At 48.4% G+C, this 142,588-nt stretch overlaps 5 protein-coding genes, 1 long non-coding RNA gene and 1 pseudogene across 11 annotated transcripts; 4 read left to right on the top strand and 3 right to left on the bottom strand.

Moving 5' to 3' along the window:
* Positions 1 to 7,102: 7,102 nt before the first annotated feature.
* Positions 7,103 to 13,373, bottom strand: LOC120693023 (probable serine/threonine-protein kinase PBL19). The gene is made up of 7 exons (XM_039976428.1): positions 13,249 to 13,373; positions 9,830 to 10,871; positions 9,122 to 9,363; positions 8,907 to 9,042; positions 8,684 to 8,826; positions 8,459 to 8,594; positions 7,103 to 7,666 (listed from the first exon to the last, which is right to left on the bottom strand). The coding sequence occupies exons 2-7, from the start codon at positions 10,848 to 10,850 to the stop codon at positions 7,335 to 7,337; spliced, it is 2,010 nt and encodes a 669-aa protein (XP_039832362.1). The 5' UTR covers positions 10,851 to 10,871; positions 13,249 to 13,373; the 3' UTR covers positions 7,103 to 7,334.
* A 46,154-nt stretch (positions 13,374 to 59,527) lies between these two features.
* On the bottom strand, positions 59,528 to 70,446 carry LOC120693020 (interleukin-1 receptor-associated kinase 4-like). 4 transcript variants are annotated; one of them, XM_039976420.1, is made up of 8 exons: positions 70,161 to 70,361; positions 69,554 to 70,032; positions 62,644 to 63,688; positions 61,606 to 61,943; positions 61,391 to 61,526; positions 61,168 to 61,310; positions 60,892 to 61,078; positions 59,679 to 60,100 (listed from the first exon to the last, which is right to left on the bottom strand). In XM_039976420.1, exons 2-8 carry the CDS (start codon positions 69,716 to 69,718, stop codon positions 59,769 to 59,771), a joined length of 2,346 nt encoding a protein of 781 aa, XP_039832354.1. In that variant the 5' UTR covers positions 69,719 to 70,032; positions 70,161 to 70,361; the 3' UTR covers positions 59,679 to 59,768. The 4 variants fall into 4 exon arrangements, with proteins under 4 accessions (XP_039832357.1, XP_039832355.1, XP_039832356.1 ...); XM_039976423.1 differs by lacking the exon at positions 69,554 to 70,032 and having other exon boundaries at positions 59,528 to 60,100; positions 61,606 to 61,928; positions 70,161 to 70,446; XM_039976421.1 differs by lacking the exon at positions 70,161 to 70,361 and having other exon boundaries at positions 59,528 to 60,100; positions 61,606 to 61,928; positions 69,554 to 69,805.
* Positions 70,447 to 83,908: 13,462 nt separating this feature from the next.
* On the top strand, positions 83,909 to 87,570 carry LOC120693205. Its single transcript, XR_005682923.1, has 2 exons — positions 83,909 to 84,091; positions 87,468 to 87,570. It is a non-coding gene; the product is annotated as an uncharacterized LOC120693205 (long non-coding RNA).
* A 2,511-nt stretch (positions 87,571 to 90,081) lies between these two features.
* On the top strand, positions 90,082 to 94,751 carry LOC120690659 (annotated as a pseudogene).
* Positions 94,752 to 95,046: 295 nt separating this feature from the next.
* LOC120690658 (zinc finger CCCH domain-containing protein 15 homolog) lies at positions 95,047 to 98,175 on the bottom strand. 2 transcript variants are annotated; one of them, XM_039973395.1, is made up of 3 exons: positions 97,976 to 98,175; positions 96,938 to 97,012; positions 95,047 to 95,457 (listed from the first exon to the last, which is right to left on the bottom strand). In XM_039973395.1, the coding sequence occupies exons 1-3, from the start codon at positions 98,090 to 98,092 to the stop codon at positions 95,323 to 95,325; spliced, it is 327 nt and encodes a 108-aa protein (XP_039829329.1). In that variant the 5' UTR covers positions 98,093 to 98,175; the 3' UTR covers positions 95,047 to 95,322. The 2 variants fall into 2 exon arrangements, with proteins under 2 accessions (XP_039829329.1, XP_039829330.1); XM_039973396.1 differs by lacking the exon at positions 96,938 to 97,012 and having other exon boundaries at positions 95,059 to 95,457.
* A 23,580-nt stretch (positions 98,176 to 121,755) lies between these two features.
* LOC120690978 (non-specific lipid transfer protein-like 1) lies at positions 121,756 to 124,653 on the top strand. Its single transcript, XM_039973918.1, has 3 exons — positions 121,756 to 122,391; positions 122,725 to 122,748; positions 124,373 to 124,653. The coding sequence occupies exons 1-3, from the start codon at positions 122,040 to 122,042 to the stop codon at positions 124,489 to 124,491; spliced, it is 495 nt and encodes a 164-aa protein (XP_039829852.1). The 5' UTR covers positions 121,756 to 122,039; the 3' UTR covers positions 124,492 to 124,653.
* Positions 124,654 to 131,260: 6,607 nt separating this feature from the next.
* Positions 131,261 to 137,145, top strand: LOC120690524 (uncharacterized WD repeat-containing protein C2A9.03-like). 2 transcript variants are annotated; one of them, XM_039973205.1, is made up of 8 exons: positions 131,261 to 131,569; positions 133,279 to 133,446; positions 133,548 to 133,634; positions 135,442 to 135,576; positions 135,670 to 135,774; positions 135,875 to 135,966; positions 136,064 to 136,169; positions 136,302 to 137,145. In XM_039973205.1, the coding sequence occupies exons 1-8, from the start codon at positions 131,447 to 131,449 to the stop codon at positions 136,806 to 136,808; spliced, it is 1,323 nt and encodes a 440-aa protein (XP_039829139.1). In that variant the 5' UTR covers positions 131,261 to 131,446; the 3' UTR covers positions 136,809 to 137,145. The 2 variants fall into 2 exon arrangements, with proteins under 2 accessions (XP_039829139.1, XP_039829140.1); XM_039973206.1 differs by lacking the exons at positions 131,261 to 131,569; positions 133,279 to 133,446; positions 133,548 to 133,634 and adding an exon at positions 133,791 to 134,629.
* Positions 137,146 to 142,588: the final 5,443 nt, after the last annotated feature.

The raw sequence follows: 142,588 nt of genomic DNA, 5'->3' as shown, positions 1-142,588 counted from the left end.
CAATGCAAGTACTCTTCTGCCATGTTACTATGGGTTGAATCAGTTTTTCAGAAGCACTACTGATGCCAAGAAAGGAGATGGCACAGCTCTTCGTCACAATGCAGTGAATCTCCTAGCAAGGACTTTGCCGGGTGGCCGCCCCTTCTGCATCATGGATTACATGTGGAATGAGCTTAGGAGGGTGATGATCGATCCAGACAAGCATCTCCCATTTGCACCATATATCATGTATATGATTGAGAGGGTGACCAAGATCTCTTTCCCAAAGGATCACAAGCATGAGGCTCTTCACCTTCGTCCTCGCTCGGGTGATGCACCACCTCCTCCTCCTAGGCATGCTGGAGCCACCAGGGTCTCCAGGCCAGACGCTGGACCTTCTTCTTCTGCTGCACCTAGCTACTCGGGCATTCCTCGCCGTGACCGCACTGATTCATTCATGAAGAGAGTGCTTCGTAGCATCTTCTGCATGTGCAAGACTATTGCCTCTGAAGTGAATGAGAACCGCCGGGACATTCAGACCGTCAAGGCTCACACGGGCCTCCATATGGATGCCCATGATCCACTTCCAGAGTTCGACGATCCCTTCGCCGAGTGGGATGCCGCCGATGCTGCTCCTGAGCCAGCCTTTGTACCTCTTCCTCGCCAGCATCGCCGCCAGGTCAGCCGCACTGCTCATGCTCCTCATCATCCTCCTGCCGGTCAAGAGATATTTGATGAGGACGAGGAGACCGAAGAAGAAGAGCCACAGGGCTACCACGAGCATCGCGACTCCGATGATGACGATGATGACACCTATGACGACGTTCCCGACGCCAATGAGTGATGCTTCATGTGTTTTTCATTCCCTTTTTGGCGCTTGTTGACAAAGGGGGAGTGAAAAGATCATGTATCCATTTATCGCGTATCCATTTAGCGCTTCGCGCTTGTATCGGATTGTAAGACTTTATCTATCGTGTGTGTGGCACTTGGTACTCTATTTGGTTTAGTTGTGAACTTTGAGAACTTTGAGATCGATCTTTATCTATCTATCATGTAAGGACTTTGTGGCTTGAAAATCTTATGCAATGTGTGCTATTCTGTGGATTAGATTGTCTATCTATTATGTTTTAAGGCAAATATGTGATAGTGTGATTCATAGAATTTGAAATGATGAAATGTTGTTTGTGTTTGCAGTGTTTGGTCCGGATAGTCCGGGCCTCAGGGTGCAAACACACCTTTTTGTGTGCATGGCTTGTCATAAGCATTCACGATCGATTCTTTAGTGCACACACACTCACCCCACTGAATTTTTATATAAAGAGTGACTTGTGTTGTATCTTTTTGCCATCATTTGACGTTTGTGAAGTCAAATTTGAAATTCAAATTCAATGGCATACTTCTAGGGGGGCTCTTTATATAATTGAGTTATATTTGTTTTGATTATCAAATGGAGTACATGGTGTTGTCATCAATCACCAAAAAGGGAGAGATTGAAAGGAATCTAGGCCCCTAAGTGGGTTTTGGTGTTTGACGACAAAACCATGTACACTTAATGTGTTGATTGAGCATGTGTGCAGGAGCTACGGTTGGATAAACGCTTGAAAGTGATGAAGTACGCCCCTCAAAAAGGAAATGAAAAGCGGTGTTGGAGATAAACTCTAGAATTAGATTTTTGATTTTTTAATTGAGTTTAGGAACGCCGTACTATTAAGGGGGACGTCGATTCAAAGGTTGTGACCGAGTTCTAGTGCTCAAGGAACCTAAATAAAACCTATGAGAGATCTTTGTCACACAAAAAGAAAAAAATCAAGAAAGAAGCAGCCTTGAGTGAGACACCGTGTTGGGTCCGGATTGTCCAGACTACAGCCCGAATAGTCCGGGTGTCCGGAGTATCCGGACACTTTACCCGGAGTATCCGGGTACCTTTTAGCCAACGGCTAGTTTCCTGAGTGTGGGGTACAAATACCCCTCTTACCCCCTCACTCTCTCTCTCTCTCTTGCTCATTTTCAAACCAGAATTGCTCCTAACCCTAGAACAAGTCCTCTCACTCCCTCCCTTTGATTCTTGAGAGATTTCTTGAGGGATTCAAGTGAGAGACTTGCAAGAGAAGAGATTCAAGCTAGTGAGCATCCATTCCAACCCTTGAGCACTAGTTATTCGTCGAGCCCGTGGATTCAAATCTATTACTCTTGGAGCTTTGAGCTCCTAGACGGCTAGGCGTGCTCGTGAGGGTTCAAGCTGCATTGTGAGCTCCACAGGAAGTTTGTAAGCTTCATTCCTCTCCGAGGAACCCATAGTAAGTGACCTCGGGCTTGAGCGTTGGTCTCGCCCTTGGGTGAGGAGCATAGGTGTTCTTGAGCACCATCTCTTGAACTCTTTCTCAACGGAGACGTAGCACCTTTGGGTGTGAACTTTGGGAAACAAATCTTGTGTCTTTTGTTATCTCTTTACTTGTTTACTTGATATTTGCTTGCAAGTCAACTTTGTTAGGGTTTGAGGTCGATCTACTCGATTACAAGGTTCTTGTCTAGCTCATCTGGTAGAACTATCTTAGAAGCACCTCTTGGTAACCTCTATTTCGTTTGATTCAAGTTACACACTTCATTCAGCTATTTTCGTGCACGTTGCATTGTGACCTGGATAGTCCGGGTTTCACATCCGGATAGTCCGGACTTCTCGGAGTATCCGGACCCCAGTCCCGGACAATCCGGGTCACCTGTTTCTGATCAGATTTTAAGTGTTTAAATTTCAGATTTAGCCTATTCACCCCCCTCTAGGCATCTTCAGATCCTCTCACATGTTCCACACCGCGCAAGGTCGCACAGGGTGTCCAGGAGGGACAGGGCGCAAGGTGGAGCATGGCGGCGATCGACGACTCGATCGGTGGTGTTGAACACTTCGGGCGGGTGGCTCGAACCGTCCAATGAGCTGCAATTAACAGGGATGCATCCAGACGTGGAGATCGGGTTGATAGCAGCTGCAGGCTGCTGTTCGATAGTGGCCGGTCAGACGTGATGGCTAAGTTCGACGGTGCGGCCGAAAGACGTCGTGGACGAAGACGGCGGCTTCGACTCGCGATCAGATTGACAGGTGGTCGATCATGATCGGAATGGTCGTTGCAGACTCAAGGTGGAGCAGCAACGATGGTGGCAATAGCCATGATGGACTTGACGTGTTGACGGAGATGGCTTGTTCATGGGATTCATGATGATCTGAAGTAATATGTGCCGGCGACAGCGAGCAGCAGTGCAGATTACGCGGAGGTTCAACCGGCGGCGTGCGCGGCACCTGGCTCGGCTACGGCACAGGCATTGGCTCGGACGTGCACGCGTGGGCCACAGTGAGCATGTGCACCGTGAGAATCAGGACTCAGGAGGCGTTGGCAGGTAGAGCTAGAAGTGCATACGTATGCATGCATGTGGAATTATTTTTGCTCGGTCAAACTTACCTTGCGTGAGGCTTGTTTATAGTGGTGACGTGCTATTGGGTAGGCTCTTTGGTGCAAGAGTCCGATCAGGTTTTGGACTCCGACTTCATGAAGAAATAGGTCACGGCTGGATCCCATGGTGCATGGCGATTTCACGGGTGCATGACGTTGGGACTCTGACTCCGTGAAGGAATAGGCCACGGGGTGGGCCCACAATGCATGGCAAGCTAATTGGTGGACATGTGCATCACGGGAAAGAAAAAAAAAGGAAGGCCTACATAATATGAATAGGTAACGGACTGCTGCAGGAATCCAATTTTATTTGGATGCGGTGATCAAGTCTCCATAAAACAAACAGAGCAGACGCAAAGATTGCATCAGAAGGCAATAGAAGCTGTTCGTGGAAACCGAAGCTTGCGGCGGTGCACAGGCGAACAACGGGCGGCGTTCGGACTTCGAAGACGGGTCGGCGTTATCGTGTGCGACGGCAAGGAGGTCGACAAGGCTTGCGAGCGGCGTGGCTGTGTAGGAGTACACGGCGGCGACTGCACGAGGAGGTCAGCACAGCACACGTAGGAGGTGGGTGCTGCAGCATCGTGCGGCGTCCGTGGCGGGACGTGAGGAAGGGGATCACACGACGTGGTGTGTACAGTACACCTGTGTTATTGATATTTCGGCGATCTGTGGTAACAGGCAGATGGTGTCGATGGCTTCCAAGTTTGAGGTGGCGAGGTTCGATGGCACCGGAAACTTCGGGCTGTGGCAGACGAGAGTGAAGAACCTATTGGCTCAGCAGGGTATCTCGATGGCCCTCGGCGAGAAGAAGCCGGCGAAGGTAGATGGATGATAAGTGGGAGGAGATGCAGGCGCAAGTATGTGCAACGATGAGGTTGTGTCTCGCTGATCAGATCATGTACCATGTCATGGATGAAAGCTCGCCTAAGAAGATTTGGGACAAGTTGGCCGAGAAGTTTATGTCCAAGACTTTGACCAGAAAGTTGTATCTGAAGCAAAAGCTGTATGGGTTGAAGATGCAAGAGGGGTCAGATCTTGCTGAGCATGTGAATGTCTTAAATCAATTAGTTGCTGATCTAGGGAAGGTCGACGTGAAGATTGAGGATGAAGACATGGCGATTGTTCTTCTGTGTTCATTGCCAGACTCTTATGATCACTTGGTTACTACGCTGACGTATGGCAAGAAGAAGGTGCAAGTGGATGATGTTGTTTCTGCTTTGCTTTCTCATGAGCAGAGGAGGAAGAATAATTCACATGAAGAGTCTTCTGGGAGTACTTATGGTCAGGAGGGATCAGAGTGATGAAGATAAGAAGGGCAACAACAAGAAGAAGGGACCGCAGTGCTATAAGTGCAAGGGATGGGGACATAAAAAGGCTGAGTGTTCGGAACTGAAGACGGGCGGAGGAACCACAAGTGTGGTGATTGCCAAGAAGCTGGATGACTCGGATAGCGATGGTGATGTTCTCACAGTGTCAAGTGAAAAGTCTTGTGAAGAAGCGTGGTTGTTGGATTCAGCTAGTTCGTTCCATGCAACACCAAACAAGGAGTGGTTCTCGTCATACATTGAGAAGGATTGTGGTTTTGCTCACTTGGGAGATGATTCGGGTTATCGTATCATAGGAGTGGGTGATATCAAATTCAAGATGTGTGATGGATATGAGATGCTACTGAAGGGTGTGAAGCATGTACCAGGGCTACGGACGAATCTGATTTCGCTTGGGATCTTGCATGAAGAAGGATGGCTGTATCAGGCGGCGCCTGATAAGAAGACCTTGAGAGTCATGCATGGAGGCAACGGTCATGGTTGGTGAGAAATCATGTGCACACCAATACAAGCTGAAGGGAAGCGTTGTTGAAGGTGGAGTCATGGATGGCAATGCAACTATGGGGTTGTTCTCTCCGACGGCCGGCGAGGTGGCAGCAGCCTTGTCGGTCTGTTCTAAGTGAGCAGCAAAGGGAGACAACTCAAGTTCGGTACACAGAGGTTCGAGCATGGACGGCTTCAAGGTGGCGTGCATATTCGCCAAGGTGGAGTTTGTTGAATATGTGTCGAATATGTGTACAGTTCGGTTACGACTGGAGTTGAGTTATGGTAGGTTAGGGATAGAGTTTGAGTCGTACTTTGTATCTCTTGGGCCCATAAATATGAGGGCACTACCGTGTAACCGTGAGACGACTTAGCGGCTGGTGTGGGCGGCGGCGCTGCTGCGGTGGTGCCCGGATGCCGGTGTAGCTGCTGTTTATGGGGAGGAGCGCCCGTAGTTATGCCCCGAGGATGTAGGCATATCGCCGAACCTCGTTAAAAAATATCGTGCCTCGGTGTCGTTCTCGTTCGTGTAATCTTGTGATTTGGTTTTGTGTTTTTGGGGTTATCGCTTCCGCGCAATTATTCTAACATTGCCCCTTCATATGGTTGTCCATATATTCATTGGCTTACCCTATTATTGCGATTCAAGGGATCTTCATGCTTGGATTTGTTTCTATAATAATGGATGAATCAGCTAACTGAAGGTGTTGGGTGCGCGTGAACTCAAATTCCATGTTTTCTTAAAAACACTGTATGCTTGATAATCATATGCATTTCTAATATTCAACTAGTGAACCGTGGAAAATGGATATCGCCACATGGATTTAGTATAATGTGGTGACCCTTACAGCACTCTGGAATCTGGAGCTGCTATATTTGATTGAACTATCTGTTGTTGCTGTTGCATTCTGTTTATTGGTAGTTATATGTGTTATTTGAAACCAAGACAACCACCGTTTCATGCTTCCTATGTCTCTTTGCAGAGATTGAAGGAGATAAATACGCAGTACCAGGAGAAACTATTAGCACTTCGGGCTCGGCAAGCAAACTATAGAGATGAATTCCTGCGTAAGGAATCTTTGGCACGCCAGCAGCAATACCAGCAGGCCAGCATGAGCCATTATGCCAATAACTCTGTGGCTGGGGAGCGACATGGTTATCACCCAACAGCTTTGCCTGGCGAGCAGCATGGTTATCATCCAGCAGTAGCAGCAACACCTGCCGCTGCAGCTGGAGGTGCTTATGGAGAAGCTCATCGGGGTTATGCTTCTGGCCATGGCCAGTATGAATCTTTCACTGATAGACCAGATTACCCAGAGTTCCATGGTGGCGGCAGAGGTCGGGGTCCTGGTTTTGAACACCGTAGCCAATACCCTGGCGGTCGTGCTTATAGTTCCAGTGGCCGGAGATTTTAGGTGTTATTAGTTGCACAGTCTGTCATGTTGAACTCATCACGGCTTATCTCAATTTGCTGTGATGTACTCGATGCTTTAGAAGCTTTTGTTGCAATCTCCTGGAAACCTAAACGCCTGTAGAACCTGTCCTACAATCCATGTCACAGATATGTTAGTATTGAGCTACTTTTACGGTTTTGCCGGAGTTCCTTCTGGTTGTAATTTGTGGACGAACCAGAGAATACGGTTGTCTTTGTTTCTCTGCTATCCATTCATGTTATATGTTCTCTGAAGCAATAAAAGTACATGTTTATTGAAATTAAAATAATAATACTAGCCTTGCTTATGTTTTTTTAGTTTTTAGTAGCACAGTATTGGTAGATATTGTTTGCTTTGCAGGCAATTTGCAGTGACGATTCTGCAGCAAAGCAGTTCAAGAATCTGAAGAAAATGCAGCTGGACCCAACAAAAAGAACTATTTTTTTAACTTAGATACAACACAAGTGGACTGCTAAAATATACATATGTAGAGAAAAAGTTGCACCAACGAAGCAGGTAGCTATACACAAAGCAAGATATATTAATATTATACACTCTTCAGAAGCTAGTTGCCCCTGAAATCCCTCATCCGTTCACCGTTTTACTCCATTGGAGTCCTACAAGACGACGATCCTTCAAAGAGGCAAGGACAACCGTAACTAGCAATTCTCCTACTTGCCAGATTTCAATGCACTCTTGGTGTCTTGAAGGCCTTCTAACAAGGTCACAACCTGATCCATGCCAGGCCTGCATCGTGGGTCCATCGACAAGCATTGCAGTGCTAGGGCTGCGGTCTTCTGCGCCGCAGGAAGGCAATACTGGGAACCCAACTGCGAGTCCAAGAAACGGAACACCCTCTGCTTGTTGGTGATGTAAGGCCTAGCCCACTCCACCAGCATGTGCTGGCCAGGTGGGCGGTTCTTGTCCAGAGCACGCTGCCCAGACAGCAACTCCAGAAGAACAACACCGTAGCTGTACACATCACACTTCGCGGTCAAATGGCCTGTGCATCATGAGGGTAAACAATAGACGTTGCCATCAATTATACATATGCAAGCCATGTTGACTTAAACCATTAGATCATGTGCGCAAATTTGTAGGTTAAAGAACAATTGCAACTTGCATGCAGTCGAGTAATCACAATTTGTGTGTTGACTTGACTTGTACCGTAACTTCTGATTTCATGGTAGTTCATGCATGGAACCAGCTGGAGAATGTAGTTGCATTTTTTTGGACTAATCAAAGGCACTGCACAGTTCAAAGTGCCTTTCAAGTAGCATAACGTGATGCTTCAATGTTTCCCCCATTTACAGGATGCCATACATCATACACTTAATTCCTTGAGTTTTTAAATCGTAAGCAGCACATGCACAAGACAACAAATGCCAATCAAGGGACTGTACATCAACATGCTGCGTTCTTTGCTGACACAAATTATTTTATGTTCCCCAAATTGCAATTGATAAATGAGTTGCTTTAAACAAAAGGGGCGTCTAAGCACAATGCAGGATCATGCCATATAAAATTGAATAAATGAATCTAACAGAAATTGCATGCACAAAATCAGTATCCTTGTCTTGCAAAATATTTCTTTTCTCAACTACAGAGAAATGGAGAAATAATGAAAAAGAGAATGAGGATTGATGAAATAAAAAAAAACTAAAAAGGAATGAGTTATGATGAAACACCAATGTTTCATTTACCCACTTTCTCAGCATAGTAATTATAAAGTGTCGAAACAACAGCAAACCAATATGACGTATTACTGGCTGGCATATCATGCTGCAAAGATTACCTGTTGCAATATATTCAGGGGCAGCATATCCGTGTATCCCCATGTAGGTCGTCCCCAGAATAGTAGGGATATAACCTGTATAACCACTTGGACCATCTTTTGCCAAACCGAAATCAGACAATTTTGCATTGTACTCCTGTAAAAAGTCAAATAAGAATTAAATATCTTTAGATCAAAGTTCAATTGACCTGCACATATTTTATAGTGAATGATTTGCATACAGACCGAGTCGAGAAGAATATTGGAGGTCTTGAAATCACGGTAGATAACTTTAGCCTGGTCGCCGTGCAGGAAACCAAGGCCTCTGGCCGCCTCAAGTGCAACCTTCATCCGTAAGTTCCATGGGAGCGGTTGGAAGTGCGACCCTCCTGTAATATCATAGCATTCAGTCCTTATTCGCAAGAATCCAAGAATGAAGGACTTCACAAAAGAAAACTTGAGAGCTTACTCCTGAAAAGATGATGCTCCAAGCTCCCTCTTGGCATGTACTCAAACACAAGAAGCCGTTCTTCATCCTCCCAGCAGTACCCAATAAGTTTCACAAGATTAGGGTGGGACAACTGCCCTAGGTAATTTACCACAGCCTACAAAGTTATTGCAGACACAAATTAAAACAACCTTCGAGTCGAACAAATGCAATAGGAGTTGGTGGGGGGCACCAACCACCCATTCTCTGTGCACTCGGAAGCTGTCGAGCTTGAGCCTCTTCACCGCGACAATCATCCCAGTGCCCGGTTTCACAGGTGCAAGCGTGCGCTCATCCATCCATCCCTTGTACACCGAGCCAAAGCCTCCCTCCCCGAGCACGCTGTCCAATCTGAAGTTCCTTGTGGAGCCTTTCAGCTCACTGAAGGTGAACTTTCGGACATTTGATGACTCCAGAATCTCTGCCTCGAGGTGGTTTACTACAGTATAATTTCCGAATTTCTAGGATTTTACACCTCTCTCAATTAAATAATAGAGAAAGTATAGTTAATATTGTCTAAAAATCGTGATATTTTGCTGGGAGATAGCACAAGAGACAAGGAATCTATTTTGGCTAGATGTGCTAAATTAGACATAAAGGAATTCGAATTAAAATTTTTTAATAATGGGTAGAATTCAAAATTCCTTGAATTTTTAGGCCAGCTAAACCTTTGCTAAAAATGCATTAAAAACATGATAATTCATACTTTTTTATTTAGTTTAATAATATTTTTTTATTGGTCCAAGACTGCTCCAAACGCAAACGCTTGATAGCCACTTGGTTCCTGCCCCATAAATCATGCCACGGTACACGTTACTATATTCACCAGCACCAACATGGAGTGACTCATCAAAGTTGTCTGTCGCAGCCTTTATATCTGCAAACAAGAACTGACAGAGACACACCTGACGGCAAAATATTGGCTGGGATGTTCGCTGAAGCTGGAGGTGCTGTCTTGTTCCTCCTAGCCCAAGAGAACAGACCTGAGTGTTGCGATGCCTGATCCTGACGTGAAGCTTTCTGTCGTAGCACCCTAAGACGTTCCACCACGTCAATCATCTCAGGACGTTTCTCCCTTTCCATCGTTAGGCATTCACCTGCTATCTTTGCAACCCCTTCAACAACCTTCATATTATCCTTGCTTGCAATTTCAGCATCAAACATCCATCTCACACCCCCGGACCCCCTTTCAAGAGCACTAGTAAATGCATAAACAATGTTGACGTTGTCAACTACTGTTGTTGCCTTTTTCCTGGCCATCAGCTCAAGGAGAACAACTCCAAAGCTATAAACATCATACTTCACAGTGAGACGCCCATCCAAAGCAAACAGAGGATCCATGTAACCTATGCTTCCTATGACATTCTCGGTGTGCAGTGTCTTATCCGTGTTGGCTAGTCTTGATATTCCAAAGTCTGACAATTTTGCATGGAAGTTGCTATCTAAGAGTATGTTACCAGGCTTGACGTCGCCATGGATAACCTGAGTGTACATGTGAGAATGCATGTACGCCAACGCCTCAGCACACTCAATGGCGATCGTAAGTCTTACATCCAAAGGGATGGGAAGGTTGTCATCGTGAAGAATATCACTTAGATTTCCATTAGCGACATACTCAGTGACCAGCATAAGGGCATTTTCCTCCTCACAGCAACCAATGAGCCTCACTACGTTCTTGTGGTTGATTTCACGATGGACGATCAGCTCTTTAGCGAAGTTTTCTTTCACATTGTGGATAAACCTTTTCACTGCAACCATGCTTCCATCCTCAAGAACCCCTTCGTATACTTCTCCAAAGGCCCCTCTTCCAAGACAAGTTCGATAGTTGTTGGTCATTCTGTCTATGTCCCCTCTAGTGAAGCATGTTATGCTATGATTACTATGCGCCATCCATTTAGATCTATCACCTTCTTGGATAAATTCCATGGTGTTGTTTGTGGAGAACTCCTGTGAAAGCGGTGAAGTTCATATATATTACAATTAACCTTAAGTAAAACACTAGATAACCATAGAAGATGATGGATGCAGCAAAAATCAGAACCTTCATCGTCATGGTTTTTTTCTTTGTTCTAAGGCAGTCTCAGTGCACAGTTTCATTACGCTATTACTGAAACTGCCATGTTAGGATTACAATAAAATGAACCTACATCTCTCTATGCATGGTTTCATGACACTGTTTAATAGACATGCTGCAACATTTAATTCTTACATGGTGTTGTGATCAAATGTGTCATTTCATTATGTTACATGGTGTGCCTTTTATTAGAAACAACTAGTCTATCAACCCGTGCTCCCGCACGGGCTAATTAGAACTAATATAAGAATAAGGACACTAATTAACTCACGTTCTTTACATCTATTAAATATTCTAACACATATTCTAATATATATATATATCATTTATTTATCATTATCTAGTTACAATAGATTTCATTTTACGTCACACCTCTATATGTATTCGATATATGTTTAGTTAAATTATTTATTTGTAAATTGGTATTCTTATCTCTTCCATCATACATGAATATATGGTGACATATATCATGGGTGGTATTTTTATATAAATAATATATTAATAATGATAGAAATAACAATTTAGAATTTTATATTGGTGCACTTTAATATTTTATTATAATTATATAATTATATAATTTAGATTTATATTTATGAGTATTTTAACTTGTAATATAATGATATAATTGGATAATTTATATACAAATTTAGGGAGGTATTTGTATTATTTTTATAATGGCATGGGTGGTTAATTTACACAAAGATTAGGGGGTTACTTTAGATTTTTTATAATGGCAGATGTGGGCAATTTAGATACATGTTTAAGGGGTTAATTTAGTCTATTTTTGTAATGGCAGAGGTGAGTAATTTATTAAAAAAGATAACAGATCCGATGGTTATTATAACTAGTGTTGTTGGATTGATGGCTGGATGTTTTTTATTTTTGTGAGAATTTATAGGATTTCTTTATTTTTTAGAGTGTTCACTTAGGATTCTAGGTGGTTCATATCAATTAGTAATAGTAAGATAATGGCAGCGTGACATTGCTGGCTTAATTTTGATTGGTTCAAGACAAAATTGGACTAATATAGCAATTAATCTGGGTAAATCCTGTGCCTTACGACGGGCTGAAGCTTGACAAACAAGGGAATATATCTGATAGAAACCATAGTTTTCGTGAAAACTCGTGCAAACCACAGTAAAAAAGTCGTCTAAATTCACCAAAAAAATCGCACATATAGATGATATGATGATACACAATCATATAAAATATCTTGTCCAAACTCGACTTCGTTTGTGAGATATAAAAATAATAAAATTTTATATCTCACAAACAAAGTCGAGTTTGGACAAAATATTTTATAAAGTTTTGTATCATCATATCATCTACATGTGTAATTATTTTGGTGGATTTAGATGATTTTTTTAATGGTTTGCACGGGTTTTCATCAACGTGGCGGTTTCCACCAGATACGTCCCCGACAAACAATCAGAGAATCTATCCAGAATTCTAGATGTTGGGGTTAATAGTGGTACCTACTATGTACTCCCTCCGTCCTAAAATAAATACAATTTTAGGACCAAATACGCAAACCAATGGTAGGTGTAAAATTATCAAAATACCCTTTGTCTTTTGTGGTGAGTGAATGAGGTGTTAGTTGTGTTTTGTGAGAATCTTCCGAAAACTGGCTTGTCTTTTGTGGTAGGTGGGACAAAGTTAACATTTTTGTGGGGCAAATTTTGAACTCTAGAATTGCAATTATTTTGGGGCGGAGGGAGTACATGAGAAGATGTTTTAGTTTACAACAAAGAGTAGAATCTTACCTTTCTTAAAGCACGTAACGTTTTCATTAGAAATTTTAGTTTGGTCCAACATCATTACAGATGGGTGGATCCGAACAACAACGCTACTATTATTATAATCTAGATGGACTCTAATACAGTGAGAACATGAAAACGCAGTTAAAGGAAACCCATCATAGAAAAAAAATCAATCATGATCCGCACGGGGGCTTTCGACCATAGTAACATACGAACATATTTGCTAGTATGAATCTAAGGTAGCTTACTATTAATTTATATCTATGCCTAAATAAAGATTTATAAAGCATGCAAGAAGGTAGCAGGGGCAATTTTCTTGTCCGTCCATGTTTCCCCAAAGAGGGGAGGAGGGAAATTTGATAGCTCAGCAGAGTTGCAGCCTTGCTTGTATCCGGAGAATTTTTTTAGCCGGGTAAGAATCTCTAAAAGATTATAAAATTGCAAAGGGATAGATAGCTGCTAGTAATAAGAATGGACGCCCACAACATACCTGTCACGGGTGGATTTGCGGGCTCCAAGCACGAATCCCTCCCCCTCCGGTGTAGAACAAGGAAGCACCAAGCTGCTATGGGTGGATTCAGTATATATTAGTCTATTACAGAGTTGGAGTGGAGCGTATACGCTACGGTGCAGAAAGGGAAGACTATTCCGGGTCAATAAGTCAACCCCTGTGTAGTGCCAACGTGGTGTGGGCCCCCGTGGCGGGAGTCGGAAAGTTCGTTTCTCACGCGTCCGACCCGGAAAGGTCGGACTGACCTCGACGATGTACTGTTCAGGCGTTTCGTCGAACATCTGTAGTGCGCGTGTTCGATGAGGACCTCGTCGTGCCGGAGCCACGCCGCCGCCCGCAGCCACCTTCGCCGCGGCGCATGCCTTCTTTTCCTACTCTTTTTCTACTTTCTTTACCCATTCAATCTTATTGCTTCTTTATCCTTTTCTCTTCTTTTTCTCTATACTTATAGAGGTATAGATCACAATTATATTCGGTGCCTAGTCTTTTTTTCATATACTTATAAAATATTAGACAGGAATAATAATGTTAAGAATTATTTTTGCTATTTGATTCCTCAAACGACTAAGTTTCTGGTTTTTCCCATGCATCTATTTGGATTGAGCTAATAAATAGTCACATTTATTTATAGATTTTGGTGCTTTACTCTTTATCGTAGTGATTATTACTTGTATAGAACTATTTATATGCCCACAAAATGGTGAATCTTCGTTGACCACCATCAGATTAGTTTGTACAACTGAAGTTGTTCAGGAATATGCAACATTTATGCCTGCCTTCCTTTTCTATTCTCCTTTTTATACTTTCCTTACCTGTTCAACCTTGTTGCTTCTTTATCCTTTTCTATTCTCTTTCTTTATACTTCTTTAGAGGTATAGATCACATTTGTGTTCTGTGCTAGTGTTTTTTCATGTACTTATAGAAGATTAGACAGGGATAAAAATATTAAGAATTATTTATGCTATTTGATTCCTCACACGATTAAGTCCCAGATTTTTCCCCATGCATCTATTTAGATTGAGCTAATAGCAGTCAAAATTATTTCTTAGGTTTCGGTGCTTTACTCTTTATCTCAGCGATGATTATTTGTATGGAACTATTTGTATGCCCACAAAATCATGAATCTTCATTGACCACCATCAGAGTAGATTGTATAACTGAAGTTGTTCAGGAATATGCAACATTTACGATGATAATCCTTGTTTGGAGATAGCATTGGTTATTTAGCAGATATTTCTCTCACATTGATTGGTCTGCGTATTCATTGGCCCACGTTGACAATCATAAGGTGTTGATGGTGTTGCAATAGATTGCAATATCTGAAACTTTGCGCATCGTCATTATTTTTTTCATCCCTATCTTGACGTTTGGTTGCTCCATAAGAAATGGATTGATTGAGTTCGGCAATAATTTTGAGTAGAATCCAGTGTGCTTCATGCAACTGCATGTACCGCAGGACCTTCTTGAGACTCAAAAAGTTGTGATTCGGAATCTCAAGCAAAGCTTATACTATGGTCGCGCTGTAGTGCAGGGCGTTCTGAAGATTTTTCAAAGAAATTATCTCTTTCTATAGTATAGATACAATACAACTATGGTCGCGTTGTCACGTTTATGCTACTATCATATTTTTTTGCATCTTTAAGGAAGGTTAATGCGAGACATAGATGATAACATAATTTTTTATGTTAGCGGACTCTGTATTTAACTTTAATTGGATACAAATACTTTTAGGTAGTTTAGAATATTGCATCTTCATTAAATTGGACATGGACTCTTTTGGCCAATTTAGCCTATTAGATCTTTATTAAATTGAATAGTGTAAATCCTATACACAAATATTATTTAGATCTTCATTAAGTTGGAGTATTTATTAACTTTATTTGGCATGGAACTCAAATTTTGGTTTTTATTATTGCATTTGACCTATACTATTTATTTAGCTATTTTCCTTCTTGATATGCTTCTTAATCACTACACACATCAACAATAATTTTTTTATATTCTAGTTCTTGCATTTATATATTTGTTAGTCAACTTTGATGCCAATTTTTTTATACTTTTGATTTTTAATTTAGCTATTTGATTTTTTTTGCCGAGTGCTAATGCTAATTTTTTAAATTTTATAATTCTAAATTTGCCTATTTAGTAATTGTATTCAACATGTACTCTTTGGTTAAGTCCTAATTTTCTTATTTTTTAATTCTGAAGCTATTTACTAGTCGTATTCGGCATGGACTCTTTGTCATGTCCTAATTTTTCTTAATTTTTAAATTCTAAATTATCTATTTATTAATCGTATTTGATATTGACTCTTGAGTTACTTTGAACCGTTAGATCTTCGCAGAATCCAACGGTGCAAATTCTTCTCTTTTTTAGATTAACGTTGGAATTTCTAGACTCTCTCGATGAGCGTGATTGCTTCTTTTAACACTCTCTTAATAATATAATAGATTTTATACTTTTATTTTTAATTTAGTTATTTGGCCGATATTAATTTTTGTCAAGTAATAATGCTAATTTTCTTAATTTATAATTTTGAATTTACCTATTTAGTAATTGTATTCAACATGAACTCTTTGGTTAAGTCCTAATTCCCTTATTTTTAAATTCCAAAATAAGCTATTTACTAATCATATTCGGCATGGACTCTCTATCCTGTCCAAATTTTCTTAAGTTTTAAATTCGAAATTAGCTATTTATTAATCATAATTGATATAAACTCTTGAGTTACTTTGAACCTAGATTTTCATAAAATCCAACGGTGCAAATTCTTCTCTTTTTTAGATTAACGTAGAAATTACTAGACCCTTTCGACGAACGTGGTGGATTTTTAACACTCCCTTAATAATATAATAGAATTTTACACTTTTAATTTTTAATTTAGCTATTTGGCTAATATTAGTTTTTTGTCGAGTGCTAATTTTAATTTTTAAATTTTTATAATTCTAAATTTTCCTATTTAGTAATTTATTCAACGTGGACTCTTTGGTTAAGCCATAATTTTATTATTTTTTAATTTCTAATTAAGCTATTTACTAATTGTATTTGGGCATGGACTCTTTGTCATGTCCTAATTTTTTTAATATAATAAATTCAAAATTAGCTATTTATTAATCGTATCTGATTTAATTAAAGATATATTAATGCAGTCTTTGATTGGACTCTGGTGCAGTCCAATCAAGATAAATCTGAAAAGGTGCAAGAAACAAATGCAAACTCTTCACTGGGGTCACATAGCAAAATAAAATCAGTAGATATATTAATAAGGTTAGTTGATAAAAGCACATCCTACATTCCTACAAGATTTTTTCTCCATAGATGTTAATAACTGCAACTTGTTACTTGGATTTTTTTCCCCTCGCTAGCTTATGTCATTTGAGCAAAGGCTTAGGAGTCGTCAATATTTGGGCCCGTATTGATAAGCAATTTAAGATTTAATTAAGGCTCCCTCAACCTCAAGCAAAAGGGTGCTGGTGAAATCGCTAGTTACCTTTCTCTTGTAAAGTAAAAAGAAAAGGAAGCTAGTGGCTAAGCAATACTGGCAGTAATAAATTAATTATCACAAGAAAAATTTGAGACCGCCAGTACAACAGCACGTTGGAAAACATTAAGCAAGACAGAATACAGAGTACATAGTGGTACAGAAATATAATACACAATCTTGCAAACCTGCGAGAGCATTAACAGCACAAACTCGTGGGAACATGCTAATTGAGGTAATGAGATTATGAAGCCCGCTTCCACGTGGGTTAATTCTAGAAGGTGCGAGAAGGCGCTGCTAGTGCCAAGTCATCGCAACCCATACCAGCCACAACCCCCTAATCCATGGCGTCGTTGGGCATGCTACCACTAGCTAGTCCTCCACTCGCCTCTGCACTCACCTGCAACTGAAGAGCGCACTCCAAGTCCGAAACCACATCAGCCATGGACGGACGGTCCATGCCATGAAGAGCAACACACTTCTCAACAGTTTCGGCGAACTTGTCGAGACTCCACGGGTTAGTTCTTCCCATTAGGTATGGGTCAATGATCTGATCAAGATTGCCAACCTCCTTACATCGGAATGCCCAACATGACAACGCTTTTTGTTCGTCTGGGAGTTCGTAATCAACAGCACGCCGAGCACAGAGGAGCCATGGGCGGAGCTACATTGGCTCTAGGGGTGTCCGGGCACCCACACCGAAATAAAAACACAATATTAATTATTAAATTTTTATCTTATAAATTAGAGAGCTAATAGCAAAATTATGGACAAAACACCTCCTCGATTTAGCTCTAGCTTCGCCCATGCTTCGAACAACACAACCCCAAAAGAATAGACATCAGATTTCTCAGAGATCCGACAGGTCATATAGTACTCAGGATCGATGTAACCTACAGTTCCGCGGAGCCCTGTCGTATCTTCTCTTGATGGCCCAGACATGGAAAGAGAGAGATCTGTAATCTTGGCAACACATTTCTCATTCAGCAGGATGTTCAACGATTTCACGTCACCATGGATGATCTGTAGTTCGTGAAGGTAGTGCAGGCCACGAGCTACAGCGATGCAGATCTCTATACGCTGCTTCCAGGTAAGGGGTGTTGGAACCTAGTCTCCTAGGATCACTCCCTCACGCACACGAACGAACGCGAGGTAGAAGATGTACAGAACAAGCTAAGATGAACAGTGCACACAAGAAGAATGGTGACGAACGCCCCGGCCGCACACACGGCCTGTATGTTGGCTGCTTTACTGAACAAAAGACTCGAACAGAAGGCTCAAACCAAGCGCACGGGTTACATCCAGCTTTTATAGCCATGGCAGCACACAACCCACGCAGCCACGAAGCTGATCGCCATGCGCACGAACACGAAATCCTCGCCGAGCCGTTGCTCTCCACGGGAATCGGTCTCTAGCTTGACTGCGCCCCGTTGTGCATGTTGCATCCCGCCGCGGACACACTCCCGAAAGACTCGATCCTCCCTGCAACTGCATCGCCTGCCAAACGAACAACACGTGCTGCACGCCATGATGCTGGACTTCGACTCCGGACGCAAGACGCGAGCACACACACGGGCCAACTGACTGAACCTACTACGACACCTAGAACACAGCCACACCACCGTTCTAGCCTAACAGGAACTCACTGGCCCCCTACACAAGCATGAACTCGTGCACCAGATGACTTGCTAACCTACAGAACGACTCACTCAAGCTAACAAACTTGACTTAACATGAACCCACGCATGCATGACACGCCAGGCCACACCATGGCGTGGTTTATTCTAACAATCTCCCCCTAAACCACGACACTGCCGTCGTCCCGACCTACAAGAGCGTCGCCTCATCGTCACCGTTGGCGAGCAACACCTCCTCCTTCCTTGGCTTGGGGCACTCCCTCGAGAAGTGGCCACGAACGCCACAGTTGAAGCACTTGCCCTTGCTGGAGCTGTGTCGGCGCCTCTCTGCACCCGAGCTGACGCTGCTCTCCCCGTCGTCGTCATCGCCGTCGCGGCCACCGCTACGGCCAGCACCCTTCTCGCCACCGGCACGTCATGCCCGCTCCTCGTCGTGGCGTTGACGTCGACGCGCCTCCCACTGCGCCTCCGTGAGGAGCAGCTGCCTTGCGTTGCCCCCGTTGGTCACCTCGCGATCCTCGGCGTCGGCGTCCTCCTAAACTTGAATCCGCCCGACGAGCTCCTGATCGACATGTTGTTGAGGTCGCCGAGCATCTCGATCACCACCGCGCACTGCTTCAGCCTCCTGGGGACGACGCGCAGCACCTTCTTCACGACGCGACTGTCCTCAATCTTCTCGCTGAGCTCGCGCAGGCTAGTGATGAGCCCATTGATGCGCATGGCGAAGTCGCCGACGCTCTCGCCATCGCGGAACGCCAAGTTGTCGAACTGCCGCATGAGGTGCCGAATGCTCGCGGCCTTCATACGGTCGTCGCCGGCATGCATCTTCTTCACCGCGTCCCACGCCTCCTTCACGTCCTTCTTCGCTGCGAGGCTGGACTTCATCTCCGGCGGCACCCCCCCGGAGGATGATGCCCAGCTCCCGTTGATCCTTTGCCACGGTCGGCGCAACCCGTCTCCACCGCTTCCCAAATCTCCATGCCCTCTAAGTGGACCTGCATCTCGAGCGCCCACTCTTGGTAATTTACCTTCGACAACTTCGGAACCTCCCCCGTGAAGGCGGTGACACACTCCACCACGACCGCACACGGCGAGATGCTGCCATCACCCTTCGGGGAGTCGCCGATCTTCATCACCTGGCTCTGAATATCAAATGTTAGCCCAAAACCAGGAGAGTTGGCCCAACCGGGCGCACATTCGGAGGAAGTCTTGCTACACCCCAAAAGCTAGCCCAAGAGGTGAGAGACTCCCCCCACTTTTATATTGGTTCAACTCTCCCCCCACAACCAATGTGGGACTAATCCCAACAATCTCCCCCTCACACATTGGTGCCCCTTAGCACTGACTGGACCCACACCACAGTCCACCAGTGACCGGCTCCACACACGAGCACATATGGGCCTCACACCCGCATGTCTACCACTGACCGGACTGACACACGAGCACACACGAGCCTCACACCCACGATCCACTGGGCTTCGGGCCTACACCACCCAAGTGTGCACGGGCATAGGAGATTGCGGACCCAGCTCTGATACCAAATGTTTGAATCTAGTCCTAGGATCACTCACTCACGCACACGAACGCGAGGTAGAAGATGTACAGTACAAGCTAAGATGACCAGTGCACACAAGAAGAAAGGCGACGAACGCCCCGGCCACGCACACGGCCTGTATGTTGGCTGCTTTACTGAACAAAGGACTCGAACAGGCTCAAACCAAGCACAGGGGTTACATCCGGCTTTATAGCCATGGCAGCACACAACCCACGCAGCCACGAAGCTGATCGCCATGCGCACGAACGCGAACTCCTCGCCGAGCCATTGCTCTCCACGGGAATCGGTCTCCAGCTAGACTGCGCCCCGTTGTGCATGCTGCATCCCACCGCGGACGCCACACTCCTGAAAGACTCGGTCCTCCCTGCAACTGCATCTCCTGCCAAACAAACAGCACGTGCTGCACGCCATGATGCTGGACTTCGACTCCAGACGCAAGACGCGAGCACACACACGCGCAAACTGACTGAACCTACTACGACACCTAGAACACGGCCACACCACCGTTCTAGCCTGACATGAACTCAGTGGCCCCCTACACGAGCACGAACTCGTGCACCAGATGACTTGCTAACCTACAGAATGACTCACACAAGCTAACAAACTTGACTTAACCTGAACGCACGCATGCATGACACGCCAGGCCACACCATGGCGTGGTTTATTCTAACAAGTGGTGGCTTCTGGGTACCAAGGTTCTGAAACAAACTTCCGCGGTCCGTATAGTCATAGACCAGTATCATCTCGTCCTTTTCAGTGCAGTAACCGAGCAGTGGCACAAGATGAGGACAGTGGCGGTGCTTTGACATCATCTGTATCTCATTATAAACCTTAGGGACGCTGAGGATGTAGTCATAGACCTGTTTTCATGAGGACATTATGATGCTATCCAAGGAACTATAGGATGCTGAGGATGCTGAAAATTCTAGACACATAGAGGTATGCCAAAATGTACAGTATTTTTTCCCCTTTGGTATGTGACGACTGAAGTAATGCATGATTCTGCCCTATGCCCCCTACCTAGGAAGAGTTGCATTGCAGTATACAGATTTAATTGTTTGATTAGTTTTTCACTGAGTTGTGAATTGTCCTGAATTTTATTTTAGCCTTGATCAACTTGCTTGAATGCTTTGTTGTTGTTTACTCCTGTTTTTTATATTCCTTCTGACCATTGAAATGAGGTCCTTGTCCATTTCTCGAGACCCAAGTAATATCATTATCTAATTCAATTTTGTATCATTATCTAATTCAGTTTTGGTACAATTGGCCTTTCGAGGAAATGTGGATGATGGTAATAAACTGCTACTTTTACACTGTTGGTTTTTCATTTTGCATCTTATAACTTGGTCGGTTTTATGCACATTTTCAACATGCATGCAAATATATCAGCTTGTAATAATTACATAGTCATCTAGCATGACCAAACTGCTTGCAATGAACTAAATAGATTTACCATTAAGGTTTTCGTCCGTATGTCATATATAAGAACATCCCACTCAGAGAAGTATAATAATACATCCTCACCTAGAAAGCTAGCATGATTCACTTACTAAATTGGAATTGTAATATTGCCTGTTGGATATGTGTCGAATATGTGTACATTTCTGTTACGACTGGAGTTGAGTTATAATATGGTAGGTTATGAATAGAGTTTGAGTTGTACTTTGTATCCCTTGGGCCCATAAATATGAAGGCACTACCTTGTAACCATGAGACGACTTAGCGGCTGGTGTGGGCGGTGACGTTGCTGCGGTGGTGCCCGGATGCCGGTGTAGCTACTGTTTATGGGGAGGAGCGCCCATAGTCGTGCCCCGAGGATGCAGGCACATCGCCGAACCTCGTTAAAAAACATCGTGCCTATTGGTATTTCTTAACTCTTACAGAGAAATCCGCAAGCGCACGGAAATACCGTTGTAGCACTTCACCCGGGAGTATTCAGGGTATCGTATTTTCCACGAGGAACGGGTGTGTAACTGTCTTCTAACTAGATTACCTTGAAGAACATAAGAGATAGAGAGACCTTAGGGTAGTGTGGTTCTGATCTAAGGATGGGTTCAAGGCAAGATACACTAATATTTCCACTCGCTCACTTTAGGCACCGGTCTGACCCTAGTCTGCCAGGGACCTCCAGTATCGCTCTATGGCATACCCAGGCGGGGGGGGGAGTGCACTAACCACGCAGACTGTCTCCGTAGCGGACGGACAGGGCTGTCACCACCTGCCGTCTAGACACCACGCCTATGCCTTCGACTACTACTCTAGAGTTGCGCAGGGTTATCCCGTCTTTATCAGGGGCCCTCTTCTAGAGTACTCGGAGAACGGACGATGAACCCACGAACGAATGATAACAAAAGAATAACTTTACTAGAACTCACCAAATAGAAGAACCCGGATATGTACTCCAAGTGTACCGTATCCATAGAGGTATAGGGCCAAAGAGACGCCGACAAGTCCGGCTCTTCTCCGAACTCCTTCCTCACACACTCCCTAGGCTAAGGATACAAAGATGAAGCCCCTCTACTCTACTCCTCCTCAAGTGTGATGGATGGATGAATGGTTGGAATGAATGAATGGGTTGAATGAATGAATGGAGTGAATAAATGAATGTGAGGGGGAGGGGAGAGGCCCTTTATATAGTGGTGGAGGTGCCTTGGGGGAGTGGATATCCTAGGCATATTCCCCCCTTGATCCTCTTCTAATATGGAAACATTATCTTCCCAGGATAAGGATGAGTAAGGGCTACTCCACGTCGAGCTGCACCTAGACATACGCTTGTCTAGGTTCGGCCGAACCTGGGGGTCGGCCGACCCCCAGGTGCAGGTTCTTCGGCTCTGCTTCCTCTGGTAGGCTGACAGGTGGGCCCTGAGCCTTATCCTCAGGTGCATCTTGCGTGGCGCGCCCATTTCCTCTGATTTGTGGGCCCTCCTTGTAAGTGGCATTTCTGGGTAGCAGTATTTTGTGCATTTTATCATGTGTTCTCCTGTGTTTTTCCTGCTTTGCAGATGTGGGTGGCTGCAGATGACAATTCACCAAAACTCATGGAATTAATTAGTTATAAGCCCTATATCTAAGTTTGGTGATTAAATATCCTGAAAAGCTGCAGGAGTTGATGGTTAATTTTAGCACTTAAGGACCGTCAACAACACCCCCACACTTAGCCCTTTGCTCGTCCTCGAGTAAAGTTTGAAGGACTAAGGTGGATGCCACTCCTTGAACATAACCTGCATACAAGTTATTCCAATCTTCTTCCAATTCTTGTGAACTTTTGAGTGTCTACCATGCTTTCTTGGGTAATTGAAGAATAGAACGAAGCAGAATTCAGGTTCCTAGCTCTTTCTGCTCAGAAACTTGGGTTTTATTTTTGAAAACAAAAGCATAGTCTTGCTCCTCAAATTATTCTCTTGAATCTCTCTTTTTGTTTCAGAACCTCACCAAGGCAAAGTTGTTGCCTTCTTTTCTCCTACCGTCTAATTAGGCTTATGTGGAGCTCAGGGTAGGGGCAAAGAGGCACGTTTGCTTTGCTTATGTTGCTAAGTCAAAAACAAGATCCAAGCAGAAACGAGTCATACAACCTGATCAAAAGGTGCAAGTGTGTGAAATATTTTTGGTGGATAGTGGATGAACTCCATTGGATGATCTATCTCTCTCTTTGTATTTTTTTTCTTGGACATGGGCTATATATATTTTTTTTCTTCTCTTTTTTTTGACATGTCTTGTGGACATGTGGCATACCTTCTTTGGGTATGCATCTTTTCTCTCTTTTTTTTCATTGTCATGCCTTCTGGGCATGTGGCATACCTTCTTTGGGTATGCATCTTTTATTTCTTTTTGTATAGCCCATATCCTTGATGATAATCTTGGCGAGAGAGACATGATAGACTTGGAGTTTTATTTTGTGAGTGGATGGAAATGATTGCTATCTTCTAGTGTAGAAGTATAGCATGTGAGTGGACGTGTACGTGATCTTGATCAAGAGAGTATGCCAAGTCTCTAGCAAGGGTCAATGAATTTGACAAAATGCAAAGCAAAGTCAAACTGCATATGAGGGTTTGATCATGAAAATATAACTTTGGCCTTGGTAGGAATTTGTAATTTAAGGAGACAAGCCATTGTGCTTCTTTTTTTTTGAAAAGAAATCCCATGTACTTTGCAAGGAAGAGCATGGTTCCATTCATCCAATCATATCACATTCGTCAATTACTTAGATAGCATGGGTTCCCTATGATAATGATTGTTCACAAGAACTAGAGAGAATGCAAGGAATAAAGAGTATGCATGTTTATTCATGAAAGCGCATGGAGTGCAAGGCCCTTCTTTGCATTGTGATTTGGAGTTGAAAATTTCATATCAAAATTTATTTGAATAGGGAGGTGTGAGTTTAGGATGCAAACTAGCATGATGGATGAAGAAGAGCTGTACAGGCCTCCTTATGAGTTCGGCGGGCCTTGGGGGCCCGGCCGACCCTTTAGTTGGCCTGCTAGGTCCTGTCTTGGGCATGTTGCTTGGAGCTGGTCTGTCGGTGTCGTGCGTGATGTTGGGGGAGAGATCTCAAGTGAGTTTGCTCCTTGTGCTTTTGAGAGGTCTCCCCCACACCTATTCTTGTACCTGCTTTTATTCATCAAAACAAAGGTGGAAACAAGCAAGGACTCTGCTGGTTGTAAACACCGGGGAGTCTAAACTTTTATTGAATTTGAAAAAAAACTAAACTTCTTTTATTTTGTTTTTTTAGTTATTTTATTTTTTATTGATTCTATCATTTTTTTTTCATGGCAAAGCAAGGTGTGACGGGTAACTTAGCAGGGTGAAAGCATGACATGAGGATGCATGAGTTATGGGATTACATACCTGAAAGAACTTACCAAGCATGAACAATAATGCAATAGATAAGCTTTATGAAGCAAAGCTTTGCACTTTGTTCTGCTTAGTTCCTCGTGCACCTGTCCTCCATGGAGGTAGGGAGTGTTGTATGAGTATTTGGTTGCTGCATGCTACTCCTTAGTCGTTTCCTTTTTATTCCATGCAAAAGGTTAGTGGACAACAAATATTAGAGGCATGTTTAAGAAGTTTGAAAGGATTTCATCTTTGCCTTGAGATTAGTTGCTCACATCCATCCTTTAAGGAAAATCAGATTTGGAGGTTCAAAAGCCATGGATCCCAAATTGTTTTGCCATTATTTTATTTCATCATTTTTTCAAGAGAGTGATATTCTTTTTTTTCAAAGTGTATTTATTGCTGCTCACCAATTTTTATTTTTATTTTTTTAGAAAAACTCAAACAAGGCTGGGATAAAACTGCATGGACGTAAAGGGGCATTTTGGCAAAATACTCACAGTGCTCCTTGAAAGCTGATTTGTGCCTCCTTTGTACGTTGTGCAACGTTTTTTTTTCTTTTGAAGTGCATCTCAAGCCTTGATTCACCTCCAGTATGAACTTAGCTTTAGGACTTCCCTATCTATTTGAAGCCTTCCCTGCAGGGGTTAGTCCACAATATATATACATGCAATGCCTATGAAAGTATGAACTCTGATGGATCATTAATCAAATTTGACATGAAGTCTCATTTGATTAAACATCCCAAGCACTAGGCCAAAACCAGAGCATACCAAAAAATAGGCAAAGGTTGCATACATTTGAAAGATCAAGCTATGTTCAAAAGGAGACAAATATGAGTGAAGGATTGATGAACATTGACTTACTTTGGCACATACCTGAGTGTACTTACCAGCAGCGTGTATGGATGGAAGTCTTGGAGTTGCTGCAATGCTGGCATGGTCGCACGTGGTTGTTGATGATTCCTCCATTTGATGTGGGCTTGAAACGGAGGAGAGTACTCAGTCCATCCCAACTCAGGCGAATAACAAGGCTCGGTTGTACACACATCTAGTGTGTAGAAAACCATAGACCTTGGTGGCATGATCCGTTGGCACAATACTTTAGGATTGGAGGTGCAAGGTATGTCTCCTTTCTTTACATAAGAGCATGTGCCAAATGGGGTGGAGTAGCAAAGCCCCGGATCATAATAGGAGCATTCCTCTTGCTTTGCGTATGCGTTGGGGCTGCTAGCGACGCTATGCAAAAGCTGGCAGCGGATGAGAGTTATGGCAAGGCCGTGCAAGCACGCAAGAGGAAGGTTGGGTGGAGCCAGGTGGCGAAATGTTTTTCTACTGAAGTGTAATGCCATAGCTTGAAGGCGCGCACACAAGACAACCTTTGATATGTGTAGAGCTAGCTAGCTCACTCTCATTCCCTTCCTTTCTCACTCCCCTTTTTATATATACCCTCTTTCTTTTTCTCTCTTTCTTATTTGTTTTCTCTCTCTTTCTTTTCTCCTTTTTTTCACTCACTCTTTTTTTTCTTCTTTTTCTACATCTCTCTTTTTTTATTCTTCTTTCAAAGAGTAGGCTAGTACCAACCTTGGTACGGATGGATCTTATCACGGGGTGATTACCAATCTCCCCCACACTTGGAATGTGTCATACGACACTGAATCAAGTGCGTGGTGTTGGTGCCTTCTTCAGAATGTCCTCCATCACGGGTGATGATGACAAGGACAAGAACAAGCAAGATGATGGCAAAACTAAAAATGAAAAACAAGATGAGTCAAGCGGCTCAAAGGGCAACAAAAAGAAAGACAGGAAGGTTGGTGACACCTCGGACTCAAGTGATGATGAGATGTCATATAGAGAGTGGAAAGCTTGGAAGAAGGAGCAAAGATTGAAAAGCAAAAAGAAGAAGAAATCTAGCTCTAAGATCGTGATTGACTCAAGTGATGATTCGGACTCCGACCACAAGAGAAGATCATTTCACCATTCTAGTAAGAGTGAGTCATCAAGAGATAAGAAAAAGGTTGAGTATCACCGTGTGTCTCACGATTACACATTCCAACTTCCTAGTGACCATGATGCATCCATTCACATGGGAAAACCTCTGTTCTTTGATGGAACCGGATACAATCGATGGAAAACCAAGATGTTTGGATACTTGAATGCAATTCACAAGGATTTATGAAAAGCTGTGGAAGTTGGATGTGAAATTCCGGATGAAGATGAGACTCCAACACCTTTGCAATAATATGTGCTACAAAGAAATTTCCAAGCCTTGAACATCCTCCACACATCCGTGAGCCCGGAAGAGTTTGACAAGAAAGAGGATGCTCCAACCGCCAAGGATGCTTGGGACACTCTCCAAGTCAATCATCAAGGCTCAAGAAAGGTCCATGAATCAAGAATCAAGACTTTGGTAGATGAATTGAGTCTTTTCTCCATGAAAAAAGATGAAAGTGTCAAAGAAATGTACAACCGGATGAAGAAGATCACCAATCAAATAAAGTCACTTGGTGGTGACAAATAGGGTGATCGTGAGATTGTGGATAAGCTCTTGACCGTATACATGGCTAGGGATGTCACTCTCCCTAGCTTGATAAGAGTCGAACATGGATTCAAGCACTTCACCACCAAGAATGCTCTTGGAAGAATTGAAGCTCATCATGATCAACTTAGAAGAGTCAAGATAAATCAAGATTTGGCCGAGCTTCAAGAGCAAGCGGCAAAGAATAATGGCATAGCATTGCAAGCAAACTCCAAGGGAAACGAGAAAGCAAATCAATCATCCAAGAATGAAGAATCTAGTCATGAAGAGGATGATGAGCTTGATGATGAGCAAATGACATTGTTTATCAAGAACTTTAGAAGAGTCTTTAGAAAGGGTGTAGCGAAAATGGCCTCTCATGCCATATTTCAATATAATGTTTTGGTGATTGATATAGACAACACAACACTTGGACTAATATGATTGTTAAGATAATCATTCTCAGGCTTTTAGATTCAAGTGATGACAAAGAGAAGATAGCCGTAGCTAGGCCCGAAGAGACAAGAATTGAAGAGACCGTGAAGAAATCAAGTCAAAACGAACAAGACAGAGACAATTTTCTATCACCGGTTAAACCGATGTTAGGCAAATTATACTCATCGGTGCAATGGACCAAGAAAGCTGAGACTAGGGTTTTGCGCCGGATGAACCAACGATGCTTGAAGACAACTCGTCGGTGCAATGACTTGAAGTGAAGACAGACCCAGAGGCACCGGTTAAACCGACGATAAAGAAAAAGTGAGCTTCGGTGCAGTTGGCCAGAGACTCCATTTTTCGGGGGGTTTCTGAGCTTGCACTCACCGGTTAAACCGACGTTAGTTTTGAGAGCGTCAGTCGATTGACCAAATAGCCGTTGGAAGACTGTAACGGCTAGTTGCTGAAAAAAAGCATTCACCGGTTAAACAGCTGATGACAAAACTGGAGCGTCGGTTTAACCGGCGTTAAGGGATTTCGTCAGCCTTTCCCAATGGCTACTTTTGGATGTGTGGCTATATATACCCCAAGGCCGGGTCATTTGAGTTTGCTGGAGACCAAGGAAGTATACAAGAGCCAAAGATCATCTCGAACCACCTTAGAGCTTCATTGTACATCATATAGGCTTAAGCACACTTGTGAGAGTTCTTAGTGCTTGTAATAGGGATTAGTTCTTGCGAGAGCTCCCTTGAGAGAAGTCTTGCTGCGGCAAGCAATCCTTGTGATCCGTCGTGTGACCCTCCGACTTGATATGGAGTGGCAACGACACTTTGTGCGGGGGAAGAGGAGACCCCCTCTGTCGGGTACCACGATTAGGGACGCCCTAATCGGGGTACTAATATCGCTTTAAAACACAAACACATGTTAAGGCAACTGGGCCCACGAAGGCCCACTACCTCCTTCCAATTCGAAAGAAAGGAAAGGACTCAAAGAAGCCCAAACGCATGGCCCACCGACATGGTGCGGCCCATCCACGCTCCCCTCGGACCGAGGGGTGGTTTCCGCCTCGTTCGAGGGCTCCCGTCGAGACCTCTCGACTGCGCCCCACATCTCCGCCTCGCTCGAGGGTAGCGGAACTACCCTCAAGCAAGCAACGCATTTCTGCCTCGCTCGAGGGTAGCGAACCTATCCTCGAGCATGCGACTCATCTCCACCTCGCTCGAGGCCACCCCTCGGCATAAAGAACAAACGGCCCCGCCGCTCAACCGCTCGCCGTACGGGGGAATTAAAAGCCGACCACTCCTCCACGGCGCCCAGGACAGACGGTGTCAGACCGCCATTCCTCATGATGGCTGCGACCGGAGTCCCATCCGCCGACTTCGGTCACTGCTCCGCCATCCCGGACGCTGTGAAGGCACTGTGGAACCTGTGACGCGGGACAAAACGCGCTTAGCACAGTCCCCGTTACTGTTCTACCAACTCCGGTTGACCGGACTCCACCTCATCATACGCATGGCCGCGGACCCGCCTCCTGCTTGGGAAAGGGCCCGGCGATGCCACGTACCCCTCGAACAATGCTCAGCACATGCAGCTGAAGTCCCGGACCTCCCCACTCGAGAGGTCCGGAACCTCCACGCGACCCCCGGACCTCCTTAGGGTGCACACCGGTACTTTGTCCAGAGGGGTCCAGGACCGCCGCGTGCCTCGCCTACAGGGGCTGACAGGACGCCGGCGCGATCTACGCAGGAGAAAGGACGATATCCAGGATGACTGCCACGCCTGACGCCATGCCCCGCAATGAACTTCCTACAGTATTCGGTCACTGTACCCCACGATTCGAGGGGAAACGACAACTTCCATGCCCCCACTCATGTGCGCCGCCCCTCCTTGTGACTATAAAAGGAGGAGCCGGGCTTCCTTTAGGGGGGCTCTCTCTCTCTCTGGCTCTCTGAGGACGCTCAGATGCTTCTGGGCCTCAGCTACTACGGTCACCTACATTCACGATCATCGCCATACCCGACTCCCCATCTAGCAGAGACCTGGGAGCTTCCCTCCCTCTCTCGGGTGCAAGATAATACAGTGCCCTCGCACACCCCCTTTGCTGGATATACGGCCCAGCTGCCGGAACCAGGATAAACCGTGCGTTACTGTGTTGCCTCTTGCATCATCATCTGGGACGAGGAAACACGCAGCATTTACTAGTTGGAATCCAGGCCCCTGGGTCGGGACACCGACAGTTGGCGTGCCAGGTAGGGGAACTGCATGACATTTTCTCTCTTTTTCCCATTTGATCTCCAGGGATGGCGAGCAGATCCAACCCATACCCTTTGGGTGTTTCGGAACCGCTCCCAACGGGATTTGTGATCTGGTTCGGGAGTCTCGAGTTCAGAGCGACCGGCAATGGTTACCTCATGCGGCTTCTCTCGCCCAGACGCAACCCCATCACCCAACTTCATCAACCCGGCACAACAGGCGCTCGGGTCAGCGTTCGCGACAAGCACGCGCGGAGCGGGGTCGCGCGGCACACCACAGCTCCCCCACGTGGGTCGAGGCTGGCATGTCGCAACTCAACATCATGGCCAACGGAGCCACCGTTTTGTCATCACGTGCCTCGGCGTCATCTGCGCCGGCACCGTCACCTGCTATGGCACCAGTGTCTCCCAGGGGGGGCTCGACCTCGCCTTCGCCCTTCCCCTTTGGGATGCGTAACACTGCTGCCCGCACCTATGCCTCTTCAATCAGCACTAACTTCACCGAGTATGAGGATCTGCCGGGCCATCATCTTCTGTCGGTCTGCAACCTCATCGCATCGTCTCCCGACGAATCCTACCCCGAGACGGCGAGCTCGATCGCCGACGACGTCAACTTCTTCATGAACAACTTTGCGGCCGAGGAGGCCGAGAACTATTCCGAGATCCGCGACCCCGACGCATTCCACTCGTTCCAACTCGCGACGGCCTATTGCCTCACCTGCTCTGAGGACTCCAACGAGGGGGATTATGATCCCGCCCGGGAGTGTTTCATGGCTGACCTCGCGGACGAGCAAAACGACAACGCCCCGAGCAACGACGGGGAGGGCGGGGCGGATGCGCAGGCAAACCAACTGGTGGTGCCGCCTGCAGCCCCGTCTTCTTTGTCAAGCTCGGCGGCTAGGCAAGCACAGCTAGCGCAGCTCAAGGAGCTTCAAGCCAAGCTTGACGAGCAACATCGGCAGAACCAGGAGCTGCGCACCGCACTCGAGCAGCAACGTACCACGCGTGGTACACATGCCCAGGCGGCGGGACGTGTTGCCCGAGAGCGCATCCTGGCCGACGACAATGTCGACAAACCTCCAGAACTGAAGACGGCCGGCGAAAAGCTCGTTGCTGCGGCCTATCTACTCCAAGACATGCCCGAGCCATCGACGCCTTCGGGTCGCAACCTGCACCGCGAGGCACAGGAGCTCATCGAGCAAGCTGCCGTGCAGCAGGGCGAGAGTTCTGCATCTCGTATGCGCTCGAAAGCCCCAGAGTAGCCTGATGGGACTGCGCACCAGGACCATGAGGTTTCTGTGCACACACCACCAGCAGGGAAGGGCAAGGCAGCCATAGCGCCCGGTGCGAAGGCACCCTCGGTGCACGAGCGCATCGGGAGAGTTCCCGTAAGGGAGCGAATTCGTGACACGCGCGGGCATGCCGGCGACGGCGACGCCCGCTACATCATCAACGGCAGGAGATACACCCCTCGACGGGGTGGACGCTTCGACCCCGATCACGACAGGGGTGAGTCACCGGAGCCTCCGGGCACCCGGGTGTTTAGCCGGGAGATTCGGACCGCTTCTTTTCCCCCGCGCTTTCGACAACCCAACACCCTCGTCAAGTACTCGGGCGAGACTAATCCCGCAGTCTGGCTCAACGACTACCGCCTAGCGTGCCAGCTAGGCGGTGCGGTGGAGGACGCGGTCATCATCCGCAACCTTCCTCTTCACCTTGCTGAAGCCACACGAACGTGGCTCGAGCACTTGCCCGCGGACCAGATCCACAATTGGGCCGACTTGGTCCAGATCTTCGTGGGCAATTTCCAGGGCACATACGTGCGCCCTAGGAACTCCTGGGACCTCAATGGGTGTCGTCAGAAGCCCAACGAGTCCCTGCACGACTACGTGCGGTGCTTCTCCAAGCGATGCATCGAGCTCCCCAGCGTCACCCACATCGAGGTCATCAACGCCTTCCTCGAGGGTACGACGTGCAGGAACCTGGTGCACGAGCTTGCGAGAAGCCGACCCACCAACACCAATGAGCTGTTCGACGCCGCAACCAACTACGCTGCCAGTGAGGAGGCTGTTGGTGCCATCTTCGATGACAAGTCGAGCAAGCGCAAGGACAATGCGTCCGCGGAGGGCAGCAACCCCAAGTTCAACACCCCCACCAAGAAACAGAAGCGGGGGAGGAAGGGAAAGAGGCCGGTCCCACCGAACCAGCGCGGGTCGGGGCGGGCAGAGGACTCCGAGGAGGCCTTCACTGCCGCCCCAGACCGCAAAGGACCTCGAGGCCCCCCTCGAGGCGGTGGTGGCCAGTTCGACGACATGCTTAAGAATTCGTGCCCTTACCACAAGGGCCCGGTCAATCATACCCTCGAGCAGTGCGAAATGCTCAAGAAATACTACAACCGCGTCGTGCATCATGACGAAGACAAGAAGAAGGATGCTGACGACAAAGGTGGAGATGACGAGTTCCCCCAGTGGAGAACGCCTTCTTCATCTTTGAAGGAGCAATGACGAACATGACTTCTCGGCAGCGCAAGCGTGAGCGCCGGGAAGTCTTCTCCGTCACCAAAGCCACGCCATCCTACCTCGATCGGTCGAAGGATACCATCACCTTTGGCCGCGAGGACCACCCCGACTACGTCCCGCATCCGGGACGGTATCCGCTCGTTGTCGACCCCATCATCGGCAACACCCGCTTCTCCAAGGTGCTCATGGACGGAGGCAGCAACCTCAACATCATGTACGCCCACACCTTGGAGCTCATGGGGATCGGACTGGACAAGCTTGGCCCAGCAAGTCGCCATTCCATGGCATTGCGCCGGGGAAGTGAGTCCAACCCCTCGGCCAGATCGATCTGCCTATCTGCTTTCGCACGGCAGCTAACTTCCGCAAGGAAGTACTCACCTTTGAGGTGGTAGGGTTCCGGCGATCCTATCATGTCAAACTTGGCCGTGCTTGCTATGCCAAGTTCATGGCCGTCCCCAACTACACCTACCTCAAGCTGAAGATGCCGGGTCCAAAGGGCGTCATCACCATCGGCTCTTCGTTCGAGCACGCCTACGAGTGCGACGTTGAGTGCATTGAGCGCTCGGAGGACGAGGCCCTCGCAGCCACCCTCGACAAAATGGCAAGCGAGGCCTTGGACTCCACGCACTGACACGCCGGGAGCTTCGAACCCACTGAGGGTATCAAGAAGGCGCCCCTTGACCCGAACCACCCCGACGACAAGGCGTTACAGATCGGCGCCACCCTCGACGGCAAATAGGAAGTGGTGCTCGTCGATTTCCTATGCGCCAATGTAGACATCTTTGCGTGGAGCCCCTTGGACATGCCTGGCATACCGAGGGAGGTCGCCGAGAACTCCCTTGATATCCGACCCAACTCCAAGCCGGTGAAGCAGCGCCTGCGCCGCTTCGACGAGCTCAAGCGCCGGGCGATCGGCGAGGAGTTGCAGAAACTTCTGGCGGCCGACTTCATCAAGGAGGTATTCCATCCCGAGTGGCTAGCTAATCCTGTATTAGTGAAGAAAAAGAATGGTAACTGGAGGATGTGTGTAGACTACACTAGTTTAAATAAAACATGTCCGAAGGTTCCTTTTCCTTTGCCACAAATTGATCAGATCGTAGATTCTACTGCGGGGTGTGAACTCTTATCCTTTCTTGATGCTTACTCCGGTTACCACCAAATCAAGATGAAAGAGTCCGACCAGCTCGCGACTTCTTTCATCACACATTTCGGCATGTACTGCTACGTTACAATGCCCTTTGGCCTCAGAAACGCCGGAGCGACATATCAGCGGTGTATGCTCCACGTCTTCGGGGATCATCTTGGCCGCAACGTAGAAGCATATGTCGATGACATCGTTGTCAAATCCTGGAAGGCGGACGACCTGGTTGCCGATCTCAGGATCGCATTTGATTGCCTACGGGCCAAAGCGGTAAAACTGAACCCCGAGAAGTGCGTGTTCGGGGTGCCTCGAGGCATGCTCTTGGGTATCATTATCTCCCAGCGGGGCATCGAGCCCAACCCTGAAAATGTCTCGGCCATCACTCGGATGGGACCGATCCGAGACCTAAAGGGGGTACAGAGAGTCATGGGATGCCTAGCGTCCCTCAGCCGATTCATCTCGCGCCTCGGCGAGAAAGGCTTACCCCTGTATCGACTCTTGAGGAAAAACGAGCGCTTCACGTGGACCCCCGAAGCCCAAGAAGCCTTCGAAAGGCTGAAGGCGTCGCTCACTCGCGCCCCCATTCTCACACCACCTATGGACGGCGAGCCCCTCTACCTGTACGTAGCTGCGACGACCCAAGTAGTCAGCGCGGTGATCGTGGTCGAAAGACAAGAGGAGGGCCATGCTCTGCCCATCCAACGGCCGGTGTACTACATCAGCGAGGTGTTGTCTGAAACTAAGACATGCTATTCGCAGATTCAGAAGCTGCTCTACACAGTGGTTTTGGCTCGGCGCAAGCTGCGCCACTACTTCGAGGCCCATCCTGTCACCGTAGTCTCGTCTTTCCCCTTGGGAGAGATAGCCCACAACCGGGAAGCCGAGGGTAGAATTGCCAAATGGTCTGTGGAGCTGATGGGAGAGACTCTCACCTACGCCCCCCGCAAAGCAATCAAGTCACAAATCTTGGCCGATTTCGTGGCTGAATGGACGGATATTCAGCTACCCCCACCGCAAATCCAGGGAGAATGCTGGACTGTGTACTTCGACGGATCGGTGATGAAAACCGGCGCCAGTGCCGGCCTCCTCTTCATCTCACCCCTCGGAGAACACATGCGGTACATGATACGCTTGCATTTCCCCGCTTCTAACAATATGGTAGAGTACGAGGCCCTCCTCAGTGGCCTCCGCATCGCCGTCGAGCTCGGCGTCAAGCGCCTCGACGTGCGCGGTGACCGTCAATTCGTCGTCGACCAAGTGATGAAGGAGTCCAGCTACCATGACCCGAAGATGGAGGCATACTGCAAAGCAGTGCACCGCCTCGAAGACAAGTTCGATGGCCTAGAACTCAACCATGTCCCGCACAAGTACAATGAGGATGCAGACGAACTGGCCAAAATCGCTTCGGGGCGGACCACCGTCCCCCCGAATATCTTCGCTCGCGACATCGCCAAACCCTCCGTCGAATTCATGGATCCGGCGGAGCCAGGCCCCTCGTCCGCCGGGACCACCGGCGGGAACCCCTCGGCGGATGAGGCCGAACCCATGGACATTGACTTCGGGACCACCTCCGCGGACGAGGCCGAAGCAATGGAAGTCGACGAGGCCCCCACTTCGCAAGATTGGCGCGTCTAGTACCTTGACTGGATGATTCGAGTGGTCCTACCCTCGAACCGTGCTCAGGCGCGGCGCCTCGCCAGGCGGGCCAAGTCCTTCACCCTAATCGACAACGTGCTGTACAAGCGCAGTCCCTCGGGCGTTATGCAGCGATGCATCGCCGTCCCCGAGGGCAAGGAGCTGATCCGCTACATCCATGCCGGCATCTGCGGCCATCACACCGCACCGCGCACCCTCGTGGGTAACGCGTTTCGGCAAGGTTTCTATTGGCCCACTGCGGTCGCCAATGCCACCGATGTCGTGCGGACCTGCGAGGGTTGCCAGTTCTACGCTCGAAAGATACACCTCCGGGCCCATGCTCTGTAGACCATCCCCATCACATGGCCGTTTGCCGTGTGGGGACTGGACCTCGTCGGTCCACTGCAAAAGACGCCCGGGGGCTTCACCCACTTGCTGGTAGTGGTTGACAAATTCTCCAAGTGGATTGAGGCTCGACCCATCGGCAAGATCAAGTCCGAGCAAGCAGTTCTATTTTTCACCGACATTGTCTTCAAGTTCGGGGTCCCGAACTCGATCATCACCGACAACGGCACCCAGTTCACAGGCAAGAAGTTCTTGGCATTCTGCGACAGTTTCCACATACGTGTGGACTGGTCGGCTGTGGCGCACCCATAGACGAACGGGCAAGTGGAGCGTGCCAACGGCATGATCCTCCAAGGACTGAAGCCAAGAATCTTCAACAAGCTGAACAAATTTGGCCGAAGATGGCTCACGGAGCTACCCTCGGTCATTTGGAGCCTGAGGACGACCCCAAGCAGAGCCACGGGCTTCACCCCGTTATTTCTCGTCTATGACGCCAAGCCCATACTCCCCACGGACCTGGAATACGGCTCGCCGAGGCTCATGGCATACCAAGAGCAGCAGAGCCAGTGAGCTCGCGAAGACTTGCTGGATTAAGTGGACGAGGCTAGAGACGTGGCACTCCTACACTCTGCGCGCTACCAGCAGTCCCTACGAAGGTATCAAGCGCAGAGGGTCCGGCGCCGAGACCTCAGCAAAGGGGACTTGGTGCTCAGGCTTCGACAGGACAACAGGGGCCGCCACAAGTTCTCACCGCCATGGGAAGGACCGCACATAATCGCCGAGGTGCTCAAACCCGGCACGTACAAGCTGGCAAACGACAAAGGTGAAGTCCTCACCAACGCTTGGAACATACAACAGCTACGTCGCTTCTATCCTTAGCATTCCAAGCTATTTGTACATCATTTGTACTCGCATTTTCAATTTCCCGAAATAATAAAGAAGTACGCTTTACTTGTTTATTTTTTGGGAACCTTCCGGACCCTCGAGGGCTCGGATGCGCACTAACACTGAGGTACGCTCGGCTTTACCCTCGGCAAAGTCGAGCCTCCCTCGGGGGCTACTAGGGGGGAACCCCCGAACGTCCCCAAAAAATCGCCAATGTTTTTCGAAATATTTCCGTCTCGCCTCTAAGCTTCTCGTATCCTTGGAAAAAACGGACGCAAGGCGTAAGCAACTACGGTATGGGGCCGGCCGAGTCGTGGGGCCACCTACGCCTCCGGGATACGGAACCCCCCTCACCACCCTACGCCTACGTTGCTTATGAATGCAAAATTCCTTGCAGACGTTTATCTAAGTCGCATACAAGAACACGGAAATAAAGTAAAGAAACATAGGCTCGAATGCACAAGGCCTCGATGGGCCACACAGTCGATTTAACAAAAACGAATTTCTTATATCCATAAGATACGATTTACAAAGTGTGACTATGATAAACACTAATCTATTACATGGGCTTCGAAGCCCAGTTTCCCTACAGGCTACCATCCCCCCCTTGCGGGTCTTCAGTGGCGTCGAATTCAGCAATGGGAGGGATGTCGGCTTCGAGCTTCTCGGCGAGGACTGTGGCGAACTCCTCCGCGGCTGCGTCAGCTTCGTCCATGATGGCCGACGAGGCGTCCGCATCAGCATCATCGGGAATGACGTACCCCGACGACACCCTCTGGAGATCCATGAGGTAGTGTGTCGAGGCCACGGCGAGGCCCGCAGGACCCCGAGGCGGAAGGTGCTCTTGGCATGTTCGGCAATCCAACCGCCTAGAGCGCGCAGGCGGCTGATCACCGAACTGCCCGAGACGCCACCCTCTCCCTCGAGCCCTTGACACACGCTCACGGCGGTTTGCTCCAGCTCAGCAAATTCCGCCTGTGCCGCCGTGAGCGCGGTGTGGACTGCTTCCTTCGCCGCGGACTCATCCGCCACCTTCTGCTTCAGCTCTGAGCAAAGGAAATCAGCGTAAGCTACAAAAAGAAACAAATCAGCAAAAACTCGAAGGTACTTACCCATGATGCTCCTCTGCACCTCCTTCTCTGGGTTCGGGCGGCCTCTTCGAGCGAGGACAAGGAGTCTTCCTTCTCCTTAAGGGCGGTCCCCACGTTCTGGAGGGCCACCTCCTTCTCCTCGAGGGCCCCGCCCATTTCCCGGAGGGTCCTGGTGAGCGCGACCATGGCCACCTCCTTGTGGAGGAGCTCGGTCTTTTGCCGCTCGAGTGATGTCCTGAGGCGCTGTAGCTCGGCACTCTGCGCCTCGGCTTCCCGAGCCTTCTCCTCGAGCGCCGTCCGGAGGTGTTGCAGCTCGGCAGCTTGCGCCTCGGCCTCCCGAGCCTTCTGCTCTGCCGCGGCCCTCTGGACATCCCACTCACCGGTAACCCGCGCCAGATCCTCCTCCAGTGCCTGCTAACGCGCTCCCAGATCCGCCATTCTCGTGTTGGCTTCGATGTTCTTGAGCACCAGCTCGGCGTTGTGCTACCCGAGCTGGCTCATCTGGGAGTACAGCCGGGTCATCTCGGCGCTCTTTTCGCGCGAGATTTCCCTCAGCCGCTGCAAGTGGGAGGGCGTGGGTGAAGACACGTTAAAGTCAAACCGAATCCAAACAATTTTCAGGGGGAAGTATTTACCTGGCTGACCTGGTAATCCATATTCTGATGGAGCTGGAAGGCGCGGTCGAGGGCTTGCAAGATCTCGCGACCGACGTTGACCTGCGCGTTCCAGACCTCCTCCTCCTCTTGTTCCTTGCGGAGAAACTCTGAGGGGAGCCCGGACGGGATGATTGCCCCGTGATGAGGCCCCTCAGACGTCCCTGCCTCGAGCACATCTGCGCCGGCCGATGCGAACTCGGCGATGTGTGCGGTGGCACTTGCCGCAGCAGCGGGATCGATATCCACCGAGTCCCCGTACTCCTCGCTGCTGTCCGACAGCTCCACCACTGCCACCACGCTCCCTTGCGCCATTGGCGGAGGCACCGCCGCGACGGTACCCTCGTCCCGGGCCTCGGTAGGCTCCGAGACGGTGGCTTCTTCCACCCCCGGCGCCCCTTGCGCCGTCTCCTCCTCTGCGACGCCCTCGACCTCAACCCTCACGGGCTCGAGGACGAGGGTCTCCTCCTCCACATGGTCGGCGGGGCGCTCCTGTGCCCTCTTGCTAGTTTCTCCTCCTGTATCCGGTCGGCCGGCGCTGGCCGCGCCGCCCTGACCAGCCTCAACTTCGACGTCCGCCCGGGCGGCGCCATCTGCACCGCCCCGGCCGGCCTCCTCGGCGTCGTCAGCCTGAGCGGCTGCTTCAGCACCGCTCTGGCCGGCGTCGCCCTCCTCCTCCTGTGCCCAAGCTTGCTGGGCCGCCTGGGCCCCTTGAGCCATGGCCTCCCGTAGCTTCGCGGCCGCTGCCTCGAGGTCAACGGCAGGCAGGGGCTGCACCGCCATGTGCGGTGTGCTGCGCACCCCGGTCTTGAGGGCCTTAGCTGGGGCAAGCTGCACCGCATCCTTGGCGACGGCCCCGGGGCTGGAAATCGAGGAACAGAGGTTGAGAACAACGGGATCAAAAAATCGACTAAAGTCGCAACAGAAACAAAATCCAAAGTTTACTTACCCGGATCGAGCACTCATGCTCCGCTTCCTCGTGGCGCTTCTTCGGGCCCACGGCACCGTGCCGCCCCTCGAAGACTGCCCCGAGGGCTCCCCCCTCGTGTCGGCCTGGTGACTCGAGGCTGCCAGCATGGACGACTCCGCGCCCGCCGCAGCCTCGTCGCCACGGATCAGCACCTGGGGCGCGGGCGTCTCCTCACCGGCTGCCGGAGGGGACGACTCCCGCTCCACACCCTCGAGGGACGGACGCACCGATGGCTCTGCCACGGCCCTTGTTTCTTCCGGTGGCACCGGCTCGACCTCGTCATCCTCCCACTGGTAGGTCGGCGGGGGGCTCGCGCCCGCTGCTGCCCCGTCGCTCCCCATAGCGTGGTCCTTAGCACCCGAGGCCTCCTCCACGTCCTCCTCCGAGGACTCAGGCGCGGCGGGCCGCGGCTTCCCCTCCACGCGAGCAAGCTTGCACGCCTTGTCATGCTTCGCTTTCCTCTTCCTCTTCCTCTCGACCTTTGCCTCCGCCGCATCCTTTCGCCTTTTCATCTTCTCTGCGTGGAGGCGGTTGATTTGGCGTTCTTCCAAGATCGGGGGCTTCGAGGTGCCACACCTCAACCCCTGCAAAGCATGCCCGAGTTCGAGTCAGGAAAAGGGGCTACACAAGACACAGCAGGATTCGAAATCAAAACTTACCAGCGAAATGTATCCCGTCTCGGGGCGCATCTTGATTCTCCAAAGATCCTCGAGATCGCGGGGGAACTCCGCCACCGCATACTTTGCTCTCTGGGCAGCGGTGGTGCGGGAAAGCAGCTTGTACGACGTCCTCGAGCCCTCAACCTGGCTCTCGGGGGTGAGCTCGAAGATCGGCAGGGCCCTTTCCACGAGAGGGATCACCCTCTGCCGGTGGAAGTTTGCGATGACGGCCGCTGCCGTCAACCCCTTCCTCGCCAGATGCGCCAGCGCGTCAGTGAGGACTTCGAGCTTGTCTTGTTGCGCTGGGGGCGACACCCCCCAGTCCCACTTCGGCGGTCGCTCCTGGAAAACTCTGTTGGTGAACGCCGGGAGCGCGCCACGGTAGTTCCGAAGGTAGAACCACCCTCGGCTCCACCCGGCGTTGTTCGTCGTCATCCTGCTCGGGATGTAGAGGTTCTTCCGGGAGTGGCGCACGTGGAACGTCAGGCCACTAGCTCGGGCAAATCGCCTCGGTTGGCCCCGCACGCTCTCGACGAAGATTTCGCCGCGGAACAGGTGGATCCAGAGATCCCAGTGTACCTCTATCCCGAGGTACCCCTCGCAGACAGCGACGAAGACCGCCACCTGCGAGATGGAATTGGGGCTGAAGTTGTGCAGCGCCGCTCCATAGTAGTCGCACAACGCCCACATAAACCTGCTGACGGGGATGCCGAAGCCTTGCTCATGGAGGCGTACGAAGCTCACGATGTAGCCTTCCGGGGGCTTCGGCTCGGTCTCGTCCGGGTGCGGGGAAATCCACGCCGGCGCCCCCCGAGTCGGAGATCCGCGGTAGCAGCCGGTTGGCGACCAGCTGCTCCAGAACCGCCACGGTGGCGGAGGACTTCCCCCACGGCAGAGGCTCCTGGATGTCTGACATCTCTGCGAGTCGAGGGGGAATGCGGGAGTGGAGGCTCCGAAATGGCTAAGGCTCAGGATGCAGGGGAGGCGGAGAAGGCGAAGTAGGATGACGGCAAATGGCCAGGTGAGCCCAAACACCCCCTTTCTCTTCGTTTTTATTCACCGTGATGGGCGGAGCCGCAGCCACAGCCCGAATCTACTACATTGAATGCGGTAGATTTCGCTGTCGCTGACGGCTGGGCCCCACGATCGCGGAGTCTCCCACGCACGCACGCAGCAATAACTGCGGCACGGTAACCGGCGGGCGAGCGTGACTGTTGCGCTATCCCATCCGTCAGCCGCCGCCCACGCCACTTTGTCTGCCCGAGGCTGCCGCCTGAAAAGGCGCGCCCGCACCGTACCGCACGAATCGGGTCACGTCGTCCACCACCAGTGGAAGACCCGCGCGCATGACTCGTGACTCCGCGTCATTCTCGAATCATGATGGAATATTCCCTCCCAGGTCTCTCTACCCTCGAAGGAATCGCATTCCGAGGCCTTACTGATCAGGGGTTCGAAGCCTGGCCAGTCGGGGGGTTCGACAGGCGCGCCAGATCGCTAGAGTCAGGGACTGCATGGATGTGCCATACAAGCTACCCTCGAACGCAGAGTTCGAGACATCCTACGTAGTGTTCAAGGCCAGTCGAGGGTGCCTAGAAGTGGGTTCCCATCGAGGGAGAGCATCGAGCCCTTGGACCCTATCGAATGTGTCCGAGCCCCGCCTAGCGAACTTTCGCAAGTGCTTTATGTGACGTGTCTATGGACCACGAGCCGACCCTTATCGAACAGGGCACGGACGTCCACTTGAACAACCTGCTAACAGCTCACCGAAGCAGCCATAGCTCGCGGCCCGGGCATGGGTAGCGTGGTGCACTTCACCCCTCCTCCCTGCGCAAGGGCGACGAGGATCGTAATCAAAGTCGAGGGTTCCCCTGAACGCCTTCACAAGGGCCTAGGCTCGGGGGCTCATCGCACACCACGGTTCAGACCGCACCCTCAAACAATTCGACGACCGTCAATTGTGAAGCTCCACGTGCATAACCAAATCCCTCGCTGTTAACGTACGCTCCCCTGATGATTAAGTTGAACGCCGGGTTGTTGTACCAGCATGGAGAATGCCGAAGGCGGCTGAAAGAGTGCCGTTACCAGCTGAAAAAAGATGCTGGATGGCCACCCCAGTGAGGCAACCCAGCGGTGCAACGTTTATAGCCCATGGACGAGTACAAACACTCCTCCAAGGCCTCGGGGGCTACACCCGCGGGTGCGCTGACGCGCCCCCGCGAAGGAAACTTCACACATATTCGAGGGTCGTAACTCTCTGTACATCCCTATACCCTCGGTCATCCTCCCCGTGGAGGGGAAAAGAGACTTTATTGCTCAATGCAAATAAAGATTACAAAGGGTTACCGGCGCGAACCCGTCGCAAGATACAAACACATTGCCACCTACGTGGCAATTTTCCCTGTCTTGGGGGGAGCGAGTGACGAAGAAAGGCACCGAGCCCCTGGCTGAAGCAACGGCCAGGCTGCTAGGGATGCGAGGAGCAGCCCCCAGGCCGCACGGGTCCAGCGGGATGCTCTCCTCGCAAGCTTTCTTCTAGCGTCTCCTCCACCAAAGACCACGCGGGGGGTCGAGTTGGCGGACAGCGCCCTCCGCACCGTCTTCCCGAGAGCAACCTTGTTGCCGGGGGGACGATGCGAAGAACAGCCACCCAACCTGGCACTAACGCCATGGTTAGGCGTCTCCATCCCCCTTCAGGCTAGGGGACATCGCAGGAGCAGGACCCCACGGGCCCAATGCACTCCTACGAATCCCACTTAAGCTGAGGGATGGTGCGCACGCCCACTCCGGTCTTCCCCCACCGCTCGCAAGCATTCTTCTAGCACCAAAGCCTAAAAAAGCCAGGCCACCCCATCTGGGGGCCGGCCACAAAAGGCAAAGGAAAACATTGAGACTTGGGCAATGCTAGAAGACAGAGCTGGGAGGTTGGAGAGGAAAGGGAACCCCACGACCCCTATTTATAGCTGCGTCAGGCACCAAGCTTCAAGCGTGTCGAAGAGCGGAGGCTTGGATCGCCCGTGACGGCGCGGCACTCCACGAGCTGGATCGCAGACGCAACCGAACGAAATAAAGCGGGGCTGAGCCCCTGGACGCTAAGCGGTGCAGCATCGGCTCAGGCCGACTGCCCTCGAACGGCGCGCCGCTAGGCAACCAGGGAAGGCAGGGCCAAGGCCCTGAGTGTGGGACAGTGCGACGAAAGTGCCAGCTGCCAAGCAACGGGCGCCATTGTCGCCCTAGCCCCCCTCAGCGCGCGGACACGTCTTGTCCTTGAAACAAACAAACAAAGAGGCGCGCGCCTCGAAGTACTCCCCCCGCGGGCTCACTACCCCGACCGGCGTGTTGTCACATCCGCCGGACTGGCGCTTAGGCGCGTCTGACGGGTGCGCGGCATTTGACTCATCACGTCAAGGGGGAAATCGCCGAATCACCCTTTGGCCGAATCCTTTGACTCGACCAAAGCCTCGGGGGCTACTGTCGGGTACCACGATTAGGAACGCCCTAATTGGGGTACTAATATCGCTTTAAAACGCAAACACATGTTAAGGCAACTGGGCCCACGAAGGCCCACGGCCTCCTTCCAATCCAAAATAAAGGAAAGGACTTAAAGAAGCCCAAACGCATGGCCCACCGACACGGTGCGGCCCATCCACGCTCCCCTCGGACCGAGGGGTGGTTTCCGCCTCGTTCGAGGGCTCCCGTCGAGACCTCTCGACTGCGACCCACATCTCCGCCTCGCTCGAGGGTAGCGGAACTACCCTCGAGCAAGCAACGCATCTCCGCCTCGCTCGAGGGTAGCGAACCTACCCTCGAGCATGCGACTCATCACCGCCTCGCTCGAGGCCACCCCTCGGCATAAAGGACAAATGGCCCCGCCGCTCAACCGCTCGCCGTACGGGGGAATTAAAAGCCGACCACTCCTCCACGGCGCCCAGGACAGACGGTGTCAGACCGCCATTCCTCATGATGGCTGCGACCGGAGTCCCATCCGCCGACTTCGGTCACTGCGCCGCCATCCCGGACGCTGTGGCAGCACTGTGGAACTTGTGATGCGGGACAAAACGCGCTCAGCATAGTCCCCATTACTGTTCTGCCAACTCCGGTTGAACGGACTCCACCTCATCATACGCATGGCCCCGGACCCGCCTCCTGCTTGGGAAAGGGCCCGGCGATGCCACGTACCCCTCGAAGAATGCTCAGCACATGCAGCTGAAGTCCCGGACCTCCCCCCTCGAGAGGTCCGGAACCTCCACGCAACCCCCGGACCTCCTTAGGGCGCACACCGGTACTTTGTCCAGAGGGGTCCGGGACCACCACATGCCTCGCATGCAGGGGCTGACAGGACGCTGGCGCGATCTACACAGGACCAAGGACGATATCCAGGATGACTGCCATGCCTGACGCCATGCCCCGCAGTGAACTTCCTACAGTATTCGGTCACTGTACCCCGCGATTCGGGGGGAAACGACGACTTCCATGCCCCCACTCATGTGCGCCGCCCCTCCTTGTGACTATAAAAGGAGGAGGCGGACTTCCTTTAGGGGGGCTCTCTCTCTCTCTCTCTGGCTCTCTGAGGACGCTCAGACGCTTCTAGGCCTCAGCTACTATGGTCACCTACATTCACGATCATCGCCATACCCGACTCCCCATCTAGCAGAGACCTGGGAGCTTCCCTCCCTCTCTCGCATTGCTTGTATCCCCTACTACAAGCCCTTTGGGTGCAATATAATACAGTGCCCTCGCACACCCCCTTTGCTGGACGTACGGCCCCACGGTCGGAACCAGGATAAACCGTGTGTTACTGTGTTGCCTCTTGCAACATCATCTGGGACGAGGAAACACGCAACATTTACTAGTTGGGATCCAGGCCCCTGGGTCGGGACACCGACACCCTCCTTGGTGGAGAAGCTCCGTAGTGGATTTCGGCTGAGTGACCGAGAGAGACGGTGGCGGTGCACGAGACTCGGTGTCTTGTGGGCACTTGCCTTTACTTGCCGGCATCGCCTTGGTGGCATAGTGCAAGACGGTGATCGGAAGAGCCTCGGTGTCCCGTGGACGTAGGCGTTTGTGCCGACCCACATTACATGACCGTATCTACTCGGGAGTTTGCATCCCTCTTGCACTTACCTCTTTACTTACCATACTACGTTTCCGCATTTACTTTATCTTACGTGCCTTTACTTTCCTAGTTAGTTTGTTTAAGATTGGCTATAGGTTGCAAGTATTTGGGTCAGTTGGATCCATGCCACTACAACTTCTTGAAATTGGATTTCATGTTGAAATCCATGCCATTGAGTGGCATGATTTTGAACATGAAACCCAAATTCATGGAGTTGTGGTGGCATGAATCGAATTTTGGGTAAGTAGAGAGTCACAAAGATAAACCTTAGTCATAACTAGCATGTATAGGACGTGTTAGGTTTATCTTATGCAAGTAGTTTGAGCCCTAGGTTAAAAAGCGATTAGCGACCCTATTCACCCCCTCCCCCTCTAGGGTCGGACACCCCGGTGATTCTTACAAAGGGCAACTTCCGCAACTATGGCAAGAACAAGGGCAAGTATGAGCCTTGTTTTGGATGCAAGAAACTTGGACATTTCATTGCAGATTGTCCGGAAGAGAAGAAAAAGGACAAAGATGACAAAGAAGGCTCTTCCAAGAAAAAAAAGACCAAGATACAAGAAACAAGCCGGTGAAGCTCACCTTGGTCAAGAATGGGATTCTCAAGAAGAAAGTGAATCCGAGAATGAAGATGTTGCTACTATGGCATTCAAGGCCTCTCCTCATTATTCCACAACAATATTTGAAGATCTCACCGATGATGAGGATCAAGATCCAATCATATGTCTTATGGCCAAGAATGTGAAGGTAAATTCTCCCAACTCATTGGATGATGAATTAGATGAGGAAGATGAAGTTGCTAGTTTAATTAGCCAATATGGTAAAAAGGGTGCAACTAAAATAATGAAACTAATGATGAAAGTGGATGAGTTAGAAAAACTCTTGAATCTCAAGAGGAGTTGCTTAGGCTTGAGAGAGAAACCACTAAGACTCTTGACAAGGACCTTGCCTATGAAAGGAAGGAGAACAAGAGAATTAAGGACTCTCTCAAGACCAATGATAACATTCTTCTTGAGGTAAGAGAGTTGCTCACTAATGAAAAAGAAAAAGTGAATTACTTAACCAAGAAATACTCCTTGGTAGAGGACACCAATGTTAACTTGAGAAGTGAAAATGTAAAACTTCAAGAAAGCTTTACAAGCTTACAAGCCATTCACAAGGCACTTGAGGTTGAGCACAACACTACTCTTGAGATCTTCTCAAAAGCTAGTGAGAAATCTAGTTCATTCACTCCATCAACTAGCAATTGTTGTGCACGTTGTTATAATGTTGATATTCAAACTTGTGCTATTAACCATGTTGAGATTAATGCCATGAAGAAAGAAATTAGTAGGCTTACCAAATTGCTACAAGATCCAAGTGAGCAATCATCCAAAGCAAATCCCGACTCAAGGGTAGGTGAGTTTGAGAAGCATACCAAGGGATTTGGCTCAAGATACATGAGCAAGTTTGGATTTGAGAAAGGCAAAGGCCTTGGGAAGAATGAGCAAGGCATTCCATAATCCATTCTATATGTCAAGAACAACAAGACTGCCGCATTGGGGGCCAATGGAGGTCTTGTGAACATGACTACTCCCATTCGCAAGGGAGAAAAGAAGAATCAATCATCAAGTTATGTCAAGTTCATCAAGAGAGGAACTACATGTGATGAAGGTGCCAAGATTGTTGCATCCTCATCAAAGCAAGACAAGTTCAAGAATTCAAGCAAGTCACAAACACAAGAACCGACATCACATGTATCCTTTTATGCGGATTTTGTGTTGACTAGAAACCACTGTGGTAAAGTGGTTGCTAAGTTTGTTGGTCACCGCACTTTTAACACTAAAGTAAAGAGTTGTGTGTGGGTGCCCAAGGTGCTTGTGACTAACATTCAAGGACCCAAGTATTGTTGGGTACCTAAAAGAAAAGAGTAACTTTATTTTGTAGGGATACTCCTCCGGTGGATCAACTTGGGTGATCGATAGTGGATGTACAAATCATATGACCGGAGAAAAGAGTATGTTTGAATTTTTGACAAAATCAAGTGGTGATCACTACATCACATTTGCCGGTAATGAAAGAGGAAAAGTGCTTGGAACCGGTAACATTACTCTAAACTTATAATTCAATCTCTCAAGGGTGCTTTTAGTCGACACACTTGGGTACAATTTGTTGTCCATTTCACAACTTTGTGACTCGGGCTTCAATTGTCTTTTTACTAATGAGGGTGTGTCCGTCATTAGAAGAAGTGATGACTCCGTTGCTTTCAAGGGTGTGCTCAAGGGAAAGCTATACCTTGTGGACTTTTCACAAGAGAAAACTCAACTTGACACATGTTTGGTGGCAAAGTCTAGCTTGAGTTGGTTATGGCATCGCCGACTAGCTCACATTGGGATGAGAAATCTCAACAAGCTTCTAAAGGGGGATCACATCCTAGGACTAACAAATGTTTCCTTTAAGAAAGATCGTGTGTGTAGTGCTTGCCAAGCGGAAAAACAAGTTGGTGTTCCACATCCATCAAAGAGTATCGTCGCCACCCTCAAGCCATTTGAACTCCTCCATATGGATCTCTTCGGGCCGGTGGCTTATATAAGCATTGGTGGTAACAAATACGGTTTTGTCATTGTTGATGATTATTCTCATTTCACTTGGGTATTCTTTTTGTATGACAAAAGTGTAGTACAAAAAACATTCAAGAAATTTGCAAAAAGAGCCCAAAACGAGTTTGAAACCAAGATCAAAAAAGTAAGAAATGACAATGGCACCGAATTCAAGAACACCAACCTAGAAGAGTATCTTGATGCAGAAGGAATTGGTCATGAGTTCTCGGTACCATACACACCTCAACAAAATGGAATTATTGAGAGGAAGAATAGAACTCTCATAGAAGCCGCAAGAACAATGCTTGATGAATACAAGATCTCGGATCAATTTTGGGCGGAAGCAATCAATACGGCGTGTCATGCAATCAACCGCCTCTACCTCCACAAGATCTTGAACAAGATGGCGTATGAACTTCTTCTTGGTAAAAAGCCCAACGTATCCTACTTTAGGGTCTTCGGGAGTAAGTGTTTCATTCTAAATAAGAAAAACAAAAGCTCTAAGTTTGCTCCTAAAGTAGACGAAGGTTTTCTTCTTGGTTATGCCTCAAATGCTCACGGCTATCGCGTCTTTAACAAAGCCTCCAATTGCGTTGAGATTGCGTGTCACGTGACATTTGATGAATCTAATGGCTCTCAAGAAGAGCAAGTTGATGATGTTGTAGGATTGGAGGAATCATCAAGTAAGGCAATCAAGAAGCTAGCCATTGGAGAGATAAAGTCTCCAGAACAAGAAGATCAAGATGAGGATGAGATGGTGATTCCAAGTGCATCAAGAACACATACCGCCGCGCATTCCGGAAACTCCGGAAATCAAGCCGGAGACTCTGGGTCTCAAATCCGGTCCAACCGGAAAGAGGATCGGAGTGTCCGGGATATGGGTCAAGAATCACCATTCGATCATCAAGATCAACCTCAAGTTGAAGAAGAGGCTCAACAAGTTCAACAACAAACGCAAATCCCTCATCTAAGAGTACATCATAGTTTCCAAAAGGATCATCCGGTGGACAACATCCTTGGAAGCATAACTAAAGGTGTAACTACTCGTTCTCGTTTGGCTACCTTTTGTGAACATTACTCATTTGTTTCTTCCTTGGAACCACTAAAGGTAGATGAAGCCTTGGATGATCCGGATTGGGTGATGGCCATGCAAGAGGAGTTGAACAACTTCACTCGGAATGAAGTCTGGTCCTTAGTAGAAAATGGTGTGGTAACAAGAAACAAGGCTAGGTTGGTTGCTCAAGGATTCACACAAATTGAAGGGTTGGATTTCGGTGAAACTTATGCTCCCGTAGCTAGGCTTGAGTCAATTCGTATATTACTTGCCTATGCTACTCACCATGATTTCAAGCTATATCAAATGGATGTGAAAAGCGCGTTTCTCAATGGACCGATCTCTGAATTGGTATATGTGGAGTAACCACCGGGCTTTGAGGACCCCAAGTTTCCAAACCACGTCTACAAGCTCCATAAGTTGCTCTATAGGCTAAAACAAGCTCCTAGAGCATGGTATGAATGCCTTAAGGACTTTCTCTTAAGAAAAGGCTTTGAGATAGGCAAAGCCGATCCTACTCTTTTCACTCGCAAAGTTGATAAAGATATCTTTGTGTGCCAAATATATGTCGATGACATTATATTTGGCTCCACTAATCAAACTTGGTGCGAGGATTTTAGTAGTATTATGACAAAGAGATTCGAGATGTCCATGATGGGCGAGTTGACCTTCTTCCTTGGATTTCAAATCAAGCAACTCAAGGATGGCACCTTCATTAGTCAAACAAAGTACACTAAAGATATGCTAAAGAAGTTTAACATGGAAGATGCCAAGTCCATCAAAACTCCAATGTCTACTCAAGGACATCTTGATCTCAATGAAGAAGGAAAGGCCGTGGATTAAAAGGTATATCGCTCCATGATTGGATCTCTTCTTTACCTTTGTGCATCTAGGCCCGATATTATACTTAGTGTGTGCATGTGTGCAAGGTTTCAAGCTAATCCGAAAGAATGTCATTTGATGGCGGTTAAAAGAATCTTGAGATATTTAGTTTTCACTCCTAACCTTGGCTTGTGGTATCCCAAAGGCTCATCTTTTGACCTACTTGGCTATTCCGATTTAGACTATGCCGGTTGTAAAGTAGATCGAAAGAGTACTACGGGGACTTGTCAATTTCTTGGTCGGTCCTTGGTAGCATGGAGCTCAAAGAAATAAAATTCGGTTGCTTTGTCCACGGCGGAGGCCGAATATGTCGCCGCCGGTGCTTGTTGCGCACAACTCTTGTGGATGAAGCAAACATTGAGTGACTTTGGTTGTCATTTTAGTGTGATTCCTCTCTTATGTGACAACGAGAGCGCAATCAAACTAGCTAACAACCCGGTGCAACACTCCCGAACAAAGCACATAGATATAAGACATCATTTCTTATGGGATCATGAGGCTAAGGGAGTATTGCTTTACGACATGTAAGCACCGATGGGCAAATTGCCGATATCTTTACTAAGCCTCTAGATGAGCAAAGGTTTTGTGCTTTGAGGAGTGAGCTAAATATTCTGGATTCTCATAACCTAGCTTGAATTCTTGTACACACTTGGGTGAAACTAGTATAGGATCTTTTGAAAAGTAACTTCATTTCAAAACAAATCTTTTAAGTGTGTTTTTTGAAAAAGTTTGGATTTTTCTCCATTGCCTATTTGAGGTCATTGTTCATCTTGATTGATTGTTGGTTGATCTCAAGTAAGTAATGTGTCTCAAGCCACTAGATCTTCATTCAATATCAATCAAAATTCATCTCTGCACAAGCACATCTTCACATCTTCAGGGGGAGCCGGATTGTCCGGACTCCATGTCCGGATAGTCCGGACCAGCTTAACCCTAGGTATATATGCCGCGTGGGGTCGGGTTTTTTAACCGTTACCCTCATTCTCTTCTTCCCCACGCCGCCACTCTCAACCCTATTTCGCCCTAGGGGCGATTTCCACCTTCCCTCCATTAGAATCTCGCCAAATCTTGAGGGAAGGTTCTCCTCCACTCTGGAAACTCCGGAGAATCATTGGATTTGAAGTTCTCGTGCGTTCTCGATGGTTTCAAGGTATTTTTGAACTTCAAACTCTCCCGGTCTCAAAATGTAGAAGGATTCTTAGGGTTTCCTCTAGGGCATTCTCCTCTAGGATCTAATAGAAACCTGTAGATTCAATTCCATTCAAATTCCTTGGAGAAATCTTAGTTTTTGGCCGAGATTGGGTTTCGGGCACCTGGCCCGGTTAGTCCGGGTTTGGATCCCAGATACTCCGGACCCCGGAGTATCCGGGCCTGAACCCCGGACTGTCCAGACCCGGCTGTTTTCGAAGCCTAAAATCTCAATTCCACCTAGTCTTAAGCATCAATTTCTATCCATTCTTTTGTCCAGGCAATGGGTAGAGAGCGCAGGGTGAAGCAGCGCCATGATCCAAGCACTCAAAGGCAAGATGATGAGTCACCTCCTAGCCCTCCTCGGCGCGAGCTGCGTCCTCGCCGTCGCCCCGGTAAGGAAACTGTGGGCAGTAGCAGTTAGGCACCTCCAGCTCATGAGCCTCGCCGTGCTCCATACATCTTGTAGAGCGGGCCAAATCCCCCTCCAGCCAGGGCCAACCCTCAGAGGCGAGGTATTGCTCATGACATATGCCCACAGACTCCTCCTCGCCTACAAGTTGACTTTGATCCAGATCAGAGGAGGTATGAGAGATATCCCAGACTTGCTCGCCCACAGATTGAAGAGGGTTTTGCCTTTGATTTACCTTGAAACTATAGTGGGCAAGAAGTGGCACTAAGGAATGCTAGACAAGAAGATGTTTATAGACTTGAGAAAAATGAGGGCCTTGAGAGGTGTTTCTGGTGTCAGCTTCACCATGACTTCTATTTGACTGTTGTGCTAAAGGGGTCGGAGGCTCCCATAGTCCCATGCAAGTATGTGGATTGGCCCTACTTTGAGAAGCTCAATGATCCACACTACAATGCCGCCATGGAGATATGCAAGGAGTTTGGGCTCTATGACATCATGGGTTTCAGGTACAATTGGAACACCGAGATCCTTGCACAGTTTCACTCCTCTTTGTACTATGATGAACATCGGCTCACTTTCTATTGGACCACTAAGGGAGAGAAGTATGGCATTGATTACATGACCTTCTCGAGGCTTCTTGGACTTGGTTCCAAAGATGAGAAGCATGATCCAATTCATGTTGAGGAAGTAATTAGGAGTCGTCAAGTGCCAGAGCTGTTCTTCAACCCCATGTTAGCAAATGAAGGCAATGCAAGTACTCTTCTGCCATGTTACTATGGGTTGAATCAGTTTTTCAGAAGCACTACTGATGCCAAGAAAGGAGATGGCACAGCTCTTCGTCACAATGCAGTGAATCTCCTAGCAAGGACTTTGCCGGGTGGCCGCCCCTTCTGCATCATGGATTACATGTGGAATGAGCTTAGGAGGGTGATGATCGATCCAGACAAGCATCTCCCATTTGCACCATATATCATGTATATGATTGAGAGGGTGACCAAGATCTCTTTCCCAAAGGATCACAAGCATGAGGCTCTTCACCTTCGTCCTCGCTCGGGTGATGCACCACCTCCTCCTCCTAGGCATGCTGGAGCCACCAGGGTCTCCAGGCCAGACGCTGGACCTTCTTCTTCTGCTGCACCTAGCTACTCGGGCATTCCTCGCCGTGACCGCACTGATTCATTCATGAAGAGAGTGCTTCGTAGCATCTTCTGCATGTGCAAGACTATTGCCTCTGAAGTGAATGAGAACCGCCGGGACATTCAGACCGTCAAGGCTCACACGGGCCTCCATATGGATGCCCATGATCCGCTTCCAGAGTTCGACGATCCCTTCGCCGAGTGGGATGCCGCCGATGCTGCTCCTGAGCCAGCCTTTGTACCTCTTCCTCGCCAGCATCGCCGCCAGGTCAGCCGCACTGCTCATGCTCCTCATCATCCTCCTGCCGGTCAAGAGATATTTGATGAGGACGAGGAGACCGAAGAAGAAGAGCCACAGGGCTACCACGAGCATCGCGACTCCGATGATGACGATGATGACACCTATGACGACGTTCCCGACGCCAATGAGTGATGCTTCATGTGTTTTTCATTCCCTTTTTGGCGCTTGTTGACAAAGGGGGAGTGAAAAGATCATGTATCCATTTATCGCGTATCCATTTAGCGCTTCGCGCTTGTATCGGATTGTAAGACTTTATCTATCGTGTGTGTGGCACTTGGTACTCTATTTGGTTTAGTTGTGAACTTTGAGAACTTTGAGATCGATCTTTATCTATCTATCATGTAAGGACTTTGTGGCTTGAAAATCTTATGCAATGTGTGCTATTCTGTGGATTAGATTGTCTATCTATTATGTTTTAAGGCAAATATGTGATAGTGTGATTCATAGAATTTGAAATGATGAAATGTTGTTTGTGTTTGCAGTGTTTGGTCCGGATAGTCCGGGCCTCAGGGTGCAAACACACCTTTTTGTGTGCATGGCTTGTCATAAGCATTCACGATCGATTCTTTAGTGCACACACACTCACCCCACTGAATTTTTATATAAAGAGTGACTTGTGTTGTATCTTTTTGCCATCATTTGACGTTTGTGAAGTCAAATTTGAAATTCAAATTCAATGGCATACTTCTAGGGGGGCTCTTTATATAATTGAGTTATATTTGTTTTGATTATCAAATGGAGTACATGGTGTTGTCATCAATCACCAAAAAGGGAGAGATTGAAAGGAATCTAGGCCCCTAAGTGGGTTTTGGTGTTTGACGACAAAACCATGTACACTTAATGTGTTGATTGAGCATGTGTGCAGGAGCTACGGTTGGATAAACGCTTGAAAGTGATGAAGTACGCCCCTCAAAAAGGAAATGAAAAGCGGTGTTGGAGATAAACTCTAGAATTAGATTTTTGATTTTTTAATTGAGTTTAGGAACGCCGTACTATTAAGGGGGACGTCGATTCAAAGGTTGTGACCGAGTTCTAGTGCTCAAGGAACCTAAATAAAACCTATGAGAGATCTTTGTCACACAAAAAGAAAAAAATCAAGAAAGAAGCAGCCTTGAGTGAGACACCGTGTTGGGTCCGGATTGTCCAGACTACAGCCCGAATAGTCCGGGTGTCCGGAGTATCCGGACACTTTACCCGGAGTATCCGGGTACCTTTTAGCCAACGGCTAGTTTCCTGAGTGTGGGGTACAAATACCCCTCTTACCCCCTCACTCTCTCTCTCTCTCTTGCTCATTTTCAAACCAGAATTGCTCCTAACCCTAGAACAAGTCCTCTCACTCCCTCCCTTTGATTCTTGAGAGATTTCTTGAGGGATTCAAGTGAGAGACTTGCAAGAGAAGAGATTCAAGCTAGTGAGCATCCATTCCAACCCTTGAGCACTAGTTATTCGTCGAGCCCGTGGATTCAAATCTATTACTCTTGGAGCTTTGAGCTCCTAGACGGCTAGGCGTGCTCGTGAGGGTTCAAGCTGCATTGTGAGCTCCACAGGAAGTTTGTAAGCTTCATTCCTCTCCGAGGAACCCATAGTAAGTGACCTCGGGCTTGAGCGTTGGTCTCGCCCTTGGGTGAGGAGCATAGGTGTTCTTGAGCACCATCTCTTGAACTCTTTCTCAACGGAGACGTAGCACCTTTGGGTGTGAACTTTGGGAAACAAATCTTGTGTCTTTTGTTATCTCTTTACTTGTTTACTTGATATTTGCTTGCAAGTCAACTTTGTTAGGGTTTGAGGTCGATCTACTCGATTACAAGGTTCTTGTCTAGCTCATCTGGTAGAACTATCTTAGAAGCACCTCTTGGTAACCTCTATTTCGTTTGATTCAAGTTACACACTTCATTCAGCTATTTTCGTGCACGTTGCATTGTGACCTGGATAGTCCGGGTTTCACATCCGGATAGTCCGGACTTCTCGGAGTATCCGGACCCCAGTCCCGGACAATCCGGGTCACCTGTTTCTGATCAGATTTTAAGTGTTTAAATTTCAGATTTAGCCTATTCACCCCCCTCTAGGCATCTTCAGATCCTCTCACATGTTCCACACCGCGCAAGGTCGCACAGGGTGTCCAGGAGGGACAGGGCGCAAGGTGGAGCATGGCGGCGATCGACGACTCGATCGGTGGTGTTGAACACTTCGGGCGGGTGGCTCGAACCGTCCAATGAGCTGCAATTAACAGGGATGCATCCAGACGTGGAGATCGGGTTGATAGCAGCTGCAGGCTGCTGTTCGATAGTGGCCGGTCAGACGTGATGGCCAAGTTCGACGGTGCGGCCGAAAGACGTCGTGGACGAAGACGGCGGCTTCGACTCGCGATCAGATTGACAGGTGGTCGATCATGATCGGAATGGTCGTTGCAGACTCAAGGTGGAGCAGCAACGATGGTGGCAATAGCCATGATGGACTTGACGTGTTGACGGAGATGGCTTGTTCATGGGATTCATGATGATCTGAAGTAATATGTGCCGGCGACAGCGAGCAGCAGTGCAGATTACGCGGAGGTTCAACCGGCGGCGTGCGCGGCACCTGGCTCGGCTACGGCACAGGCATTGGCTCGGACGTGCACGCGTGGGCCACAGTGAGCATGTGCACCGTGAGAATCAGGACTCAGGAGGCGTTGGCAGGTAGAGCTAGAAGTGCATACGTATGCATGCATGTGGAATTATTTTTGCTCGGTCAAACTTACCTTGCGTGAGGCTTGTTTATAGTGGTGACGTGCTATTGGGTAGGCTCTTTGGTGCAAGAGTCCGATCAGGTTTTGGACTCCGACTTCATGAAGAAATAGGTCACGGCTGGATCCCATGGTGCATGGCGATTTCACGGGTGCATGACGTTGGGACTCTGACTCCGTGAAGGAATAGGCCACGGGGTGGGCCCACAATGCATGGCAAGCTAATTGGTGGACATGTGCATCACGGGAAAGAAAAAAAAAGGAAGGCCTACATAATATGAATAGGTAACGGACTGCTGCAGGAATCCAATTTTATTTGGATGCGGTGATCAAGTCTCCATAAAACAAACAGAGCAGACGCAAAGATTGCATCAGAAGGCAATAGAAGCTGTTCGTGGAAACCGAAGCTTGCGGCGGTGCACAGGCGAACAACGGGCGGCGTTCGGACTTCGAAGACGGGTCGGCGTTATCGTGTGCGACGGCAAGGAGGTCGACAAGGCTTGCGAGCGGCGTGGCTGTGTAGGAGTACACGGCGGCGACCGCACGAGGAGGTCAGCACAGCACACGTAGGAGGTGGGTGCTGCAGCATCGTGCGGCGTCCGTGGCGGGACGTGAGGAAGGGGATCACACGACGTGTTGGAGGTACGTGGTGTGTACAGTACACCTGTGTTATTGATTTTTCGGCGATATGTGGTAACAGGCAGATGGTGTTGATGGCTTCCAAGTTTGAGGTGGCGAGGTTCGTTGACACCGGAAACTTCGGGCTGTGGCAGACGAGAGTGAAGGACCTGTTGGCTCAGCAGGGTATCTCGAGGGCCCTCAGCGAGAAGAAGCCGGTGAAGGTAGATGGATGATAAGTGGGAGGAGATGCAGGCACAAACATGTGCAACGATGAGGTTGTGTCTCGCTGATCAGATCATGTACCATGTCATGGATGAAAGCTCGCCTAAGAAGATTTGGGACAAGTTGGCCGAGAAGTTTGTGTCCAAGACTTTGACCAGAAAGTTGTATCTGAAGCAAAAGTTGTATGGGTTGAAGATGCAGGAGGGGTCAGATCTTGCTGAGCATGTGAATGTCTTCAATCAATTAGTTGCTGATCTAGGGAAGGTCGACGTGAAGATTGAGGATGAAGACATGGCGATTGTTCTTCTGTGTTCATTGCCGGACTCTTATGATCACTTGGTTACTACGCTAACGTATGGCAAGGAGAAGGTGCAAGTGGATGATGTTGTTTCTGCTTTGCTTTCTCATGAGCAGAGGAGGAAGAATAATTCACACGAAGAGTCTTCTGGGAGTACTTTTATGGTCAGGAGGGATCAGAGTGGTGAAGATAAGAAGGGCAACAAGAAGAAGAAGGGATCGCAGTGCTATAAGTGCAAGGGATGGGGATATAAAAAGGCTGAGTGTCCGGAACTGAAGACGGGTGGAGGAACCGCAAGTGTGGTGATTGCCAAGAAGCTGGATGACTCGGATAGCGATGGTGATGTTCTCACAGTGTCAAGTGAAAAGTCTTGTGAAGAAGCGTGGTTGTTGGATTCAGCTAGTTCGTTCCATGCAACACCAAACAAGGAGTGGTTCTTGTCATACATTGAGAAGGATGGTGGTTTTGCTCACTTGGGAGATGATTCGGGTTATCGTATCATAGGAGTGGGTGATATCAAATTCAAGATGTGTGATGGATATGAGATGCTACTGAAGGGTGTGAAGCATGTACCAGGGCTACGGATGAATCTGATTTCGCTTGGGATCTTGCATGAAGAAGGATGGCTGTATCAGGTGGCGCCTGATAAGAAGACCTTGAGAGTCATGCATGGAGGCAACGGTCATGGTTGGTGAGAAGTCATGTGCACACCAATACAAGCTGAAGGGAAGCGTTGTTGAAGGTGGAGTCATGGATGGCAATGCAACTATGGGGTTGTTCTCTCCGACGGCCGGCGAGGTGGCAGTGGCCTCGTCGGGCTGTTCTAAGTGAGCAGCAAAGGGAGACAACTCAAGTTCGGTACACAGAGGTTCGAGCATGGATGGCTTCAAGGTGGCGTGCATATTCGCCAAGGTGGAGTTTGTTGAATATGTGTCGAATATGTGTGTTGGTGGAGAGTGTCTCTGGAACGGACGAACACAACAACAGTAATGGGCAACACGGAAGTCAAGTAATAAAGTGATCTTTCTTCATTTCCCCAGATCCCCTTCAATGAACATTACACAGGGTATTTATAGGTGGCGTTACAACTTCAATGTACAATTACTCTATTGCACCCCTACAACGGTAATATTCTCGGAATATTCCTAGATACGAGCGTAATTTGCCCGTTACAACTTGAGTGCGCCACAGCTCAGCAGCGGGACCCACGCCGACCCCGGCATCTTCGCCGCATCCGACGAAGCTCCCGGACCCGCTGCTAAGTACTCTGCGAGACTCGTGTTACCAAGTCTTCGCTCCTCTCCGTCTTCTTGCTCGTGGAACGGCGAAGACGGAACACCTCCGCGATAGCTCCTGGCGTCAGCTTTAGTCTTCCGAGTGCACCGTCTTCGCTTCCTGACCCGAAGACACGCGAAGATGTGTCACCTTCTGCTGGTAGACCTTCGGCTCGCCCTTGACTCGATGTCTTCGCGTTCCTCCGGCGATCTGACCGAAGGTGGTGACCCCAACAATGTGTACAGTTCGGTTACGACTGGAGTTGAGTTATGGTAGGTTAGGGATAGAGTTTGAGTCATACTTTGTATCTCTTGGGCTCATAAATATGAGGGCACTACCGTGTAACCGTGAGACGACTTAGCGGCTGGTGTGGGCGGTAGCGTTGCTGCGGTGGTGCCCGGATGCCGGTGTAGCTGCTGTTTATGGGGAGGAGTGCCCGTAGTCATGCCCCGAGGATGTAGGCATGTCGCCGAACCTCGTTAAAAAACATCGTGCCTCGGTGTCGTTCTCGTTCATGTAATCTTATGATTTGGTTTTGTGTTTTTGGGGTTATCGCTTCCGCGCAATTATTCTAACATTGCCCCTTCATATGGTTGTCCATATATTCATTCCTTACCCTATTATTGCGATTCAAGGGATCTTCATGCTTGGATTTGTTTCTATAATAATGGATGAATCAGCTAACTGAAGGTGTTGGGTGCGGGTGAACTCAAATTCCATGTTTTCTTAAAAACACTGTATGCTTGATAATCATATGCATTTCTAATATTCAACAAGTGAACCGTGGAAAATGGATATCGCCACAGGGATTTAGTATAATGTGGTGACCCTTACAGCACTCTGGAATCTGGAGCTGCTATATTTGATTGAACTATCTGTTGTTGCTGTTGCATTCTGTTTATTGGTAGTTATATGTGTTATTTGAAACCAAGAAAACCACCGTTTCATGCTTCCTATGTCTCTTTGCAGAGATTGAAGGAGATAAATACGCAGTACCAGGAGAAACTATTAGCACTTCGGGCTCGGCAAGCAAACTATAGAGATGAATTCCTGCGTAAGGAATCTTTGGCACGCCAGCAGCAATACCAGCAGGCCAGCATGAGCCATTATGCCAATAACTCTGTGGCTGGGGAGCGACATGGTTATCACCCAACAGCTTTGCCTGGAGAGCAGCATGGTTATCATCCAGCAGGAGCAGCAACACCTGCCGCTGCAGCTGGAGGTGCTTATGGAGAAGCTCATCGGGGTTATGCTTCTGGCCATGGCCAGTATGAATCCTTCACTGATAGACCAGATTGCCCAGAGTTCCATGGTGGCGGCAGAGGTCGGGGTCGTGGTTTTGAACACCGTAGCCAATACCCTGGTGGTCGTGCTTATAGTTCCAGTGGCCGGAGATTTTAGGTGTTATTAGTTGCACAGTCCGTCATGTTGAGCTCATCACGGCTTATCTCAATTTGCTGTAACGTACTCGATGCTTTAGAAGCTTTTGTTGCAATCTCCTGGAAACCTAAACGCCTGTAGAACCTGTCCTACAATCCATGTCACAGATATGTTAGTATTGAGCTACTTTTACGGTTTTGCCGGAGTTCCTTCTGGTTGTAATTTGTGGACGAACCAGAGAATACGGATGTCTTTGTTTCTCTGCTATCCATATTCATGTTATATGTTCTCTGAAGCAATAAAAGTACATGTTTATTGAAATTAAAATAATAATACTAGCCTTGCTTGTGTTTTTTTAGTTTTTAGTAGCACAGTATTGGTAGATATTGTTTGCTTTGCAGGCAATTTGCAGTGACGATTCTGCAGCAAAGCAGTTCAAGAATCTGAAGAAAATGCAGCTGGACCCAACAAAAAGAACTATTTTTTAACTTAGATACAACACAAGTGGACTGCTAAAATATACATATGTAGAGAAAAAGTTGCACCAACGAAGCAGGTAGCAATACACAAAGCAAGATATATTAATATTATACACTCGTCAGAAGCTAGTTGCCCCTGAAATCCCTCATCCGTTCACCGTTTTACTCCATTGGAGTCCTACAAGACGACGATCCTTCAAAGAGGCAAGGACAACCGTAACTAGCAATTCTCCTACTTGCCAGATTTCAATGCACTCTTGGTGTCTTGAAGGCCTTCTAACAAGGTCACAACCTGATCCATGCCAGGCCTGCATTGTGGGTCCATCGACAAGCATTGCAGTGCTAGGGCTGCGGTCTTCTGCGCCGCAGGAAGGCAATACTGGGAATCCAACTGCGAGTCCAAGAAACGGGACACCCTCCGCTTGTTGGTGATGTAAGGCCTAGCCCACTCCACCAGCCTGTGCTGGCCAGGTGGGCGGTTCTTGTCCAGAGCACGCTGCCCAGACAGCAACTCCAGAAGAACAACACCGTAGCTGTACACATCACACTTCGCGGTCAAATGGCCTGCGCATCATGAGGGTAAACAATAGACGTTGCCATCAATTATACATATGCAAGCCATGTTGACTTAAACCATTTGATCATGTGCGCAAATTTGTAGGTTAAAGAACAATTGCAACTTGCATGCAGTCGAGTAATCACAATTTGTGTGTTGACTTGACTTGTACCATAACTTCTGATTTCATGGTAGTTCATGCATGAAACCAGCTGGAGAATGTAGTTGCATTTTTTTGGACTAATCAAAGGCATTGCACAGTTTAAAGTGCCTTTCAAGTAGCATAACGTGATGCTTCAATGTTTCCCCCCTTTACAGGATGCCATACATCATACACTTAATTCCTAAGTTTTTAAATCGTAAGCAGCACATGCACAAGACAACAAATGCCAATCAAGGGACTGTACATCAACATGCTGCGCTCTTTGCTGACACAAATTATTTTATGTTCCCCAATTGCAATTGATAAATGAGTTGCTTTAAACAAAAGGCGCGTCTAAGCACAATGCAGGATCATGCCATATAAAATTGAATAAATGAATCTAACAGAAATTGCATGCACAAAATCAGTATCCTTGTCTTGCAAAATATTTCTTTTCTCAACTACAGAGAAATGGAGAAATAATGAAAAAGAGAATGAGGATTGATGAAATAAAAAAAAAACTAAAAAGGAATGAGTTATGATGAAACACCAATGTTTCATTTACCCACTTTCTCAGCATAGTAATTATAAAGTGTCAAAACAACAGCAAACCAATATGATGTATTACTGGCTGGCATATCATGCTGCAAAGATTACCTGTTGCAATATATTCAGGGGCAGCATATCCGTGTGTCCCCATGAATGTTGCAATATATTCAGGGGCAGCATATCCGTTTGTCCCCGTGAAGGTCGTCCCCATGAGCATAGTAGGGATAGTATAACTTGTATAACCACTTGGACCATCTTTTGCCAAACCGAAATCAGACAATTTTGCATTGTACTCCTGTAAAAAGTCAAATAAGAATTAAATATCTTTAGATCAAAGTTCAATTGACCTGCACATATTTTATAGTGAATGATTTGCATACAGACCGAGTCGAGAAGAATATTGGAGGTCTTGAAATCAAGATAGATAACTTTAGCCTGGTCGCCGTGCAGGAAACCAAGGCCTCTGGCCGCCTCAAGTGCAACCTTCATCCGTAAGTTCCATGGGAGCGGTTGGAAGTACGACCCTCCTGTAATATCATAGCATTCAGTCCTTATTCGCAAGAATCCAAGAATGAAGGACTTCACAAAAGAAAACTTGAGAGCTTACTCCTGAAAAGATGATGCTCCAAGCTCCCTCTTGGCATGTACTCAAACACAAGAAGCCGTTCTTCATCCTCCCAGCAGTACCCAATAAGTTTCACAAGATTAGGGTGGGACAACTGCCCTAGGTAATTTACCGCATCCTACAAAGTTATTGCAGACACAAATTAAAACCACCTTCGAGTCAAACAAATGCAATAGGAGTTGGTGGGGGGCACCAACCACCCATTCTCTGTGCCCTTGGAAGCTGTCGAGCTTGAGCCTCTTCACCGCGACAATCATCCCAGTGCCCGGTTTCACAGGTGCAAGCGTGCGCTCATCCATCCATCCCTTGTACACCGAGCCAAAGCCTCCCTCCCCGAGCATGCTGTCCAATCTGAAGTTCCTTGTGGAGCCTTTCAGCTCACTGAAGGTGAACTTTCGGACATTTGATGACTCCAGAATCTCTGTCTCCGTACGAGGAGTAGGTGGCACCGACGATGAAGAGCAGGATATCTTGGTATCAAAGGTGATGGCATTCTTGCTGCTGTTCTTAGAACTGGTCCCTGAATCACAAGCATCTACTATATTAGTAAGAGAAAGTCTGTCCCTTGCGATGCTATGCTTCCAGAATTGAAGTGCTACCACTTCTTGCCTAACAATCTTACATTGTTGTAAGGGAAAAGTCCATTTTTCAACCCTGAACTATCATGATCGTCCAATTTTGGTCCTTGAACTACGAAACCAGACATCCTACACCTTCAACTGCCGAAACCGTTCAAAAAACAACCCTGGCCTCGAGGTGGTTTTACTACAGTATAATTTCCGAATTTCTAGGATTTTACACCTCTCTCAATTAAATAATAGAGAAAGTATAGTTAATATTGTCTAAAAATCGTGATATTTTGCTGGAAGATAGCACAAGAGACAAGGAATCTATTTCGGCTAGATGTGCTACATTAAACATAAAGGAATTCGAATTAAAAAATTTTAATAATGGGTAGAATTCAAAATTCCTTGAATTTTTAGGCCAGCTAAACCTTTGCTACAAATGCATTAAAAACATGATAATTCATACTTTTTTTATTTAGTTTAATAATATTTTTTTATTGGTCCAAGACTGCTCCAAACGCAAACGCTTGATAGCCACCTTGGTTCCTGCCCCATAAATCATGCCACGGTACACGTTACTATATTCACCAGCACCAACATGGAGTGACTCATCAAAGTTGTCTGTCGCAGCCTTTATATCTGCAAACAAGAACTGACAGAGACACACACCTGACGGCAAAATATTGGCTGGGATGTTCGCTGAAGCTGGAGGTGCTGTCTTGTTCCTCCTAGCCCAAGAGAACAGACCTGAGTGTTGCGATGCCTGATCCTGACGTGAAGCTTTCTGTCGTAGCACCCTAAGACGTTCCACCACGTCAATCATCTCAGGGCGTTTCTCCCTTTCCATCGTTACGCATTCACCTGCTATCTTTGCAACCCCTTCAACAACCTTCATATTATCCTTGCTTGCAATTTCAGCATCAAACATCCATCTCACACCTCCGGACCCCCTTGCAAGAGCACTAGTAAATGCATAAACAATGTTGACGTTGTCAACTACTGTTGTTGCCTTTTTCCTGGCCATCAGCTCAAGGAGAACAACTCCAAAGCTATAAACATCATACTTCACAGTGAGACGCCCATCCAAAGCAAACAGAGGATCCATGTAACCTATGCTTCCTATGACATTCTCGGTGTGCAGTGTCTTATCCGTGTTGGCTAGTCTTGATATTCCGAAGTCTGACAATTTTGCATGGAAGTTGCTATCTAAAAGTATGTTACCAGGCTTGATGTCGCCATGGATAACCCGAGTATACATGTGAGAATGAATGTACGCCAACGCCTCCGCACACTCGACGGCGACCCTAAGTCTTATATCCAAAGGGATGGGAAGATTGTCATGGTGAAGAGCATCACTTAGATTTCCATTAGCGACATATTCAGTGACCAGCATAAGGGCATTTTCCTCCTCACAGCAACCAATGAGCCTCACTACGTTCTTGTGGTTGATTTCACGATGGACGATCAGCTCTTTAGCGAAGTTTTCTTTCACATTGTGGATAAACCTTTTCACTGCAACCATGCTTCCGTCCTCAAGAACCCCTTTGTATACTTCTCCGAAGGCACCTCTTCCAAGACAAGTTCGATAGCTGTTGGTCATTTTGTCTATGTCGCCTTTTGTGAAGCATTTTATGCTATGGTTACTGTGCACCATCCATTTAGATCTATCAGCTTCTTGGATAAGTTCCATCACTTTGTTTCTGGGGGGGGCCTCCTGTGGAAGCAGTAAGTTCAAAAATATGACAGTTAGCCTTGAGTAAAACACTGGATAATAACAGATGATCGATACGGTAAAAATCAGAACCTTGCCCTCAATGGTTTCTTTTCGTTGTACTAATTGGCACTTCTGGCAGTGCATTGTTTATATGAACAAAGTAAACCAGTAATCTGTAACAAAAAGTTATTTTCCACCCACTTCAATGAATGAGTTGCAGCTCTCTGATGTTTCTTTGAGAGAAAGACCAAAACTAGAGAGCTATTGACCTAAAAAATTGGTTCCAATGGGTTGATTAAGATCAGGTTAATAAGTTCAGTTTCATCTAACACAGATTTTGACAGTGTGTCAAACCCGGGGCAGCGGGGCTGCTCATAGGCGTAGAATGTTCTAGAATAAGGGATAGCACATGGCATGTACGTTATCCTCTTGTAACTACCCGAACAAAAATAGAACTAGTCGACATAAAAGGAAACTACTCGACCGGGCTCGAGTAGGACTCTAGGCTAGTATTCGGCTAGGATTTCCATGTAACACTGTCCCCCTAGACTATATAAGGGCGAGCAGGGACCCCTCCAAAACAGACAATCATCTAAGACAATACACAACACACAAGACGTAGGGTATTACTCTCTCGGCGGCCCAAACCTGTCTAAAGTCTCGTGTTACTTGTACCTTCGAGTTCAAATCTCGGCGAGTCCCTGCCTACATCTTACCACCTTGGGGGTATCTCTCGGTGGGCTTGGCGGTAAAACACCAACACAGTGCGAGAACAATCCACGATGTATGTAGTGATTTCTAGGTGGAGCAGATGCTGGTTGACCAAAATCGGTGCGTCTTTAATTAGAAACAATAACCATCACATTGCTTGGTTAGCTTTCCATTGGTTCAAGAGGAAACTGGACTAATAGCCTAATAGGGAAATTAATTCGGGTAAATCCCATGCTTTGCGCTGGGCTTAAACAACCGGAGAATCTATCTAGATGTTGCTAGTTAAACAGCGGTGCCTACACTACACATGAGAATGTTTTCAGAGTCTACGTTGGCGAGGATACTCTGAATCTAAAGGATCTTGTTTTTTTTTTTGAGCTGTCTATATGAAACTCGAGTGTTTCTTAACCCCTCAACACTCGAGTGATGATATAGGACAAAACACACTATTTGACGGCAAATGAAAAATCGAGTGCTGCCACAGGATGTAGCACACGGGTGATGAGACAAGACAAAACACACGATTTGACAGCAAAGGAAAAAACAGGTGCTGATGACAGCAAAGGAAAAAACAGGTGCTGCAACGGGATGCAGCACCCGAGTTACCAACCGTGAGATCCAGATATAAATCAAACAGGCAAATGGAAATCAAAACTAAAAAGAATCAAAACAGAATATAGAAATAACAAGTAAAGTAAATCAAATAGCAAAATAGATGAAAACGAAAAAGAAAAAAAGGGTAAAATCACAAATGGATTCTATAGTCAGGAAAATATAAAATATTTGTAGTGAAGTTATGCCCTGCAGATGCAAATAAAAAATATTAAATACTACAAAGTCACAAATTTATGATATAGGCAGTAAAATGATAAATTTTAATTACTGGTTGAAACCCAGGAGATGCAAATAAACAACTTGAAATTTTTTTTAAAATATATTAATTAAATACTACAAAATCACAAATTTATGATATAGGCAGTAAAATGATAAATTTTAATTACTGGTTGAAACTTGAAACCCAGCAGATGCAAATAAACAACTTGAAATTTTTAAAAAAATATACGTGATTACACCTTAATGTTATAAAAGTGACAGTACAATCAGTGATGTAATTATGGCATCAAGAAACTGGAATATTGATTACTAAAAAATTTGAACATAAATTAATCAGCAACATAATATGCCTCATCATTTTAATTTTATATGCAGCCCAACTGCAAATAAGAAGCAATGACCAAATCAGGATGGGCTGAAACGTGCAAACAGAATTTAAGGCCCATAAAACGAATTTAATGGCAAAAAAGTAAGTTACCAATAGAAATCATACATGATATAGTTATCTAAACCAAACTGCATACATACTCAATCCACACAAAAAAATGGGGCACAGAATATGCATACAGTACAAATGACAGTGAGGATGTTCAGGTATTTACAGTGCAATTGAACTGTATATGAATAACAAGAAATAACATTAGCGGTCCAAATATTAATAATAGACATCCATTTGTTCACACACATGGTTCAAACAAAAACCAACTGAATAAAAAAAAGAAGAAAACACTTCTTCTAACCAGGATTACTCTACAGATGATCAGATTCAGATGCAGCACTAATTCAATCTAGACAGAATTGAACCTGACAAGACTTCATCTATAATTGTAAAAAGACAATGGTAAATACTAATGAACTAATAGCCAAGCTTATTAAAACGATAAAACGACGAAACGAATAGAGGGTAGATTTTAACGAAACGATGGACGTTTTAACGTTTAAACGGACGTTTCACAAGGACGTTTTCTCGTGAAAACGTCGTTTTCACGTCGTGAAAACGTCGTTTTAATAACAGGGCTAATAGCACTAAAAAATAACTACTAACACATTCATCACTAGTACAGTTCTGCAACATATGCAAAAAGATTAGTGAACGGCCTGTGACTAATAAAATCTATCCCAAAAAATAACAGACATAAACAAATCCATACTAGCACAGCGTCCAAAAGCAGAAAAAAGAGGATTACAGCCCTCACATCTTCCCCATTAAAATTAAGTAAACTGTAAAAAAAAAGGCTTGTCTAGTTCACAAAAATGTCTAATCAAATAAACAACATCGTCTCTAGAGGAGAACAACCATTTCATGAGGGTATGACCCACCACCCCATCTCTCAAATCAGGTAGCAAAAACTTCTAAATCCAGGCTTAAAAAAATCCTAGTGGACCAAAAATAATTGAAAGCTGAAAATAGGCTAAAATCTTAAAAATAGACTCAAACTGACACTGAATTAAGCACTACAATCAGTTAATTACACCTGACATCTTAGTAAGAAAACATATTGACTACTAAAGATTACACCCTAATTACATATGAGTTACAATAGAACCATTAATGTAACTACAACTACTATAAACTGTAACCATAGATATATAGTGATAATATGGGATATAGTTGGAAATATAAATAATATAAGTACATTACAGTAAGTCTTGTTACATAGTACAGTCAAATATTAGCTGTCAAAATTAGTTCAAGTGAACTGTAATGATGAGAGTATCCATAGTCAAGGGGCGCTAAGATCTGACGCATACAATTTGATATCCAACTAGACAGCTAAGCAGGATAAGGACCAACAAGAATGAGAAGAGAGAATCCAAGTTCAGCTAGGCGCTAGACGGATTCTAGGCGGTGACCCATTGCCTGGCGCCTAGGTGGGATTAATCGTGCCTAGGCGGTCCTAGGCGTTTTTCTAGGCGTTTTGTATATATACTAATATTGCATATATTATCTTCTAAAGATAAAAATAAACAGCTGAATAGTGAGCCTAAATAGATAGAAAGGCTGGCCTAGATAGATAGAAAGGCCCAAGAAGCAAGGGCTCAGCCCATCTCCCACTCAGAATCCAACCTTATCCATCCATCTCTGGTTCCAGCCGCCCGTCCTCATCGTGCCTCGCCCGCACTCACGCCCGATGCCTTCTCCCGCATCAGGCGCCACCGCAGGTTCCGCTCCCTCTCCGGCGCTGCCTTCTCCCTTCTCCTCTGAGCGCCCGCCGTCGCCCGCGCTCGCTGCAGTCCGCGCGCGTCCGAAGCTCCTCTGCCGGACGCTCCTCCACCTGCCTGCGCCCTCCGCCCGCACAAGCCCGTGTGAGCGCCCGCCGCCGCCCGCAGCTCCTCCCCCACCGGCGACCTCCGCCAGACGCTCCTCCACCCCCATCAGCGCCGCCGACGAGTTGCCGATGCCTATGGGTCCGCCTACCCCCATAGGCAAGGTGCTGACCTGCCTAATCGCCGCCTAGCGGAACATGGGAGAGAATAAATAACTACATATTACGAGCACACAATTCAATTCAAAGAAAACATACTGTATATTGGTCGATAAGAAAGACAATCTTGTTGAAACTTTAGAGTTAAAAACAGTATATGTTGACTCAATTCAATTCAAAGAAAACATATTGTATATTGGTTGCCATGAAAAAGACTTCGTTTTGAAATTTTGGACTACATTACATTATATCTATTACCAAATTATTGTAAACTAATAATTGTAACCTCTGATAGTATAAAATTTAAATTTCAGAGCATTTCATTATATTTGTAGTGGATGAAAATTTATTTGTCAAGTTGGTGTCCAGACATGAATATTGAAGAAACTAGGAATATGTGTAAAAAGTGAAAAATGAAGAAGCCTATTAAAGATTGATGAAATTGAGAAGACAAATAGCAGGCCGGCGCCTCTCCTATTTTTGTATATTAACATTCCCTGTTACTTTCATTTAAATTCACAACAGCATATGTTACCTCTCCCATGCAATGATATATACTGTGAACCCCCTTTCTACTAAGCATGGTGCTCCAGTTTCTTCATTATCAGTAGCTTATTCTCTTCATTATACAGTCCGGTATATCACTGCTATACCTGTTCAAAATCCTGCTATAGCAATTATCCCTACATAGGAGAAACTAGAATATCCTGCTATATATGCACTCTGGTTGAATATACAGAAAAAATTGAGAAAAAGAGAAAAACTATAACCACATTCATTATACATGAACTGAAATAAGGTTGTTTCCTCAGAGTACACAATCATATACAAAGCTACTGGAAAGAGTCACAGATCTATGTGCGAAACCAACTGACCCATGAAATTCGAAATCGGTAGTGGTAGCTGAACAGTAGAACATGAACAATCAAGCTTAGAGCTTACTAGCCAATAATGAAATGGTCAAAATGGAATACAAGTTGAAGCATTAGTCGAGAAACAAAGTAACAGAACCCCAATCAGATGCAGGCATATAGAACAAACGAATTCAAACCTAGACAAACATGAAACATGTGCTGCGCAATTGACAGGGAATAAGAATAAAATCCAACCAAAAGAAATGGATGGGCAATCATCCTTCAATGAATCAACTAAAGTCAAAGTCAGAGCCACACACTAATCACCAATCTTAGGCGTATAAATAGAAAATAATCTAAATCCTACACAATTTTGCCTCAACAGGCACTCATGCGCTCAGCAGAGAACGAAATGTCTAGATGATGTAGCTCAAAAGCAATGCGTGCCAAAAGTCTTAAAAAAATGTCTAGCCCCACCTGCGCTCATTCAACGACTCAACAAGGGGGAAAAGAAGTATCCAAACAATAAATCACAAACGAACTAGCCCTAAGCATTCAAATCCAACTATGATTCAAGTGGGTGAACATGCAGATCAGGTGGATCTATAGCAACAGAATAAAAAAAAACTCAATTTAGATCAAGAAATCAGACTACAGAGCAGCAGCTACAGAGAACAGAGCAAGCTACACAACCGAACAGAGCGGGTACAAGCTGAATCAAACCAAACAGCATATCCACTAAACTAATCTCATGAATAATTCGGTTAAAAGCTACACAACCGAAGCGAATCCCACAGCAGAGACAGCTAGACCTATCAAAACAACAGAAAAAACCTAAGTTAATACCACGAGAACGGAATGAATTTAGATGAGCAACAACTACAGGACCAAAGCACAGGGGCAATCGATCAAAATCAGCCAAAGAGGAGAGCAAAAACATGAAAACCACAAGGAAATAAGAACAACAACAGTGGAAATCTTCGAATCGCAACCACAAGGGAATAAGAACAACAACAGTGGAAATCTTCGAATCGCAGTACCTGAGCTCCTTGGGGAGAGCCACGGTGCAGATTCGGGGGGAGAACGCGCTCAGCTCCAGACGGAGAACGAGAGAAAGGAGAAACCGAAGGAATGGTCTGGAGAAACAAAGGCGCGGCTCCCCAAAAATTGTAACAATAGACACAGATATGTTGGGCGCACCACATGTAGAACGGCAGAACAGACAAAGCATCACCGAACAGATCCAACGAATAGAAAGGATCCAGTGTGAGTATCGAACGCTCCAGAAATCGAGCGCTGGCAGCCGGAGAAACGCTCGAGCAACCTTTAGCTTTCCCTTTTTTTTCATTCAGATGTACATCTAAGAAATGATCGAAGAAGGCATACAACAAGGTAGCAGGCTCAATTTTTCTTGTTCTTTCATGTTACCCCCAAAGAAGGGGGCAAAAGGGAAAGTTGAAAGTTCACAGCTCATCTGAGTTGCAGGCACCCGGAGAATTTTTCGACGGATAGAAAATCTCTAGAAATCAAAGATTGCATAGGCATTGATAATTTTTCGACGGATAGAAAATCTCTAGAAATCAAAGATTGCATAGGCATTGATGGACGCCGCTAATAAGGATGGACGAGCGGGCTTCACGGCATTACCTGTTGCGGATGGATTTGCGGGCGCCAAGTCAATCGTCTCCCTCCGGTGTACAACGACGCTTACCGCCTTACCGGGCTGCCATGGAAGGGAGCATCAATCGTGGGTGGAGTGGAGTATATAGTACAGGCTTTGGTGCAGAGGGGAACCGGATCAGAGATGATGCCCGGGGTCAGGTCAACCATGACGCTTACATCCTTTCCGTGTGTGAATCTATAGCCAAAACTTTCAAAATAGCAGTTCACCTGGAATATTCCCACCCACCTCTCGCGCCGGTCCCATTATTCTGGAAAATTTTGGTTGTCTGGCTGCATAAATGTGTTGCCACCTCTTGCGTTGAAGAGCATTGCTTTGAGTGTGTGAATGAAAAAAATCAAAAAATTTGTCATAACTTGAGCGCCATCCTCTCATCAATGAGAGTAACCATTGAACTACTAACAACTAGTATTCGAGCCGTACTTTTCTATAGGTTGGACATCTCTTGTTCCTCCCCTTCCCAAGCAGCTCAGCCACCACCACCACCAGTGCACCAATAGCAGCACCGACTGCTCCTCCTTCCCCCTTCCCTTCCCCTTCTCCACGCAGCAGCCCCCTAGAGGCGCGCCATGTCCAACGCACAGTCTCGGCGTTCGGTCGCCTTGAGCGCACGGAGGTTGAGGTCGAGCCCTTGCGCAGCAGCATCAACGGCTCCATCGCTGGCGACATCACCGCCGACGGGGACCTTGAGGAGCTGACGGGGGAAAGGGCGCAGTGGGCAGCAGGCCACCCCCGACGGCGGCGGCCCGGAGCACCGCGCGCACGGTGGCGCCCCGAAGGACCGCGCACCCGGCGGCGGCGGCCTGGAGCATCATGGTGGCGGCCCCCTTGGCGGGGGCGCGCGTGGTGGCGACGGCGCCCCTGGCTGGGGCGCACGCGGCGGCGCCCCCGGCTACCACGGCATCTAGGCGGAGGTCAGGGACACTGTCCCAGCGACGGATGGCCAAGTCTGCTCTACGTCCTTGATGTGCAGGTGGCACAACCCCTATGCCTCGCTGCATGTCGAGACGATGAGGCATGATAGTGGCACGAGCGCTTTCGGGCACCTCCACTTCGAGGCCCTGAAGCAGCTCGGTGCCAAGGAGATGGTGCGAGGCCTGCCGTGCCTTGACCACATGGAGCAGTTCTGCGACGTCTGCGTGTTGACGAAGCAGAGGCGGCTCCCCTTTCCCCAGCAGGCAAGCTTCCGAGCCAAGGAGCGGCTCGAGCTCATGCATGGGGACTTGTGTGGCCCGGTGACACCGGCCACACCAGGATGACGACGCTACTTCCTGCTGCTCGTCGAAGACCTCTCCCGCTATGTCTCATCGAGTACGTCCACCCGGGGCATTAGGCGTGCGTAGGCTGCTGCAGAGGCGGAGTGCAGCTGCAAGCTGCACGTGCTGCGCACCGACAACAGCGGCTGAATTCGTGTCGTACTGTGCGGATGAGGGCATCCAGCACCACTAATCCACACCGCACAGCCCGCAGCAGAACGGCGTCGTCAAGCGGCGCAACCAGACAGTTGTGGGGATGGCCCGAGCCCTCCTCAAGCAGAGGGGGATGCCAGCTGTCTTCTGTGAAGAGGCGGCGGTGACGGCCGTCTACATCCTCAACCTCTCTCCTCGCAAGGCGCTCGACGGCATGACGCCGTACGAGGCTTGGCATGGGCGCAAGCCGGCGGTCTCCCACTTGCGGGTCTTTGGCTGCCTCGCGTTCGCCAAGGAGCCTGGCCACATCGGCAAGCTCGACGACAGGAGCACTCCAGGAGTGTTCATCGGCTACGTAGAGGGCACGAAGGCCTACCACATTCTCGACCCAAAGACACAGTGTGCGCACACGGCGCGCGACGTTGTGTTCGACGAAGGGCGAGGGTGGGCGTGGGACAAGGCGGTGGACAACGGCTCGGCTCCGACGTATGATGACTTCACCATTGAGTATGTCCACTTCGAGGGAGCTGGGGGAGTAGGCAGCTCTTCTTCACCGAGCATGCCTACCCCAGTCCTCGAGCCTCCACCGACTCCGGCGCCTGCTACACTGGCAGCACCACGCTCTCCAGCCACGACTCCGGTTGCGACGGGTTCCTCGCCTGCACTACCACAGCCGGCGACACCACGTACTCCAGCACCGACAGCCACCCCTCCGGGCACATCTACTCCAACACCTGCCCGTGTTGAGCACAGCCCGGTGGAGTTCGCTACTCCGCTCACTCACGACGAGGAGCGCATCGACGCGTACCATGACGGTGAGCCGTTGCAGTATCGTACGATGGAGAACCTTCTCGGCGACCAGTCGGTGCCGGGAGTGGTGCGTCACGACCTAGGGGCGCAGTTGTACCTCGCGTGCGACGACGGCGAGCCTCGGTCTTTCACAGAGGCCGAGGGACACATGGCATGGCGTGCCGCGATGCAGTCGGAGATGGACGCGGTTGAGAAGAACCGCACCCGAGAGCTTGGTGACCTCCCTCGTGGTCACCGCACGATCACCCTTAAGTGGGTGTTCAAGCTAAAGGGGGATGAAGCCGGCGCCGTCGTCAAGCACAAGGCTCGCCTGGTGGCACGAGGTTTCGTGCAGTAGGAGGGGGTCGACTTCGACGACGCCTTCACCCCCGTGGCACGATGGAGTCCGTGCGACTTCTCCTCGCGGTGGCTGCCCAGGAGGGCTGGCGCGTCCATCACATGGACGTCAAGGCGGCGTTTCTCAACAGTGACTTGAAGGAGGAGGTCTACGTGCACCAGCCACCGGGATTCGCGATCCGCGGCAAGGAAGGCAAGGTGCTATGCCTGCGCAAGGCCCTCTACAGCTTGCGGCAGGCACCGAGGGCATGGAATGCCAATTTGGATTACACGCTCAAGGGGATGGGTTTCGAGCAAAACCCACACGAGGCGGCCATCTACCGGCGGGGGCAATGGAGGAAATGCCCTGTAACAGAACAGCCCACAGGCTAAGATGGGCCGGGCCAATTTCGGGTTACTATAGCAAAAATAATGTAGCTCAGGTACTATAGCTCGGCGGGTATTGTAGCTCCGGCACAGTGTTCCCAGATATAGTCCCATACTGCCGATCGGTAGCGAATCAGACCAGCTTAAAAAGCCTGGTCATGGGAAGCTGGTAACTTCGGCTGCAGCTTTTTGCACGATGCGAGGACGAAAGCGTAAGAAAATTATTTAGCAGGTGTGGTTTACTCAACGTGCAGAGTAAATCTTAGCCGTTATCCCTGGCCGGGTCGTTACAGTGGTATCAGAGCCGACTCTCGCGGTTTCACGGGTAGGTGTGGGTCACGGGCCCAGCATGTACACGAGCGCGTGGCGGGTTAGTACGCGGGCATCTGGGATGCGTCGTTGGCATTGAACGCACGAACGTGTACATGTGTTGATTGGCACTAGGACATACAGTCGTGGCCAAGAGAGGAGATCCTGATTCTTTGTCCCGTATGGGTAAGCTGGTTCGATGATTCAACGATGACGTTGAATCCTAAAGGGTGGGTGATTGTAACAGAACAGCCCACAGGCTAAGATGGGCCGGGCCAGTTTCGGGTTACTGTAGCAAAAATAATGTAGCTCGGGTACTGTAGCTCCGGCACAGTATTCCCAGAGATAGTTCCATACTGCCGATCGGTAGCGAATCAGACCAGCTTAAAAAGCCTGGTTGTGGGAAGCTGGTAACTTCGGCTGCAGCTTTTTGTGCGAAGCGAGGATGAAAGCGTAAGAAAGTTATTTAGCAGGTGTGGTTTACTCAACGTGCAGAGCAAATCTTAGCCGTTATCTCAGGCTGGGTCGGTACATGCCCTGCTGGTGGGTGTCTACGTCGATGACTTGGTGATCACCGGCACCAAGGATGTGGAAGTGGCGGCGTTCAAGGAAGAGATGAAGGCCATCTTCCGGATGAGCGATTTGGGGCCTCTCTCCGTCTACCTATGCCATGCACGTCGTTGAGCTAGCCGGGCTCACCGACTGCAACCCAGCTCTCACTCCGATGGAGGAGAGGCTGAAGCTGAGCCACGACAGCACGACGGAGCGACTCACCGACTGCAACCCAGCTCTCACTCCGATGGAGGAGAGGCTGAAGCTGAGCCACGACAGCACGACGGAGCGACTCACCGACTGCAACCCAGCTCTCACTCAAATGGAGGAGAGGCTGAAGCTGAGTCGCGACAGCACGACGGAGGAGGTGGACGCTACGCAGTACCGGCATCTTGTGGGGAGCTTTCACTACCTGGCCCACACACGGCCTGACTTGGCGTTCTCCGTTGGCTACGTTAGTCGGTTCATGCAGCGACCGACAATGGAGCACTAGTAGGCTGTGAAGAGGATCATCCGCTACGTTGCGGGGACTCTTGACCACAGTCTGCACTACCCGAGGTGCCCTGGGGCGGCACACTTCGTCGGGTACAGTGACAGCGACCACGCCAGCGACATCGACACCAGCAAGAGCACGAGCGGGATCCTCTTCTTCCTTGGCAAGTGCCTCGTTAGCTGGTAGTCGGCCAAGCAGCAAGTGTGGCCCTGTCCAACTGCGAGGCTGAGTACATAGCGGCCTCCACCGCTTCGACTCAGGCGCTCTGGCTCGCTCGACTGCTTGATGATCTTCTCGGCAGAGACACTGAAGCGGTGGAGCTTAGAGCGGACAGCATGTCCGCTCTGGCCTTGGCGAAGAACTCTGTTTTCCATGAACGGAGCAAGCACATTCGGGTGAGGTACCACTTCATCCGAGGCTGTTTGGAGGACGAGAGCATCAAGGCGAGCTACATCAACACCAAGGACCAGCTTACGGACCTGCTCACCAAACCCCTTGGGAGGATCAAGTTCCTTGAGCTCTGCTCCAGGACTGGGACTGGGATGGTCAAATCTACCCACAAGACGATACACAAGACTTAGACGGAGAATGAGTAAGTCTTTGTACTTGTGGACTTTGTGGGGCTGCAACATCTCTTTTTGATGTAGCACGCACTGGCATCTTGCTGCCCCTAGAGGACAGCATCTTGGACTGCTTTTAGGAGGCAGGACAGCAGTTAGCATCTAGGTTGGACAGCAGTTAGTCCTTTCATTTGGCATCTTAGACTAGGAGTAGAATATTTCATTTGGCATCTTAGACTAGGAGTAGAATATGCCTTAGTTGGCTGGCTGTATAAATGTGTTGCCACCCCTCCCGTTGGAGAGTATGGCTTCGAGTGTGTGAATGCAAAAAAACGAGATAATTTGCCCCAGCTTGAGTGCCATACTTTCATCAATGAGAGTAACCATTGAGCTACTAAGAGGCTTCACGTGCTTCTTTGGATCTCAATGTGAGAAAACATACTAATCTGAATCTATTGTAAGTGAAATCATAATGGTTAATATCAATACACTAAGTTCAGTGTGAAATAAAAAGATAAAATGATCTGACTAGTATGTTTGAGGCTAACCATGTGAATTAATAATCAAATATACCTGCTTTGTTTCACTCAGCGTAGGAAGCTGTAAGTAAAAAAATTTCTGCCATGTGCTGAAAACGTGATTCAGGAGTCAGTTTTCAAGTTGCTTGTGCATACACGATATCTACCTAAAAATTCAGACAAGTACTACCACTTCATTACTAGGAATAGTTTTGCACTGCTAGGGTGATTTCACTTCTATTATATTTTGTTTAGGCAATTATCTCAATTAAAGGGCTAATATATTTTCTTGTCCGCGATTAATCCAGCAATCTGTATAATTCCAATAACACCTTGTGTTGGCACTTTTTTACACTGAATACAGATGTCAGAGTGCGAGCGACGGAGGGCGTAGTCGTGTTGGATGGGCGGCCGGGGACTCGGCTCCCGGCATCTAGCAGAAGCAGAGCGCAGCAACACGAACGCAGGAACAGAGGAACAACAAAGGCGAGGACCCAGGTGCCCAGAGATTAGAATGATCTCCAGCATAACTTCCTTCATTAGCAATTATCGTAGATGTAGAGTCTATTACACAACTGACAGGAATTTGAAATTCAAACACACACACGCAAATATAAACTTCCACGACGTGGCTGTACTCGTAACTTTTCTAGCCACGGTTCTTCCTCTCATATACGCGACCCACTATAACATCTCTCACCTCCTTCGGAAATAGCTCATCCTCGAGCTTGAAGTCGGGGTAGGAGGATTTGAAATCAGGAACTGGCTCCCATGTTGCTTCCAATTGTGGAAATCCTGACCATTGTACAAGAACATGCAAAGTGCCGCATTGTAGTTTTGATTTGAGTATCTTCTCTGGTTGCTGGAGCATACGGCCTTGCTGGAGTGGTGATAATGATGGAGTTGTCGCTGGTGGTGTCCCATGATAAGGTTTTAGTAAGCCCACATGGAACACATCATGTATGCGGGTTCCTACTGGCAAGTGTAGGCGATACGCTGCTGCACCAATCTGTTAAGTGATTTGGAACGGCCCTGCGTAGCATGGCTCGAGTTTGCCATTTGCACCAGGTTCTAGTGACTGTGTGTGGCGATTGAGGAGGCGTTGCCATTCCCGATCATTGACATTGAATTCCAGCTAACGATGGTGGTTATCATAGTGGCGTTTGGCATGCTGTTGTGCCTGAAGAAGACATTCCCGGACATCTGTGATGAATGAGTCCCGTTCTTGGAGTAAATTGTCAATGGTTGCTGTTGTTGCTGTTGAGGGTGTGTACGGCAGCAAGTCTGGGGGCGGAATGCCATATACCACTTGAAATGGAGATGTACGTAGTGCCGAGTGGTAAGCTGTGTTATAAACATATTCTGCCCAAGGTAACCAATCCAGCCAAGCTCTTGGGCGATCTTCGGTGATGCAACGCATGTACATGGAGATGGTTTTGTTAACGGCCTCGGACTGCCCGTCTGTTTGTGGGTGAAATGTCGTGCTCATCTTGAGTTGGACACCAACTTGTTTGAATAGATCGCGCCATACATGCCCTGTGAACACCAGGTCGCGATCGCTCACAATGGACTTAGGGAATCCATGCAGACGGACAATCTCTGTGAAGAAAGCCCGTGCAACAGAAGCTGCTGTATAAGGATGACCAAGGGCGATGAAGTGTGCAAACTTGGAGAACCGGTCAACCACAGTCAAGATGATGCTTTTGCCATGGACTTTGGGCAAGTGTTCAATGAAGTCGATTGAAATGTCAGACCACACTTGAGTAGGAACCTCCAGTGGTTGTAGTAAACCAGCTGGGTGCAGAGCTTCAGTCTTGTTTCGTTGACATGTAGTGCAAGACTGAACGAAATTACGGACTACTGTCCTGTCAGTGTCAATGACAAAGTCTCTGCGTAGCCGCTGTAATGTCTTCTGTGTACCCTCATGAGCTGAAGTGTGAGACATCAGGAGTACTGCCGGAAGGCTTGCTGAATTTGGAGGCACGTACACCCGATTGCCTTTGAGAATTAGACCATGTTCAGAGTGCCAAGGTGCCCCACGAATGGCAGTCACATTGTCACGAAGATGCTGTAATTCAGAGTTGTCATTGATTTCCTTGCGAAGCTCATCAAATAATTGGAAGGTTGGCATGGACAGTATAAGTAACTGATGGTCTTGCTGGTCACGCCGAGAGAGAGCATCAGCCACAATATTTAGGTGTCCCGGTCAACATTCCACTGAGAAATCAAAGCCAAATAGTTTGCTGACCCATTGATGTTGTGGAACAGTGGACAACCGTTGGTCAAGCATAAATTTGAGTGCATAATGGTCTGTTCTTACAATGAACTTGCGTCCCCACAAGTGCGGTCTCCAGTGGCGTACTGCTTGGACGAGTCTTTGTGCAAACGGTCTGCTGTAAAATGCTAACGGCCCCTCTCCTTGGTGTAGCACGGCGCCAAAACCTGTGCCAGAGGCGTCACAATCAACAAGGAAGGGCTTAGAGAAATCTGGCAGCTGTAAGACAGGTGCAGAGGATAGGGCTGCCTTGAGGGATTGGAAGGAGCTTGTTGCTGCCTCTGACCAGTGGAATCCTTCTTTCTTTAATAGGGTTGTGAGTGGTGCTGCCAATATGCCAGTCTTTGATAAATCTTCCATAGTAACCGGCATGGCCAAGAAAACCCCTCAATGCTCGGACAGAATTTGGTTGTGGCCAAGACTGGAATGCTTTCACCTTGTCTGCATCCATGGATACTCCAGCTGCTGAAATTTCATGACCAAGGTAGTGAACTGAAGAGGTAGCAAAGGAGCATTTGGACCTCTTAACCTGCAGTTTGTGTGCTCTGAGGACAGAAAAAACTGCTTGCAAATGCCTCAAATGATCAGACCATGAGCTGCTGTAAATTAGGATGTCATCAAAAAAGACTAGCACACACTTGTGCAGGAATTGCTGTAAAACTAAGTTCATTAGGCTCTGAAAAGTGGCAGGCGCGTTTGTCAATCCAAAAGGCATCACCAGAAACACAAAATGACCATGGTGAGTGCGAAAGGCTGTTTTGGCAATGTCATCAGGGTGTACTCTGACTTGATGATACCTAGCTCAGAGGTCTAATTTGGTGAAGAAACGCGCACCATGGAGTTCATCAAGCAGCTCTTCCACTATAGGAATTGGAAACTTGTCCTTGACAGTCTTGTCATTGAGGGCTCTATAGTCCACACAAAAGCACCATGAACCATCTTGTTTCTTGACAAGGAGCACTGGAGCCGAGAATGGTGAGGTACTTGGGCGTATAATGCCTTGCTCCAGCATGTTGGTGCACTGCGCCTCTAGTTCATCCTTCTACAGTTGTGGGTATTTGTATGGACGAACAGCCACTGGTGCTGTGTTTGGCAGAAGGTGGATACGGTGATCACATTCTCGTGCTAGGGACAGTCCTGTGGGTGGTTCAAACACATCCTGGAATGATGTCAGGAGTTGATCTAGTAGTGGCTGATCCTGGTTTGTGATGGTGTGGAGATGATTAGTAGATGGAAAATCCTTCCTTGGAGACCCCAATCCTCTCCAAAGCACCTTGTGCCCACGGTAGCAGAAGGACATGCACAATTCATCAAAGTCCCACAATACTGGTCCCAATCTCTTGAGAAAAGAAATGCCCAGGACCATATCATAATGATCCAATGGAATAGCATAACAATCCAAGGCAAAGAACTCGTCACCGATGCATGTGGCCACATCTCGTGCCAATCCACGACATGCGACCCTGTCCCCGTTGGCTACGATGACACTTGCCCCTGAGCTGTCATGAAAGTGCAGTCCTATTTGCTGAGCTGCTGCCATGTTGATGAAATTGGTTGTTGATCCGGAGTCGAGTAGTGCAACTAGCTGGTACCCTCCAATGGTGACATAAACCTTCATTGTCTCATTTGTTGAAATTCCAGCAATGGCGTGTAATGAGATCAATGGTGGCTGTTCTTCATTTGCTTCTTATTCAGTCTAAACATTGTTATCATGTTCATCGAAATCTGTGACCTCGAGGTAGACCAGCCGGGGGCATTTGTGGCCATGAATATGGCTCATCACAGTTGTAGCAAAGCCCTTGGCGTCGATGCTCGGCCATCTCTTGTGGTGATAGTTTCTTGAACGGTCTGGGAGGGGGGTTTGTGGATGGCATAATTGTTAGAGTATATTAGAGATATCTCTATATTAGGTAGATTAGGATTGTATCCGTATCCTACCAGATCTGTAGGAGAGGCTTCTTGCCCTCCAAGTCATGTACCCCTATATATTCAGCCCCAAGGCTCAGGCTAATACAATTCATCCATTACACCAATTCTATCCTTCCTACAATAATGGCCAGCTGCTGCGATGGTGCTGCAGGTGTTGAAGCTGATGGGAAGTTCTGTACTTGACGCTGGGGAGGTTGGTTGGTGCGGGGTGGGATGGCTTGGACGGTCGCTGCTCGGCGTTCATATGCTCGTGCCAGGGCCATGGCGCGCTCCAGGTCAGCTGGTGCTTGAAGCTCGACATCGGTGTGGGCTGGATCTGGTAGTCCACCAGTGAATAGCTGAACCTGTTGCTCTGGAGTCAAGTAGCCAGCATGTGCTAAATGAGCTTGGAACGCCTCTTGATAGTCAGAGACTGACCCGCGGAATTGGAGTCGCGCAAGGTCAAACAGGTGATTTGTTCCAAGGGGCGGCCCGAAGCGCTGCTGGCATAATGATCGGAAAGCAGACCATGTGATGGCATTGATGTCGCCAGCGTCCCGTTCAAGCATATAGAACCAGTGCCGAGAAATCCCTGTGAGATGGAAGGATGCCAACCAAACTTTGTCAACTTCTCTGGTGCGTTGGGCTCTGAAGAAGTGCTCACATTTGTTGAGCCAGCCGAGGGGGTCATCTTTTCCATAGTAGGTGGGGAAAGAAAGTTTGTGGTAGCGTGGAACGCTGAGACTGTCGTCATCAGCAGAAGGAGGTTCATGGGGAAGCTGCTGAGGAAGTTGTGGAATGGCGGATGGGAAGCGGGGGAATTGGATTTGCGTGATGGGAACGGGGCGACTTGTTGGTGTTGTGGATGAGCACGGACGGTTCAGGCGGCGGCGCTGGGATGCCGCCAAAGCCTGGCAGTTTGTAGGGTTGGGAGGAGGGTGGTGGGCGAGGAGCGAAGGAAGGCCCAGCGCTCATCGACGGGACTTGGGATTCGCCGGGGGACGGTGAGCGGCACTCAATGCCGGTCAATCGGGTGGCGAACTGCCCCATCTGGAGCTGCAGACTATTGATTGCCACCGTCAAGGTGTCCAGCGCCGATCCAGCATTGGCGGTTGCCGGCGATGTGGCAGCAGGGGCGGGCGGCTGGGAGAAGATGGGTGGTGGTGCGCCGGTGCTTGCAACGAACACGGCGACCAGAGTGGTGCTGGGTTGTGTGGCCGCGGTGGCTGCTGCCAAGATGCCAGCGGCGGTTGCGGCGTGAACGGAGGCGCTCGGGATCGAACTCGACATATCTGATACCAGATTGTCAGAGTGCGAGCGACGGAGGGCGTAGTCGTGGTGGACGGGCGGCCGGGGACTCGGCTCCCAGCGGCGGCGAGGGTGAGACGCCGTCCTGGCAGCCGGAGTCTAGCAGACCCAGCCTGTGGATTTGCGTGATGGGAACGGGGCGACTTGTTGGTGTTGTGGATGAGCACGGACGGTTCAGGCGGCGGCGCTGGGATGCCGCCATAGCCTGGCAGTCTGTAGGGTTGGGAGGAGGGTGGTGGGCGAGGAGCGAAGGAAGGCCCAGCGCTCATCGACGGGACTTGGGATTCGCCGGGGGACGGTGAGTGGCGCTCAATGTCGGTCAATCGGGTGGCGAACTGCCCCATCTGGCGCTGCAGACTATTGATTGCCACCGTCAAGGTGTCCAGCGCCGATCCGGCATTGGCGGTTGCCGGCGATGTGGCAGCAGGGGCGGGCGGCTGGGAGAAGATGGGTGGTGGTGCGCCGGTGCTTGCAACGAACGCGGCGACCGGAGTGGTGCTGGGTTGTGTGGCCGCGGTGGCTGCTGCCAAGATGTCAGCGGCGGTTGCGGCGTGAACGGAGGCGCTCGGGATCGAACTCGACATATCTGATACCAGATTGTCAGAGTGCGAGCGGCGGAGGGCGTAGTCGTGGTGGACGGGCGGCCGGGGACTCGGCTCCCAGCGTCGGTGAGGGTGAGACGCCGTCCTGGCAGCCGGAGTCTAGCAGACCCAGAGTGCAGTAACACGAACACAGGAACAACACAGGCAAGGACCCAGGCGCCCAGAGATCAGAATGATCTCCAGCGTAACTTCCTTTATTAGCAATTATGTAGATGTAGAGTCTATTACACAACTGACAGTAATTTGAAATTCAAACACACACACGCAAATCTAAACTTCCACGACGTGGCTGTACCCCTAACTTCTCTAGCCACGGTTCTTCCTCTCATATACACGACCCACCATAACAACAGAACTAATTTCTTCTGACAGTGTATCATTGTTTCTTCTAATTTGTTACATTTTTTACTTCTTGTTTACGTGTTCAGTTAAAGAAGCTTGCTTTAACTCTTATTGAACCAAGCATTGGCGCCTCACTTTGTTTACATCGTCGATATTGAAGGAGATGAGCCTCTTAGTGAACCAGAGATAAGAGATGGTGTAGTAATGTCACTGCAGGTGGTTACTTACACAACACTATCTTGATGTTGCTTGTACTTCGCTTCAGTTATTAGATAAAATTATTCTTAATTTTTTAATTGGGGAATATAGCTTTTCTTTAATCTTACTCTTGAAAATAAAGCATTCATCATTCTAATTATGTTGCATGTTACACATTTAACATTTACCTTGACCTTATACAACCTAAACACCCTGTGCCTTTGAAGATCTGAAGAGTGTAGACTCCTAGGGGTGAGAGAACAGAGCGTGGAGCTGAAGGGTGAGGCTGAAGGCACAGCAAGATCCCAGAACAAGACGCTCGAGAAACAAGATCGGCGGCAGCAAGGACACGAGGGCTGGAGGGGAGGAGCAACCAGATGGAGGCGCGCGGTCAAGCAATCCCCTTTAGTTCATGACCGAAGGCTAGGCGTCCACAAACTGAACTGTAAAGGTGTAAAGGGTAGCCTAGACAGTCCTGTAATTGTGTTTGATGGGATGGCTGGTCCAAAGTTAAATGAACGAATCAATATTGTTGTCTCGTCGTAATCGCATTGAAACGTCTCTTACTTTGGGCTGTTGTAATACTTCTTCATTCGGAAGGGTATTCTTCACCGACATGTTGCTCACAGATAATATTGCTTTACTACGTTAGTTGCAGGTCACTTACTTTGCACATGCATTTGGATTCAAACACTGGCAAGCTTGACTGAGCCTCTCGTTTGGAATGTTAGTTGGTGGTCAAAGGTTCCAAGGTGAGGCTCAAGCGGGATAATATCTTTTGTTCTTCTATTTTCAAATTTTTTGCTTCATTTTCTTGTATTCTTCTGCTCCTAAATAAAGTTATTTTTTCATCTATTGGTTGTTCTCTTAAAGCTAAGTTCGATAGTTAGCATTGGAATTATAAGGCCTTTGGCTGCAGTTTTTAGGTTTGTAGGTTGAGTATTCTGGCCATATTTGCATAAGGTGTTTCCGAAGTGATCCAGGGGGGTTCGAGAATTCCATGCCATGCAGGTTGAATTTGATTGACCCCAGGATATATGCAGCGGGATGCATTGGTTAGATGCATGCCAGCAAGTTGCATGCAGAGGTGGGGGTTTTGTCCTACATCGCCAACACAAGGCATGCGCGGTCAGCTTATAAGCGTGGGTTGTCGCTATTGTTTCGAAATTTTGAAACACGCACACTTGAGAAATCATTTGTAACTTTGCCATGCTATCGGTACGGGTCTGCAGATCGAGTCCATTCCTTAGGTTCCTCGTGTGTTGAGCCCGATGAGGGCCCTTACCCCCCTCCACAGGCAACTTTTTTTTACAATCTTTTAAGCATTTTCTTTTGCAGCAACAATATCTTCCTTTCTTGCAGTTGTCACTGTGATTCATGCCTGTGTGGAGATGTAACAAAAATAGAAACAATTTTTGCTCCCCATACTTAATTGCGTGTAAGTTATGAAAATATTTATGATTGTAACTAGGGTGGTGATATTTGAATTAATGAATTCCCTAAGAAGCAACACATACCAAATTTATTTATGATAATTTTAGTAGTTCATTTGCTTTTTAAGTAATTTTGCTTTTTAAACACGTGCCACATGTGTGCATGCTGAATGCTGTCACTAATTATGAATTTACTTTATGAAGACTCCTATCAATTTCAAATCTCTGATTCCTTTGTTGATGGCCAAGTAACTCAACAGTTTAAACTTTTGAAATTTGTTGGCACCTGACAAGATGTAGATGCTAAATTTGAGATTACAGAAAGGTGGATAATGGAAAGAGGTTTGCAGAGATTACCCAAAATATTACCAACATTACTTCAAATGTGACGTCTGGATGGAGCATTTTGAAGGAAGAATTCACATTTCCTGCTAGGAGTGCCCCTTTCAATAGCTGTCATGCTTCCACTATTGTACAGGTACATGGCCTCTAGTTGTAATAGTATTTTAAAGAAGATATGGGTATCACTCTGTAACATCCCGAAAAATTTACCAAGATAAATCACGCGCTAAAAATAATTTTCAAAATCTTTTTTCATCGTTGAGCTCAAATCATTCCTAAACCCCTTCCTGTCCGAACTCCAAATTCCCCGTAATCTTTCCCGGCGATCCCGCCGACCCGGCACCGAAATCAATCGCCGTCCCTTCTCTTTTTTTTCCTCGTCCCGCGCGTTGCGCTACGCCCAACCGCCGCGCGTAGTCGACCGTCGCCGCGAATTCCGCCGACCGCCGCTCTCTCTCTCTTTTCCCTCTTCTTTTCTTCTTCTTCTCCTTTTCCCCTTTTTCTTTTTCTTCTTTTCTTTTTTCTCCCTCCTTCTCCTTTCTCCTTTCTTCTTCCTGCTCTGCCTGCACACGCCCTGAGCCCCACACGCCGCACGCGCGCGCCCCTGCTCCCGGCCGCCCCCACGTGCTCCACCTGCCGGGATGCTCGCCGCGCCGCTCGCCGCTGCTCGACCCATCCCATCGCTCTGTGCTCGCCGCGCCGCCCGTTGACAGGCACAACACCGCCACCTCGCCACTCGAGCTCGCACTGCTCGCGAGCAGGGCTCGACGCCGAGGACAGCAGCCGGCCCCCTCCACCCTCCTCCACTTGCGCCACCCCTCCTTGCGCGCCGACGCCCTCGACGCTTGCGCCGCTCCGCGACGCCCGCAAGCAGCTAGAGCTGCCCCCACACCATTGAAAGCGCTCTGAAGAGCTGCCCGGCCGGCCACCACCGCGGCCCCCCTCCTCCACCGCCTCGCCTCGCCTATAAAAAGCGCCCCAGTCTGCTCTCCTCGCCCCCACCGAGCTCCGCGAGCTGCACCATGCCGCCAGCTCTCTGTCTCTCTCAATCTCTCTCCCTGCTCCATGAACAGAGCCACGAACGCCGTCGTCGATCTCCTCCACAAGGCCATCACAGCTCGATTGCTTCGACGGTGAGCAACCCCACACCCTCCTTTACCTCTCCCAAGCCGCACCTATAAGCCCGAGCAGAGCTACCCACGAGCTCCCGGGACAGCAACCATGGCCGCCCGTCGCGGACCAACTTCCACACCCTCTCCCATGCCTGAAGTCCCCGGAACAGAATCCCCTCGCTCTCCTCTCTCTCCCCATGCCCTCCGCTTCGAGAACGGAGGCCGGGAGCGCCATTCCGGCCAAGCTCCGAGAGCTCGAGCCCACGGCCATGGCGACGCAGAGAAAAGGGGCGACGCCCTGTAACTTTCCCGTGAGCAGATGAAGGCTCGTAAGCTTTTTGGGTCCAGCACCTCACTATAGGCCCAAGCAAATAATAGCCCAACCAGCCCAAAACACATCTTTCACTGATATTAAGCCCGTGAAACTTCCCTTCATTTTTGTTATTCTATTTTCGGAATTATTTAAACATCCAATATTACAACTACAATATCTCACCCATCCAAATTCCGATTTCATTGATTCTTTTTCCTAAATTCTTCTAAAATCATATACTATCCATTCATCCAATTTTCACCTCTCCTTGAACCCCGGTTTAGCCCTAAACCCCTCTTCGACCTATCATTTCATGCGCCAAAAGTCCTACGTTTGCCCCGAAACTTTACCACACCATTTCTAATATAGTTTCGGTCGTGCCATAAGAAAACCACCCAAAAATATTACTCCTACCTCTATATCTTAATTGTTCCCGATTCGAGCTCAATGATAAAACTTTTATTTCTTTTTCTTTATTATGTGTTTGTTTGTATGCGTCGTAGATCACGGTATGAACGAGGGAGAACCCGTCGGCGAGCAGTACCGCGAGCAAGTGTGCGAGGACCAGTACCGCGACCCCGAACCCGGAGGACAGTACCTCGATCAGGACTTCCCGGAAGGCTTTGAGAACGGCAAGTTCAATCTCATTTTTTGATGCATGTTTTGTCTCAGTTTTATAAACTCAACCTATTGGCCTGTTTTCAAAACTGCATGTTGTTTTGCTGCTAAAACCCGGTTGGATAGCCACCCCTTAATTTGTTATGACCATTCCTTGACCACCTAGATTAACGTCTAAATATGATCTATTCTATTTGGATGTTAATCGCTACTAGAATGCTTAGGACCTTGAACACGGTACCACTTGTTTTATAAAAGAAAAATGCGTGAGTGTGTGGGAAGAAAAAATGTGGAGTTTCTGGAAACCAAAAGAAAGATGAGATGGATGGCACTTCTGTGTGAATTGCCAAAAGGTGTGCTCGTACCTGTGTGGTTGAGCAAGGTTGGGAGATATCCATCTTGTCACAATTAAGAACCGAGTTGATGTGTCATCTTGCCTAACTCAACCATCGTGCAAACCACTCGACCGTTGTATGTGGCAATGGCTTAGCATAAACCCCACTAGTTAGTCTGATAGCCATCAGGAGAGCTGAGACCAACGGGTGACTAAGGAGAAGGGATAAGCTCTGTGTGACTTATGCTCCGGTTAAACCTCGGAGATAGGTCAATGGCCTCTTGGTGGATCCCGTGGTGGCGAGTCAGGTCTAGCTAAGGTGGGTAATGGCTTTGTTGGGATCTGCACCGACATTACGGTGATCGTGATGTGGTACCCCGCTTGTGGGTAAAGTTGCACACCTCTGCAGAGTATAAAATCTATTTGAATAGTCGTGCCCACGGTACTGGGCGAGTTATGGTTTGGTCACACAACTAGTATTTCTTCTAGGAATGGTTGGGATGGCATGAGTTATTTTGAAAAGAGTGTCCGGCAGCTGTGTCGTGTGCTACGGCGGACGGGGAGTCCAGTAGCAACTTATAAACTGGGATCCTGTGTGGATCAACCCTACGTGTTACTCGGCGCAAGATAATTACTTTGAAAACCCCTTTCTTTCAAATAAACCCATGCATAAAAATTAGCTTTCCGCAAATAAAACACTGGCCTTATCCTTGATCTATCCTGTGCATGTATTCTGTTTATACCCCCTCCGTGGGTGTGGTTGGACTTGCTGAGTATGTTTGTACTTACCTCTTACTTAATTTTTACAGAGAAAGATCCAGACTTTGTTCCCGAGGACGTTGAGTAGGGGTTCCGTTCTGCACCCAACCTTTCCTGTGGATAGGGTCACCCGCAGGAGCTCCGTATGGCGCAAGACTCTGATGACTTCTTCGTGCTTCACGTTCTTTTTTGGGTTGTAGTTGTTGTCCTCGCGATAGTGGCACTTCACTGCCCATTACTGCGTAGAGTTGTACGGTGATGTACCATCTGATGTAATAAATCTGTTATCAGCCTCCTGGGACTTATATTGTATCACATTTAAGTCTTCTCTTATGAGGGGACGCTTCACACTCACACATGAATTTTGCCTCATCAGATTGATGAAGGCTATTTTTTGGTGGCATATTTTGGTGGATCCATGGAAGGTGCTCCGGGTGTCAAAATTTGGTTGCAGTGATATAGTTTGGGTTCAATTAATTCATCCAGTATACCCAATTTTTTTATGTTTGTTTTTTTACCTAGAAGATCTGTTTTTACTAAAATATCTTACATATTTAGGGTGGTCACTGATATCCTCTGGTAGTGGCTGATGAGCAATTCGGGGTGCCTATGTGGAATCCGATTCTGTTTCAGCTTCCCTCTGGTGAGCTACTTCTCTTCTACAAGATTGGTCAAGAAGTCCAGAAGTATAACATTTGTTTATGACCTTTTGGCCTCTTATCTCGAATAGAGTTGGCTGACACAGAGAAATAGATACAAAGTTTGACCTTGTTGCAACTAAAATTTAGTGTGGTTATTTTTTTCGCAACATTGTTTTTTAAGCACGTGCGTGCCGCACGTGCACCATACTAGTTGTGATAGTGTCCCAACAGGAAGGTCGGCCTGCCTTTGACGATGCCATGACCAATTGACCATTGACCAAGGAGGTTGTTGAGGCATTTCGTCAGGCACTAGAAAGCCTGCGCAGCCAAGTTATTGGACCAGTATGTAATTAACGTAGAGTAGATTATGTTAAGTTTTTTTAAATGCGTGTGAAGTTTTAGTATGTAAGCTATGAAATTTTTAGATATGTTTGTATTCAAATCTTTTTTTTTGATGTAAAGACGTTTTAGTGTGTGAGTTATTGATTGGATGGATCCTACGTAAATATTTATGCGGATGAATGAATGTGAAATTGTAGTATATAATAGAGGTGTGGATTTTGAAATTCTGCGCAACTTTTATTTTAAATACTTTTTTATTTGAAGTCGTTTTGGTGTTCAAATCGTAGGTACAATGGATTGCATGTAAGTATTTGTACAAACAAAGTGCGAAACCGGTGTGAATTAACATTTATGCGGATGAACGAATGTGAAATTGTAGTTTATAATAAACCTGTAGATTTTGAAATTCTGAGCAACTTTGATTTGCCGCGGTGGGCTCTTATTCTACGCCTTAGTATTAGGGTTGATGCAGGCTTTAGTTAAGCAACGTAGATAAAACGAATTCATCGTTTTGTTATTTTCGCATAGGTGTTATAGTCTGCATAACATATAAATAGTATATATTTCATACTTTATATTATTGTGATGCAATTATTTAAATAATATATTATTTTGGGTATGGAAATGGAACTATTTTTTTGTTATATTTAGCGTGGTGGTAAGAGAGCTATAATTGTTTATTGGGTGGAGTTTAATTTTCAATCATCATGAAATTTGGCAGTCCATATAAACATTTATGCCAACGAACTATAAAAATACTTTGAATCTAAAATTGTATTGTATGGCGAAGCTTTATGTTTTGAAATTTTGAGCGATTTTTGTATTAGAAAACTTTTTGATGTAAAGACGTTTGAGTGTCCGAATAGTAGGTAGAGTGGATTCTATGTAAACATTTATGTGGATGAACTGTAAAAGCCCTTTGAATTTGAAATTGTATATTCTACATAAATATTTATGTGGATGAACTATAAAAGCGCTTTGAATTTGAAATTGTACTATATAATGAAGGTGTTAGTTTTAAAATTATAAGCAACATTTTGTGTTGAGCAATTTTTAATTTGAAGACGTTTTTGTGTTCGAATCATAAGTACCACGAATCGCATGTAAGCATTTGTGCAAAGGAAGTGTGAAAGCGTTTTACAATGTATGTGAGGCGAATTGGTCAATTTATTTTCTCAGCATAATTTTTTTCGCAGGTTATCCCGCACTCGTCATACTATAGGGGGCGTTTAGTTCCCAAACTTTTTTCTACAGTACCCGTCACATCGAATCTTCGGACACATACATGGAGTATTAAATGCAGTTTAACTGATTACACAGTTTAACTGATTAAGACAAGACGAATCTTTTAAACCTAATTAGACCATGATTGAACATTAGTTGTCAAATAACAACGAAATGTGCTACAGTACCAAAACTCAAACTTTTTCACCAACTAAACACCCTATATTTCTCCTGCTCCGGACCTCCGGACCCACGTGTTAGGATTTTTTTTACCATCTGCTGCCACCAATGGCCTCCTTCCTCCCTTCCATTTTCTCTCCCTCTCCCCACGCCTCCTCCCTGCTCCCTTCCGGCGGCCCCCACTCCCCTGCGCCCTCCCGGCGGCGGAGCCGAGGGCAGCCGATGGCGTGCGAGGCCGGCGGCGGAGGGGAGCGACGGCGAGCAGCGGGCGGCGGCGGGCCTCCTTCGCAAGGAGCAGGCCTCACGGGGCGCGGAGGCCGGGCCGCGCGTGGCGCGGCGGCGGCCGGTCCGCGGGCCGGCACGGGCAAGGGGTGCGCGCGGCGCCGTTGTGCTCTGCACCCCTCCCCTTCCTCGGTCCCTCCCCATTATCTCTCTCCCTCTCTCACTCTCTCCCCGGGCTCGGCCGCAGCGGCGGTGGGCGCGACGGCGAGGACGAGCAAGCGGCGGTGGGCCATCTCGCCGGCGTGATCGGGCTTCCCTGCTCACTCCATCCCCATCCCCTGCACGGCGGGCGGGCGGGCGGGCGGCCGGAGCGGGTCGGCGGGCTGCGCAGCGGCGGCCAGCGCGGGCGAGGGCTGCGCACGCCGTCGTTGTGCTCCGCGCCCCTCCCCTCCCTCGGCCCCTCCCCATTCTCTCTCTCTACCTCTCTCTCTCCAGGCTTGGGCGCGGCAGCGGTGGCCACGAGGGCGAGGACGAGCAAGCGGCGGTGGTCCGTCTCGCCGTCGGGAGGCCATCCCCTGCGCGGCGGGGCTCGGGCGACGGCGGAGCACTGCAGCGGCGGAGGGCGTTGCCATGGCCGTTCGATGGCTCGATCCAACGGCCGATTTTTTTTTTCGGGTGACGTGGCGCGACGAGAGGCCAAGGAATGACACCGGAATCGTGTTTTAGAAGAGAAGATGAGTAGTGCGCGACTGCGCGTGGAGGGAAGGGTCCTCGACTCCTCGCCGTGCTGGCTCCGCCCGCCACCATCGCCGTGGCGACAAATCTCCCTCCAACCAACCACTTCAACAAGTTCCCACTGCAGAAGACGCGACGCGGCACTCCAAGCGGCAACACCCACACCGGCACCGCACTGTAAGAAGGTGTCTCTTCCGCGTCGATCCTTTCAGCACAGGTTTCTGCCTGGTACAGCTAATCACTCACCCTTCATCTCTGATCGTCCAGGAGAAAGAGAGAGATCTTGCTTGTTATCAGCAAACCCATCACTCTCAGGATCGCGGTATCAGCAAACTCACGCCCACCAGGTACGTCTTCCTCAACTCGGCTATACGGTATGCGCATATTTCCAGTTTTATTGAGTCAGAATTTCTATTTTTGCCTGGTATATGACTAAATTCTTTGCTTCGACTTGCGCCTTCGATTTTTTGCTTCGACTTTGCTGTTGTTTCAGCAGCAACATTTTTTTCGGTTGTCAATTGAAGGGCAAACATTAAAAAAAAGTTCAACCTTTTATATATGAGTATCTGATTTATGTATGGGTAGGTAGCTGCCCTTCTCGCATCATCTGATGGATTTTACTAAAAAGTTCCTTCTCTCTACTTTGCTGCTACCATATTATCTCTACACAATTCAGATCCAATTTGAGAATTCCAACGAAATTTTTTACAACTTTTGTTTCAATACATGATGACTTTACAACTCAAAATGGTAAAACCAAGGACTTGAATGCAGTAGATTTCAACTCTAAACTTCCGAGAACTTTCAACTCAACACCGACTATCACTTGTTCTTAGATGGCTAAATAGCCAAATTCAACCTTGAACAATGGTGCTCGGCTCAATTTGATCCCTGAACTATGAAAATGTCCAATTCAGTCCCTGAACTATCCTAATGGTGCGCGGGGGTGCTGCGAGCGAGCTTCTGAAGGATGGGGCTGGAAGCTGCCTGTGTTAAATTAAAACCTGCTCTATGGATGGAGGGTAAAAAAAGTATTTCACACCCCAAGCTGATTGGACGGTGACTGGAGGAGCTTACGTGGCGTGCCACGTTGGATTGAAGGACGAAGTTGGACCAATTAGGATAGTTCAGGGACTGAATTGGACGTTTTCATAGTTCAGGGACCAAATTGAGCTGAGCACCATAGTTCAGGGACGAATTTGACTATTTTGCCTTCTTAGATTGTGAAAACTGAACGGTGTGGAGAATTCCTCTACTATCCAGAATCGTTGATAGTTTCCAGTTTCAGCAAAGCATAAAACTAGTCATTTTTAATTGATTTAAGAATAGTATTGCAACTGCCACTTAATAATTCATTTTCTGACCGTTATCCCATCCATCCCGTCTTTCAACTCTAACCTATAAGAAATTCTAGCCACAAGCGTGGCAAAGTTAATCAAGAAAGTGAGGGTATGACAAATAGTCCAGGGGGCTAACAAAGTGTAGGTCACCACGGTTGTCGGTTTGTTGCAATCAAATCAATCAAAACAGCTGCCTAAAAATTGATGGCATGACTGAAGTTAAGCGTGGCAATTTTAGGCGCGAACAAAACATGCGATAGACATGTGGTTTTGTAAAATTTACCAAGTGCCCAAAGACAATGCCACTATCAGTTATGACCAAAGTGTTTACCATACAAATCACAACAATGTTAGTCAATGGGCATCCCGCGTACAGCTGATCTAGCCACAAATCACTAGATATTTCTTGTTAGATACTTGAAGCTGCCCTTGCACTGTTCAAATCTGTGTTAGACTGAACCTGAACTAATACTCTGGAAACTATTTGTAGGTCAAGATGTCTCCATCATTTCTTTAATTTGTTTTTGGAATAAATATCAGAAGAGGTGCTACTCATTTGTCAAGGAACTGACTCTGTTATATATTCTTCATGATCACCTTCAGTAGTTGTCCAGTAGTTTACCCAACACTGACTGTTCTACTTACCAATCTAACTCACAGGAATCCTCAAGAAAATACAGTAATGGAACTTACCCAAGGGGCTGACAGATCGAAATGGATGGTGCATAGTAATCATAGCATAACATGCTTCACAAAAGGTGAGATAGAAATAATAACTGACAACTACAACACTATTCTCAGAAGAGGTGCATTTGGAGAAGTTTATGAGGGAGTTCTTGAGGGCCAAAGTAAGGTTGCAGTGATTATCCATAATGTGAAAGAAAACTTCGCCAAAGAGTTGGCCGTCCATCGTGAAATCAACCACAAAAACGTAGTGAGGCTCATTGGTTACTGTGTAGAGGAAAATGCCCTTATGATGGTTACCGAGTATATCGCTAATGGAAACCTGAGTGATGCTCTTCACCATGACAATAGTCCCATCCCTTTGGATGTAAGACTTAGGATTGCCATTGAATGTGCAGAAGCGTTGGCATACATGCATTCTCACATGTATACTCATGTCATCCATGGCGACATCAAACCCGCTAACATACTATTAGATGGCAAGTTTCATGCAAAATTGACGGACTTTGGAATATCAAGACTAGTCAACACAGATAAGACACTCTATACGGAGAATGTGGTAGGGAGCATTGGTTACATGGACCCTTCGTTTGCTCGCGATGGGCTTCTCACTTCGAAGAGTGATGTTTACAGCTTTGGAGTTGTCCTCCTTGAATTGATTGCCAGGAAAAAGGCAATAACAGTAGTCGACAACGTCAACATTGTGTCTGCATTTACCAATGCTCTTGCAAGGGGGACCAGAGGTGCGAGAGCCGAGAGAGATGTTTGTTGCTGAAATTGCAAGCAAGAATACTATGAAGATTGTTCAAGGAGTTGCAAAGATAGCAGGTGAATGCCTAATAATGGAAAGGGAAAAACGTCCGGAGATGATTGATGTTGTGGAACGTCTTCGGGTACTAAGGAAAGCTTTACATCAGCATCAAGGACAACACCGAGTAGATCTGTTCTCTTGGGTAAAGAAGAGCAAGCCAGCGCCTCCAGCAGCAGTTACCATCCCTGCCAAATTTTTGCCATCAGGCCTGTGCCAACAGTTCTCGCCTGCAGAGATGAAGGCTGCGACAAACAACCTTAATTGGTCACTCCTTGTTGGTCAGGGTGCATTTGGTCCTGTTTTCCGTGGCAAGATTGATGGAGGAAAATTGAGGTGGCTATCAAGCGCCGTGATCCGGACTGTACGCACGGTGAGGATGAGTTTCATACCGAGATAGAGATGGGTGAGATGTTGTGCCACTTGTCGGTTATTGCTATGAGATGGGTGAGATGATTCTCGTCTACAGCTACATGGCCCATGGATGTTTGCGTGACCACCTCTATCGAACAAAGAAGCCACCTCTTACCTGGAACCGGCGTCTGGAGATCTGCATTGGTGCAGCTCGGGGCCTGCACTGCCTTCACGCATCACAGGTTATCTACCGTAACCTGAAGACGACAGACATTCTGCTGGATAAGGAATGGGTTGCCAAGCTTACAGATCTTGCTCTGTGCAAGACTGGTCCATCAACGAACGAGATGACAAGGGTCATTGGCAGTGGCGGTATCCTGGACCCTGAATATGTCGCCTCTGGTCGGCTAACTGAGAAATCAGATGTCTATTCTTTTGGCGGTGTGTTGTTGGAGGTCCTATGTGCTCGGTCTATTTTAGACCCCACTCTCCCGAAGGAACAAGCTGTATTGGTAGATTGGGCATTGCGATGCAAGGAGGAGGGCAAGCTCAATGAGATTGTTGACCCCTACCTGAAGGGATCCATTGATCAATGGTCTCTCGAGACGTTTGTTGGAATTGCTGAGAAGTGCCTTGCTTCTGAGGGTATTCACCGTCCAGCGATGGGAGATGTGCTTTTAGAACTGGAGTTGGCCCTCAAAGCACAGGCGCAGGGGACTGTCCCAAGATCATCTTCAGTTCTCTAGTTACTGCTGGCTGCTATTCACTGAATGAATTGAGCAATGGAGCGCCTGAAGGATTAGAGTTTTCTATGGTACTTGGAAAGGTAATAAGAGGTACCATAATTATATATTACTTAAATTTTGTAGGGAGGTACCAACTCGATGATAGTTTTTGGTACCTCTTACAATTAGTGGCAACTTCAGTGCCTCTCCAATATGGAGAAAGGCAAGAATCAAGTGGCCCAGAGCATCGAATGAGAGACTTAAATTCTCCATGTCAATTTGTTACTTTGATTATACAAATTCATAGATTTTGCACCCTTGTTTGTGAGCTTGTCTCCTGATATTGTGGTACTGTCAATAATGAATAATGTTATGTACGGTATGATATTTTGTACATGATGCCTAGTAGTGGAACACATAACGCTTGCTTGGTCAGTTGGTCTATTGCATCCCTGATCGCTGTTCTCATCTGTGATCGAGTTGTAGCATCGTCCACCTGTTGTTATCACCTGAGTGCAAGAAATCGTCGCCTTCCCGCTAAGCTTTGGAAATGCCTTCATGCACATCCGGATTACTAAAAAACATACATGCCATAGTACATTAGGTTCTCGAGATTATCAGACCTGTCAAGGCGTTTCACAGTTTTCCATGAGGCAGGACGAACCATGCTCTCAAGAGTTCCCATGGCTGCATCTAGCCATCTCAGTAAATGTTTTTTATCGAAAAACGCAGGAGAGTTGCGCATCATTATATTGAGAAGATGGAGAAAAAAAAAGGTAAGAGATCCCAGTCGACACAAAACACTCACAAAACACACCCAACACACGCCAACACACACAAACAACAAGCAAGCCTTAAGTTACAGACTGAAACCATGTCTAAAAAAGGACAACCCTAAAATAAAACCAGGAAACTACTCCTGTGAAGTGGGGGCAGTCAAGAGGGAAATTCCTTGAGCCCCTGCCCGCGACCAATCTCAGTAAATGTTGTTGTCGAACACCCAGGGCTCGTGTTGGAACAGCTCACGGCCATTCATCTGCACCGCTCCTGAAGCGATATCGGCAGCTCGCTTCTGAGCTGCTTCAGGTTTCCTCGCAGCTTCCTCTGCATCCTGCAGGTCAGGAACATGAACAAGTCATCAGATAAATGCCTCCTCACCCTGAGGAGATTACATTCCTCAGTCACAGAAAAAGAAAATCAAACAGCAGGGGTTAATCCTGGTAAACCCCATAGTATCAACTAACCAAAAAGAATGCCTGAAAATCACTATGCAATCAGTTATGCAGCTTGGAACAAACAAACCACACCTCCAAATAGAACAGATGAAATTTAAACAGCATCCAGTCTTAGTAAAGCAGGAAATCACCCCTAACTTGCACATGACACATTAGTACACGATAGAATAACAGCTATCAGGGGTGCATTGGATCTTAAAATGTCGACAATACACCTGTAGGGTACAGAATCAACATGTGGGCTTGTGGGAAAAAAAAAGCCAATGGAAAGATATTGACAGTGATAGATGGATAGACACTTGAATGAATCGCAAGACTCAAATGCAACCCAATCAGCTCATTCAGCTTTGCACAAGAACAAGAGAACAAGGCATGTTCACCAGACTAAGATTCTTTGGGTTTGGGTGTCTGATGGTGATACATGTTCAAGGATGCTGGTGCCAGTCCAATCAAGACAAATCTGAAAGGCGCAAGAAGAAACAAATGCAAACTCTTCACTGGGGTCACATAGCAAAATAAAATCAGTAGACATACTAATAAAGGTTAATCCCATACTACCATGACCCATTATGCAAGCTTTCTTATGCCATCCAGGAAATGGAAAAAAGCACATCATACATTCCTGCTAGATTTTTTTTTCCAAAAGAGGTTAAGTGCAACTTGTTACTTGGATTGAGATGCAAAGGATTGATTCTATCTTCCAATGGATACAGTTTCCACAGCCAAATGGTGGAATACAAAGAGCCATTGTACTGAAACGAAAAGGAGGAAAGATTAAACTGCAGTGATTATTTATACATGCTGGAATCTGTGAAAGAAAAAAATAAACCTAGCAGCCATTCGTTACCTAACACCAGCCCTCTAAATGAACTACAAAATAGAGCTCATAAATTCTCTTTAATGACAACACATTCTAAAGCTCATAAATTGAGATACATCATGCATTATTCAATACAGAAGTTATTGTGTGAGACGTGATGGAATCAAGGAAAAAACAGGAAGAGAAATGTCTACCAAGATTCAAGAAACCAAGATGTATAACTCAATGCACACTGAACTCTCAATAATGCACTGCAATATTCTCCGGATTTTATTCTTTAGCAAACCTACATAAGATTAGCAAGAATTTCCAACAAAAATAAAAGATGAAAAAGCAAATGAATAACGGCAAGAAATAACTGTGTGTCATGGCATTTGTAACTTCCTAGATACTTGATAATCATGCTGATAAAATGCCACAACTCAGACCGAAAAAGATGACAATAAAACCTAAGGGTATGCCAGCAATAAAATTCTCCCTACACTTGGTATCGACATCAATAGACAGAACCAGAAAAGACCATCAGAACTGCATACAGCGATATACAGGATTCCCAAAAGGTACGCTTCAATTTGCAACAGAAATACAGTGCACGAGTTTGGCCAGACCATCTGTAATTTGAGTAATAAGAATGTGATGAAGTGAGATCAAGCTAAGGATGAAACAATCAACTCTTGGTAAGGTCAAAAAACAGTAACACTTTCTTAAAGATGAGTACGCAGTTTAGAACAAAAAGAACTAAAAGCAAAATGTATTAATTAAACAGAAACCGCAGTTACTCCATCATGAAAATCCAACCAGCTCAAATTAGGGATAGCAATCCGTTTGACACAGATGCAACATAGACTTACCCATCCAATCAACAATTCCACTTCTATAGGTATTTGTACTCATATTCATCTGAGAAGTAAGAGATATATATTGTATATTCTTATCTGTATTCACAGGATTTCACGATTGTTTGGCAAAATAAAAGTAATGAAATGATAACATGTATGATGATGAAGTGTTGTTAATATCTTCACATCAAACAAGTTACAAGAGTATCCACTTCTGACTATTTAGTAGGTATTCAAATAGTATCAGTATTCATTATTCAATTTAAATAGAAACTAATGAGCCATGGGGAACTAATTGATCCGTTTCCATCCCTAGCTGAAGCAACCACAATGTTAGATTCTCACAAGAACTTCTCAGGGAACTATTTCACTATGACAACTGGTAAAAAACTTGCAACCTACAAGGCTACAATCCACAAATATAATCATAGATAGAAAGCCATGTACCACGAACAACCTCAAGGCAAAACTAAACAACAAAAACTAGGGATCTAACTAAATTCGCTGGCAGAACAAAATCACTGCATCTTTGCCACGGGTTTCAACCTTAATCAAGCAATCAAAACCAGTACTTCTACAGCCTAGTGAATGGGAAACCCTAGAGATGGCAAATCAATTTTTTTTACTAATCGAATGGACCGAAATTATATGGAGGCGAGAATTTTGCAACCCTAAATGGATGGTACAATAAGTAGGCGAAATTTGCAGTTTGGGGTAAAGGGGGGAAGAGAGGACCTTGCGCTGCTTCCAGGAGAGGAACTGCGCTGCGTTAATGGGCTGCGCCCTCGCCGCGGTCGCGGGCTCGGCGGCGACGGGCTGCGGAGGGGGAGTACCCTCGGCTTCCGCTCCCATCACGAGAGGATCTGTGAATTTTTGGAGAGAGGGCTGACGAATACGGATAAACCAAATATGAGACGGGAAAGATGGGGGCCAAATGAGAGGTGCTTTGGAACAGGGACTAAAAAAAGTCCCCGGAATTTTTTAGTATTTAGAAGTATTAAATAAATATTAATTATAAAACTAACTGCAGAACCCTGGGGCTAAACTGCGAGACGAATCTAATGAGGTATCTTAATCCATGATTAGCGAATGGTTACTGTAGCATCACTGTAGCAAATTATGAATTAATTAGGCTTATTAGATTCGTCTTGCGAAAAAGCACTCAGCTGTCAAAAAACATTTATAAACAGATTTTATTTAATACTATAAAATAATAAGATTCTTTTTGATGTGATAGGGACTTCTGAAAAAAGTTTGAAACCAAACAGGACCAGACACGAACCGTCTAGGAAAGGCTTGTTTTTTGCACGTGTAGTTTTAGCATGCCCTTCTCAGAGCACCTGCAGTGTGGTGCAAAATCAGGTAATAAGCAATGAATGCTTCTTGTTTAGTTGTATCTAAAATTCTAAAATTTTACAAAATTTTACATCACATCGATTCTTTAAACACATACATGAAGTATTAAATGTAGCTAAATAAAATAATTAATTACACAGTTTGTCTGTAATTTGCGAGACGAATTTTTTAATCCTAGTTAACCCATAATCAGATAATAATTACCTAATACAAACGAAAGTGTTACGGTATCAAAATTCCAAAAGTTTTTGTGACTAAACAAGGGCCTGGTAGCAAGCAGTAACAATTAACAGAGCATAATATTACTTTCGGGCAGCAAGGAAATAGAAAATAATATTTCTACAAGTTCATTGTTCACTCAGTAAAAAAATAGCATGGCACTCACGGGGAGGTTGGGAGGACAAAGGAGTAGTTTTTAATTCCAGCCGGTCCCACCTTATTCTCACCCCAGATATTAACAATTGTGCTATTTGATATAGTTGTTTACTACTTGCTTGGGTCCTACCCTTACTTACCGATTGAATAAGATATGTTGCGTGGGCCCTTACATAAATATATTGTGGAGCATGGCAACTTCACAGCCTTTTTAAATCAACCTAATTAGATATAAATTTGAAAATACGTCAAAACCAACAATCCAATAGACCCTTCGTTTATCGTGACTCACCATCCTATTCGCGATCCGGCGCACCTCCCTTGTCATATTTACCGAGCCACCGCCGCTCGCCAAGTAGCCCTCCCGCGCGCCCCTCGCTCCCTCTCCCTCCCACGTGCTCCTCGCTCCCACTCCATCGTGGAAGGAGGCGCCGCCTCCATCGCTAATGTCTGCGGCAACCCGCTGCGTGCCCCAACCAGCTCCCTATGGCTGTCGGGCCCCGGTTCTACATCTCCCTCCGCGAGCATCATGATGGAGAGGGACGAGCTCATCGATCGAGCTCGTTGCCGGAGATGGGATCAGCAGGGAGGCGTAGCGCCGCCGTCCTCAATCTCGTCGACGAGGTGGAAGGAGGCGTCGTCCGCTCCTCGAGCTGCTCCCCACAGCCCCATCTCCCGCATCGAAGCTGGCGCATCGCGAGGGCGATGACACCACCACGCTAATGGTGTGCGCGTGGGGGATCGACGTCACGCTCTTCATGTTCCTCACGACGATGCGAGGCGACTGGAGTGGCGCGTACAATGGATGTTTACCGCCAAGCTTGTTTAGGAATACCATTAGTAGTAAAGTTTGTAGGTAGGGATTGACTACTCTGAAATTTGATGGTGCAAGAAACACAAAGATTTAGATAGATTCGGACTGCGAGTTGCGTAATACCCTACGTTCTGTGTGATTGTTTGTATTCTCTTAGGTGTTGATGTATTTTGAGGGGGTCCCTGCCCGCCCTTATATATCCGGAGGGACAGGGTTACATGAAAAGTCCTAGCCGAGTACAGTTGGAGTTCTACTACAATACAATCGGGTAGTTTCCTTTATACTGGAACTAGTTCTACTCCTATTCGGGTAGTTACAAGGGAGTTAAGGTACATCCATGAGCTATCCCTTACTCTAGAACATTCTATGCCTATAAGCAATCCCGCTGCCCCGGGTCTGACAAGCCCCCGAGCACTTTGTAGCCGAGTACTGCAGGCGTCGAGTACTTCTGAAGGCGTCTTCGAATGCATCAAGTACTCTGAACATCTCATCGAGTGCTTCTGAGCTCCCTATCGAGTGTTTCGAGTAGTCTTCCAAGTACTTCCGGTTGCTCCGAGGCTGTGAGGTGCTCAAACCCCGAAATCTTCTTTTATATGGTACGTGATGTACTCGCGCTCCATATGGAGTAGTCCTCGAGCCTTAGGTAGAATCGTAGAATCAGGCTGAGGGTCACTTCAGTCTTCTATCTTCTGGCTTGGATCTTCAAAAAAAATTGAAAAATAAGCCGTTGATGACTCGTATCCCACAGCCCCCGAGTCTTGAATCTAAATTTCAAGATTTGGAATTAAGGATCCAAAAGTCGTGGCATACGGTGTAGAATTTTTCTCGCCTCCAATCTTCACATGAGTCAGCATCGAGTAGTTTTGCGGCGTCCAACCCCCGAGCTTGCGAGCTAAGGGAACCATAGAAGACACGTCGATTAACCATTGGTGCGCAGCCTCCGATCTTTAGAAATTAGCACAGCCATCACAGAAGTGCCGAGTAGTATAGAATCAGAGGAGATATGCCAAGTGGTCAATGGTACCAGCCCCCGAGCCATGGGATCAGCCAAGTTGTCACTGAATCTTGATTGAGGCTATTGGTGCGATGAGCCTTCAGGAACACAAGCAAGCCAGAACTCGAAGCGTTGCTGGAATCATGGGAATTACCCCTTCAGAAACGCAAGCACGTGAACTGGTGGCGACCTAGTACACGGAGCGTTGCTGAAATATGGGAGCTAGTCCCCTTCAGAAGTCGCTTCCGTATGCTACTTGTTCATAAGGCAAGTAGTCGGAGTAGTTACTGGAATACGGGAGAATCCCATGAGATTTCCCAACGTAGGCGCGAAGCCTAAGAACTACTTGGCTCTTCTCAGCCCTGCAAAAGAGATCGAGTACACAAGTAGATTGTCCTATTTAAGGATGTGGATGAATCTTGTATGATTATCCAGATAGGCGTAGAGCCTAAGGAACTACTTGGCTCGTCAGAGTTCTTCAGAGGAATGAGCTAGCGAGTAGGGTGTCTTATTTACGGATTGGAGTAACCTCCAAGAGTTGACCGGTTAGGGGTGAACCTCGTCAGGTTATCCGAGTGGGAAAAAACTCTTTGGAGATATCCACGAACTACTCGAGCTGGCGGGTAGGGTGTCCTGTAACTAGGACAGAGTTGAATCCCGCAGAATTTCTTTGTTGGTGTAGACCTCTACTCGATCTTCCCCTGCGTTTTCTGAGAAAGACAGGGAGTCGAGTAGTTCGTCCTGTAACTAGGACTTGGGCGAATCACGCGAGATTGCCCGAGAGTTTGGACGGAACGCGCCATCAGTAGGCACACGTAGTACTAGTCGAGAAGTAGTAAACACTGGCCGTACTGAGAGTTGGGCGCAACACGCCGTCTGTAGGCACACGTAGTACTAGTCGATGACTAGTAAACACTGGCCGTACTGAGTGTTGGGCGCAACACGTCGTCAGTAGGCACACATAGTACTAGTCGAGGACTAGTAAACACTGGTCGCACTGAGTGTTGGGCGCAACGCGCCGTCAGTAGGCACACATAGTACTAGTCGAGGACTAGTAAATACTTGTCGTACTGAGAGTTTGGCGCAACGCGTCGTCAGTAGGCACACGTAGTACTAGTCGAGAACTAGTAAACACTAGTCGTACTCAGTTTAGTCGTTGATGCGCCACCGAGTAGTTAAAGTAGCAGGAGGTGTGTTGGTGTATCTAAGTTGTCGAAGTAGTCGACGGGAGATCGCCGAACAGATCTTGAGAAGCCGAAGTAGTCGCTGGCAGATCCCTGAACAGATCTTGCGAAGTTGAAGTGGTGTCAACTTAATTTTGCTAGTAGCTTTCTTGGTGTGCACGTAGCAAAAGTCCAAAAATTGTTTTTGCCAGCTGCATCTAACGGAGGTCTTTTTGGGGTCTTCCTGGTAGCTTCTCGTGTGCGTGAAGGAAATTTTTGTTAGCTGAATTTTCAATCCGCACAAACATGATCAGCAGCCGCTAGCTCTCATTGATTCTTGTGCTGTTATCCAAGGTCCTGTTTAAATTTTTAACCGTAAACTCCGTAAACGCAAAAAAAAGTCATATCGAATGTTTTGACATGTATGAAATATTAAATGAAATCTATTTACAAAACTTTTTGTGGGCTGTAAATCGCGAGATGAATCTAATGAGCCTACTTAATCCATGATTTGTAACAGTGATGCTACAGTAACCATCCGCTAATTATGGATTAATCATGAATTAATTAGCATCATTAGATTCGTCTCGCGATTTACAATTTCTCTGTGTAAAAAAATTTATAAATGGACTTTATTTAGTACTTCAAATTAGTAAGATTTCGTCAAAAAAAATTTAGTTCTATCTATCTAAACACGGCCCAAATTATTTTTCCACCCACAGTGCTGCTTCTGTGCTTTGATTCTTGAGCTAGATACTACTCGCTTGCAACAGGATTTGGAGGAACAGCCTTTTGCCACCAGACTTTGGGCTTCGACTCCGATGTAGCCTGGTAGGTTCGCTGACCTTCTGTGATCTAGATTCATTTTAGGTCGGTCTCAGTGGTGAATGTCATTTCACGTTTATCTAGACTAGACTATAAATTAGATAACCAAGCCGAAAGAGTATCATGGTGATGACACTCTTCTCACATTTCATGACATTCTTTTTTTTCTGCCACATCAATAAATTTAATGTTCATGACACTCTCATGACTCTCTCACTGAAATTAGCCTTACGAAACTTGAGGTAGAGCCGGAGATAGCCCCACAGAGCTTGGACTTTCATGTTATTGGCCTGGGTGCTTCGTGGGTGTGCCGGCTTGTTTGGTTGGTGCCCTGGAGAATCTGCCTGTGCCAGGCAGGTCCATCCAACCACAGGCGAGCAAAATCGGACGGCTGGAGAGTGGAGACGCTGCCTGGCCCAGGCAGCTTTCCCAGGGTCCGATCCAAACAGACCGGTTTGCATGCTGATTGCTGAAACAGCGCTGGGTTGCCTGCTGAATCAATTGCACACGTGCCCAGTGCTGCGCCGGACCGTGCACTCACATCCAGCGTCGGCGCCTTCCTCGGGAGGTTGCTGCGCGTGCCAAAGCACCGAGCCGCCCTGAGCACCACGCGCCGCTGCGCGTCATCAAGTTGAACCGGAGTCGAACTTGAACAATCGATGAGGTTGTCGCCGATACGAGCCAGAGTCGAACCCGGTTATGAGCAAGGTTAACCTAACCGGTGGGAATCGGTCCGGTTTGACCGGTTACGGGTCAAACCGGTCCGGTCCGGTTTCGGTTCCGGCCGGTACCCAACCGGCCAAAATTCAAATTTTAAATTTGAATTCAAAAAATGAAAAATTCTCAAAAAATTTCTAAAAATACTTTAAGGTGTGATGAATCTAATGGTGTCAAATTTTCTCAAAAATTCATTCATTTAGTATAGTTTGTGAGAATTTAAAGTTAAATCAAAAAAGAAAAAGAAAAAAAATGGGCCAGCCCATGAAGGCCCACCGATCAAACCGGCCGGTAAACCGGTCAAACCGATCGGTAAACCGGCCGGTAAACCGGTTGCACGGGAGCTTTTGAATTTCAAACCGGTCAACCCGGCCGGTAAACCGGTAAAACCGGCCGGTAAACCGGTCAAACCGGCCGGTAAACCGGTCGGAACCGGTTGCACGGGAAAATTTGAATTTATTTGAATTTGGATTTGAATTCAACCGGTTTCCACCGGTTACCGGCCTAACCGGTCCGGTAAACCGGTACCGGAGGGCGGCGGTAACCGGTTTCCGGTTGGGAAATAAAACCCTGGTTATGAGTAGGAGTCAAGTTGGATCCGGACTCGTCCTTGCCATTTCCGATTAGATAGAAAATTTTGATTTCGCCGAGATCGTCAATGAATCCGTAGACAATGTGGATGGAGCTTGGCGATGATGCCTCAAAACTCGCTGATCTTGACGAGGAAGGGAAAGAAGCCGGTCCCACCGAACCAGCTCGCACTGGGGCGGGCAGAGGACTCCGAGGAGGCCTTCGCTGCCGCCCCGGACCGCAAAGGACCTCGAGGCCCCCCTCGAGGCGGTGGTGGCCTATTCGACGACATGTTTAAGAAGCCGTGTCCTTACCACAAGGGTTCGGTCAACCACACCCTCGAGCAATGCGAGATGCTCAAGAAGCACTGCAACAGCGTCGCGCATCGCGACGAGGACAGGAAAAAGGATGCTGGCGACAAAGGTGGAGATGACGAGTTCCCCTCAGTGGAGAACGCTTTCTTCATCTTTGGAGGACCAACGATGAACATGACTTCCCGGCAGCGCAAGCGCGAGCGCCGGAAAGTTTTCTCCGTCACCAAGGCCACGCCATCCTACCTTGATTGGTCAAAGGATGCCATTTCCTTTGGCCGCGAGGACCACCCCGACTACGTCCCGCACCCGGGACGGTATCCGCTTGTTGTCGACTCCATCATCGGCAACACTAGCTTCTCCAAGGTGCTCGTGGACGGAGGCAGCAGCCTAAACATCATGTACGCCCACACCTTGGAGCTCATGGGGATCGGATTGAACAAGCTTCGCCCCAGCAAGTCGCCATTTCATGGTGTTGCGCCGGGGAAGCGCGTCCAATCCCTCGGCCAGATCGATCTGCCTGTCTGCTTCGGCACGGCAGCCAACTTCCGCAAGGAAGTACTCACCTTTGAGGTGGTGGGGTTTCGGGGATCCTATCATGCCATTCTTGGCCGTCCTTGTTACGCCAAGTTTATGGCCATCCCCAACTACACCTACCTCAAGCTGAAGATGCCGGGTCCGAAGGGCGTCATCACCGTTGGCTCTTCGTTCGAGCATGCCTACGAGTGCGACGTCGAGTGCGTTGAGCACGCGGAGGCTCAGGCGGAGGACGAGGCCCTCGCAGCCACCCTCGACAAAATGGCAAGCGAGGCCTTGGACTCCACGCACCGACACGAGGGCAGCTTCGAGCCCGCCGAGGGTATCAAAAAGGTGCCCCTTGATCCAGATCGTTCCGACGACAAGGCGTTGCAGATCAGCGCCACCCTCGACAGCAAATAGGAAGTGGTGCTCGTCGACTTTCTCCGCGCCAACGCAGACATCTTTGCGTGGAGCTCCTCGGACATGCCTGGCATACCGAGGAAGGTCGCCGAGCACTCCCTTGATATCCGACCCAACTCCAAGCCAATGAAGCAGCGCCTACGACGCTTCGATGAGCTCAAGCGCCTGGCGATTGGCGAGGAGTTGCAGAAACTTCTTGCGGCCGGGTTCATCAAGGAGGTATTCCATCCCGAGTGGCTAACTAATCCTGTATTAGTGAAGAAAAAGAACGGAAACTGGAGGATGTGTTTAGATTACACTAGTTTAAATAAAGCATGTCCGAAGGTTCCCTTTCCTTTGCCACGTATTGATCAGATTGTAGATTCTACTGCAGGGTGTGAACTTTTATCCTTTCTTGATGCTTACTCCGGTTACTACCAAATCAAGATGAAATAGTCCGACTAGCTCGCAACTTCTTTTATCACACCTTTCGGCATGTACTGCTACGTTACGATGCCCTTTGGCCTCAGAAACGCCGGAGCTACATATCAGCGGTGTATGCTCCACGTTTTCGGGGACCATCTCGGGCGCAACGTAGAGGCATATGTCGATGATATCGTTGTAAAATCCAGGAAGGCGGGCGACCTGGTTGCCGATCTCAGGATCGCATTCGATTGCCTACAGGCCAAAGGGGTAAAGCTCAACCCCGAGAAGTGCGTGCTCGGGGTGCCTCGAGGCATGCTCTTGGGTTTCATTATCTCCCAGCGGGGCATCGAACCCAACCCTGACAAAGTCTCGGCCATCACTCGGATGGGACCGATCCGAGACCTAAAGGAGGTACAGAGGGTCATGGGATGCCTAGCATCCCTCAGCCGGTTTATCTCGCGCCTCGGGGAGAAAGGCTTGCCCCTGTATCGACTCTTGAGGAAAACCGAGCGCTTCACGTGGACCCCGAAGCCCAAGAAGCCCTCGACAGGCTGAAGGCATCACTCACTCAAGCCCCCATTCTCACACCACCCACGGTCGGCGAGCTCCTCTTTCTGTACGTAGCTGCGACGACCCAAGTGGTCAGCGCGGTGGTCGTTGTCGAAAGACAAGAGGAGGGTCATGCTCTGCCCGTCCAGCGGCCGGTGTACTACATCAGCGAGGTGTTGTCTGAAACTAAGACGCGTTATTCGCAGATTCAGAAGCTGCTCTACGCAGTGGTTTTGGCTCGACGCAAGCTGCGCCACTACTTCGAGGCCTATCCCGTCATCGTGGTCTCGTCTTTCCCTTTGGGAGAGATAGTCCGCAACCGGGAAGCCGAATGTAGAATTGCCAAATGGTCTGTGGAGCTGATGGGAGAAACTCTCACCTACGCCCCCCGCAAAGCGATCAAGTCCCAAATCTTGGCTGACTTCATGGCTGAGTGGACGGACACTCAGCTACCCCCACCGCAAATCCTGGCCGAATGCTGGACCATGTACTTCGACGGGTCGGTGATGAAAACCGGTGCCGGCGCCAGCCTCCTTTTCATCTCACCCCTTGGGGAACACATGCGGTACGTGATACGCTTGCATTTCCCTACGTCTAACAATATGGCGGAGTACGAGGCCCTCCTCAGTGGCCTCTGCATCGCCATCGAGCTCGGCGTCAAACGCCTCGACGTGCGCGGTGACTTTCAACTCGTCATCGACCAAGTAATGAAAGAGTCTAGCTGCCACGACCCAAAGATGGAGGCATACTACAATGCAGTGCGCCGCCTCGAAGACAAGTTCGATGACCTAGAACTCAATCATGTCCCGCGCAAGTATGACGAGGACACCGACGAACTAGCCAAGATTGCGTCAGGACAGACCACCGTCCCCCCGAACATCTTCGCTCGCGATATCACCAAGCCCTCCGTTGAATTCAAGCACCAAACGGAACCGGGCCCCTCGTCCGCCGGGCCCTCCGGCGGGAATCCCCCGGCGGACGAGGCCGAGCCCATGGACATTGACTTCGGGACCACCTCCGCGGACGAGGCCGAAGCAATGGAAGTCGACGAGGCCCCCACCTCGCAAGATTGGCGCGTCCAGTACCTTGACTGGATGATTCGAGAGGTTCTACCCTCGAACCGCGCTCAGGCGCGGTGCCTCGCTAGGCGGGCCAAGTCCTTCGTCCTGATCGACAACGAGCTATACAAGCGCAGTCCCTCAGGAGTCCTGCTGCGATGCATTCCCATCCCCGAGGGAAAGGAGCTGATCTGCGATATCCACGTAGGCGTCTGTGGCCACCATGCCGCGCCACGCACCCTCGTGGGTAACGCGTTTCGGCAAGGTTTTTACTGGCCCACCGCAGTCGCCGACGCCATCGACGTCGTGCGGACCTGCTAGGGTTGCCAGTTCTATGCTCGAAAAACACACCTCCCCGCGCACGTTCTGCAGACCATCCCCATTACATGGCCTTTCGCTGTGTGGGGGCTGGACCTCGTTGGTCCGCTACAGAAGGCACCCGGGGGCTTCACCCACTTGCTGGTGGCGATCGACAAATTCTCCAAATGGATCGAGGCTCGACCCATCGGCAAAATCAAATCCGAGCAAACGGTTCTATTCTTCACCGATATCGTCTTTAGGTTCGGGGTCCCGAACTCGATTATCACCGACAACGGTACCCAGTTCACAGGCAAGAAGTTCCTGATGTTCTGCGATGACTACCACATACGTGTGGATTGGTCGGCTGTGGCACACCCACAGATGAACGGGCAAGTGGAGCGTGCCAACGGCATGATCCTCCAGGGACTGAAGCCAAGAATCTTCAACAAGTTGAACAGATTTGGCCGAAGGTGGCTCACGGAGCTACCCTCGGTCATTTGGAGCCTGAGGACGACACCGAGCAGAGCCACAAGCTTTACCCCGTTCTTCCTCGTCTATGGCACCGAGGCCATACTCCCCACGGACTTGGAGTACGGGTCGCCGAGGCTCAAGGCATACCAAGAGCAGCAGAACCAGCGAGCCCGCGAGGACTCGCTGGACCAAGTGGATGAGGCTCGAGACGTGGCGCTCCTACACTCTGCGCGCTACCAGCAGTCTCTACGAAGGTATCAGGCGCAGAGAGTCCGGCGCCGAGACCTCAACAAGGGGGACTTGGTGCTGAGGCTTCGACAGGACAACAGAGGCCGCCACAAGCTCTCACCGCCATGGGAAGGACCGTACATAATCGCTGAGGTGCTCAAACCCGGCACGTACAAGCTGGCAAACGAAAAAGGCGAAGTCCTCTCCAACGCTTGGAACATACAACAGCTACGTCGCTTCTACCCTTAGAATTCCGAGCTATTTGTACATCGTTTGTACTCGCAATTTTTATTTCCCGAAATAATAAAGAAGTACGCTTTACTTGTTTATTTTTGGGAACCTTCCGGACCCTCGAGGGCTCGGACGCGCACGGACACTGAGGTACGCTCGGCTTTACCCTCGGCAAAGCCAAGCCTCCCTCGGGGGCTACCACGGGGGAACCCCCGAACGTCCCCAAAAATCGCCAATGTTTTTTCGAAATATTTACGTCTCGTCCTTAAGCTTCTCGTATACTTGGAAAAAACGGACGCGAGGCATAAGCAACTACGGTATGGGGCCGGCCGAGTCGTGGGGCCGCCTACGACACCGGGATACGGCACCCCCCTCACCACCCCACGCCTACGTTGTTTATGAACGCGAAATTCCTCGTAGAAGTTTATCTATGTCGCATACGAGAACACGGAAATAAAGTAAAGAAAACAAAGGCTTGAACGCACAAGGCCTCGATGGGCCACACAGTCGATTTAACAAAAATAAATTTCTTATATTCATAAGATACGATTACAAAGTGTGATTACGATAATCACTAATCTATTACATGGGCTTCGAGGCCCAGATTTCCTACAGGCTACCATCCCCCCCTTGCGGGTCTTCAGTGGCGTCGAATTCAGCAATGGGAGGGATGTCGGCTTCGAGCTTCTCGGCGAGAATTGTGGCGAACTCCTCCGCGGCTGCGTCGGCTTCGTCCATGATGGCCGACGCGGCGTCCGCATCAGCATCATCGGGAATGACGTATCCCGACGACACCCTCTGGAGATCCATGAGGTAGTGTGTCGAGGCCACGGCGAGGGCCCGCAGGACACCGAGGCAGAAGGTGCTCTTGGCGTGTTCGGCAATCCGACCGCCTAGCACGCGCAAGGGGTTGATCACCGAACTGCACGAGACGACACCCTCTCCCTCGAGCCCTTGCCACACGCTCACGGCGGTTTGCTCCAGCTCAGCAAATTCCGCCTGTGCCGCCGTGAGCGCGGTGTGAACTGCTTCCTTCACTGCGGACTCGTCCGCCACCTTCTACCTCAGCTCTGAGCAAAGGAAATCAATGTAAGCTATGAAAAGAAACAAACCAACAAAAATTCGAAGGTACTTACCCATGATGCTCCTCTGCGCCTCCTCCCTCTGGACTCGGGCGGCCTCTTTGAGCGAGGACAAGGAGTCTTCCTTCTCCTTGAGGGCGGTCCCCACGTTCTGGAGGGCCACCTCCTTCTCCTCGAGGGCCTCGCCCTTTTCCCGAAGGGTTCCGGTGAGCGCGACAACGGCCACCTCCTTGTGGAGGAGCTCGGTCTCCTGTCGCTCGAGCGATGTCCTGAGGCGCCGTAGCTCGGCGCTCTGCGCCTCGTCTTCCCAAGCCTTCTCCTCGAGCGCTGTTCGGAGGCGTTGCAGCTCGGCAGCCTGCGCTTCGGCCTCCCGAGCCTTCTGCTCCGCTGCGGCCCTCTGGACATCCCGCTCACCGGTAGCCCGCGCCAAATCCTCCTCCAGCGCCTGCTGACGCGCTCCTAGATCTGCCATTTTTGTGTTGGCTTCGATGTTCTTGAGCACCAGCTCGGCGTTGTGCTGCCCGAGCTGGCTCATCTGGGAGTACATCCGGGTCATCTCGGCGCTTTTTTCGCGCGAGATTTCACTCAGCCGCTGCAAGTGGGAGGGCATCGGTAAAAGCATGTTAAAGCCAAATCGAATCCAAGCAATCATCAGGGGAAAATATTTACCTTGCTGACCTGGTAATCCGTCCCCTGATGGAGCTGGAACGCGCGGTCGAGGGCTTGTAGGATCTCGCGGCCGACACCGAGCTGCGCGTTCGAGGCCTCCTCCTCCTCTTGCTCTTTGTGGAGGAACTCCGAGGGGAGCCCGGACGGGATGATCGCCCCGTGATGAGGCCCCTCGGACGTCCCCGCCTCGAGCAAATCCGCGCTAGCCGATGCGAACTCGGCGATGTGCGTGGCGGCGCTTGCCGCAGCAGTAGGGTCGATTTCCATCGAATCCCCGTATTCCTCGCTGCTGTCCGGCAGCTCCACCACCGCCACCATGCTCCCTTGCACCGTCGGCACTGGCACCACCGCGACGATACCCTCGTCCCGGGCCTCGGTGGGCTCCGAGGCGGGGGCTCCTTCCATCCCCGGCACCCCTAGCGCCGTCTCCTCCTCTGCGACGCCCTCGGCCTCAGCCCTCAGGGGCTCGAGGACGAGGGTCTCCTCCTCCGCATGGTTGGCAGGGCGCTCCTGCGCGCCCCCACCAGTTTCTCCTTCTATAACCGGCCGGGCGGCGCTGGCCGCGTCGCCCTGACCGGACTCAACTTCGATGTCTGGCCGGGCGGCACCATCCGCACCGCCACGGCCAGTCTCATCAGCGTCGTCAGCCTGAGCGGTTGCTTCAGCACCGCTTCGGCTGATGTCTCCCTCCTCCTCCTGCGCTCGAGCTTGCTGGGCCGCCTGGGCCACTCGAACCATCGCCTCCCACAGCTTCGCGGCCTCCGCCACGAGGTCCACGGCAGGCAGGGGCTGCGGCGCCGTGTGCAGTCTACTGCGTGCCCCGGTCTTGAGGGCCTTAGTCGGGGCGAGCTACACCGCGTCCTTGGCGACGGCCCCGGGGCTGGAAATCAAGGAACAAAAGATGAGGACAACAGGATTGAGAAATCGATCAAACACACATCAGAGATGAATTCCAAGTCTACTTACACGGATCGAGCGCTCATGCTCCGCTTCCTCGTGGCGCTTCTTCGGGCCCGCGGCACCGCGCCGCCCCTCGAAGACTGTACCGAGGGCGCCCCCCTCGTGCCGGCCTGGTGCCTCGAAGCTATCAGCATGGGCGTCTCCGCGCCCGCCGCAGACTCGTCGCCATGGATCAGCGCCTGGGGCGCGGGTGTCTCCTCATTCGCCGCCGGAGGGGACGACTCCCGCTCCGCCCCCTCGAGGGACGGATCCGCCGAAGACTCCGCCGCGGTCCTTGTTTCTTCCGGCGCCGCCGGCGCCCCCTCGCCGTCATCCCACCGGTAGGTCGGCGGGGAGCTCGCACCCGCTGCCGCCCCGTCGTCCCCCAGAAGGTGGCCCTCGGCATCCGAGGCCTCCTCCTCCTCCTCGTCCGTGGACTCGGGCGTAGCAGGCCGTGGCTTCCCCTCCGCGCGAGCGATCTTGCACGCCATGTCGTGCTTCGCCTTCCTCCTCCTCTCCCTCTCAGCCTTCGCCTCCGCCGCGTCCTTCCGCCTCTTCAACTTCTCTGCGTGCAGGCGGTTGATCTGGCGTTCTTCAGGGATCGGAGGCCTCGAGGGATGGCACTTCAACACCTGCGAAGCGCGACCGAGTTGAAGTCAGGGGCGAAGAAAGGGACTACGTAAGACACAACAAATTCGGAATCGAAACTCACCAGAGAAATGTACCCCGCCTCGGGGCGCATCTTGATCCTCCAAAGATCCTCGGGGTCGTGGGGGAACTCCGCCATCGCGTACCTCGCTCTCCGGGTGGCGGTGTTGCAGGGACGTAGCTCGACCGCCGTCCTCGAGCCCGAAGCCTAGCTCCCAGGGGTGAGCTTGTAGATCGACAGGGCCCTCTCCACGAGAGGGATCACCCTCTGCCGGTGGAAGTTTGCGATGACGGCCGCCGCCGTCAACCCCTTCTTCGCCAGATGCGCCAGCGCGTCGGTGAGGACTTCGAGCTTGGCTTGTTGCGCTGGGGGCGACACCCCCCAGTCCCACTTCGGCGGTCGCTCCCGGAGAACTCTGTTGGTGAACGCTGGGAGCGCAACACTGTAGTTCCGAAGGTAGAACCACCCTCGGCTCCACCCGGCATTGTTCGTCGTCATCTTGCTGGGGATGTAGAGGTTCTTCCGGGAGTGACGCACGTGGAACGTCAGGCAACCAGCGCGCGCAAACCGCTTCGGTTGGCCCCGCGCGTTCTCGATGAAGAGTTCGCCGCAGAACAGATGGATCCAGAGATCCCAGTGCGCTTCTATCCCAAGGTACCCCTCGCAGACGGTGACGAAGACCGCTGCCTGCGAGATGGAGTTGCGGCTGAAGTTGTGCAGCTCCGCTCCATAATACTCGCACAACGCCCGCATGAACCTGCAGACGGGGACGCCGAAGCCTCACTCGTGAAGGCGCACGAAGCTCACAACGTAGCCCTGCGGGGGCTTCGGCTCGGTCTCCTCTGGCAGCGGGGAGATCCATGCTGGCGCCCCCGAATTGGTGTTCCCGGCAGCAGCCGGTCGGCGACCAACTGCTCCAGGACCGCCACGGTGGCGGAGGACCTCCCCCACGGTAAGGGCTCCTGGACATCCGACATCTCTGCGAGTCGAGGGGGGATGTGGGAATGAAGGCTCCGGGATGGCAAAGGTGCGCTCTCACTCCTTCTTCTTCCTCCTTTTGCTCTTGGCTGCGCGCTCAGGATGCAGCAGAGGCGGAGAAGGCAAAGTGGGACGAAGGCAAATAGCCAGGTAAGCCCAAACAACCCCTTCCTCTTCGCTTTTATTCACCGCGACGGGCGGGTCCACTGCCACAGCACGAATCTACCGCATTGAATGCGGTAGATTTCGCTGTAACTGACTGCTGGGCCCTACGGCCGCAGAGTCTCCCACGTACGCAGGCAGCGATAACTGCGGCACGGTAACCGGCGGGCGCAGCGCGACAATTGCACTATCCCATCCATCAGCCGCCGCCCACGCCGCTTCGTCTGCCCGAGGCTGCCGCCTGAAAAGGCGCGCCCACACCGCACCGCGCAAATCGGGCCATGTCGCCCACAATCAGCGGAAGGTCCGCGCGCGTGACCGGCGACTCTGCGTCATTCTCTAATCATGACAGAATATTCCTTCCGAGGCCTCTTCACCCTCGAAGGGATCGCATTCCGAGGCCTTACTGATCAGGGGTTCGAAGCCTGGCCCGTCGGGGGTTCGACAGGCGCCCCATATCGCCAGAGTCAGGGACTGCAGGGATGTGTCGTACAAGCTACCCTCGAATGCGGAGTTCGAGACATCCTACACAGTGTTCAAGGCCAGTCGAGGGTGCCTAGAAGGGGGATCCCATCGAGGGAGAGCATCGAGCCCTCGGACCCCATCGAACGGGTCCGAGCCCCGCCTAGCGAACCTTCGCAAGCGCTTTATGTGACATGTCCATGGACCACGAGCTGACCCTTATCGAACGGGGCACGAACGTCCGCTTGAACTACCCGCTAATAGCTCACCGAAGCAGCCATAGCTCGCGGCCGGGGCATGGGTAGCATGGTGCGCTTCACCTCCGCTCTGCGGATGGGCGACGAGGGTCGTAATCAAAGTCGAGGGTTCCCCTGAACGCCTTCACACGGGCCTGGGCTCGGGGGCTCCTCGCACACCACGGTTTAGACTGCACCCTCGAATAAGTCGACGACCGTCAATTGCGAAGCTCCACATGTATAACCAAATCCTCCGCTATTAACGCGTGCTCTCCTGATGGTTAAGCTGAATGCCGGGTTGCTGTACCAGCAGGGAGAATGCCGAGGGCGGCTGAAAGAGTGTCATTGCCGGCTGAAAAAGATGCTGGACGGCCACCCCGGTGAGGCAACCCAGTGGGGCAACGTTTATAGCCCTTGGACGAGCACAAACTCTCCTCCAAGGCCTCGGGGGATACACCTGCGGGTGCGCTGACGCGCCCCCCGCGAAGGAGACTTCACACATATTCGAGGACTGTAACCCTCTGTATATCCCTATACCCTCGGTCAACCTCCCCGTAAAGGAGAAAGGGACTTCATTGCTCAATGCAAATAAAAATTACAAAGGGTTACCGGCGCGAAGCCGTCGAAAGGTACAAACACATTGCCACCTGCGTGGCAATTTTCCTTGTCTTGGGGGGAGGCGAGCGATGAAGAAAAGCACCGAGCTCTTGGCTGACACAACGGCCAGGCTGCTAGGGATGCGAGGAACAGCCCCCAGGCCGCACAGGTCCAGCGGGATGCTCTTCTCGCAAGCTTTCTTCTAGCATCTCCTTCACCGAAGACTATGCGGGGGGTCGAGCTGGCGGACAGCACCGTCCGCACCGTCTCCCCGAGAGCAACCTTGTTGCCGAGGGGGACGATGCGAAGAACAGCCGCCAAACCTGGCACTAACGCCATGGTCAGGAGCCTCTGTTCCCCTTCAGGCTAGGGGACATCGCAGGAGCAGGACCCCGCGGGCCCAATGCTCTTCTGCTGATCCCACTGAAGCTGAGGGATGGTGCGCATGCCCTCTCCGGTCTTCCCCCACCGCTCGCAAGCATTCTTCTAGCATCAAAGCCTAAAAAAGGCATACCACCCTATCTGGGGGCCGGTCACAAAAGGCAACGGAAAACATTAAGACTTAGGCGATGCTGGGAGAAAGAACAGGGAAGTTGGAAAGGAAGAGAGAACCCCACGACCCCTATTTATGGCTGCGTCGGGCGCCAAGCTTCAAGCCTGTCGAAGGACAAAGGTTTGGACAGCCCGTGACGGCGCAACACTCCACGAGCAAAGGGTGCCCTCGGTTACCACGTCGAGACATGACCGAACGAAATAAAGCGGAGCTGAGCCCCTGGACGCTAAGCGGTGCAGCATCGGCTCAGGTCGACTGCCCTCGAACGGCGCACCGCAAAGCAACCAGGGAAGCCGGGGCCAAGGCCCTGAGCGCGGGACAGCGCGACGAAAGCGCCAGCTGCCGAGCAGCAGGCGCCATCGTCGCCCTGGCCCCCCCTCAGCGCGCGGACACGCCTTGTCCCTGGAACAAACAAACAAAGAGACGCGCGCCTTGAAATACTCCCCCCGTGGGCGCAATACCCCGATCGACGAGTTGTCACATCCGCCGGGCTGGCGCTCAGGCGCGCCTGGTGGGTGCACGACATTGACCAATCACGTCAAGGGAGAAATTGCCGAATTACCCTTTGGCCGAATCCCTTGACTCGACCAAAGCCTCGGGGGATACTGTCGGGTACCATGATTAGGGACATCCTAATCAGGGTACTAAGATCACTCTAAAACGCAAACACATGATTAAGGAAATTGGGCCCACGAAGGCCCACGGCCTCCTTCCGATCTGAAAGAAAGGAAATAACTCAAAGAAGCCCAGCATACGGCCCATTCGCCCCCTTCTCGGGCCCGCGGGACGATCTTCGCATCGCTCGAGGGCTCTCGTCGAGACCCCTCGACTGCGCCCCGCATCTCCACCTCGCTCGAGGGTAGCGAACCTACCCTCGAGCGGGCAAATCATTTCCGCCTCGCTCGAGGGCAGCAAACCTACCCTCGAGTGGGCAAACCATCTCCGCCTCGCTCGAGGCCACCCCTCGGCATAAGGGACAAAGGGCCCTGCCGCTCCCCACCCGTCGTACGGAGGCTTTAAGTGCCAACCACTCCTCCACAGTGCTCAGGACAGACGGCGTCAGACCGCCATTCCCCACAGTGGCTGTGACCGGAGTCCCATCCGCCAACTCCGGTCACTGTTCTGCCATCCCGGGTGCTGCGGCGATACTGTGGAACCTGCAACGCGGGACGGGGCGTGCTCGGCACTGCTCCCCGTACTATCCTGCCAACTCCGGCCGTCCGGACTCCACCTCATCACGCGTATGGCCCCGGACCCACCTCCTGCTTAGGAAAGGGTCCGGCGACGCCACGTGCCCCTCCAAGAGGGACGCACAGCATACGCAGACGGGGTCCCGGACCTCCCCCCTCGAGGGGTCCGGGACCTCCACGCAACCCTCGGACCTCCTTAATGCGCACACTGGCACTTTATTAAGAGGGGTCCGGGACCACCGCGTGCCCCGTCACCTCTAGAGCACGCAGGACCCTGACCTACAGGGCCCACGGAACGCCACATCCAGAGGACTGAACATTCCACAGTGATGACCACACCACCTGCTGGAGTTGGCAGGACGCCGGCGCAATCTCCGCAAGATCATGGACGACATCCAGGACGACCGCCACGCCCGACACCATGCCCCACAGTGTACTTCCTACAGTATCTGACCACTGCACCCCCGCGATTCGGGGGAGGACGACGACTTCCACGTTCCCCTACTCTTGTACACCGCCCCTCCTTGTGACTATAAAAGGAGGAGTCGGGCTTCCTTTAAGAGGGAACATTCGGGACATCAGCGACATAGTCATCCACATTCACGATCATCGTCACCTCTCAGCACCACTGAGCTCTCACCTCAACCGACTCCTCTTCTAGTGGAGACTTGGGAGCTTCCCTCCCTCTCTCGCCTCGCTTGTACCCCCTACTACAAGCACTCCGGGTGCAAGATAATATAGTGCCCTCGCACACCCCTTTGCTGGACGTACGTCCCCGTGGCCGGAACCAGGATAAACCTATGTGTTACTGTGTTGCCTCTTGCATCAACATTTGGGACGAGGAAACACGCGGCATTTACTAGTTGGGATCCGGACCCCCGGGTCAGGACACCGACAACAGTAAGATTTGTAGGTAGGAATCGACTGCTCTGGAACTCGATGGTGCAAGGAACACAAAGATTTAGACAGGTTCGGGCCGTGAGTTGCGTAATACCCTACGTTTTGTGTGGTTGTTTGTATTGTCTTAGGTGTTGATGTGTTTCGAGGGGGTACCTGCCCGCCTTTATATATCCGGGGGACAGGGTTACATGGAAAATCCTAGCCGAGTACAGTTGGAGTTCTACTACAATACAATCGGGTAGTTTCTTTTGTACTGCAGCTAGTTTTACACCTATTCGGATAGTTATAAGAGAAGTAAGGTACATCCATAAACTATCCCTTACTCTAGAACATTCTATACCTATAAGCAAAGTAGTTCCACTGTTCCGGATCTGACACGTACCTAGAGCGCATGGGCACGGTTACCGTCACACCGCTCCTCTCCCATGTGCCTTGGGTGACACGGAGCCCCTGACCTCGAGCGTCTATTGGGTGTTCAGCGACAGCGCGTGTGGGTGCCTCTTCGCTGAGCTGTGCGGCAGGAACGGCGAGCCGCTAATCGGCTTTCATGTCCCTAACCGACGACATCAAAGTGGAGATCTTGAAGAGACTCACTGGCACCGACAACCTTGCGCGGATGGAGCCGGAGGGAACTGTAGGGCGCTTGGTGCTGATAAGATGGAGCCGGGAGGAAGAAGAGTAGGGAGGAGGGAGCTTGGTGGTGATGGGAATATGAAAAGTGATTTAGCTAGTCTGTTGAAATATATCTAAATATAGAAAAAGAATCTTAGCTAAATATGAATATGAAGAGTGAGATTTGGCTAGAATTTTGGAGATGCTCTGAGGGACCTGGTTAGAAACATAAGCTATGGATGAAATATACAAACAAAAAAAATAAAGAAGAGCATAGTTTTGTAACTTTCTTTCTTGCCAACTGTTTAGTCCTCTCATGTGGCAAAACTATAAGTGGTGCCTTTACTTTTAAGATGACTAGTAGCGATGCACATGTCACAAATACGTGTTTAAAGAACAAATTTTTAAAATAATTTATTTCATCAATAATACTAAAGATTTAATTTATCTATTAGTATATCATACTGTAACGAACATGGCACCATTTATGCCATTTCGAGTGATTTTGGTGATCGAATGACAACACAACACTTGGACTAATATGATTGTTAAGATGATCATTCTCAGACTTTTAGGTCCAAGTGATGACAAAGGGAAAGAGAAAATAGGCGTAGCAAGGCCCGAAGGGTTAGCGGACGGGGGTCGAGGGGGAGCCGCCCCTTGCGGGTCTCAGGGCAGCGCCCTGAAAGCTCTTCGGTCAGGGGCACCGGAAGAACCGACGCCATGGGCATCGGAGCATCCGATGGTAGTCGGAAGAACCGATGCCATGGTACTTTGGTGCAGAAGGGAAACAAAGCCAAGTCAGCCTATAGGCACCGGTTGAACCGACGGGTCAAAAAGGGGGCATCGGTGCATTGGGCGTCCTATGTTCCAGAGACGATGTCAAGGCCCCAGGAGAAGATTCTTCAGCACCGGTTGAACCGGTGGGACATCGGTGCATACCATCAGTGTAATGACGTCAGCTGTCAGGAGAAGATTCTTAAGCACCAGATGAACCGGTGATGCATCGGAACAAAGCATCGGTTCAACCGGTGGTCACTGCATCAGCTGTCAGGACTTCAACGGCTACTTCGGTTTATGAGTGACCGGAAGAACCGACGCTACCCCTGCCAGAGGCATCGGTTCTTCTGGTGGTACGCAGATTTTCAGCTAACCGTTGGAGCAATGGCTACAAGACTTGGTGACCTATATATACGCCTCACCTCGGCCATTTGAAGCTTGCTGGAGTCCCAAGACACCTCATACACATCCAAGAACATCTCCAAGCCATACAAGAGCTCATAGATCATATCCTTAGCTTATAGAACTAGCTTTGTAAAGTGTGAGTGCTAGATTAGCTCTTAGTGAGTGTGATTGCAAGGCCATGAGCCTTTGTGCTGTGGTTCTCTAGTGAACCAAAACAAGAGCTTGGTGCGCCGGCACCTTGGAGCGTGAAGCTCGACGGCAACGTCATCGACCCTCCGACTTGGTGTGGAGCGGCGACGACACTTTGTGCGGGGGACGTGGAGACCCCCATCCTTTGTGGAGAAGCTCCTTAGTGGAACCCGGGGCCAAGGTAACCGTGATTGTGTTCACGGAAGAGACTTGGTGGCCGAGTAGCAATACTCTGAGTGAGTGCTACAACAACGTGGATGTAGGTGTGCCTTTGTGGCTAACCGAACCACGGGATAAACACCCGCGTCAAGAGTTTGCTATCTCCTATCCCGCTCTTTAAGCTTCCGCATTTTATACTAGTAATTTGTGTGCCTTTACTTTCATAGAATAGTTTCTTGATAGGAAAGGCTATAGGTTGCTAAACTCTTTTGGGATAGGGGTTTCACACTAGAACAACCTAGTTGCACATCTAGATAGTATGTTTTAGTTTAAGTTTTGTGCAAACTAGTTGGAGCCATAGGTCTAAGTTTTATTAGTGTCTAATTCACCCCCTCCCCCTCTTAGGCTAGAGCACCCGGTCACTTTCACATACTGACCTAATCTAATCTAAAATAGTCTAATCGACGGACTCGTACGAGGTTGCAGATAATATTTCGGGAAGGCTCGAGCCACCTATCATATATTAGTATCAGTACTTCAATGTAGACTTGTCCTCCTTTAGAATCCAAGCATGGTACATCGAAAAAATTCCTCATCTCGAGTGGCAACCGCAAATTTGATTCCATCACACAATACAGGATCTGTATGTATACAATTCTAAACATATACAACAAATATATATACTTTATAAATGAACAACAAAAATAAAATATTTAATGGCATTATTAAAATCACATTTTAGTGTTGATGGTTCTCACAGGTCTATGCAGCATTGCTTCGTGAGATGAAACTATGGTTAGATGCCGCCAAACATCCTATATACGTATATAGGTTAAAAAATAAATATTACATATACATATTATATAAATAAAATAATAGATAACTAAATAATTAATATTTTATAAACAAAATACTTATTCACATCCTATATGAGCTTCTCGCTGGGCCCATCTCCATTTCGCGGCGTGGCAGCACTTCCGTCGACGACGCATCGCGCAGTCTCTTTGTCCCCTTATACTCTCAGATCGTGCACCAACCATCCTGTAGAAAACAAAACGAATGCAGGCTTTCTCACCAGCCCTACTAGATCAGGATCGCAGCCACCGGAGCAGCAGGAGATGAGGAAGGTGGAGAAGCAAAACTGCTCATTCACTCACCCAGCCAGACATCGAGGTTGGAGTTGGAGCGATGAGTCCACCGACGATGGAGAGGAGTAGGCATCAATCTAGCTTGCATGATGTAGGCGGAGAGGATCAATAAAAAGGGAAGGTGGACGATCAATGGAGGAGGAAGGATGCAGGATTTAAATCGGCAACGTCGGGCGAGTATCGTATCAAGCGAATCGGAAAGTAATCGGTGCATGAATATGTAATTAACCAGTGCACAAAAGGAAGGTAATAACCACACAATATAATGTTAATTAGCTAAAATAAAAATAAAAGAAAAGGAGAGATTTTAGGATGTCTTATTAAAAATTATGATCACCTGATATCTATACAATGGAAAGTAATAAATTATCTATACAATGGAAAGTAATAAATGGGTATAAGAGTGGGTAGACAAAAATGCTTGGTGTAAAAAGTATTAGAATTTTGGTGGAAATATTTTTCTTTTATCAAAAAATGGGACTCCCACCCCCCTTTCGTCATACGTTCCGGGCTGGCGAGTGGGACCTCCATGATCATGAGAGGCCCTGTGGACCTAACTTTGGTAAGAATTGTCTTCAATTGTTTCAACTTTTATAGTATTTATAGTATAGATGAACAAAATAATAAGAATAGTATAATATGGTTTATAGTGTAAATTTTGCTATGTGATTATGCAACTACAATTTTGTTTTGCTCCATTTTTGCCTCATTAAGTTTCTTCCATAGACATCAATTATGAATGCCAATTTATATTAAGTAAACTCGCTAAATTATGGCGATATTCCTTTTCTGTGTGATTGTGTGCCTGTATATATTTTGCATTCGCCCCTGATATAGGAATATAAATTTATATAAGCAATTTTTTTCTAAAATTCCGCGATGCTTTTGCGTTACTCTACATCCTTTTTATTCCATTTCTCTATTATGTAATTTTAAGTTCCGTCCGACCATCCTATTTAAGTGGAAAAAATCCACTGATATTACATAACAATTACCTCCTCAAAGTCAGGTTCTAGAGGTATACTTCACCCCTGCAATATCATTGGATCATGTCCCAATACTATATACTAGAATAGAGATAGGAGGAATTTGACTCTCTTATAGCCTAGCAGCTCACGTAAAATAGGAGTAATTCCAAATCATTTTTTTTTTCAAAACTTACGTACCATCGTTTCACCTCACTCGCTAACTCATATCATCGCCTCCATATCATTTTCACTAGGAATCCCAACTTTCTCCATCCGACCCTCTCTCATCCGTGATCAATGTTATTGTCCTCTCCTTGTCGATCTCACTACCATAATTGTCCTGGTCTCCTTCCCACCATTTAGCTATCGCCCTCGCCTTAACTCCCCACAACAGTTTGTTTAGGGTGGGATCCAATCAAGCTGTGTTTTGCACTAAATGAACCTACATTAAACCTTTTATAACTTGAAAATATTTAAAAATATCAAACAACAAAATGACAATAGATCAGAGACCGGAATCAACAAGACAACAAACCTCTTATTCCCCGTTCATGCCAACCTTGCCGGTGCCGGTGCCGCCGCCGCCGCCGCTGCCGCCGTAGCCCGTAGGCAAACCCTCTCCCTCGCAGCCGCACCCAAGCGGTCAAACTTTCTCCATAAAGGCGCCCCCCAGGCCAGCCGCCAGCCCTCGCCTCCCCCGTCTGACCTGTTCCCTCCCCGCGTCCCACCAACTTCCCAAACCCCACCACCACCACCCCGTCCGTTCCCCACTCCACTCCGCTCCTCCCCCACTCCAGCCGAGCGCCGCCCCAGCCATGGCCGTGACCGCCCGCGCCTCCGCCGTGGCGTGCCTCCTCCTCGCGCTCGCCGCCTCCGCCGCGGGCGCGGGCTCCCCCTCCCCTGCCCCGGCGCCGGCGGTCGACTGCATCGCGGCGGCCTCGAGCCTGATCGACTGCGTGGGCTACGTCTCCCCCGGGAGCACGGAGAAGACCCCGTCCAAGGCCTGCTGCGGGGAGGTCAAGACCGCCGTCGCCAACCCCACCATCGTCAGCTGCCTCTGCTCCCTCGCCGGCTCCAAGGACACCCCCGTGCCCATCGACATGAAACGCGTGCTCGCGCTCCCCGGCGCCTGCGGCGCGTCCAACGCCGCCTTCAGCAAGTGCCACAGTGAGCACCGCCCGCGCCTTTCCTCCCCCCTGCTGCTTCTCCATGGGCTCGTTTCATTCTTGCATTTTAGCATAACTAATAACTTGTGGGTGTGCAAGAAACTTAGTACCATGCCATGCCCTGCAAAAATTCCCCCTTTTCCTCTCAAGAAACCTCGCCTAAAATATGTTTTTTTTTGTTGGGATTTCACCGTCTCGTTGGTTTCTCTAGGATTTTAGTGTAGAGTTTCAGGGTCCGTAGTTGCTGATCAGTTTGGTTCTGTTCTCTGCTACTCTAAGCAATTTTGGTTTGATCTAAACTAACATCTCTCGCTTTTGCTTTCCTTGCTTGCAGTTTCCGCGGGTTCTCCGACCGAAGGTAACTCCTCTCCCTTTCTGTTTCAGTACCATGATATCCGCCTGATGCACACTTCTTTATTATACCATCGTTGAAACGTGGGATCAATTGGCACATAGTACTAGATTGTGCTCTATGAAATTTGTTGTCTTTGTTTGGATCTTCAAGTATGAACAAACCAAAAAAAAATCTGGTAATACTGTAACTTTAACTGAGAAAATAAAATCTGAATTTTAGCTGTCACACAGTACGGAACATATCAAATGCCAACAAAAAATGAGTTGTCTTTCTCCTAGAAGAAGGTGAGCTGTACCACGCTCAAAACAAAGAGGCATTGTTCTTTTCCATGAGTGGGCACTCCGTGTGGACTTGTGGTTCACACGATTGGCATAAATGGGTCCACCAAAGTGTTTGTTGCCCCCGCAAAAAAAGTAGTAGCCTATTCTCAGTTTTCCCGTTACCTTTGCATATTTGTGATCGATTGTATGGCATGTGAGCTACCAAACGATCTAGAGTTCTAGAGAGAAAGCAAACAAGTTGAAACAAGCTTTTATGAACCAATCAACCCATGTTACTACTTACTAAAACGACAAACAATGTAGGTAAAAATGTAATTGTTGTGTCATTTCTGTTAACTTGTATGCTAGAGAGTGATTCCCTCCCTATCCGGCTATCCGTTGGCTGCTTCATTTGGGCAGCAGAAAGCGACACTCAAGCCACTTCATTAGGCAATCGTGTGAGTGGTGATAGCCCGATAGGACCTACCTCTGCAGCCCATCTGAATCTGTTATGAAGACGAGACAGTTTCATTGAGCTATTCCAATTCTGTGGCAGAGTAGTGACTCATGTCAGTACGAGTACTAGTATGTTCTTGGGTTAGCATTCCAACCTGGAACATTTCATTGTTTGTCCTTAACCTGACCACTTGATTGTTGGCCGCGGCGCAAAAGCTCTGTTAGTTAATTCCTGGAGATCTGCAGCGGTTTTTGTCACTGTAGTCACGGGCTCAGGCTGACTGGCAAGTCACGGGGGGTACTCAGGCTGCAATCAAAGCGGGCAGCCAGCATTTCTCTGGGCCACACCACGTTCTTGTATAGAGCACTCTCAAGTTTTCACGAGAGAGACCATGGAACGATTTGAGTAATCTGTGACCGAGATCTTGAGTGATGTTGATCTCTGAGAGCATGCTGGAGTGAAGGCAACCCGTGGTCTGGATGGCCCATCTTGCCAGCGCCTAGACATTTTGGTCGGGTTGCCATCTCTGGTGTCCGCTCCCTCCGGCTGTTGTTTTCACTCCATCGGTGGAGGAAGGAGATTTTGCTTTCTTCTCGTGATTTTAAGGTGTCTGTTGTCCGCTCCCTTGTGTGAACAGGTGTTGTTGGGGAGCTTAGGAAACCAACAACACTCGTGGTTTAGATGTTCCAGGATTTGATGAGAGCCGAGACAACCTTTTAGTTACCGTCAGTTGGCCATTGTGAAACTGCTATTGTTTGTTGTTGTCACGCGTTGTGCAGGGTGTCCCAGTTTCAAACTGCTACTGTCTTACATACATAATGATCCATCTCACGAGAAATTTCTGTCGATTCAACCGTGAGTTCACTGTTCGGTTCCTGCTTCTGACCATCGTTTGTCGTCGTCACTGCAGCACCTGTGCCGTCTGGTACCGGAGGATCATCGAGCGGCGGGGCGAGCTCCCCGATGACGGCGACCGCCCTCGTGGCCGCCGTGGCGGCGCCGCTGCTCGCCTACTGCTACCTCCTCTGAGCTAGCTGAGGATATCTTCGCTCTGATGCTTGAGCTGCGCGCCGTGCTGCTGGCCGAGTGACCGCCCTTTGCCGGCGAGCTGCGCCGTGATTCAGTTACTCTGTTGTCGAGACTGCTGTTTTACTTGAGCTGTTATATGGAGTATTTGACGCGACTTCTTCCCGTGCTGCCTGCCTTCGATCTTTTTTGCCTGAACACTGGCGCTTCTAGGAGACGTATTAGTAGAATCCGGAACGGTTACGCTACCACGGCGTGCCAAAATGCCTTTATTTTTTTTCGGCTTGTGACGAGTGATGCCGGCGCGGCCGTGTCGCGTGCTATGGAGGAGCCTAGGAGCATCGGTGGGCACGGACGGGGCCTGGTGGTCACGCGCGGAGGTAGAAGATGATGGGCGGCAGGGACCATTGCAACTTTCCAAGCAGGGCACGTCTGGCAGTGGGGCCTGTGGGACGGCCACACCGCTTTTGGCATGCAAAATTTGAACGGGGTCTTGGGAGAAATCAGCACATAATCGCGGGCCGAAATCCACCTGTGGCCGGGCTCACCTCGATCGTGTAGCTAAAAAAAAAGCTTTCTTCTTTCAGCCCGATCGACCACGAAATGAATTAACTATATTGCAGTATAATCTAGCAAAATAAATATCAGGCTAATAATTATTTAACAAATTTTATGTTGCGGGCATCCGCCTTTATACAATCCAGGCAACTAAGTAGGTACAGCCAACCAAACATATAATGCTGCGCTTGCACATACCCAGCCTGGCTGAGGCGAGCGTGGTTCTCATATACGAGCCAGGTCAGGAGATAGACCGATTGATTACCTGGATTCTGATCAGATGGATCAGTTTTTGTATTGTCAATTGCCATGGTGCATGTGCTTCGAATGAGCATCGCGTATGGCCATGTTTCACCATCCGGTTTTTATATATTGTCAAGCGTATGGCCGTGCGTGGCGTTAACATGCTGAGAAGCACGCCCCTTCCGACCGGGGAGGTCGTCACGTCTGACAGACGCGCGCAGCTATCCATCACTTCGCATGATGATTTCTGCAACCATCACCTGAAGGGTATGTGATTAATTCCTCCATGGTGCAGATAGTGTGTTGGGGTGGGCTGTATTTTAGGTCTGTGTTTAGATCCCAAAATTTTACACCAAAAAATGTCACATCAAATGTATGGACACATGCATAGAGTATTAAATAAAATCTATTTATAAAACTTTTTGCACGGATGGGTTGTAAATCGCGAGATAAATCTAATGAATGTACTTAATCCATATTTTGCAACAGTGATACTACAGTAACCATCCGCTAATTATAGATTAATCATGGATTAATTAGACTCATTAGATTCGTCTCACGATTTATAATATATTCGTGTTTTGCAAATAGATTTTATTTAGTACTCCGACATAGCAAAATTCCGTTTCAAAATTTTTACCCCTAAAAATCTAAACACGGCCTAGATCTTTAACGTATTTTTTCATAAGTTAATTTTTCTAATGAGTGTTTCCACGTGGAAGTTGCCAACTAAATAGGAAATGCATGCATTAGTCTGACATCACCTACATGTATGCAAATCCGAATCTAAAAAAGCTATAACTATCAAACCGATCATCTAAATCAAATTTGGATTGCACCATTATCTTTCTTATGACAAGATCTTCAAAACAAGACCACACTTGTCCATGTTTGCACAAATATTTTTAAAAAGTATTGTTAATACTAAATACTTAATATCGAAATCTGGGAACAAATATGTTAAGAACACAAACAAATGGTTATTTTCTAAAACAAAAAACATAACAAACAAATAATAATGTACAATGAACAAATTATTACACGTCGCGAACATTTAATTGTATATGATAAACAATTAAAAATGAATATCGCGAACAAGTAGGTCAACATCATGGAACAATGTAATCTACAAAATGAACAAATAATTTAGCATTACAAACAAATCAGTTACACACAGATAAGTAATCTTACATGAAGATAAATTAGCATATAAAAGGAAACAAATCATTTTACACACTAATTTATAAATCTACAATACAAATAAATTAGTATATATTAACTATGAATTGCTCTAAAATGTGAGCAAAAGAATACATGGTAAAACAAATTTGCATATGACTTAGAATAAATGATAGAAAAAAAAGAAACGAAAAGAATGAAGAAAAGAAAGAGAAAGAATAAAAAAAGAAAACAATCGGAGCAGTAGCGAACAAATAATAAACTAAAGAGAAGATAATGTAAGTTATGCATGCATGTGCATGCTACATGTTGCTAGTCGCGATTTGCATACGGATGCAGAGGAAAGAAAAAATTATGTCTACACGCGATACAAGTAAAAATTAAGGACGGTGTTAACGCGCGACCCTTCCATTTTGCTCCGCTTATCTCCGTACAGAACCGTCCGCAACTCTTCAGGTACACATCCTTTTCAGACTTTGCTCTCTCTCCCACCAGACACCCCCACGTGTAGCATATCCAATGAACACTTTTAACATGCAATGAGTTCACAAAAAATATTTTATCTTCTTCATCTGATCTCCGTTTTCAATACCGATTGCACCGTTATATTCTACGTGATGAGACGAACAAAACTAGATCCCACATGCATATATTTTGAAGATATTTTTGCACTAGTAGCAATTTATATATAAATTTGAGTTTGGTATTATTAAAGGAGTTGCTACAATATACACATATAAGTTGCCACACATAAATGCTAAGGTTGCCAAAAAAAATATTTATTAGTTTTCATAAAAAACAAAGTTGTCACAATAATATGGTTCTTGATCCGTTTTTACTGCTTGCAACTGTTAACCGAAGGAGTATACATGCAGTGAGAGGGCGTTCCTTTCACAGTAACATGAGCAATGAAAAATGATATATTTTCTTAAAATGATCATTACTCACTCATTGAGTGTCCGTTTTTAAATCCGTTTGCACCATTATGTTTCTTGGAATAAAATCTACGAAACAAGATCCATATCTAATATGTTTTGAAGTTGTTTTATGTGCCAGTCAAGTTATATTGATTGCAAGTGACAACTTATGTACAACTATGCAACAACTTACGCATTGATAGATATTTTTTTATATAACTTAACAATAGACATAGATGCAACGCAATTATACTATATAGCAACTTATTGTATGTCTATTTTTTCTATTGACAACTTTAGAAAAATATGTCAACTTGTAAAGATTGGGTAATAAATTATTTATAGACAATATCATATATTATATACATGTTAACAACTTATATAAAGATAATATGATAATTTATGTAGATACTCTATAGAGGTAACAACTTATATAGAGACAATATGGTAACTTGTGTAGATACTTCATAGAGGTAAATAACATGAAGGTCAAATAATTTTTTATAGCAATTTATCTACATAATTTATTGTTTCGTTCATAAATAAGTTGCTACATAGTTAACACATAAGTAGCTACGCACATTCAATATAAGTTGTGACTTTATAAAAAATATTTCAAAACATATGCATCATGGGTCTAGTTTTGTAGATCTTATCGAGAAGAATATAATGGTACAATCGGATTTGAAATCGGACTAAGCATGAGAAAGTTATCATATTTTTTTAGCTCAAACAATGTAAAAGTAGATGGGCCACGAGGCCGTAGCAGGCCCCGCGGGGGTCGCGCGCTCTGCATTAGAGCGACAGGTCGTCAGATAATGCTTGTTTGAAATGCTATTAGGCTAAACAGAATTAATTGCTACACTAATTTATTGGGCGTATTTGGTACTACGGCCCATTCATAATTGGCTTCAGGTGATGGACGGACGATATATACTTATATAGCCAGACTGCCAGCGAAATCTCTTTATCAATCCTCCTGAAGGAAGTACAACATCACGGGCCCAAACAAACTTATGGGCCTCTCTCCTTCCTGGGCCCACTACGACCGCAGCTGATTTCTGCGCACAGGCCGCCGGCCGGCCACAGCTCTGCACGAGCCATGCACGTTACGGCGCCGGCCCAGCCCGGCCGGGTCGGTGTCTGGTCGGTTGGATTAGTCCAACCAGATTCATTCACGAACCAAATATCTATCATCATCCTAGTATCTCAAAAAAAAAAAATCTATCATCATCCTCACTAACAGTGACAGCTTGCTTGATCTTTTACGAAACTACTACTACCAGCACGCGAAATCTACGACGATCGGGATGGAGAGAGAGAGAGAGCATCTGTCATCGAGTGGTTGTTACGCGCACACAATGTACAATACACTCCTTTTTTTTTTTGAAGAGATACAATACACTCCTGACTCCTTTTTTTTAGGGCAGAATGACTCCTGGGTAGGTAAGATTTGCAGTTTTCAAACCTCCTGTTATCCATAAACGCAGTCTCCATCAGTCAAGTGCTCCGTGGCCGTGCGCAGATCGACCGACCGACCGCCTGGTCAAACCGACCAAAATTAATTTAGCTTTGAATCGAGCGGCAGCGGCTTCATTCCGGGACGACATCGACGGCGACGGCGACGCGAATTGATTTAGCCCTCGGGAGCGGACAAGCCGTCGGTTAACCAGGCACCCGCCACAAAACACACGAATGGTATCCACGTCGCCCCCGCTCCCACCGCCGCCGGGTGGGGTGGGGCTCCGCCGCTCCACTTCGGATGCCCGCGCGGCCAGCCGCCGTGCCCGGCCGGACCAGGCGCGTGCGCGTCGCGTGGCTGCCGACGGCGGCCGGCGCGCGCGGTGTTCACATCCGCCCGCGACGTCCACGTCGTCTGGGAGAGGGGTGCGGCGGGCACGGCGGCCACGCGTCCGCTCAAGCTCGCTGCCCAACGGCGGGCGCGACCTGTGGCTTTGGACGGGCACGCGAGCGCCTCCGCACCTGGCAGCCTTCTCGGTCGGCGTGGTGGGACTAAGGTGCTGTTTGGGTTGAGGTAGCACAAGTAGTATAAAAATTTTAACTAATAATTAGGAGTACTAAATAAAGTTAATTTACAAAACTAACTCCACAACTCTGCGCTACTTCACGAGACGAACCTAATGAGGCATTTGACCGCACGATTAGAGGATGATACTATAGCATCACTGTAGACAATCATTGATTAATTACTATCATTAGATTCGTCGTGAAAAATTACACCCATCCGTGAAAAAATTTTACAAATAAATTTCGTTTAGTACTCCATACATATAAGATTTTTTTCTCAAAAATCGTGTACGCTACTACTTGTGCTACGCAAACAGGATCCAAGGACTGGGGAGGCCTGGGCATGGGCGATGAATCGGAGCACCTGTCGCCTGTCGGCGGGCGAGCGTACGCTATCCATCCATGTTCAGCTCAGTCTCAACGAGAATTATTAAATATTATTAATTTTGCTGAGCATGATAAAAAAATAATAGAATTTTATGAAATAAAAAATTCATCACCATAAAATTTATCTGATACAGTTATCTAGTTTTAGTCTGGCCCATAAAAACCCCCTAAGACTGACCTCACAGGCAAAAGCCCGGGCCGTGTTTGGTTACAAAGTTCAAAATTCCAAAATTTTCTTTCGGCACCTGCATGGAGACTTAAATCTAGACGAAATAAAAAACGCATTGCGACTGCTGTCTGTAAACGGCGAGATGAATCTAATGAACATAATTAGGCTGTAATTAGATGCTAAATTGCCACAGTAATGCTACAGTAAATAACCTCTAATGCCGGATTACTTAGGCTCATTAGATTCGTCTCGCGATTTACAGACGAGTTCTGTAATTATTTTGTGATTAGTCTATATTTAGTACTTCAAATATAGAAAGATGTCTTTTCAAAAAATTTACGGGAGACAACCAAACACGACCCCGCGTGCTGCTGCCAACGCGAGTAGCATATGCCAGAGCTGCTCCTGTTGTACACCACGTACGCGCCCATTCTATTTACGTTTTAACCGCGATCGCGGGGCGAATGATCGCCTCAGAAAGATTTTTCAGAGTTTCAAACGCACCTCCACCAAAAAGAACGGCTAGTTCCTCCTTGGAGAGCGCGACCCGCGGCTGTCATTATCAGTTCGCTAACGCGCCGCCACCAAGGGATTTTTTTTTTGGATGAAATCTCGAGAAGCCATCCGGTGGCATCGATCGATGCAGCGGTGGAAACGCCAAAGCTGGGCTCGCCACTCCCCCTGGCCTCGGACGCGCGGCGCCGGCCGGGATCGGGGCGTGTTTGGTTTGGTTTAGCACAAGTACTATAAAAATTTTGACTAATAATTAAGGTACTAAATAAAAATAATTTATAAAACTAACTCCATAGTCCTGCGTTATTTCGCGAGACGAACCTAATGAGACCTTTGACCGCACGATTAGAGGATGGTTACTGTAGTATCACTGTAGCCAATCATCGATTAATTACTATTATTAGATTCGTCGTGAAAAATTATACTCATCCGTGAAAAGATTTTGCAAATAAACTTCGTTTAGTACTTCATACATGTAACATTTTTTTCTCGAAAATTATGTGATATGATAGGGAAAACGGCCCCGATGCCGAGACGGGTGTCGGGGGAACGCCGAGGGCAGCGCACCGCAGAGCGGCGCGTCCCACGTGGCCACGTGGCCGCGCACCGCGGCACCTGGCGTAACCAACCCATGCAGACCGGGGCCCCACCTGAAACCCAGGCCGGGAGCGCTCGCGCGCCGGGCCGGTGACGCGTCTGGGACCCGCGCCTCGCCACCGGCTCACCGCCCCGTCGCCAACGTCAAGCCGCGCGCGCGCGCCTGCCATTCCGCCAATATAAACCGACCGCCGCGGCGAGGGGAGGACCCTTTCTCTGCAACGCTTCCCCTGCTCTGATTTCCTCAGCTCCGCTCACTCACCACGCTCCGTCGCGCGCTTGAAGCTCCAGCCCTCGCCGCACCGCACGTACTCCCGCTCGATTCGAACCCGACGACCAAGCCAAGGAAGCTGCTGCCGGTACCATCATGGCGCACGACTTGCGCGACGACCTGGAGCTCGTCGGCGGCGACTACTACTACTTCGACGACGACGGCGACGAATTCCATGACGGGTTCCAGACCGGCAGCGGCGGCGCTTCCGGGCTGCAGGTACGGCGGCTCAGTACACTCTGCTTTTCTTGAGCGAATTAAACCGTACGGGCCAAGAAGAAATTTTAAAACATCTCAAGCTAGCTGGTTCGTCATCTCCAATGATTTTGCTCAAGTTCGAGCTTTCAAAAAGGTCGCGTCCACAAGTAGTACCCCTTGTTGACTCTTGGTGAGACATGACGGGGTTTTTAGCTCAGCGTAGATCCTAAACGGTGCCGTATTTGTTCAAGCACCGGATCTTCAAGTCCTGCCATCTCTGCTCTGCTTGCCCCGTGGCTGAGTGCCCTCTGATCTGACAGGTTCAGATTGAACTGATGAACAGGGCAATGATGCCCTTGCTTCTTCACAAGGGGTGTGTTTAGATTCCACAAAAAACCCCCCAACATCCAAACTTTCCATCACATCAAAATCACATCGAAACATTAAATATAGTAAATAACCCATGCATGGAGTACTAAATGTAGGTAAATAAAAAAACTAATTGCATAGTTTTGATGTACGTTGCGAGACGAATCTTTTGAGCCTAGTTAGGTCATGATAGGACAATATTTACCACAAACAAACAAAAAGTGCTACAGTGTGCTACAGTATCCGATGTGACTTTTCGCATTCTTTTTCCTCCATCTAAACACAGCCAAGGGATGTTATCATACTGTTGTGCTCAACTTGTTTCTGTGCTGAATAACCAAGTTAGCAAAAGAACCCCGGGCGATCAAGTAAAGGTCACTGTCGTTGTGTTCTGTTTCCAAATCCTAGCAGGGGATCTGCGTGCTTAGAATCTTTTAGGGAGAAGAAACCTGAGATACCAAGAATGTTTTCGCGACTGTCCTTCAGAAAATTTAAGCAGACTCTTGTGCAATTTGTTCGCCGTGGTCTCATATACTACATGATTCTTAGTAGCTTTCATGGCATAAACCCACTTGGATGTAGTATTACTGTATACAAATATATCTAAAGGACACTGGTTCCTGTAGTTTACGAATTTTATTAATACCCTTTGATTTTTATGTTCATGATATGGCATAAAATCCAATGAACACAGATTAATCACTGTAATTCAGGTCTACTAAAATGACTAGGGATAATAAAATCGGATACTTGGATTAATCCCGTAGTTCAGGTCTATCCGATTGACCCAGTACAAAAAATCAGAAGATTCAAGATAATCCATATTTCGCTGTACATGTACTAGACTAGTACTCCCTCCGTTCTTTTTTATATGACACCATTGATTTTTTTCTTCAACTTTGATCAACATTATTTAATTAATCAGTTAGTTAAATGAAGTGAAATGAGTACCTTTACGTCTATTATCAAGAGTCTCTTGAATCTAATTTGAAGATTTGGCTATTTGCATAAATATTTGTAGAAAAGACGAATAGTCAAACAAAGGAAAAAAAGTCAATGGTGTCATATATTTAAGAACGGAGGGAGTATAACATATGGTGGGCAGGTCATTAGTAAAAGAAGAACCGTTAACAGAGATTATCCCTTGTGAACAAGTCATAGTCATACAGACAGTTGAACAGAGAAATTGATGTTGTACACTTCTACTTACGAGAATATATTTTGAAATTGGGCTTTCGGTCTCCTGTCATAAAAATTTTCCCCATCTTCCTAATCGAAGTCAATCCATAGTTCTGTTTGCTCTTGGACCTAGGGGCATGGAAACTTTTCATCTCTGATTAAGTATTGTTCTACTTTGGCAGCATGAGCAGATGGATGATACTTCTGCTTCGGATTATAAAGAAGGGAAAGACATCCAAGGGATACCCTGGGAAAGATTGAACTACAGTAGGGACCAGTACCGCAAGATGAGGCTGAAAGAATACAAGAACTATCAGAACCTCACTAGGTCACGCAGCGGACTAGAGCAGGTGATAGGCTGGGAGCCTTAACCGTTCTGCTGCTTTTAATCGCGTTTGCAGTATTGCTATTGGTTACACAATGCATCATATGTTCGTTTTTGTTTATAAAGGAATGCAAACAGGTGGAGAGAAAGGATACTTTCTATGATTTCCAGTCCAGTACGAGATCTGTCAAATCGACGATAGTCCATTTTCAGGTACAAGTTTACTTGGACAATTTGATTCAAACACTTGCATGCATATCAAACTGACATTGGGTGAGAATGTGAAGGTTCCATTCGATTAACACTCAAATTATTATCTTTTCACCTCAAAATGTTGAGCTCCACACTAACACAAGTATTCAGCTGCCGTTGCTAATGGCTGTTTCCACCACAAAATGACTATATCTGCATTCATCAAGTGGGGGAGTTGCAGTGTACTTATTTCATTTCGTTGATCATGGGTTCAAGGGATGTTACAGAAATCAACAGCTTAAAAGTAGTTGTGCCAAGATGCATAGTGCTTGCTGACTTGCTGTTGATTTTGTGTTACTTCACAGTTAATTACTTCAGTCTGCATCATGCAGCACAGTGATATTGGGTGCTTTGCGTAAAAAAGGGCCGATTGCTTATACCCAGTACGGCCTCTATAGTCTATCCCATTTTTTTGGAGAAAACACAACAGAATCCCCCTCGCCACAGTTACATGTTTTGCATTCGGGCCAAACAAATAGAATTACCAATCTGAAATATCTACAGAAGTGCAGAGCCTATTGTGAGCTCTTATTATACCTTCCTCCCGACAAGTTTACCAATTACCATGTAAACAATATCAGCTCTAATTGTGAAATCACCCCTCTTAAACTTCCTTGTTTGGCATGTTTGACTTCCGAGCAACAACAAATGCACTTTTTCCTAAATTATTGATCTAATTGTCCATGATACCATGAAAATATTTTATACTGTCGTGCATACCATCTTACATGAGTTACTAACTTGTATAATCTATATTAAGTTCTGCTTCTATTCGTGTTGCTACATTCTCTGCATGAACGTAATACTGGTTGCAGGTCATGTAAAGAGTTGGGTTGCACCATTTGCAATTGATCTTGTGATATTAGGACGTTTGCAGTACCTTGTTTCATCAGGTCCAAAAGCAGGTGGATGAGCATCCTCAGCAGCTGGAACATTAACTGCAGGGTTGGAATATGGTATGATAGGATGTTTCATGTTAGGAGAAGATGTTAAATCAATCAGTTTGAATTTCGCTTTTGCAGGTTGGCTGGGAGAATTCGAGTTAACAATTTTTTTGATGCAATAAACATTCGTTCTTAAAACCTTGCACATTATTGTGTTTGATGGGGCTTCTCATGCTGACGGACATCTTATGCTAACTTATGCTTCGTGTTACAGTTTCATGCTAATTGAAATATTGTGCATACCATGTTCTTCGTTTGAAGTTATTGCGTGTCATCATTCTGGAGGCAATGCTAACATGGGACCTTGACAATACAAAGTTCATCCTTCATGTTACAATTTTCATATTTTTTTGAGGGGAGATTCAGATTGTATACACAGAAATTGGAACATTGAACGTTCCATTCACTCCTGTATACTGTCCATGAAAATAGAAACCCTGCCAAAACTAACATGTAAGGCTAATAGTGAAGTCAATTACAAGGGCGTGAGAGTCAAACATTTGGATTAGCATCTGCAATTTTCTCGTTTGCCTGTATACCTGTGTTTGTCTGTGTGCAAGAACACTAGATGCTGTTTGTTGGTTCTGCGCTTATGAAATGGGATCACACAGAGAGACATAAAGTTCACCTTATTTCTTCCATATGTACATGGTGGATAACTGAATGAATGAAAGAATTGCATGACACTTTCACCATTATGAAAAAAGACAAGTGACACGAAACCAGGAATCATGCATCATCGCATCTTTACACAATGTTCTATCTGTTTCCTTTTTTGCGTTCTCTGAAATCAAGTGTAATGACCATGTTCCAAACATGCGCAGCTGAGGAACCTCCTGTGGGCTACTTCGAAGCACGACGTGTACCTGGTGCAGAACTACTCGGTGATGCACTGGTCTCCTCTGCACCAGAGAGGGAGAGAAGTGCTCAATGTGGCCGGACAATTGACTCCAACAGAGGTCTGCAGTCTGCATCGACGCATTACTGCTATCATCCTATGCATTTATGCGTGCTGATCAGTCTCTAACCTGCAAATGCTACCTGGTGTGCAGAATGTCAAAGGGGCTAGGCCACTGTCGAGGGTTCAGATCAGCACCATGGCACTGAAGGACAACCTCATGGTGGCCGGTGGCTTCCAGGGAGAACTCATATGTAAGGTAGGAGGAGGAGCGCATTCTGTGCGCAGACTCATTCGGTGTTTTTTCTTCTTCTGGATTTCATCAGCTTACAAGACTCTTCCAACTCTTGTGCCATCAGTTTGTTGATAAACCTGGAGTGGCGTTCTGCACGAACCTGACCGGCAACAACAACTCCATCACGAACGCCGTGGACATTTACCAGGCGCCCAAGTAAGCGATTCAGATTACGAGTTCCAGATTCTGAACACGAGCTTAGGATCATGTGAACTGAATGAACTTGTGCATTTCTGAACGAACTCTGTTGCAGCGGCGCCACCCGAGTGACGGCCGCGAACAACGACTGCGTCGTCAGGACGTTCGACGCCGAGAGATACAGCCTCCTCACCCAGTTCACCTTCCCGTGGTCCGTCAATGTGAGTCTCCATCCACTGCTCCAGAGTAACAATCTCAGTTGCTTCAGAAAAGAGAGTAGCAACTAGCAATCTTTGGTGTTCCGTGGTCACTCGTGTGCTGAGTTTCTGACACCGGCAACAAAATGGATGCAGAACACGTCGGTGAGCCCGGACGGCAAGCTGATGGCGGTCCTGGGCGACAGCTCCGACTGCCTGCTCGCCGACTCGCAGTCCGGGAGGGAGATCGCGGCCCTGCGCGGGCACCTGGACTACTCGTTCGCGTCGGCGTGGCACCCCGGCGGGCACGTCGTGGCGACGGGGAACCAGGACGCGACGTGCCGTCTCTGGGACGTCCGCAACCCGTCCGCGTCGCTCGCCGTGCTCCCGGGCCGGATCGGCGCCGTCCGGGGGCTCCGGTTCTCCCCCGACGGGCGGTTCCTGGCCGCGGCCGAGGCGGCCGACTTCGTGCACGTGTACGACGCCGCGGCCGGGTACGCCGGCGCCGAGCAGGAGGTGGACCTGTTCGGGGAGGTGGCCGGCGCCGCGTTCAGCCCCGACGGGGAGGGCCTGTTCGTGAGCGTCGCCGACCGGACCTACGGCGGCGTGCTCGAGTTCCGGCGGCGGCGGTCGTACGGGTGCCTCGACTCGTGCTTCTTCTGAGGTGCCCGGTCCGTGTGGCGTGCCCGGACTATATAGAGCGTGTACTGTGTACTGTTGGTATTTTCTGTAGTGTATGGGAAAGCGCAGTGTTTTTGGCGTGCGCGGGTCCTGAGATGACTGGTGCTGCCTGCATTTCGCTCTTTTAGAACTGCGGAGTGACAGGTGCTATCAGGAGGTTTGTTTGGGTATATAGACAAGACACCTTAAACGTGCTGTTTTAGGCACTGTAGCGTCAAGAATTGTAAATCTGTGAATCTGTGGGGTTTGCTAATGTAAGAAGAGAGCTTGTTCGAGTCATTAATATCTAAAAACTGGGCACCGAAGCCCAAAAGTGTCATAACAGGCCAATGAGGGTTGGGCCAACTCTGGCCCAGCACGTAACGAATACAATTCCTTTGGCCCCAAAACTCAGCCGCCACGGTCAAAGAAAGAAAAGACCCTGCGACCATCGCCAATCCTCCATGGACAACGGATGGCACAAAGGGATTCGCTCTCCTCTGTTCCCTCGTTTCTTCCTTCCCGTTTGCCACTGTTTCGCGTTGCATCATACAACTACTACAACATGTGCAGGATTCTTCTCTTCACTCATTGGTGCCCAGGGCCAATTGGCCATGGCCATGGAGTGAAAACCATTCCCTTCATCAAGAAAGAAACACCAGCAGATGCGGCCGTGCGCGCGCTCGGCTTTCGGCTCCAACCCATCTGCTGCCTGCCCAAGCCCAGCCGGGAAACAAGACAAGCGCGCGCGCGAGTTGGTCGCCTGTCCGGTCAGAGCAAAGCTGACCAAGCACCGGCCGCGGCCGCCGGCGGCGCGGACGGGAGCGATCGCGCGCAGCTCGTCGGCGGCGCATCCATGATCCTATCACATGTGATGCTTCTGGCTCTGCGTCCGCATTCGCCTCCGCGTGCGGCCGCCCGCCCTGCCGGACGCGCCGATCAGCTCCTCCTGCGAGAGATGGTTTTTTGTCTGCTTTTTTGCTCTCTGCGTGCCGGCCGGAATCATGGCCTAACTCGACGTCTGCTTGTCGACGAGTTTTAAGTTTGCGACCTTTTACAAGGTTCTCGAATCTCGATCCGAGTCTCCTGAACAATCTCGCCACGCCTTCTTCAATCCGTGGCTGGCCCTTCTGCATGCCATCCTCCCTAGTGCTTCTCCATAGCATGCGCTGATCTCTACGGCATACTAGCTTGTCATAGGGACCAATGTGGGAAACCAAAAGCTTAACTGCCTGATGCTACCGAGACTCCAAAGGGAAGACTGTCACGCACCTTTTCTCTCGGACTCTCTTACGGCATATGTTGTCTGTCAGACTGTCACACGCCCTTTTCTGGGACACAGGCTCTTTCTCCTCTACTAGGGCTATGTTTGGTTTCATGTTCTAGGAACTTCTAAATTTTTTTTGCATGCACAGAGTACTAAATGAAGTCTATTTGTAAAATCTCTTTACGGATGGGTGTAATTTTTCGCGGCGAATCTAATAACGGTAATTAAATGATGATTGACTACAATGATGCTACAGTAACTATCCTCTAATCATACAGTCAAAGAACTTATTATATTCGTCAGGGTTCCTAGCGCAGGGGTTCTGAAATTGGTTTTGTAAACTAGCTTTATTTAATACTCCTAATTAGCGGTCAAATAGCCTTCTAGACATTTTAGGGAAGAAACCAAACGGGGCGTCGCTCCTCTGATCCCTGGTCAAAAGTTTTAGCCTTTTAGGTCAGGAAGAAAGAACACGCTAAAATGGCACTACTCTGTACAACTCCGTATGTGTTTATTAAATCAAGTTGCTAACCTAAACCTCGGGACCATTTTGACCCTCTGAACCCGATCGGTTGTTGGGACCATTTTCAACAATTTTTCTTCCTATAGTAATATAAAGATAGCAGCTCTCATGCGTACCCGGGAAGCACAAAGTCGAATAGGTACTTGTAAATTTATTAAAACACCGTTGTTCCAATTAACGAGACCTTGAGAAATATGAACATGATGTAATCAGGGAATCCAGGGTTTTCAAAGAATGTCTAGAGCTGGCAAAATACAACGCTTTTAATTTTGTGGAGTAGTTGGTTAGAATAAAATTTCACTCCAAAGTTACCACAAAATGTCTCTCACAGGCATCCTTAATTCTGTTGTTTCAGCTCCATCTCCACTCTCCGAAGGGACTAGACGCAGACAGCCTCTAATATTTCGTGGAGATGGAGAGCTGCCGTGAGTGGCAATATGTTACTAGTACTCTATCTACTACAGTGGAATAGGAAATTCCTGTGCCGATCGTTGCCGTTTTATATCGTTTCCGATCGTTTTTGCTTTTAAAAAAATATGGATAATTCTGATCCGACCGCTACCTCGTTTTTTTTATTGTAATACCGATCCCGACCGTTTTCATCCCATAGCATCGTATTTTTGGCCTTAATAGCATTATATCCACTGTCAAATGTAATTTGAAGTAAATTAGACCATCATCATTATATCTGGGCTCAAGGGCCCAATAACATCCCCGCGGGCTGAAGAAGGAAAGGTTTTCGGGGAATCCGTTAGATCGCCTGCCACCTGGCCCAGCTCGCACGACACGATCACACGACGCACCGCAGGCAGTTACTTTCTTCTTTCGCAGAACTCGCCATTCGTATTCTGTACGTATTTTTGTTCCGTTCTGTTCTTCTCCTACTAGCCAGGAAGCCATGCAGACCTCTCTGCGCGTACGCACGCAGCAGCTGCTGCTGCTGCCTGTTGCCCTGTTGCCGTCTCCATCTCTCCATCGGTGGACGTAATCGGCATAAAGGCTGCTCGCCTTTCGCCGTCGGTTTCTTCGTTGCTGCTTCGTGTTTCTTCCGCCCGGCCGCGACCCACCCAGACCCAGGAGGATCAGAGGGAAAGAAAAAAAAAACTAAGGCGGCGATCCCTTGGTCCCCTACATCGTACCGCCGATACACGAGCTCTGACGGTGCTATTCTACGCAGCTCGTGGTCGTGGCATCCGGTTCCCCGAGGTAGCTGCCCGAGCACAGCAGCTGCCTTTACAGCGCGTCCACCATGTGCAGAATGCTCCGTCCGCCGGTGCCCACTGGGACTCAGGGTCAGGGAACCATCGATTCAGCTTGCAAATTGCAAAAGGGCCGGCGCCAGGTTCAGACCACATTCTGCTGCCACCTCCCCGCCTTGCAGATACTAGCACGCACAGCCAGCCCCGGATGCAGATTTGCCCGTGGACGCACTCGGCTTTCTCGACCCGCCGAACCGGGATTGCAGATCCAGGCAAGCGTGCGGTTCCGTCTGTCGATTTGCCGGTCAACCCAAGCAAAGCAAGCGAGGCATCCACCGGTGGCGACGAATGTTCCCGCCCTGACTGAAACTGAACATCCATCGATCCCCACGTGGTCGATGCCTGCGTGTCCGGATCCGCATTTGCATCCGCCGGCCTGCACGAGATTCCAAGCCTCGGGGCTAAGCAATGGCTCTGCCGCCCGTCAGCTCGGCAGAGCAGTCAGTGTCGTCGCTTGCAGTGCCACGGAACCGAGCGAACTCTTCTTCCTTCCTGGAATAAAGGCGTGTTCACATGGGACACGGGCGCGCGCCGTGCACATGGATTTCTCGGAACTTCTCTGTTTGACGTCTGCCTGCCTGCCTCTGCTTGACGGAATCATCATGGCCTAATTCGATCGCCCTAATATACCCCCAGAATCATTCCGTGACAGAAAGCAAGAAAGAAAGATCTCCATCTATGCAAAGCTATAGCGTTAGGTGTTCGTCAGTGCAGTACCAGCCGATCGACGACTAGCACGGTTACTGTTATTCTTCTTCTTCTTCTTCTTCTTCTTCTTCTTCTTCTTCTTCTTCTTCTTCTTCTTCTTCTTCTTCCACAAACAGTGAAACACCAATCATCTCCATTCCATTGCCACACACTTTCAAGGCTGTCGATTTCCAAGCCGCCTTATGGCATCTTTACGCTACTCGCAATGGATCCCGCCTTGCACACCACGCTTTAGAGCTACCACTGGCAGCATGCATGTGCTTTGATTAATGCAGCAAATCAGCGACACATGCTAATCAAATGCGGGCAACCAAAAGCTGCTCGATCTGATGCTACGTTCAGTAGGAGTACTAGCTAGTGAAGAGACAAACGGAGTACATGGCCTGCCAGCTTTTGTGGAGACACGGCATGCACGTCGTAATCTATGCATGCATGATGCTCGATGCAAAGACTAATGGACGACTGGTTTTGTTATGAATTCTGATCTGCTTTCTGTTATCCCTGGTCAAAAGTTTTAGGTCAGGAGCACGCTAATGGCGCTATCATTTTCTTTAACAAGAGCTAGCTACTCCGAGCTAAACCTTGGGACCATTTTGAATTTTTGGCTCCCTGCATCCGGTACTGGTACGAACACGAACACGAACACGGTTTATGAAGATAGTAGGAAATGAAGACTTCTGTAAGAACAGCTCGAGTTGGTAATACAACTGCCACGCTTTCTTTGGCATGACATAGCGACAGAGAGAGAGAGAGAGAGAGAGAGAGAGAGAGAGAGAGAGAGAGAGAGAGAGAGAGAGAGTACTATTACCTGGGCTCGAGAGCCCAGTCGTATCGCCAAAGGCTAATGGGCTTGGATCGGTTGGATGGGCTGAACGAAAAATCTGTCCCAGAAACCGCATCGTCATTCCCGCCATCGTCATCCGGTTCCTTTCTTCCTCCTCCTCCCGGCGTTCGGTTCGTTGGTGCGCGAAGGCGACGGCCGACGTGGGCATGGCATCGGAAGCCTGCAGATACATGCGTCGTCAAAGCATCTCCGAGGCCTTGACCAGCTGCTGCCATGCACGCACGCGTCCGTCGTGTATGGCTCTGCTGCAAGCCTGCAACCGCTTCCATCTCCTTGGACCACAGGCAGGGATCGGCGTAAAGGCGGTTCTGTTTCCCCGCCCGTTGCTTTCCTTCCTGCTTCGTGCCGATTCTGTTCGCATCTCGATCGATCGCGATCTCTACCTAGAACCTGATCGTCCGGCGGCAGCTGCGAGCGAGAACGATCAAGCGCAATGTGGCGATGGTCCCCTGCATCTGCATCGCCGGGGTAGCAAGTAGCTAGGCAGTATTCTACAGCCGCCGCTCCTGCCTCCCTCGCGCTCCTCGTGGTGGTCGTCGTCGCATCCTGTTCGATGCAGCATGTGCAGAATGCTGCATCCACTTTTTCTTTTCTTTTTTTTTACGAAAGGGAGGCGAAAGCCTTTGCCGGCGAATTTTATTAGAAGGGGAGAAAAAAAGAAAGAAAGAAGAATCGGCCCAGATTTTTGGGTGCAAACTGGGCACCAAAAAAGAGAAAAGAAAAACTAAGAGCACCTAAGACCAGGGTTTTCCTTACCGATAAGGAAAAAAAACCGGAGGTCAGCGAGAAACGCGTTTATCGGATTTCTCGGAAAATTATTGGATTTGCCATTTTGATTTCGAATGAAATTTAGAAAAAAATTCTCAATTTATGCAGGAAGTAACCTAGATTATTTCCAAACAATCTAATAGTATAAACAAGATACAACAATGCATATAAATATGACTTTCTTGTCACAACAAACAGTCTGTTTAATATGGCCACCGCTATCGTCATGGCTTCCTATGAAGTCGTGGAGAGACCGAGAGAGATGGAGAATGAAATATGAATAAGATTTAGTGTTAGGAGGCAGCGGGGTGGCCTGATATTTGGCTGCACCAATTTGGTTTGGGCGGATATTCAAAAGGGCCGAAAATTTCGGGCGATAAGTAAAAAAAACCGGACCCCACCGAGAAACAGGAT

The sequence above is a fragment of the Panicum virgatum genome, chromosome 9N, assembly GCF_016808335.1.
Source record: "Panicum virgatum strain AP13 chromosome 9N, P.virgatum_v5, whole genome shotgun sequence".
NCBI classification, from domain to species: Eukaryota; Viridiplantae; Streptophyta; class Magnoliopsida; order Poales; family Poaceae; genus Panicum; species Panicum virgatum.
This window is presented reverse-complemented; position numbering and strand designations above follow the sequence as displayed.

What these genes read in the sequence shown, in the direction of transcription:
- LOC120693020 (XM_039976420.1), bottom strand. Translation starts at nt 69,718, where the DNA reads ATGTGGTGCGCCCAACATATCTGTGTCTATTGTTACAATTTTTGGGGA. An exon ending in AGCCAATATTTTGCCGTCAG is followed by an intron (nt 61,944 to 62,643) that starts GTGTGTGTCTCT and finishes CTAATATAGTAG; the next exon opens with ATGCTTGTGATTCAGGGACC. An exon ending in GGAGCATCATCTTTTCAGGA is followed by an intron (nt 61,311 to 61,390) that starts GTAAGCTCTCAA and finishes ATGATATTACAG; the next exon opens with GAGGGTCGTACTTCCAACCG.
- LOC120690658 (XM_039973395.1), bottom strand. Translation starts at nt 98,092, where the DNA reads ATGGGAGCGGAAGCCGAGGGTACTCCCCCTCCGCAGCCCGTCGCCGCC. An exon ending in TCTCCTGGAAGCAGCGCAAG is followed by an intron (nt 97,013 to 97,975) that starts GTCCTCTCTTCC and finishes CTCAAATTACAG; the next exon opens with ATGGTCTGGCCAAACTCGTG. An exon ending in TGGGAATCCTGTATATCGCT is followed by an intron (nt 95,458 to 96,937) that starts GTATGCAGTTCT and finishes CCTGACCTGCAG; the next exon opens with GATGCAGAGGAAGCTGCGAG.
- LOC120690978 (XM_039973918.1), top strand. Translation starts at nt 122,040, where the DNA reads ATGGCCGTGACCGCCCGCGCCTCCGCCGTGGCGTGCCTCCTCCTCGCG. An exon ending in CGCCTTCAGCAAGTGCCACA is followed by an intron (nt 122,392 to 122,724) that starts GTGAGCACCGCC and finishes CCTTGCTTGCAG; the next exon opens with TTTCCGCGGGTTCTCCGACC. An exon ending in CGCGGGTTCTCCGACCGAAG is followed by an intron (nt 122,749 to 124,372) that starts GTAACTCCTCTC and finishes TCGTCACTGCAG; the next exon opens with CACCTGTGCCGTCTGGTACC.
- LOC120693023 (XM_039976428.1), bottom strand. Translation starts at nt 10,850, where the DNA reads ATGGAATTTATCCAAGAAGGTGATAGATCTAAATGGATGGCGCATAGT. An exon ending in GGAGCATCATCTTTTCAGGA is followed by an intron (nt 8,827 to 8,906) that starts GTAAGCTCTCAA and finishes ATGATATTACAG; the next exon opens with GAGGGTCGCACTTCCAACCG. An exon ending in CCAATATTCTTCTCGACTCG is followed by an intron (nt 8,595 to 8,683) that starts GTCTGTATGCAA and finishes GACTTTTTACAG; the next exon opens with GAGTACAATGCAAAATTGTC.
- LOC120690524 (XM_039973205.1), top strand. Translation starts at nt 131,447, where the DNA reads ATGGCGCACGACTTGCGCGACGACCTGGAGCTCGTCGGCGGCGACTAC. An exon ending in CGACGATAGTCCATTTTCAG is followed by an intron (nt 133,635 to 135,441) that starts GTACAAGTTTAC and finishes AAACATGCGCAG; the next exon opens with CTGAGGAACCTCCTGTGGGC. An exon ending in AGGGAGAACTCATATGTAAG is followed by an intron (nt 135,775 to 135,874) that starts GTAGGAGGAGGA and finishes TTGTGCCATCAG; the next exon opens with TTTGTTGATAAACCTGGAGT.